Here is a 121,896-nt window from a genome sequence, read left to right as displayed (position 1 = left end):
CAGTACTGGAGATCAAACCCAGGGCCTCACACATGCTAAGCAGGCACTCTACCACTGAGATATAACCCCAGTCCCCAAAAGGAGAATGAATCTTGGAAGCAGCAAGAGAAGAGAAGATTCATCACAAACAAGGGAACCTCCATTAGACTATCAGCAGATTTTCTTGCAGAAACCCCATGGGCCAGGAGAGAGAGAGAGAGATGATATGTTAAAAGTGCTGAAATCAATAAACTGCTAACCCAAACTACCTTACCCAGCAAACCTGCCCCTTTTAGAAATAAAAGAGAGACAAAGTCTTTCCTAGATATGAGAAGCTGAGGCAGTTCACCACTTGATCTGCTTTACAAAAAGTGCTAAAGAGGCTGGGCTGTGGCTCAGTGGTAGCACACTTGCCTGGCATGTGTGAGGCACTGGGTTCAATTCGCAGCACCACATATGAATAAAAAAAAGGTCTATCAACAACTAAAATATATATATTAAAAAATAATAATGCTAAAGGATGCTAGCATGGTGGTGCACGCCTGTAATCCTAGCAGCTCAGGAAACCGAAGCAGGAGGATTGCAAGTTCAAGACCAGCCTTGGCAACTTAGCAAGATCCTGTATCAAAATCAAAATAAAAAAGGTCTGGGGGTGTACCACAATAGAGTCCCCTGGCTTAAATTTCTAGTACTTCAAGGAAAAGAAGAAGAAGGAGGAGAGGAAGGACGCAGAGGAGGAGGAGAAAGAAAGAAAGAAATGCTAAAGGGGATTCTTTAAGCTAAAGTGAAAGAATGGTAATTAGTAATATGAAAGTACAGGACTCACTGGTAATGTTAAGTCAACATTCAAATTTAGAATACTCTAATACTGTAATTGTGGTATGTAAATCACGTTCAACTCTGATTTAAAGATTCAAATATAAAAGTATTAAAAATAATTATAGCTACAATAATCTATTAGCAGATACATAATATAAAAAGCAGTAAATTATGACATCAAAAACCTAAAATGGGAGGAGATAGTTAAAACTGTAGCACTTTTGTACACAACTGAAGTTAAGTCACCAGTTGAAAATTTACATAAGCCAGATTTTTCACCAAGTAAAACAGCAAGAAGACAGTAAAAAGGAAGATACACAGAAAATAATGAATAAAATGGCAATAGTAAGTCCTTACCCATCAGTAATTACTTTAAATAGAAATGAACTAAATTCTCCAATCAAAAAATATAAAGAGGGCTGGGGTTGTAGCTCAGAGTTAGAGTGCTCACCAAACACATGAGAGGCACTGGGTTGGATCCTCAGCCCTACATGAAAATAAATAAATAAAATAAAGTTATTGTGTCCATCTATAACTAATTAACTAACTAAATTAGTTAATTAAAAAAAAACATAAAGAGGCTGAATGGATTTTTAAAAAAACAAGGTCCAACTTTTTGTTGTTCAGTGAGGACCCACATAGGCTAAAAGGGGTTTATTGTTCTCACCTGTGGAGATGATAATCTTCCACTTATTGAGGATCAGACGAAATAAGGAATTTAAGCTACCGGTTCCAAGCCTGAGTCCCCAGCAGGTGCTCAATGACAGGATTTATTAATGCTGCACAGGCCCAGAAAGGCCCAGGAGAGGCAACTGATTGCACACATTTCCTCCCAATTCCAAATCCATCAATGTCACATTGGTATCTTAGAACTAGTCATGGTGGGAGAATTTATACCAATGAAATTAGCAAATTCCATACATTAGGAATCTTCTGAGCAGGTTTTTAAATTTACCAGACATTCCAGGTTATCGTCATTATGTATTTTCCTGACGTGACTGCTCACTTCAGTCAGAAGCAGCCCATTCAACAAAATGGTCTCTTGATTTCCCCACCCCAACTTCTCATTTTCAGAGCCCTCACTGAAAATTTAGTCTCACAGTATTGTAGGGAGTGACTCAGTCAGTCAAAATGCCCACTGGACACATTTTTTTTTCTTTTCTGTGATACTGGGGATGGACCTGAGGCCTTGCATGTGCTAGGCAAGTGCTCCGTCACTGAGCTGCACCCCCAGACCTTTCTGGGGTTTTTTTTGAGTCAGGGTCTTGCTGAGTTGCCTGGGCTGGCCTCAAACTTGCAATCCTCCTGTCTCAGCTTCCTGAGTAGCTGGGATTACAGGCAAGTACCACTGCGCCTGGCTGAACACATTTCATGATGCTGGATGTCACACACCTTTAGAAACAGGAAGCCTTTCCCTTTTCCTTGCCTTTTCTGAGCAGAAGCTGGGTTAGTAGTTCCAGGGTTCCCAGGGGTTTCAAGACGCTCTCTTCTGAGATGGTGTGTTTGTCACTCATGAGCTGGTCTCTTCCCCCGTGTTATTGGGTGGACTCTGAGTTCTGTCTTTCTTCTTGAGCTCATGGCTGCTGTGTCCAGGAATGCACAGGGAAGACTCCTCTGTGGGGACATCTTGCCCATGCACAATGCAGAGTCTTCACCCTGGAGTCCAATCCCTCTCAGACTCCCTCCCATACTGTGAAGGTACTTTGGTGGACTTTGAGGGAGCAAGAAAGGGTAGAGAGAAGACTCCAGCTTCTGAAAAGCTTGGGGTAGTCAGTGTCACTGGAAAGGGGAATGGTTGCATGGTGACGGTGCCTGGGTTTCTCGCCTGTGGGCTGATCAGAAAGGAGAAGTGTGGTCAGGCTGGTGCTCATTGCTTTAGGGGTGGGGAAGAGCCTCTCGCCAGCTGCAACTGAGCACAGCACTCAGGCCAGCGCTGCCTCCTCAGCTGCTCGCATCTGGACCCCCTGGCAGTTCAGGTAGGCACTATGGCTTTCCCAGGGGCAATTTCCTGCTTTCTCTACCCCAGGTATCTGCCAGTGTTGGCATCTAGGTCTGTGTCTATGTGAGCAAATGAACCAGGGATAAACTGAACCTAAAGCCTTGGGACAACCACTGGGTGGGGTTGGAGAAACACCAGCCTTGAGATATCCACTCTGCTTATCATTGGTTGTGTGACCTAAGGCATCACTTCATCTCTCTGGGTTTCTGTTTCTTTGCGTATGTCTGGGAGGATGAACTCTACCTTTCAGGTTGAAATGAGAATGACAGGGAGTGAGATGTGTGTAAACTGTAAGAGGCTTATTATCATTCCTGGATACTGATGGTGAGATCTGGTATGTTCTCCTGTGAGAGAATTCTCATGGCACTGGGCTAGAGTTGGGGCGGGGGCCAAGGCATCAACTAGGTAAACTTTAGGGTATGTTTCTCAGATGAAAGTACTAGGACATCATCAGTTTGGGTATCTTTGTCTCTGCATTTCTGATGTTTAGGGATTTATAAGCCTTTCCGCCTTCCAGAGGCCTCGGAATCATGGTGTCCTGGGTGGGATGAGATCTTGACTCACCTCTCTGCTCTTGCCCTCTAGAAATTTAATTTTCGAGGAGACCTGGGGTCAGATTTTCCATTTCTACTTCCACTGCCTCATGCACTTGTTCCTAAAACCACTCTCTTCCCTGGTGCCTTTGCACACACATACCCAAAGTGGCACAGCTGCCAGGTGTGGTGGTGCACGCCTGTAGTCCCAGCACTTAGGACATGAGTCAGGAGGATCATTTGAGTCCAGGAGTTTGGACTGAATCCAGCCTGATTGACATAGTGAGATCCTCTCTAAAAAAAAAAGAAATGTAATCCCAGCAACTCAGGAGGCTGGGGCAGGAGGATCACAAATTCAAAGCCAACCCAGGCAGCTTAGTGAGACCCTGACTCTAAAAAGCAAAAAAGGGTGAGGGTGTAACTCAGTGGTAGAGTACTCCTAGGTTCAATCCCCAGTACTAAACATGCACACACACGCGTGCACACACACGCGTGCACACACACACACACACACAATAAGTGAGCATTGCTGAGCCTGCAGAACGCAAAGCTGCAATCTTCTTTTTAATTTTTTAGGATTTTTTTTCCCCTCTGAAAATTTGAAAGTTGCGGAAAATAACTCCAAATTTTGCCACCTAGAACCACTGGTGCCTTCTAATGGTGTTACTGCCAGAGAGCCACTGAGTGGCAGAATTCAAGTTTTCTTCCACATTCTTAGAACCAACCAAACAAGTAAAATAAGCAATTTTTTTTGGCCCCAGGAAAGACTTCCAAGTGGGAGAAATCTAGGGGTAAACTGAAGCTGAGCAATCCCCAACTCTGGAAGACTCTAATGAGGGCAAACACATCATACAGAACATCTTAGAAACTTTAGAAAATCAGCCTATTTGGGAGCAGGGAACCAGAAGCTTTTAAAATAAGTGACAGTTGGGCATTGCTTATTGAAATCCCAGGGACTCCAGAGACTAAAGGAGGAGGATTGCAAATTTGAGACCACCCTCAGCAACTTAGTGAGACCTTATTTCAAAATAAAAGATAAAAAGGATTGGGGGTGAGGCTCAGTGGTAGAATGCCTCTGGGTTTAGCCCCCAAGCACCTCAAAATCAATCAACAACAACAAAAGTCTCCCAGTAATTTGCTCATGATGTTTTGTTGTTAACTTTCATCCTATTACTGCACCCTAGCCCATCAAGTAATTATATAATTTACTTCTAGTCCCTCTCTATTTGATCTCTGGGTAGTTCCATGTTTACCTATACGTAGATGAATATATTTATGCATTTAGGATTTATTTTCTTCTGATTGCTTTTTAGACTAGATTTCTAAAAATACTGAATCAAAGGACATGGCCATTTTAAAATGTATTGCCATTTGATTAAAAAAAAATTTAATATTCACATATACTGCCATTGACCAGTGGAGGATCAATTTTCCCACAGCTTTGTCAGATTAAGATGTTATTGTTATTTTCTTTCTTTTTTTTCCCCTAGCAAGTAGAAAAAGTAATTTCTAGCTGTGAGCTGACAAATACACCTGACAGGCAATCAGTTATGATGGGTGATCACATATGAACAGAATCAAGTCCTGTAATGAAACAAATCAGGCTCAAGATTAATCTGAGAGCTGTCATAGTATGACAAGCTATCCCACTGGGAGAAGCACTTGCAAGAGCATGACTCAGCTCAGCCAATGACCTGTCCAGTTTAGCCTGGCCTTCTCAATTCCGTAAGCTTTATATTCAGATCCCATATTTTTTTTCTAGTGGAACAATTAACATGATGTCAGTATTACAGCATGATACAAAATAAAGAATGTAGAATAAGAATATTATCAAAGTGCACAACACGCAGATGAATTACTGTAAACCTGTCACTACATTACTTACTTCATATACAGGAATATGAGCTTACTCACATTTTATATCACAAAATAATTTTGTAATTCTATATTATAAGACAATGTTTGTAAATTAAAAGCATCTCTATTGTTCTATAAGGTTTAGCAAGGTAATCACAAGTTAGTTTTTTAAAAAAATAAGGGCTAGGTGGTGCCTGCATCCCAGTGGCTCAGGTGGCTGAGGCAGGCAGATCAAGTGTTCAAAGCCAGTCTCAGCAGCTTAGTGAGACCCATATCTCAAAATAAAAAAAAAAAGAGCTGGAGGTGTGGTTCAGTGGTTGAGTGCCCCTGGGTTTAATCCCCAGTAGGAAAAAAAAAAATGGCTGGGGATGTCCGCCAGTGATAAAGCACTTGCCTAGCATGCACAAAGCCCTAGGTTCAATCTCCAGCACCATAAACACACACAAAAACCATCACACAAATTCACAAGTAAAACATCACCCACACAATGACACAAAGTAACTACATAATATATGTAAAAATATTTACATATCTTCTTTAGCACTAAGCATATGACTGTAATTTATGTTTATACAATGTATACATGTCAATTTGCTAAAAAAAAAAATTTCCCAATGCTGTTTGTTTTAACACATGCATACATCATAGTACTTAATTGACAGAAGCTAAACAGATCATAATGTATAATTAAAAATCAATAAGCTAGCTGGGCATAGTGGAACACACCTATAATCCCAGCTTCTCCAGAGGCCGAGGCAGGAGGATGAAAAGTTTGAGACCAGCTTGGGCAATTTAGCGAGACCCTAAAAAAACAAAGACTTGGGGATATAACTCATAGGTAGGACACTTGTGGGCTCAATCCTCAGTACAACAACAAAAATCAAACCAAAAACAAACAAAAAAACCAGCCCAGTAAGACAATACTTGCTCACCATGCACCTCCTCCCCTGAAACCTTTTATATCCTGCATCCCTTCCCTCTCCCCCAGAAGCCTAAGCCCTTTATCCCTCTCTTTATATAGAGAGCTCAATATAAGATTCAGTCATCTTGCCCCTACTTGAAAAATAACTCCAAATTTTACCATGTTAGACTCATAATAAAATTTTTATGTTCTTTAAAAAAAATTCAAGAATCACAGCAGCTAAACTCCATGACCCACTTAGGACCACATCCATAAAGATCAGTAGCTTTTTCTTGAGTTGCAAGAATTCCAGGCTTCTAAGATGTGTGTGATTTCAATGATACTGCCAGGAGTTCCATAGTGGCTAGACTTTCTGGCAGAATATTATTTGGAGTCCTCAGCAAACTCTAAGAGCCTGCTAATTTTAGTTTAAGAACATTAAATTTTAGTAGTTATTAATAATTTAAGAAACTATTGGTCCTTTATTTTCATGTAAAAATGAAAGTGTATAAAATTGCAGGCCAAATGACCAAAGACTTGAGGAAAGCATTGACTTTTTTGGATGCATTCAAAGCCCATTCAGAGGACCTGGTGTCCATGCAGAATCAAGCAGTGGATTGGAGGGGGAGGATTAGGAAGGAGAAGAGGTATGCTTCAACACCCCCCTCCATTTGTTTTATGCCCTACCTCCAAGTCTTCAGAATAAAATAATTCATAGATTTGTGTGTGGTGGATTGATATTTTTCTCAAGTTTATTTCAAATGTGAATTTGTAAATTACGCCCTTATGGAGAAAGTCTTGCCATTTTTATTGATTTTTACTTGACACCTAAATAAAAAAAGAATGCTGTTATGCAAATAAAGCTTCAAGATAATGAGACTGCTGCCCCAAATATCTCCTGTGTACAAACCACAGAGCTGCTACCACTTTGGTAGGAAGTTAAATACCCTGGGCATGGCTGTTCTAAACCAGTTGAGCCTAGGGTGAGGAAGGGCACAGGGAATCCTGGGAACTGCAGGACACTTAAAGGGCAGAGGGTTAGCAGGGCACAGGAAGTGTGGGGGAAGGGAGTGCTGAGGCTGATGAGGTGGGCAGGGTGCCCATAGAGAATGCCCTTGACCGTGCTAAGTAGAGGTGACACCAGTCTTCACTTTGCTCCAATCATAAAGAATCACTGAAAAGCTTATGACAGGGAAGGCCAGGGTCATATTTACATTTGGCAGCAAGTGGAGGGCCAGATAGGTGATAAGGGGCCAGCAAAAATTCAATGGACCAGGTGCAGAGATAGTGAAGACTTGGACTAAAGCAGGGAAAGAAGATATGGAGAAGAGGGAATGGATTTGAAGACTCAAGTGGAGGTGAAATATAGAGGTAGACTGTCTGTCTGAGGTGGGTGGACACGGGCCCATGGGAACAGGAAGAATGAGGCTGGGGCTTCCAGCTTTTCACAGAATTGCAAGAATAGAGAAAGAAAAGACACTGGACTCCTTCTAATTTACCCAGCCCTGCTCTGCCCCTGGCACACTCTGATTTGAAGTTATTGTCAACTATCCACATGGGCTGTTGTTGGTGCTGATGTCAGCGAGAAGGTCAGGTGGGAGCATGGAGCCCCTAAACAGGATCAGAGAGTCTGGGAACCAGAAGGGAATCAGGCAAGAACTGCTGATGCTGATGAGCCTGGATGATATCTACCGTCTCCCAGGACCTTGAGATCTAGGTTGAGATCAGCTCAAACTCTCACTACACAGCCTGCTTCAGGGCCTTCCAAAGCCCTCCCTGGGATGTCTGCAGTTTCCCTAGGAGGTCACCTCTTTCCTGCTGGTCAGCACTGGCTCACAATCTCTGGAGGAGTGTATTGCACAGATCCAGGAGTGAACTGAGCCCTTTTCCTGGATTCCCAGGTCACCAAAACAGATCTGCTCACAAAAGCACTCGGTAGATGCAGAGACTACATAAAGATTGGGCAGTGGGGTACCAGTAGGGTGTGTAGTGCAGCATGACAACTACAAACTGAATATAACACAGGCCTGTTCTGAAATCATCTTTGCAGTCCCATTCCTGGGAACTTCTTTTCCCCCAGTGCTGGGAATTGAACCCAGGGCCTCGCATGTGCTAAGCAAGCTCTCTATCACTGAGCTACATCCCCAGCCCTTCTAAATACTTTCTGTCAATTGCTTCTCCCACCTTTGCCTGGCTTCCCTACTTCACTTCCTCCCATCCCTCTTCTTATTACCCCCTACCACCGACTCCATGTTCTTCTCCCTCTATGACCCAGAGGAATCCAACACTCCCCAGTTTCTACTAGCAAACTTCACTCCTGGCCCAGCCTGCTCCCCTAAATGTTCTGCAGTGACCTCCTGATAGTGGCTTCCTTTCTTGGCACTTGCATTTGTTAACAGAACATTGTGGTTTGCTCTTAATAATGCCCCCATGTCTGGTAATCTTCTTCTCTTCAGCATGTATTCATCTTTTGGAAGCATTTCCACCTAACAAGACAGGTGAGACATTAAGGGTCTTGTTCTGAGCAGGTTCCCAGCACACTGGAGACAAGAAACCTATTCTCTTGATGCCCAGCCCAGGTCCCTTCAATATTTCATATTTATGTGCATATGTGTGTACCTTTCGTGTTGTAAATGATTTCTCACTGAGAAGATATCTCGGTTGGAAAAAAAAAAGATAAATGCTAAATAAACTCACAATCTCAGATGTGAGATTGTGAATTTATTTAGAATTTCTGATGAAGGTTCTGTTGCTGTCTCCCTGGAAATACCTTCTAGAGAATGTGAGTCTTGGGGTTGAGATGTGATTGCCTTTAGCTGCTCTCCCATCCCACCCTCCTTCTCCCCCACCCAGTGGAATGTCTTGCTCAATTCTTTCCCCCCCCCCCCCCCCCCCGAAGAAGAAACCACTCAGAATTGCAACAGGCTTCTCACTGATGTTCCTTGAAAATGTCTTGGGCAACTAGAAGAATAGGAAGAAACCAAGGGGAAGCTGGACCCCCCCACACCTCCCCCAGAGCTCCCACGGTTCTGCTTCCCAGCCAGCCTCTGGTGGCTTTGGAAATATACGACATGACACACGAATTTCAGAGCCTTGAGTCAAATGATCTACGACCCTGCATCGTCACAAGGGAAGTCTGCCCATAATGGACTTCATGTATTCACCGACATATATGGAGCATTTACTGTGTCCCAGGTGATGTTCTCGGAACTAGAAACAGGGGTAAAGAAAGAAGCAAAGCCTTGCTCACAAGCTGACATGTGTGTTGATCCGTGCACCAGTGTGGGAGGCAATACAATTAACAGAACAAACTCATCAGAAGACAACTGTCGTTGTAATGGTCTCATCTGGAGGGCGAATGCATTTCACCTGTTGATCATAACATGTTTCGGGGTAGCAGTGTCCCTTTGAATGGCTGAGCAGCACTCATCAGGAGGGGCCTGAGAGGAGGAAGGCAGCTCTAGAAGGAAGTGCCCTGGGGATGTACAGTATGTGGGAGGCAGGGCTGGAATGTGGAAGAGGAGTCTGTTCTCCAGCCTCGCCCACCACCCCAACCCGTCCCCAGAAAATTGACTTTGCCTCCTACTTTGGAGGAAATGGAAACTTTGGGGTGTGAGCTCTCAACTTCCTGTCCTCAGACCTCAGTCTTCTCTGGTTCCATTCAGCCTCAACCCCCTGTCTTCATCCTTGTTCCCTTTTGAAAGCTCATTCTCTTATGTCGGATATTGTTCCTGCTCTCTCCTATCCCTGTATTTCACTCTGGTCCTCGCTCCTGGCACTGTCACGGTTTATAAACACACACGAAGTCTTTGATACTGCACACAAACAACCTTTACTCAGCCTCAATTCCCTTCCTTCTTGAAGTTCAGGCTTTCCTTGCCTGTTGGGATATCCTTCTCTCCTGTTCGCATCTACCTCTGGTTATTCCTTCTCATCCTCCTTTGAAAGTTCCTCTTTCTCTTTCCTTCTACTTTGATGCATAGATTCTTTAGGATTCCATCTTTCCCTCTGATCTTCTCAAAGTGAATGAGGCTCAGAGACTTTCCTGAGGGCAGGATGATTGAGGAGGAAGGGGAGAAAGTATGAGATTTCTGAGCTCCTGAGCAGGGAGCACCACGAAGTTGGGAAAAAAATACCAAGAAGGAAGGACACATGTCTAGATAAGGGGGAGAGGGATTCTGGGTCTTCTTGGTTTCATAGGAACTGCATTCCTACATCCTCATCATATTTGGCTATAACTATCCTCCAAAGACCTTTGATAAAGATTCTCAGATGTCCCTGCTCCTGCCAAAGCACTAAGGAAGGAAAACAGGATTCAATGACTCAGTTTGTCTTCTTTCATGTTTACACATTCAAGCAAGTAGGTTTAAAGTGAAGAGGAAGTGGAGAGAGAGGAGACAGCGCCTTACTCTGGAGAGAAATGACTCATTCATTGACAGTGGGCTTCCGGTGGGATTCCAGGCCCTGTGACAAGCAGATAGGAAAGTTATTTGGGTTCAAGGAGTTTGGGTGGCTTTCCTTTCACCTGGCTCATTCTGCTGCCACGTATGACCGTTTCAGGGAATAAGGATCCAGCTCATCACCAGTCCCAGTTGGGAACTCTGCAGAGAAGTACAGTGTTGCTCACTGAGGCCTGAGAACCACCTGGAGTGCTTGTTAAAATTACTGATGCTTGGTGGCACACACCTGTAGTCCCAGCTATTTGGGAGACTGACAGCAGAAGCATCACAAGTTCGAGGTCAGTCTGGGCAACTTTTCAAGCCCCTATTCCAAAATAAAAAGGACTGGGGATGTAGGTCAGCAGTAGAGTACCTTTGGGTTCAAATCAGAAAAAAAAAAAAAAAGTTGATGCTCAAATCCTATTCTAGATCTACAGATCAGAATTGAGAGTGGAGTGGGCCATAGACCCCTATATTAAAATGAATTTTAATACATTTCTCAGGTAATTTAATGTAATTTTTGAGAAATCCAGGCTTGGTGGTCAAAAATTAAGGCCTTAGAGTCAGATGTATCTAGGTTCGGTTTCTGATTTTTCACTCTCAAGCTCTGCAACCTTGGGCAAGTTGTTAAGTCCTCCTAAGCTTCTGTTTTCTCATCTGTAAACCAGAATAATGATCAGAATTTTCTACCTTATAGACTTATAGAGCTATTGTGAGAATTAAATGATCTGGGGCATGTGGAGTAGTTAGAACTTATGATAAGTCGGCATATGAGTGTTATATTTCCAAAGTGCATTTTCATACTGAGTTTCTCATAATGTGCAACAAGAAGTCACAGCTAGGACTGGGGATATAGCTTAGTGGTAGTATGCTTGCCTAACATGCATGAAGCCCTGAGTTCCATCCCCAGTACCGCAGGGGGTTGGGGGAAAGAAGTCACAGCTAAAGACTAAACGAAATCTTGCCAATATTGGAAATTCTTGAACCGTGGTTCTGCTTTCAGTTCTATTATGAAAAGAAAGAATTTATCACCTTCATGTCAGGGTGGCAAAGTACAAATATGGTGTCAGACCAGACTGAAATGGAATGTCAGGAAGTCAATTAGACTGTGTAAACCTTAGCAAATCTCTTAACCTCTCTGAGTTCTATTTCTTCATTTGTAAAATGGAAGTACAGCTAGTACTCCATGTTGATGGGTTCCATACTCACAGATTCAACCAACATAAGATTGAAAATATATTTTAAAAAAATATTGTGTCTGCCTGCCTGCCTGCCTGCCTGCCTGCCAGGAGTGGTGGCACATGCCTATAATAACAGCTATCCTTAAGGCTAAGGCAGAAGGATTGCAAGTTTGAGACCAGCCTCAGCAACTTAGTGAGGCCCTAAGCAACTCAGTGAGACCCTATCTCTAAATAAAATATTTTTTTAAAAAGGGGGTTGGGGATGTTGCTCAGTGGTTAAGCACCCTGGATTCAGTCCCTGGCACGTAGATAAATAAATAATAAAAAGGATCTGGGGTATATCTTAGTGATAGAGCACCCCTGGGTTCAATCCTCATACCAGGAAAAAAAAAGTTGTATCTGAACTGAACACACACAGACTTTTTTCCTTGTCATTATTCCCTAAACAATACAGTGCAACAGCCATTGATGTAGCATATTCACTGTACTGGGTAATATAAGAAATCAAGAGGTGATTTGAAGTACCATATATGGGTGGATATACATAGGTTATGTGCAAATACTATATCATTTTATATAAAGGACTTGAGCTTAAACAGATTTTGGTATCCAAGGAGAGTCATGGAACTAATCCTTCTTCTACCACATGCCTCGGACTGTAGTAATAACCCCTTCCTTGGGACCTTACAATAAAGTTTTAAGCAATAACATGTATATCAGAAGTTCTCAACCTTGGCCTCATATTAGAATCATCTGGAGAACTTTATAAAAACAACCAAATTCCTATAGGCAGGACCTACTCCAGCTCAATTTCATCAGAATCTATGGTGTTTTGTACATAGGCATTTTTGGGGGGTGGTACTATGGACAGAACCCAGGGGTGTTTGGCCACTGAGCTCCATCCTCAGCCCTTTTAATTTTTTATTTTGAGACAGGGTCTTGCTAAGTTGCTTAGGGACTCACTAGGTTGCTGAGGCTGGTATTGAACTTGATTCTTCTGAGTTGTTGTGATTATAGGCATGTACCACTGTCTCAAGTTGTGGACATCAGCAATTTTTAAGGCCCTCCAATATTCAGGGATGAGGACTTCTGGTAGACCTTAAATTCTTAGTCCACCAACTGTTTCAAAGTCTACAGGAAACGAGGTCAGACCCTGTCCTTCCAGGTCAGCAGCTGGGACCCCTACACCTGCACTTCCACACTCAAGCCCTCCCCATTCCCTGAGACTAGCACTGATCTATGGATGAGGGGTGGGACCAGGTCTGCTCTCCTATTAGATTCCACTGTCAGCCTAGACTGGATCTTGGTCGTATATTCTTTGGTTCCCAGGGCCCTGTTTTATCTTTAAACCAGAGTCCTGCCTTGAAAACCCTCCTATCTTCTGAGCCTCTTTAAAAAAATTTTTTTTTCCCTCTCAAGTGACAGCCTTGCCCCTATGTCCACCTTGTGGCAGGACTCTGCTGCTTCCTGACTGGGCCAGCAATTCACCACGAGCTGAGCTTCTGGTCAAAGAAGGCAGATCATCATTACTTTTCTTCCCCCTTATTTTCCTGAGACATCACTCAGATGGCAAAAAAGAAAGGAGAAAAAAACCTTTTTAAATGTATAAACTCATGGAATTACTTTAACTGAAGAGTGTCATCCCATTGAGGTATGAGCATGAAGCATTTGTGTCTGGACCTCTTCCTCCCTCAGTATTTCCACATTCTAATCCCTGGAACTTATGACAGTGTCAGATTTCATGTTAAAGGAGAATTAAGGTAGAAGACAGAATTAGGTTGCTAATAGCTGACTTTGAGATGGGGAAATAGACTGGGTGCACCCAAAATAACCACAAGAGCCTTTTTACATGGGAGAGTAGAAGGAGATGTGCCTTTGGAAGAATGATCAGAGAGATGGGGACCCTGTTGGCTCTGAAGATATGGGAGAAGACCATGAGTCAAGGAAAGTGAGTGGCTTCTAAAGCCATAGATTCTCCAGAAGGGACATAGTCCTTTCAACTTTAATTTTAGCCCTATAAGTGAGACTTATGTGGACTTCTAACCTCCAGAATGGTTAAGATCATTTTTTTTTTTTTTTTAGAGGCAGGGCCTGTCTATGTTGCCCAGGCTGGTCCTATATCTCTCTCTGCACTTAAGTGATCCTCCTGCCTCAGCCCCCTGAGTAGGTGGATAACAGGCATGCACCACCACACCAGGAATGAATAATAAATTTGTGTTGTTTTGCACCAGTAATTTGATAGAGCAGTCCTAGGAAATGAACACAGCTTTATTCTGACAACTGTTGCTACCTGGGCTCCTGCTTATCACCATGGGGCATGGCCTCCCCATAAAAACATTTCAGTTCAATTTCAAAACTTTTAAGCCAGACGTGATGGTATACACCTGTAATCCCAGCAACTTATAAGGCTGAGGCAGGAGGATCTCAAGTTCGAGGCTAGCCTCAGCAACTTGGTGAGACCCTCAGCAACTTAGTGAGACCCTGTCTCAAAATTAAAAAATAAAAGTGCTGAGGATGTGGCTCTGTGATTAAGGACCCCTGGGTTCAATTCCCAGTACCAAAAAAAAAAAAAAAAAGAACAGAAAGAAAAAAAAAAGAAAAACTATTTTAGTTACTTTTGATTATTAAGCAGACTCATTTTAGCTTTTTAAAATTTAGCTATACTCATTTTGAAACCTTATATTAGACTCAGAGCTCATCCTTCGTCCTGGTGAGAGGAGTATTGACAGGGTAGAGAATTCTCAGTTCCCTTAACATCCCCTTCCCTAAACTTACCTCCCAGCATTGGATTGAGGGAGAAAGAGAGGACAAGCAATTGTCCATGGGAAATATCCCATCAGTGGGCCATAACTACTGATGAAGTTTGTGGTGGTGGCATTAGGACTTCTAGCTAGCCCAGTAATAAGGGCCTCAACCCCTGGCCTTGAGAGTCTTTTGTGGTCCCCCCAAGAGCTGTAGCTCTTGGGCTGATTCTCAGCATCCTCTCATGCAAGCATTTCTCTGCCCCATGCTTCAGTAGCTCTCAGTTGTCCTGCACCCCACAATCTTATCTACCCCTCTGTGGTCCCAACTTCAGGCCTGAACTTGATCATGTAGACACTGCCCATTGCCTATTCCCTGTATTCTCTCACCATCTCTCCCTGGAGCTCCTCTACCCTGTCTGAAAGCACCTTCACCATTAAACTAGGCTGACCGATCTAGGGAATATCTAAGTGGGAGTGGGATGTGATTCTCTTAGTCCTCTTTCACAACTGTACTCTTTCAAAAGACAGCTTCTCCTCAGTTCTATTGAAAAAATACCTCCTATTGGTCTATGGGGAAGGGTGACTTGCAATGCTATTTCTCTGGTCTTAGAAAGTGGGGAACTTGAGACTTTTATTTTTCATTGTGGGCTCTGGCCATTCACTTAGGAGGATCTTCTGTGGTCCCTCACACCACCATGACACTGCCACAGTGATGCCCCTTCTACAGCAAGATGTCTGGAACCCTTTTTGGCCTTTCCTTGATGATTTCAGGATATCATTATCAATATCAACAGAGGAACGTCCCATGACATGGACAGAAAACATTTTGGCCTTCCTGGGTCACTTGGGCAGTTCACTTCCCTCTGTTCTTAGCTCCCCATCTGGGGAACAGGGTAGTGGTTGAGAATGAAATGAGGTGAGAGGTGGAACTGTACTTGGCAGACTGCTCAGTCTGCACTAAACATGCTCAAAATATCTGATGGCAAATCAAATCAGTTTTATTAGTAAAAAAAAAAAAAAAAACCCAAAACCAAAAAAAAAAAAAAAAAACCAACAAGAAATCAGAAATAAAAATACTTATCCCTCTGAGAAGTTCTGAAGTGACCCACTGTTTCACTTTCAATAACATCATTCTACTTCCTATTTCTTTCCCAGGAACCAGATGACAATGAAATTTCTTTGACCTTGAAACTTGAACAATGGCTTTTCACAAAAACTGAATACACTACATGGTCAGTTTTATTAAAGTGAATGCAAATAGTTTAAAAATCAAGTAACATAGAGGGTTTACAGTGAAGAGCTGTGGCCCTCATTTTCCTACCTTTCCTTCCACCCCGTCCTCTGACACAATGACTTTTAACCCTCAAGTCCTGGTATCAATTTCTGTAGTTCTAAAGAGATCAGGTTTGTGTTGCTTTGTGGAGAAATTCTTCCAGAGTAAAACAAAAAGACAAAAAAAAAAGAAAGAAAAGAAAATATGAGAGGAAAGATAGATGAAGAACAGGGAGACAAACATCTGAATAAGAAGGAAAAAAAAAAAACTGACAAAATGAAGAGAAGCCACAGATTCATGGTTACATTGAGTTCATCCAATGTATTTCCCCATCTCAAAGTCAGCTGATTAGCAACTTCTGTCTACTCTGCTGCCTATCTCTATCTACCTATCTATTTATCTATATCTTTACCCAAGGGTAAAGGTGACATTTCTATTTACACTTGTTAAGCAAAGAGGCTGCTTTCTGATATATGGCCCCCTTTTTTTTCAGCATTAAAAAAAAATGCAAGTTTATTATGGTAGTTTCTGTGTCAAGGTTATGATCTAGCTTTAGGTCCAAGGTCCTCTTACGGGCTCACTAATTGTTAGCAGAATTCAAAAACTGAATTCTCTTTTCTGGCTTTCAGAAGACAGCTTTCAGCTCCTACAAGCTGTCCCTCAAGTTATTGCCACATGGATCATAACCCAGGCAATAGTCACGGTATTTACTTCTGAAAAGCCAGCAGGACAATCTCCGTCGTGTCTCTCTCACTTCTGACTGTGACTTCTTGATATTCTTGTCCCAACCTCTTTTTATACAGTTCTACTCAGATCTTCTTTCCTTTCATCTTCCTGTCCCCCCCTACACTTCCTTTTGACTGTTACAGTATCTACTAAATCATAGTGAGTTTAAGATAGATAAATCGTCACTTATCTATGACTTAACAGAGTTGTTTTGACTGGCTGGTTAGATGGCTCTTTCTTTTTTTTATAAGCACTCTACTGACTAAGCTATATTCTCAGCCCTGATCTGTAATCTTTTTTTAAATTTTTTATTTATTTTTTAGTTTTCAGCAGACACAACATCTTTCTTTGTATGTGGTGCTGAGGATCGAACCCGGCCGCACGCATGCCAGGCGAGCACGCTACTGCTTGAGACACATCCCCAGCCCCTAGATGGCTTTTTCTTAAGTCCAGTGAAAATAAATTTCACAGCCCCTTACTGAAAGCCATTCCCAGTCCCCATTTGCTTTTCTTTTCCCCTTGATTCTTCTTTCTCTACTGCTCTCTTTTGGACACCCTGAAATAAATGAACTGTGACAAAAAAAAAAAACCTCTTCTGTGTACATACTGAGGGGTGGAGTTTTCCTAAGTAGCTGACACTTAAAAATAAATCCCCAGTAGACAAAGGGGACTGAAGGAAAAAGAGGGGGAATGTGAATGGGAAAGACAGTAGAATTGAACATAACTTTCCTGTGTTCATATATGAATACATGACTAGTGTAACTCCACATCATGTACAACCACAAGAATGGGAAGTTATACTCCATGTATGTATGAGATGTCAAAATACATTCGACTGTCATGTATAACTAAAAAAGAACAAATTTTAAAAAGAGAAACCCCTTCATGAAGGGAATTCTTTCAAATAGCATTTGGCCTTTACCTAAAGTTGCAATAAATCACACCTAGAAAAATGCATCTTTATTTCAAGAGTAATTTCCCATTATTTAAGTGTAATTTTCCATTATTTTAACCTGTTGTACATTCCAGAATTTAAAATGTAAGGTATACAAATTTCTGGCATGGGGGAAGCAAAATGTGATCTGTTTGGTCTTATATATCAATCTTTCTCTTAAAATGTTTAAGTATATATAGACGATTGTCTTTTTAAAATTATAGTGTACTTTAAAATACCAAAAACTATGTCAAACAATAAAAGTTCAATGCAAAAGTTGAAAAAAAAAAAAAAAAGAAGAAATCCACAGTACATCTACCAATATGGATAAATCACAAAAGTCACATAGAGTAAAAAAGTAAACTGCAGAGTGATGTATATAGAAAAACACTAGTTATATGTTACTGTATTTTACCACATGTTAAGTGTATCAGTAGCCAAAGAACATTGTACTTCTCCAAGTCAAAACTTGGAATAAAGAAATTAAATTTGAAACTGAAAATCTGAGTTATGATACATCAGTTTAACCAATAAAGACACTATGCTGTTAATACAAACATATTATTAAATTTTCATCCAGGTTAGGTCTTACTTAGTAGTAATAATGGCTTTACAGCAGCCTGATACTGCCCTGTTTCTCTATCACCTACCTAGATGCCTTTTCACATAATTAATATTACTCAAAACCATGCAGCTGAAATGGCACTGTACGAATATCCATTGGCTAAATGGAGACCCAGGAAGTTCTTGTGTAACCAAGATGAGAGGATATCTTTTAGGATCCCTGGAGGATCACTTTTACTCTGATACCCAAATGAGCTGGCGAAGTGTTCACTCCATGGATGAAGGGAACACTCTCTCTCCCCTAAGAATTCCTTGAATTCCTGGGGACTATTCCAAATAGTTCATCCTGCAGCCTGCTCCCCATTGTCACTTGAAGCAGGAAGCTGTAATTCTCTCTTCTTGCCTGTATGTCCCGCCCCGCCACCCCCACCCCCACCCCCGCTTGGAAAACCACTGCCTAAATGTCATTCCTGACCTGCCCCCACAGGTTCTGCTCATACAAGCTTTTGTACATTCTACAATTTTATTAAAGGTGTGCTGATAACAGAATATTACAACACAGTGTAATACAGACAGACGTTTACAGTTGAATATTACATGTAAATACTCATAAATGCACTGGTTATTTTCTGCTATGGGGACTTTCTAATTAAGCTCTGACTTTGGCCTCTCCTTCTGCTGCTAACCTGTTCCAAGTCTCTCCTCCTCTCTAGTCTGCTACCTTCAGACCCCAGATTCTTGTTACTTTTCTTATGCTAACTCAAGCTTGTTCTACATCTTCAGCTTTGCCCTCCTAACCATGCCTCACTCAAAGAGACTCATTCTGTTGCTGTAAGAGAACACCTAAGACTGGTAAGTTCTAAAGAAAAGAGGTTTATTTTGGCTCAGTGATCTGGAGGCTGAGAAATCCAAGGTCAGATGGCTGCATCTGGTGAGGGCCTTGTGGAGATTTAACTCAAGGCAGAAAGGGAATTAGGCACATACAGAAGAGAAGCAAGTCTTGCTGTAACCTAGTTTTGCAATCAAAAGAACTCACTCACATGAGATGGCATTAATCCCTTCATGAGGGTGGATTCCTTATGACCCAAATGCCTTTTGAAAGTCCCATCATCTCTCAACACACTTGTCACTTTAGGCACCAAACTGCAATATGAGTTTTGGTGGGGAAAACACATATTCAAACTATAGCATCCATCAAGGTATTTTTTCTAATCCACACCTCAAAAAAAAAAAAAGCCTCAGAATTCTTTTTCCCCTGTTATGAATTATATCTTATCTTTATGATACAAAAAAGAACTATAGTCAATAATTTCTTTAAATGGCACTTTTCCCCTTCTGCTGCATTTTCTTATATCTGCGATATAAGAAACAAAATTGATGATGTCTACTGTTTCTAGAGTACCTAGTGCCGCAGTCTGGCTGGGCACAATCAGGAGCCACTTGTCAAAAGAAACTAACTTTATTTTTAGAACCACACACCAAACAAAACAGCTCCTCAGGAAAAATCCTCAGAGCCTCAACTGCCACCACCGGCTTTTTTCAAGCCTCTCTCTCCCCCCCAAGCTTCTTCTCCACCTCCCACAAACCTCCTGCTCTTGAGGCCGATTGGCTGGGTCACGTGGGCAGAGCCAAAAAGTCCCCCAATGAGCAGCTCCGTGGTCTGAAAGGGCAGGGAAACAGTCCAATGAGCATCACCGCAGAGGAGCCAATCAGCTAGATGTTGCTGGGGCCGAGGAGCCAATCAGCTAGATGTTGCTGGGGCCGCTGTGAGCCAATCATCAGCCGGCAGCTGGATTGCTGGCAGCTGGAAGTTTGCTGGGGCCCCTTCGGCTGTGGCTCTCAACATCTCCCCCTCTCTGTTTAAACAACAAGCATGTGGCTTAGGGACCGTGCCTGTTAGGCAGTCCAATTCAACATATGGTCCTTACCCGTCATCGGATGAACTGACCTCTAGGCGTCAGCCTCCTGTCTTAGGTTGGTACCACTGCAATTGGATCATACCCGTCACTGACTACCGGTCCAGCATACAGCTATACTTGTGGATAGGCCTTTGCACCAGTGGGGGGGTGAGGTTCTTTGCCTCACCTCTGTTGGCCCCCAAATTTTAGACCATCACTAGTAGAGGAGGATGCAAAATGCCATGACATTAAACCAATTGAGGGCTCCTTTGAAAAATTGTACCACCGGTGACATCATCAGCAAAAATACCCCAACACTACCACAAGTCGCTGCACCAACAGATAGTTCAAAATGCATACAGGTGAGCTCACAATGTGTCCAGGCAAGTTCTGCAAGCAGTTCAGTGATGGCTATTGTAGAAGGTGTAGATTGGTTTTATCTTTGACTTCACCAGCACTGGGATGAAGATAGGAATTCTGGCAATAATGGCTAAAGAAAAAATTATGTAACATTACAGAAGGCACTAAAAGAAAACAATTTTCTTAACAATTTACATTGTCTTCACCGGCACTGGGATGAAGATAGGAATTCTGGCAATAATGGCTAAAGAAAAAATTATGTAACATTACAGAAGGCACTAAAAGAAAACAATTTTCTTAACAATTTACATTGTCTTCACCGGCACTGGGATGAAGATAGGAATTCTGGCAATAATGGCTAAAGAAAAAATTATGTAACATTACAGAAGGCACTAAAAGAAAACAATTTTCTTAACAATTTACATTATCTTTAAGAGAATTATTAAATATAATGAAAAGGAAAGGTGAAAGTAAACAAACAGATCTGTTAACCTTCTTTTTTGTTTACATATTAAAACAATCCTCAACAGTTGTTTACCCAATATAAATTAAACCATATAAATCACGTGAAAAAAAAATATTTGGATCCATTTTATCATGAGCGCTCATCATATATGATATATGGACATTCAAACATATAACACAAAACACAAGTGTGCACACATAACATAATACATACAACACATAACATTATAGTAAAGGCCTTATAACTTTTTACAGGTGAAATCTCCATTGCAATGTTTAAAAACTCTATAGTCAAAAAATAGAACTGATCAGCAAAACATTAACCTAGGTCTGTATGAGCTCAAAAAACAAAATAGAACTTCATGATATGGCAAAGGGCAATAATAAAATAGATATTGAAAAAAGCATCCTGGTTCTGTTGCAGATGTAAGAATAGCCAAACTGGAGTTTTGGATATCAGTTGTTATGGATTTGAGCCAAATCATCTTCTTTTTGGTCTGTAGAAATCGCTTTAGTTAATCTTTCTGGAATCCAAATCGGCTGCTGTTCTCCCTGTGGAAACACATAAACAGACCCCCGACTCCAGACAATCACTGGGTCAGGACCTTGGTTAATCTCTCTGGAATCCAAATCGGCTGCTGTTCTCCCTGTGGAAACACACAAACAGACCCCCGACTCCAGACAATTACTGGGTCAGGACCTTTCCATTGTCCTGTTAGAATATCCTTCCAAAGTACCTTGGGCTTATGTACATTTTTTGGACACATATGCCTTTCCACAGCACTAAGTCCTGATGAATCCAAATTTAAAAAGTTTAGAGTAAAAAGGGTTATTTTAAGTTTATCTTTGGGGAATATATACCCCTTCCCAATTCCTTCTTTTTGCTTTAATAAGTACATTTTAATAGTTTGATGAGCTCTTTCAACTATGCCTTGTCCCTGTGGATTGTATGGGATTCCTGTTATATGAGTAATGCCAAATGTTGAGCAAAATTGTTTAAAAGAGGTAGAAGTATAACCAGGGGCATTATCTGTTTTTAACTGTTTTGGAACACCCACAGTGGCAAAATTTTGTAAGCAATGAGCTATAACATCTTTAGTTTTTTCTCCGGCATGAAGGGAGCCCATCAAAAATCCAGAAGAAGTATCAACTGTAACATGCAAATATTTTAATTTTCCAAATTCTGGCAAGTGTGTGACGTCCATCTGCCAAATATGGTTAGGTATCAATCCTCTAGGATTGACTCCAAGATTAACTTGTGGTAAAAAGGTCACACAATTTTGACATTGTTTTATTATTTGTCTAGCTTGTTCCTTAGTTATTTTAAAACGCTTTTGTAAAGTATTAGCATTGACATGGAACTTTTTATGAAAATTTATAGCTTCTTCTAGTGTAGAGAAAATATGTATGTCATGTGTAGTTTTATCTGCTAAATCATTGCCCAAACTAAGGGCTCCAGGCAATCCTGTATGTGCCCTGATATGTCCTATAAAGAATGGATCTTTTCTGTCCCAGATTAGACTTTGTATAGTGGAAAGCAAAGAGAAAACAGTAGAAGAAGGGGAAATCCTACCAGCATCTTCAAGAGATACTATAGCATTAACTACATACTGACTATCAGAAAATAAATTAAATACAGAATCTTTAAACATCACAAAAGCTTGTAAAACTGCATTAAGCTCTACCTTTTGAGCTGATTGTTTGGGTACTAAAAATGTAAAAGTTTGATCAGGGGTAACTACTGCTGCTGTACCATTATTTGACCCATCAGTGAATATATTTGGAGCATTCATGATAGGTGTTTTTCTTGTCATTTTTGGAAAAATTACAGGATGCAATGACCAAAAAGACAATAAAGGATTAGATGGTAAGTGGTTATCAAATGAAACATTAGATTTGCACATGATTATTGCCCAAGTATTTAACTCATTAGCTAACTCATCAATTTGATTCATAGTATATGGAGTAATAATTTTATTGGGAGAAATTCCAAACACTCCCTTTGCTGCTTTTATTCCTTTGAGTATTAATTGTCCTACAGCCTCAGGATACCTAGTAAGAATAGTGTTAGGAGAATAAGATAAATGTATCCATAATAATGGACCTTCTTGCCAAAATACTCCTGTAGGAATATTTTTTGTTGGTAGTACAATAAATAATAAAGGCAAACTTATATCAATTCTATCCAAATGCATATTTTCCATATATGTTTCAATGATTTTTAATGCCTTTCTTGCTTCAGGCGTTAACATTCGGGGTGAATTTGGATCTGATGGACCTTTTAGGATATCAAATAAAGGTCCCAACTCTCCTGTTGGTATACCTAAATAAGGCCTTATCCAATTTATGTCTCCTAATAACTTTTGAAAGTCATTAAGTGATTTGAGTTGATCTACTCGTATTTGAATTTTTGGTGGACGGACCATGGTTGAGGATAATAGAACTCCTAAATAATTAATTGGAAAATTTAATTGTACTTTATCTATTGCTATCTCTAGATTATAATTTTTTAATAAGTTTGTAAGTGTGGCATAACATTCTAGCAATGTGTTTTTATCTTTGTGTGCTAATAATACATCATCCATATAGTGAAATATTTGTAGTTCAGAATTTTGATTTCTAAGTGGCTGGATTGCTTTGTTAACATAAATTTGACACATAGTTGGGCTGTTAGCCATCCCTTGAGGGAGTACTTTCCATTCATATCTCTGATCAGGACCTTCATGATTCAGTGCAGGGATAGTAAATGCAAAACGTGGACTATCCTCAGGATGAATTGGAATTGAAAAAAAACAATCTTTAATATCTATAACTAAAACATACCAGGTTTTTGGCAAAGCAGACAATTGAGGAATCCCTGATTGAGCAGGTCCCATAATAACCATCTCATTATTAATGGCTCTTAAATCTTGCAATAATCTCCATTTACCAGATTTCTTTTTGATGACAAAAATGGGAGTATTATGGGGAGATACAGAAGGTTGTATATGTCCTTCTGCTAATTGTTGTTTGACCAGGTCATGGGCTGCTTGTATCTTTTCTTTAGTCAGGGGCCACTGAGGAACCCATACTGGTCTTCCTGATTTCCAAGTAATTTTTATTGTCTCAGTGGCCCTTTCTGAAAATCCAACCCATGTCTGTCTGTTCCTTGATCTATTTGTATTGGTGCTGCTATACCTTGTTCTTGTTTTTCTAATCTTTTTCCTTTCCTAAAACCTTGTCTAGTCATAATAGTGGGTGCATTTTGGTTGATGTTATTTGTTAATGTCAAACCTAATTGATCTAGGACATCTCGTCCCCATAAATTTACGGGAAGATGATCCAATACATATGGCTGTATAGTTCCTTCACATCCTTCAGGATCCTTCCAATCTAATACCATTGCACTTCTATGGGGATTAGTCGCCACTCCTAGGCCTCCTAGCAGATTCATATCTTGTCTATAATCCTCACAAAGCCCTGTAAAGTAGTAGGTGGTGTCTGTTTCTCTATCCCTGCCTAGATGCCTTTTCACATAATTAATATTCTCAAAACCATACATCTGAAATGGCACCGTTTGAATATGCATGAGTGAGTTTCCATATTACAGACGGAGACACTGAGGCTCACAGAAGGTTAAATGACTTGCCTACTTGCTGATCTGTAGGGTTTGACTGTGAACCACTGGCTATTTTATTCCTAAGCAAATGCCTGCCTCTCTACACAGCACAGAAGACAACAGCCCTCACCACCACTCCAGGATGCCTTTCATTCATGTGTTATTCTCTATCTGCATTCTTCTTAGGATTCCACTGCAATGTCTTTGTGGATCAACTATTTCTGGATCATCTTGGCTGTGGCCATCATTGTCGTCTCCTTGGTCCTAGGCCTCATCCTATACTTTATCTGTCGGTGCCAGCTCAGACAAGGTAACAGTCATCTCATCTGGGCAGGTGGATGGATGTCAGGACATTAGAGCTCCTTTCGGGCAGGAAGATGAGTCCTGGGCCTTATGGGCTGAATTTTAAATTAAGGGTCATGCTTTCTGGGTTTGAGTCCTACTCCTGCCACTAACTTATGTTCCCAAGGCCTCAATTTCCCCATATGCATAGTGAAAGGGGGAGGTTAACTAATCTCCAGGGACCCTTCCAGCCCAGAGGGTTTGGATGGAAGCAAAATTTGTTTCAAGGCACAATATGCTCAAAAGCTTTGTCTTTGAAATGTGACTATTGATTACAGCATCTTGTGTCTGGAGCTTAAAAGAAAATACACATATACAAAATATCAAAAACTATGTTTGGGAATGAAATACAGACTTGACCCATGACCAACATGTTTGGCAACCCTGATTGCCTTCTACAAGACCATACTCTTGAACTTTCTGGTATTTGGTATTATCTCCTCCTTGACCAAAGGATTTGGACAACCACACACACACACACACACACACACACACACGACTGCTTAAAGATTAACACTAACTTTAGATTATCTACAATTAAGTTTTCAACTTTGCCTTTCTTCTCCAAAGTATGGTGTGTTTTCTTGAGAGTTTATCCCTTTAAAAAAATGACCTAAACCAGTAGTATATAGGGGATGGTAAACATACTGAGAGGTACAGCCACCTTCCCCTGGGGCACCCTGGGTAGACATCCCTCAGTAAACAGGACACTGTCCTCCTGGGCATCTAGACACAACCTCAAATTCTGGTTCAACCCGTGCTGAAAAGTCGAGATTATATAAGAAGTGAAATTTTTTTGTTATTCTTCTCAATCTCTTTTTAGAAATAAGAAGATTAAATTTCAGAGGGAGACAGAGCCTTAATAGAGGTGCCATAGGAATTGGTGGCAGAGTTGGGACTAGAACTCAGATGTGCTGGGCTTATAGTTCAATGCTCTTTCTCCTCTACCTCTTAACATAATTAATTTTTTAATACAAAAATTGTCTCCTGGGATAGGGATATAGCTTAGAGGTAGAGCATTTGCCTAGCATGTGTAAGGCCCTGGATTTGATCCTCATTACTGGAAAAAAAAAAAAAGTACATTCTGGGCCCCTGTAATCCTCTATCCATTTACCTTCTTAAAACTTTTCATTTTCAGTTATGGACCAAAGTATGACCCTAAACAAAACTTTCCTATTGGGCTAGGGTTGTGGCTCAGCAGTACAGTGCTTGCCTCGCACATGTGAGGCACTGGATTCAATCCTAAGCACTGTATAAAATAAATAAATAAACAAAATAAAGGTATTGTGTCCATCTACAACTAAAAAATAGATTTTAAAAAAAACTTACCTATTCTCTTTTATCTTAAACTACTCATACTAACAAGTAAGTTATAATTAATATGTCTAACACTTCACAATTTACAAACCGGTTTTCCCATTCATTTTCTCATCTCTTCCCAACTACTTTTGGTTGCTCATATGACTTGCATTTCTGAGTGCCAACCAAGTATCAGGCATAATACCAGACAATGAAGAAACACAGCCTATGTGGTTGTTGTCCTCACTGGGTTAGCTCCCAGCCTCTGTGGTCAGATGGCCTGGGGTCAAATTGCAGCTCTATCAAGCTGGGTGCAGTGGTGCATGCCTGTGATCCCAGCTGCTTGGGAGGCTGAGGCAAGAGGATCAGAAATTCAAGGACAGCCTAGGCAATATATCATCACCCCATGTCAAATAAACAAATTCTAGCTCTATCACCTAGTACCTTTGTATTCCTAAGTCTATTTGTATTCCCTCTTGACAGTTCTTCTTCCAAATGTTCTGGACCCACTTGGTCTCTGAGGACTTCTAAACTCTAGAATCACAACTTTAGCGAATTCATCCTAAATCATTTTGGTTTTCCCCCACCTTAGGCAAGAAATGGAAAATTTCCAAGTCCATGAAACAAATCCATGGAGATGAAGAAGAGATGTATGAGTAAGTGTGTGTGTGTGGGGGGGGGGGGCGGGAATCCTGCTTCTTAATTTTGAGAATCACCTGTTCACTTCTAACCTTTCCCCTCCACCACTGTTCTGGTATGACTGAGACATCCACTTTTCCTGTGGAGTTAGCAAAACATTGTTGTGTGCCAATGCTCCCACTTTAAGGAAAAGGCACTATCTGGCACCCTGTTCTCCAAGGCTTCCCTTCTTGAGTCTATTTTGACAGATGTTGCAGGTTGGGCTGTGTGCTCTAGGCCTACCACCTGCTCTACATCTCTTCTTTAGATGCTTCTTTGTTTTACTTTTGTTGTATGTGATGTGTTTGGGGATCTATGAGTGGTATCTGTGTAAGTGGCCCCCAAGGCCACCCTTAGGCTTGATAATTCACTAGAAGGACTCCTGGGATCCAGAAGCGATGACACTCAACATTACAGTTTAATCCAGCAAAAGTATACAGCAAAGAAAAAAGACACATGGAGTGGCATCTACTACATACAAACCTCCAGTTGTCCTCCCCCAGTGGTCTTAAGGATCCCCTTAATTCTCCCAGCAATGATATGCAATGACACATTTGAAGTATCTCCAAACAGAGACACTCTCCTGAGCCTTGCTGTTCAGGGTTCACTGGGGACTAGTTAAGTAGGCATAGATTGCCCACATGACTGACCTAGTTAGCAACTCAATCTCCAGAGCCTCCAGGAGTCAAATTGACACAGCATGGTCCAGGGTCCCAGGCAAACAAAAACATTCACCATGTATCATGTCATGAGCATAAAACTATCTGTCAGGACATTCCAAGAGCTGGAAGCTGTGATCTCCCAGAAGCCAGTCAAGAAGAGCTCTTTCTTTGCCTTATATGCACTATTTAAAACAAAATCTATGCTCTTCTAAAAGGCTTTTGTTGGTGCTCAGGGTGCACGGCACATAAAACCCCTACCCAACCCATTCTGATCCCCTTGAGAAGTAAGACAAGGTAGCTAGATGACCAAAATATCACTTTTTATTAAGAATAAAACTGGTACTGCAGTTAAGACTTCTTACCAAAGTATAACATGAATACAGAAAGATGCATAGAGTAAGTACACAACTCAGTGAATTTCCCCAAACTGAGCAGACCCAGGTAATCAGCACCCAGTTCAAGCTAAAATATTACCAGCACCTCAGATACTTGCCTTATACCACCCTCTGCCATGAAAACCCAAAGGTACCTACTACCTGGAATAGAGTATTCCATTGTGGGAGTAGACCATGATTGACTTATCCATTCTATTGCTGAGGGACATTTGGGTAGTGTGATGGTTAATTTGATATGTCTCTTTCTCTAGAGAACCCAGGTTAATATAGGTCATATCCAGTTTGGGCCTTATGTTGATCAGTTTTCCATTACTAGAACAAATACTTGAGACAATCAGCTTATAAAGAGAAAAGGTTTATTTTGGTTCACAGTTTTGAAGGTCCTAATCCATGACTGTTTGGCCCCAATGCTTTTGGGCCACCACATTATGGTGGAGAGTACACGGTAGAGCAAAACCACTTGCCTCATAGCCAGGTAAAAGAAAGAAAGAAAGAGAATTGCGGGAAGGGAGGGAGGGAAGAAAGAGGAAGAGACCAGAACATTTCTACTATCTCCCAATGGCACCAAGCTGGGGACAAAGACTTTAATGCATGGGCCTCTGAGGGACATTCAGTAGGGCTGTTATGAATAGCGCTGCCATGAACATTCTAGTACAGGTCTTTTGGTGAACATATGCAAACATTTTGGTAAGCTATAGACTTGGTGGTAGAATTGCTGTCTTGGGTTGTGTGTACATTCAGCTTCAGTAGAACATATGTTTTGCAAATAAAAATACACCCGATGCATACCACCCTCTCCTAATTCAGTTCAGGTGAACACAGGAGATTGCACTTTACACACTAATTTATAAAGCTTTAACTCTCTGCCCTCAATTTCAGCCATTCACTGGGCCAGAGGAAATGGTTTCTTTACGGTGGTAGTTGCAAATGGGATGTAGGACCTCGAAAGGAAAGAAAATGCTTCCAATTTGTAGGGATTAAGATTTGAATGTTCAACCCATTCATTTTCCTTGATGCTTTCTTATAAATACGTAGGCATGATCCAAACCAAGTACTGATTCCTCTTTCTCTCTTTCCAGGAATGTTATTAATCAATCACCAGATCAGTTACCCCCTCTGCCACCCAGAGATTTGCATTTTCTAGGAGATTCTTGTAAGTACATTTTGCTGGTAACAGTTTCATTCAAGGTAGGATAGAAAATTTATCTAGATGACTTGATCATGTCAAACTGCCATAACAAAAATACCATAGGCTAAGTGGCTTAAACAATAGAAAAATTATTTGCCCACAGTTCTGGATGCTAGAAGTCTGAGAACAGGGTGCTGGCTGAATTGGTTCCTGATAAGGATTTCTTCTCTGTTTGCAGACTGCTGCTTTTTTACTATATTCTCACATGGGCTTTCCTCAGGGTATTTGAACTGGGGAAGAAAGCAAGAGAGCCAGCTCTTTGGTGTGTCTTCTTATAAAGATATAAATGCTTTTGGATTTATATCTTATGACCAAATAGAGCCACACCGTGGGGTTAGGGCTTCAGCATATGAATTCTGGAGGAACACAAATACGTAGTCCATACAATAGGACTGGCAGATGAAGCGTCCTGTTTAAAAATGACAAACAAGTTTCAACAAGGTCAGAAATGCCAGATTTAGTGGCACATGCCTATAATCCCAGCAGCTCAAGAGTCTGAGGCAAGAGAATGGCAAATTTGAGGCCAATCTGGACAATTTAGTGAGACCCTGTCTCAAAAAATAAAAAGGACTGGGAATGTAGCTCAATCCCTAGCCAAAAAAGGTGTGTGTGGGCAGAGAGTGGTGGGGCCAGAATAAATACCAATGTTCCTGATACTCTAATGTGAATGTATAAATTCATGTTCAAATCCCAGCTTAGAACATGAGTATAAAGGAACTTAGATTGTCACTATTCTTTTTTATTGTTTTTATTTTTTTGGTATTGAAGACTGAACCCAGGGGCACTTTACCACTGAATTACATCCCTAGTCTTTTTTATGTTTTGTTTTGAGACAAGTTCTCACTAAGTTGCTTAAGGCTTTACTAAGTGGCTGAGGCTGACCTCAAACTTGCGATCCTCCCAGCCTCCTGAGTTGCTGGAACTACAGGAATGTGCCACTGTGCCCAGCAACTGTCAACTATTCCCATCAGATAAACGTACCTTTTCCCCTGACTGGAATGTTCTCCTTCAGCTCTTTGCATAACTGGCTTTGCCTGGTCTTTCCGGTGTCACCTGACTATCCTATCAAAGTACTTCTGCCAGTTTTCCTTTATGAAACTTATAGCAGTTATCCAAAATTGTCTTGAATTATCCTTAGTTTATTATCTATTTCCCCCACGAGAATATAGACTTGAGGAAAATAGGAGCCTTTCTTGTGTTGTTTACCATGTTCATACACCACCTGGAATAGTGTCCTGAGCTTAAGAGATACTTAATAAAAAATGTTTTGACTGAACGGACAAATAATAATATTAGCTAATATTTATTGAGCATGCTCTGTGTGCCAGCCCCACTTCTAGCCATGACCTCATTTAATCCTTATAACAACTCTATCTGTCATTTCCCTTTGACAGATGAGAACACTGAGGCATGGGGAACTTAGGTGACTTACCTGTGGTCACAAAGCTTAGATAAGTACTAGCATCTGGATATGAACTCAGATCTCTGCTGAGTTCTACAAGAAATGAAATGGGAAAAGAAGAGATTGCCATAGAGGCAATTCCAATTCGCATCACAGATAGAGCTGAGCTGTTTCATTGTTATATTAGTCCATTTTCCACTACTCCAACAAAATACCCGAGGCAAGGGGTAGCTTACCCCCAAAACAAAAAAGTTTATTTAGCTCACAGTTTGGGAGGCTGAAAGTCTAAACAGCATGGCACCAAATCTGGGGAAGGTGTTCCTAGCTATATATCACATCTTGGCAGATGGCATCATGGTGGGAGGGCGTGTGACAGTAAGAGATCACATGGGGAAGCAGGAAGCCAGAGAAGGGACCAATAACAATCTCTCCCTAGGTCCCATTACTTAAAAGCTTCACCACCTCTTAATGTTGCTATGGAGCCATTCTACACTAATTCCAGCTTTTGAAAACACCACTATTTTCTTCCTCCTTAGCAGAGAAGTTTGTACATGAGCAATTCAGATAGTCCTAGGAAACAGTGTAAGTCACTGGAAGGGAAGCACCATCAAGGAAATAATGGTTTGTTTCACTTCCTAGTGAGAATGAGAATCTGTAGACACAGTGGATTCAACTGGCTGACAGCTCCGCTCTGCTTTCCTAAGCATTTGCCTCACGGTGCACAAGCAGTGCAGACTTAGTCAGAGACGTGAGAGTCAGGATGTCTGATCAATATTTGTCATTCACTCACATGGGTGATCCTGAGACCTGTGTCACATCTGAGTTTCCTCTGACAAATGGGGGAATCTGGTCCACCAGGAAGTGAGATCACCAAAACCCATAGAAACCATGCTGAGCCACTTAAATAAAAATACATCAATACACAATAGCTTTGCATGTAACGACTTTTTTGTGTATTTTAGCCCTACAGGAAATCCCAGCTCAGTCACCACCTATGTATTCATCAGTGAATAAAGTTAGAAACAAGAAGCTTGTTTCCAGCCTGGGCTACATTGAGCCTGAAGATGACTATGATGATGTTGAAATACCTGCAAATACGGAAAGCCATCATTTTAAAACAACCATGTCTTCTTTTTGACAAGAGGAAGAGGGTTCACACAGATTATTTTAAAATGATCAAGAATGGTTGAACTTGAATAGGTCCCTGGGTCCTGAAAGCCAGTTGTTATTTAATGAAGCTCTGTAAGAAAAGCACTTCCTGAACCTTAGATGAAGCTGCCTCAGAGATTGGATATAGTAGCCAGAGGAAAGACACGATGCTTGGTCCTGAGAATCAAGAGAGGTCAGCCTTTGTGCTTCTGTCGGGGAAGTATTCATGGGGTACACCACTGGGCTCCAAGCTCACACCTCTGACGAATGTCTCATTTCTCAACATTCTCCTTTTGTTCTCTTGATTTATGCAGTTCTCAGTGATTTTATGTCTTGGTATTTGATGTACAGAGTTTCCCAGGCTCCAATCCCCAGGTAGGCCCTCGCAAAGCATGCAGGTATTCCTTCCGCCCCACCCACCCTGCACTGAGAGGCTGTGGGTGGTTGTTACAGCCAAGCACCCTTGTTCAGAAGTCACCGCTTCACACTTTACAAATTTTACAGTGCATAAAGTGCACTGTATTCTTGAGCAACCTCACCATCTATACACACCACACCCCAAGCCCCCATGTCTTTATATGATTTAGGGCACTGACCATAGAGAATCAAGTTCTTACCTAGGTTTTCTCCTGTGCTCACAGGTAGCCTTAGAACAATCAACCAAAGACAGAAGCTATCTTCTCATTTACACCTAGAGGTGTCATTTTGCAACAGGTGTGCTGAGGGTGCTACAGGAAAAGTAGGTCCTAGCAAGAAAAATCATGGGTCAGCATCACTGAACAATGGCATATTCAAGATAAGAGTTCAGGGGACTTAACCCTCCCATCCATAATTTACTTATTTTTTTTTTCTGGTACTGGAGATTGAACCCATGGGTGCTCTATCACTGAGCAACATTCCCAGCCCTTTTTGTTTATTATTATTTATTATTATTATTATTTTGAGATAGGGTCTTGCCAAGTTGCCCAGGCTGGCCTTGACCTTGCAATCCTACTGCCTCAGCCTCCTGAGTATCTGGAATTATGGAAATGCGCAACCACGCCTGACCTACCTGTAACTTTCATAATTGCTCCTTCTCTTCCATGCTGGTCTTCCTCAGGGTTCTTTCCCCATTCCTGCTCTCATCTCCCTCTAAATACTTATGAATGGTCTCACCGTTGTCCATGAGCTTCGTGTCCTCCATTATGATGACTTCCAAATTGCAGATTCCGGCTGAGCGCGCTCTCTCTCTCTCTCTCTCTCTCTCTCTCTCTCTCTCTCTCTCTCTCTCTCTCTCCACCCTCGGCCTTCCCACCCTCCTTTTCTCTCTCTCCTGGGTTGCTTCCAGGACATCTCAATATGATTATCCTGTAGAACCCTCAAGTTCAACATATGCCAAAAGAAACTGATCACCTACTCCCAAGTCCAAACTATTTGTGCTTTATTATCTTCTTAGTTGCTGGTGTCAAAAATTAGCATCCTTCTCCTCTCTCTACCTTCTGTTTACATCATTTTCCACACCTTCTGTTGATTGTGTCTCAGCCCACAGTGTCCATCACCATTCTGAGGTCAGGCCATGGCCAGTGCTTGCCAAGAGAATTTAGCAGCTTCCTACTGTTGTCCTGCCTCCGGCATCTCCTCCTCCAGATCACTCGCTATATGACAGCCAATGATTTTGTAAAGTGAACATCTGACTGCTTCATTCCCCTGCTTAAATCTCCTCTTTGCCCATTAACCTCAGGGAAAAAAAAAAAAAAAAAAAAAACTCCTAACCTGGCTTGCAGGATTTATCAGGATCTGGTTACTGGTTATTTCCTGCCAACCCCTTTTCCCCCACCTCCTTGCTATCTTCACTTTTCTCCAATTTTTTGTTCTCACCTTTGCCATGGCTTCTCTTGTCCTTGTGCCTGTGCACAGCACTGTTCCTGCTGTATGGAATCTCCTTCCCCACTTTCCAATCCTACCTATCTCATCTGAAGTATCCTTTTCTTATCGCCCCAAATTTGGGTCAGGTGCTCTCTTAGATGCTGTCTTCTTGTAGCATTAGTACACATAATGATCTGTTCATTTGTCTTTCTCTTCCATTTGGCTGAAAATAACATGAGGATAGGGTTTGTGTCTTTCTTTCCTCCATTGTTTTCCTGGTTCCTAGCACATTATGGATGCTCAATAAATAAATCGGATGACAATTGAATTGAGTGAATGCGCAAACACCTCTGAGTTCTCATTTCTCCCTATATTTAGCTCTATGGAAAAGCTTCTCCCTTTGCATTATAATTGTCTGGTGACTTTCTTCCCCCCTTCCTAATCTGGGGACTCCTTTGGGGGGGAACTTGTCTGCCTCATCCCTATGTTGGTCGGCACTCAGTAAACATTTATCAAATGTTGAATATTAATGGAAAGTCTACACAACAATAACAAGAAAAATTAAGTTTTCCTGGACATTTGTAAATTGATTGAGACTTTAAACCAAGCACATGTAATAAAGCCATGTTTTCTTCCAAGGAAATTGTTGTCAGTTTGGATGACAGACTAAATATATCAAGATTTCACAGGACCTTTGCATGTATCCCAGCCCCTTTGGAAATCCCAAGTCAGTGACTTGGGATTTAATAGCACTGTTGATTTAATAGCACTTAAAAATAAGAAGATACAGCCAGGCAAGGTGGCCCACACTTGTAATCCCAGCAACTCATGGAGACTGAGCTAGGAGGATGGCAAGTTCAAGGCCAGCCTTGGCAATTTAGCGAGACTTTGTCTCAAAATAAAAAGTGCTAGAGTGGTATAATTTAGTGGTAGAGGGCCTCTGGGTTCAATTTCCAGTAGTGAAAATGGGGTGGGGAGAGAAAAGGAGAGAGAAACAGAAAGAAAGAGAGAAAAGAAAGAAGATAATTTCCATCCTGAGTTACACTGGGCCTGAAGATAACTATGATGCTGATGAATACCTATAAATAGTGAAAATCATCATTTTGAAATAACTGCTATTCTATCACCTAAATGGTTTTGAAAACTCATGCCCTATATCAGGGGAGTATAGTTTTCTATTTTTTTTAAATGTTCGTGTATTTTTTACACTTTTATTTGCTTATTTTTATGACTATAGAGAATCAAGTTCTTACCTAGGTTTTCTCCTGTGCTCACAGGTAGCCTTAGAACAATCAACCAAAGACAGAAGCTATCTTCTCATTTACACCTAGAGGTGTCATTTTGCAACAGGTGTGCTGAGGGTGCTACAGGAAAAGTAGGTCCTCCCAAGAAAAATCATGGTCAGCATCATGCTGAGGATAGAACCCAGTGCCTCATATATGCCTAGGCAAGCCTTCTACGACTAAGCCACAACAGCAGCCCCAGTTTTCTTTATAATAATTGCAGTCTATCTCTAAGAAACAAACAAACCAAAAAAAAAAAACAAACCTGTTTTCAGGAAATGCATTGGTATTACCAGTAACAAATTTTATAAATCCTATGTATGGGTTATGATGCTTGAGGCCACAAGAAACTATCCAACTAAAAATAAATTCTTACAAACAAGAAGTCTAGAGAAGAGCACTCCAGAATTCAGCGGTACCATGACTTAAGCATATGGGCTGACTTTGACTCTCGTAACTTTCTCCTTTAACTTTATCCAGATTTCAATTATGTGCATTTTGGGGGAAGAAACATAAGCATATTTTTCTGTCTTTCACCCCCCTCCCCAATTCATGTGGCAAAATAGCTACCATTGCTCTGAGCATGTCATTCTTACATGCTAACATCCAAAATTAGGAAAGAAAGATGTATTTCCTCCCATGTACATCTTTTTATTTAGAGCAAAAACTTTTCCCAGGGCTGGGGTTATGGTAGAGCATTTGTCCAGCTTGTGTAAGGCACTGTGTTCAATTCTCAGCACCTCATATAAATAAAATAAAGGTCCATTGACAATTTAAAAAATTTAAAAAAAAACAACAAACAACCCTTTCCCAGAAGCACCCAGCAATGTTCCCTAATGTCTCATGGGCTTAGATTGGTCACATGACTGTGTCTTTGTCCATTTTATCTGCTTTAACAAAATACCTTAGACTGGGCAACAGAAACTTATTGTCCATAGTTCTGGAGGCCGGAGAGTCCAAGATCAGGCACCAATAGATTTGGTGTCTAGTTAGGACTGGTTCTCATCTTCAAAGATGGTGCCATCTCGCTGTATCCCACATTGTAGAAGAGACAGATCGCTTTCTGGGTTCTCTTTTATAGGGGCATTAATCCCATTCACAAGGACTCTGCCTTCACCATCTAATCACCTTCTAAAGACCCTACCTCTTAATTAATACCAATACCTTGGGGATCAGATTTCAATTATGTGAATTTTGGGTAAATTCAACATAAGCATATTTTTTTGCCTCTGCCCCCCCATTCATGTACTTCTCACATACAAAATATACTCATTTGATTTTTTCTTTCTTTCTTTTTTAATTTTTTAAATTTGTTTTAATTAGCTATACATGACAGTAAAAGGCACTTTGATACATCATATATAATGTAGTATAATTTCCTGACTGCATTATAAAGAATAAAAATACATGTTCAAGAGAATGGCCAAGTGAACATTTTTTTTTTTAAAGAGAGAGGGAGGGAGGGGAGAGAGAGAGAGAGAGAGAGAGAGAGAGAGAGAGAGAGAGAGAATTTTAATATTTATTTATTTATTTTTTTAGTTTTCGGTGGACACAACATCTTTGTATGTGGTGCTGAGGATCGAACCCAAGCCGCACACATGCCAGGCGAGCGCGCTACCGCTTGAGCCACATCCCCAGCCCCCAAGTGAACATTTGATAAGGAGATTAATAGGGACAGATGGAACTCATCAAGAGGATGGAAGAGTAACCCTGAAGGCATTTTGGAAATCTTTGAGGTTCTTCTGCCCTTCACGGGCTAGGGTGCCAGGGCCTTGATGAATGATTTCAAGGTGCTGCCTCCTATAACCTCCTCAGCTCCAAATCTCATTCTTGTGGCTACACATGATGTTAAATCCCACTGGTTGTAGAGTTCTATATGTGCACAAGGTAATAATGTCTGATTCATTCTACTATCCTTCCTACTCCCATACCCCGTCCCCTTCCCTCTTCACCCTTCATTCCCCTCTACCTAATCTAGCCCCGAAGTCTTAACTCATTCCAACTTCAACTTTAAATTCTTAGTCTAAGTATCTTCTATGTATCAACATGTGACAGAACTCCTTTAAAAATAAAAGCCCCGAGTTAGTTTTTGTCCCCAGATTCCTGGCAAGTTATTTTTCTCTCTGAACTTCCTTATGCTGAGAATGGAAACCGAGAAGCTACCACATGGCCTAAACAGGAATTGTGATATATTCTCTGGCTAGCACAGCCTACCTAAATCTACATATGTATATTCCTTGGTTTTTACTTTAAATATATTGTAACTGCTTCTATAGGACCAGCAGAGACAAATTAGCTGCTTCTCTCCAGTTTTGTCCAAACTCTATTAATAAACATTCATTTTTCCTTTTTATATCACTCACTTATTTCTTATGAGGGTGGACAACTGAATCCAGCCAGCTGAGATACAGACAGATTCTCTGGTTTGACTGCTGGTCAAACTTAATTTCTACTCATTCTAGATGTGGGTAAAATTAAAGGTACAGATTCATCCTGAGCCTACTGCTTTCCAACTATGAGCCTATGAAATCAATTAAGTTATATGCTTCTAAAATACAACAGCAAGACAGGTGTACAATAGATATTTTCATTCCAAAATGGAGAAATAGGAAAGAAGGAAGGAAGGAAGGATAATAGATCCCACATGATCAAAAATTCAACAGGACAAAAACTTGAAATCTTAAGGCTCAAGAATAACCTTTGACTATGTCACACCTTCCAGACATGACTGAGTAAGGATTGGGCCCCCACGGCTCTCAGAAGCCTGGCCTCTCTGGCTGTGTTGGGTGCATTTCCCTCCGCAGTTTTCATAGGTTGAAGTCGGGCCTGCAGTTCTCTCAGGCTGGAATTGCTCTTTGGTGGCTCTATCATTCTGGGACCTTGGGGGTGGCCCTGTCGCTGCTGAGCACTGCTATACTAAGGGCTCCTGTAGTGTCTCAGCCTGGGGCATTCTCTGCCTGGATCTTAAGGCTATTCCTTAAAACTGAAATGGAAGTAGCCACACCCTAAAAGCTTGCTCACTTTCTGCACCTGTGGAGATAGCACTGTGCAGATGTCACCACACTGTACCATCTATACCTTCCAGAGGGGTGACCTAAGTTACTCCTGGGCCCACTGGAACCACAGCTGGGGTGGCCCAGGAGGCTGTAGGAGGTAGTGCCTTGAAACCATTCTGGCACTCTGGCCTGTGAAGGGCAGGGGAACCCCAAAGATCTCCAAAATGCCTTCAGGGTTATTCTTCCCTCCTCTTGATGAGTTCCATTTGTCCCTATTAATCTCCTTATCAAACGTTCACTTGGCCATTCTCTTGAACACGTATTTTTATTCTTTATAATACAGTCAGGCTGAGAATTTTCCAATTTTAAAATTTATTTTTATTTATTTTGCAGTACAGGGATTGAACTTCGGGGCATTTTACTCCTGAGCTGCTATGTCCACAGCTTTTTTTTTTTTTTTGAGACAGGATCTCACTAATTGAACTTCCAGTCCCCCTGCCTCCACCTCTGAAGTCACTGGGGATTATAGGCATGTGCTACTACACCCAGTTCCAAATCTTTAAACTTCTGGTTCCCTTCTGATAATAAATCCTAATTTTAATTCATCTCTCTCTTTTCACATTTTACTACAAGCAGTAAGAGAAGCCAAGCCACACCTTCAACATTTTGCTTAGATTTCTTCCTCCAAATGAGCCAGTCAGGGGCAGAAAGGGGAAAATGCACTTGAGGGACTTTAATTTATAGCTTTTTAGCTATTAAAAGCATGGCACGTGCTTTTCCCCACTTTCTCACCTTAACCCATAGCTTGATATGTGCCTTTCTCCATCCTTTCACTCATTCACTCAGTCCCTGGACCTCAGAAACCAGGTCTATTATTAAGCAGGATGCCCTCACCATAACTCTCCACCTCTAAATAACACAAGGGGTAAAATTGTTGGGGAGCCATCAAAATGGCAAATTCCCAGGGCCTTTAACTTATTACTTGCATGATTTATGTTCTCTCCCTCTTCATAATGATATGTTCTCTTAACAGCTGCAGCAGTGTATCCCTACCACAGAGCAAAGATGTTTCAGCAGGATGTTATGTCATAGAAGAGATGTGATATAATAGGACTTAAAAAGACTGCTTTTGCTAAAGCCATGGCTCTTGACCTAGGCTTGCAGATACTCTATGGATAACTGACAGCAGGGTAAAGCTTCACATCTCTGGCTTCATTTGGTATCTATCTTCTTTATTAAATTAAATGTGTGTCCTGCTCAGCTCTGCATAAAAGCATATTAATCATTTTAGGAGTGTTCATCTAAATATTAGTAATAAAAGGCTTATTAGCCCAAAATTTACCTAACTTGTCTTGTCCCCCTCCAAGACTGGGGTCAGATTTGCAGAGATTTGCAGTATCTTGTTTCAGATCCCTGGAGTGGCATCTAGAAGTCTCCAGTCTTAATCCTACACCTTCCAGGAACAGCTCCCTAAGCAGGAGCAATCATCTCACAGAAACTGGATTATCCCCTTCCAGGATCATATGTTTAATAGGTAAACACCCTGTATCCTGAGAAGCCCAATCAAGCAATAAAGACTTCTCCAAAGTCAACTCACAGAATCAGGACCAAAAGAATGCTCAATCACAGTATATCCAAGACAGCTCACCTATGCATACCTCCCTCATATCCCACCCCAATTCTTCCTCTAGTTAAATCTAAAGCTCCTGTTAACAACCCAAAGTGAGATGTCGGATTTCATTTGGCCTTCCCAATATGGACATACTGATTAAAATTTCCTCTCACCATGACCTTTTCTGATGGTTTTTGGGCTGAGTGGGCAGACCTGGCATAGTGGGACTATGCAAGTCAGGCTTGACTCCCATAACAGCGCCAAGCTGACCAGCTGATTACCCCTCTCCCAAGGCTGAATTGCTCATCAGGAAAAGAAACACATCTTTGAAATACATCTCAACCCAATTAACATTCCTAAACTCTAGCCTACCCTGAAAGCAGCCTTTACACTGGAATAAAAACTAGCCATTTGGTTTGAAGAGCTAGCCTGACACTGTATGTCTCCCTTCTGACTTAAGCAGAAACCCTTTAATAAAGCCTGTCTGTGTTTAAATTCTTTCCAGGTCCAGCATTCATTTTTTAAAATGCTGGATACAAGAACCTGAAATCCAGTGACATATTTTAGTGGCCAGAATGGGGATTGATTGAGACAGACTCCTAGGCAGGACCTGAGACCCAGACTGGCATTCTTTGCAGATGGCTAAGTGGGCCATCCTAACACCTTTGTTCCTGAGCTGCAGAAGCAGCTGTGGGTTCCAGTTGCTTTTGTCACTGCTAAAACTTTCTGTACCACAGATGATACTCCCCTGGACCCCTGCTAGTCCTCCCAAAGTTATGTGGGCTGAATCTTAAATGATCCCCTCCTAATAGTATCACCTAGGAGGAAGGCTACAGCCCTTCAGGACCTCTTTCAGTTCCCAAACTGAGAAGGGAGAGGCCTCCAGGACCTCATCACCTATCTCCAGTTTGGAATCCCCCCCCCTTATCAGAATGGCCCCAGTTTATATGCCTCCCAGCTAGAGAGTCTGAGGAGTACAAGTTCAATTAGTACTACTCAGATCAGGACAGTTTGTCAGAAAAACAAGGGAAAACTGTGCCCGTTGCTAGACATAGCATCAGGAGGTCAGGGAGACCATGGGGGTTCATGCCCCCTTCTCTGTGACAGATCTGGCTCATGTGCAGAGAGAATTTCAGACAATTCTCAAAGGACCCTGGCAAATTATTAAGGAATTTTAAAAAATAACCTCCTTTGACTTAACCTGGGGAGATTTGCATATTTTATTGCCTACTTGTCCAGCAGAGGAAAAATAAAGGATCATGGAAGCAGTTCAATAGCACATAGACGCCACAGCAGCACATACACTGGGTAGTGAAATCTATGGGGAGTGGGGGTTTCAACCTGAGACAGCAAGGCTTGGCAAAAGAGGGACTGTATGATTGCTTGCTTTAAAGAGGAAATGAAAAAATGCTTGCCCAACCTGTCAATTATGACAAAGTCCTTGAGATCACCCAAAAGAAGGGTGAAAATCCTGCCCCCTTTCACAGATGGCTGGTTGAACCTCTTAAAAAGAAACCTAACACTGATACTGAGTTGCCAGAAGGGTGGGCCCTCCTGGGCATGCATTTTATAATATACCTGCCCCAGATATTTGGTAGGAACTCCAAAAGGCTCTAACACCTATAAAATCAACCAATAGATACAGCTTTTGGAGTCTATAATAACAGGGACAGAAGAAGCAGAAAAGGTCCGCAGAAGTAAACAGAAGTCTCCATTGTCAGCTGCTGCCCTGGGCCCCCTATGCCACTTAAGAGATGCCCACCAAGAGGCAATAGTGCAAGGGCAGAGTCAAGGAAGCCCCAGCTATGGAGCCACTGCCTAGCCAAGACCCTGGACAGGGGCAATGCCACCTATGCAGACGAGAGGGGCATTAGAAAAAAAGGTATGACCTTTGAGGGAAAAGACTGACACCCACCTGCTCTCTCTGCAAGCAAATGGGGCACTGGAATGGGGACTGCCACTGGTTCACAGGGTCATCTAAAATCCTGGTGGCCCAGGACAACTGTAGGGGCCCAAAGCTTCCTTCAGCTCCTACAAAGCAGCTTGCCATTTCCACCTTGGGCCTTGGGCAATTCTGGAAGTGGCTGGTCAGAATGTTTCATTTTTGATAGATATGGGGGCTGCTTATTCTGTTCTGACTCATTTCTTTAGGTCATTACCCACTCAGACATATACAGTGATCAGGGTTGGTGGCCAGCCAAAGGTCCAAAAGTTTACTCCTCCCTTGGGCTGTAGTACTGGGCTTCATACAATATCTTTTTGCCTTTGAATAGGAAGACCCTGAGAGTCACCTTGCTTCCCAGTTCATATGGACAGTCCTGCTCCAGGGATTTAGAAACAGCATGAACTTGTTTGGAAATGCTCTGGCTAGAGAACAGGAGAAGAGGCTTGTCTCAAACAATAAAAGCTGTTAGCAGTACAAAAGGTTACTTACTTAGGCTATGTCCTTATACACAGGGCACAGACTCTGGTTCATTCCCAGAAAGAGACGATCTGAGCTCTTTAGCCTCCCTTCTCAAACTAAAAAGCTGTTATAGGCTTTTTGAGAATGACCAGATTCTATTGGATTTGGATCTCAGGCTATGAATTTATAGCTAATCCTTTCTATGAAGCCCTAAAGGGCAAAGATAATGAACTCTTAATATGGAATAAAGACTGCCATCAAGTTTTCCTCCCCTTAAAGAACCTAGGGACCACCCCTGCCCTAAGGCTCCCAAATTTAGCAAAGCATTTTCCCCTCTATGTGACAGAGAAACAGGGATAGTTCTGGGAGTGCTCAACCAGAAACTGGGAGACACAGAAACCAGTGGCATATTTTTCTAAATGCCTAGATTCGGTAGCATCAGGATGGCCAGGATATTTATAGTCAGTAGTGGACAAAGCCCTTCTGATAGAAGAGTCTAGAAAACTCAACTTCAGACCATAATTAATGTCCTGACCTCTCACAAGGTAAGGGGAGTATTAGAAATCAAGGGACATCAGTGGATAACCCGTATCCTTAAATATCAGATCCTCTTGCTGGAACCTTCTGATGTCATCATCAAGTCCTGTCAATTCTAAACCTGGCCATATCGCTACACCCTGCCTCTATGTACAGGTTATAAACCAAATTCATGCCAGTAGAACTGACCTTAAGGATAAGCTCATGTCTAATGCCAAAGCTAAGTGGTTCACAGATGGAAGTAGATTTTTTTTTTTTGAGAGAGAATTTATTAATATTTATTTTTTAGTTCTCGGCGGACACAACATCTTTGTATGTGGTGCTGAGGATTGAACCCGGGCCGAACGCATGCCAGGCAAGCGCGCTACTGCTTGAGCCACATCCCCAGCCCCGGAAGTAGATTGTTTTTGACTTTGTTTTTTGTTGTACTGGGATTGAATCCAGGGCCTAGCACATGTTAGGCAAGCACTGAACAATATCCCCAGCACTTTTTAATTTTTGTTTTAAGATAGGATCTTGCTAAGTTGACCAGGCTGGGCTCAAACTTATGATCCTCCTGCTTCAACCTCCAGAGTAGCTGAGATTACAGGTGTGCATCATCGTGCTTGGCTCAGATAGAAGTAGTTTCTATCCAGCAAGGAGCCAGAAGGGATATGCAGTTCTGAGCTCACATGTAGCCATTGAAACTCAAGCCCTACCCCCTAATCTTACCCCCAAAAGCAGTGCTGATAGTCCTATTGAGCTTTCCAGATAGGAGAAGCATCGAGGATTAATATCTATACTGATTCTAAGTATGCCCATTGGGTACTCCATGCTCGTGCAGCTATTTGGAAGGAAAAGGGACTCTTACAGGATTGCCACTCTTCCATAAAGCATGGACCAGAGACAACAAAACTGCTAGAGGCCGTTCATTCCCCTGAAGAAGTGGCAGTAAAAGATACCAAATGGGAGGCCCCTATATTATCCAGGGAGAAAACCTGGCCAAACAAACTGCTAAGGCTGCAGCAACCAAGGGACCCCAAGTCCAAGCAGCCCTGATACCTTACCCACACTGCTCACTGCTCCTCAGTATGTTAAGGAAGAACGGGAATGGGTGAATCACAGGGAGCTCACATGGGACCTGTTAGAATGGTAAAAAAAGGGGATAAACTATTCCATCCTAAAGTTCACCAGTGGGGGATAATTAAACACCTTGATGATACACCCTGCTGGAATAGAATGCTTTATTTAAATGTATTGCCCAAATCTTCATGGGAAAAGGTTTGCCTGAAACAACAAAAGCTATTACCCAATCCTTCCATATCTGTGCTGCTAATACTCCTAAAAATCATTCCACATCTCCCTGGGCATAAAAAAACTACCTCCACTTCTCCTGGAGATCATAGTTCTCTGGAAAGGTAAAAAAAGTAAACCAGACTCAAAAACAAGAGAACTTTGGCAAACTCTTTCCAAGAGATCTCAGAGCCTTGACTTCTTCCTTTTTTGCCCATTAGTCTCCTGCAAGTTCAGTAGCCCCCCAAAAGAAAACTCCAGCTTAGCCCTTTTGAAATGACATATGGGAGGTCCTTCTTCACAACTCGTGGATGAAATTACCAACAACCTAATAGACCACATCAGTACCTAGGTCAGGTTCAAAAAGTACTACAGGAGTATGGAAACAGGATACTACTACAATGGAGGACTCCCAAAGGATCAGTTTCAATCTAAATGAAAGGGATTCTGCCAAATGTTGCTATGAACCCCCACCACAGTCAAAGTGCTAGGCATTTCCACTTGGGCACATCTCTCTAGAATGAAACCTGCTTCTTCTGAGCTCATATAAGAAAACCAGAAAGATCAAGCTGAATATACCTGTGTGAGCCGATAAAAGACCTCAGATATGTCTCTAAGAAAAACATTGTTAAGATTCAACTATCAATTCATAAAAAGATGCAAGTTGCACAACTTGTGAAAAAATACTGGTAATAACTATTCCAACCCTTTCAGGTATCCTACTCTTTCATTACTTAAGTCTCCCAGGATGTAAGATTTATTTCTGCTCATACTTAATTGGCTATAGCTCTTAGAGGCTGGAAAACAAATAATAGCGTCAATATTTCCCAGATTACAACCCAGGGGAGAAACCTTACTAGCTGTTGGATTTGTCACACCCAAGCACTAAATTGAAGTTCACCCCTTTTAGAGAAAATGTTAACCCTAACCCTACTCAGGGAATGAGGCCCTGAAAAAAGGAATCCCCTTATAGTTAACTTTCCACCTGACACATTTCTTTCATGTGTATACCTAACTCCTTCTTTTATACTCACATTTAACCAATTTCCCAATGTCATTACCCTCCTTGGTGTCAAAAAGACAACTCCTTCTAGGCTGATTCATAGTGGGGTAGGGAGGGGGAACATGTGAGGAATAGACGAACTCTAGATAGGGCAAAGGGGTTGGAGGGGAAGGGAGGGGGCGTAGGGTTATTAATGATGGTGGAATGTGATGATCATTATTATCCAAAGTACATATATTAAGGCACAAATTGGTGTGAAAATACTTTGTATTCAACCAGAGATATGAAAAATTGTGCTCTATATATGTAATAAGAATTATAATGAATTCCGCTGTCATATATAAAGTAAAAAGAAAAAAAAAAGAAAATGGCAGATGTATATATTGAACATTTGAATTTTATTTTCTAGGATCTGGTGCCCTTATGTGGCTATGTAAAGAGTTATGTCCTTCTGTCCCTTTATTCGTGAACTTTTGTAGACTCTGTTCTCTGGCAAACATCCAGGCCTTAGGTTGAAGAATTGAAACAATGCCTTCTATAAGTTGAACCATAACACTGTCAAAAGCCATCACAAAAAACAAAACAAAACAACAAAAAACCCTCCTTCTGTTGTCATTGCTCCAGGAAGAAGCTAATTTGCCCTTTATGTATCCAGGCATGTGACCAAGGGACAAGATCTACAAATGCTTCTATGGTTACCCCTTGTTCAGTCATGTTCCTTGCTCTAATAATCTAATCCATTGTTGCCTCAATAACCTAGAAGCAAATGGGACATGCATCCTTGGAATGAGTCTACACTCTCAGGAGCTTTCTGGTCTGATTGTACCCATGCACCACCCTGGTACCCTCAATTAGAAATGTGGTTAAGTAGGGAAGATGGCCATTACGCATGTGCTCCCTCAGGATACCTGTTTCTCTGTAAACTCCACAACATAATTTTGGCACATCACTGCTTGGAATTTCCTTCCATGCCCTCCTAAAAATGTATCCTTGAAGTTCTGAACCCCAGAGGCATAGGAATAACTACATATAATATGACAAAGTCCAGGCCCATAAGGGCTATTGGACTAGTATTAGCTCATATAGGAGCTGCCATCAGACTGGGCGCACCATGCAGTGAACGTATTTATCACGCATCCTCTCAGAAACTATTCTGGAAGCCTTAGCAACATCTACTAGGAACACTCACTTTAGGTTATAGTCTTCACTAAGACTCCCTGGCCAGTGTAGTCCTAGACAAGTGACTTGCCTTAGACTCTCTCCTTTCTGAATAAGGGGAAGTTTGTACAGTCATTAATAAAACCTGTTGTACCTAAGTTAGCAATTCTGGGAAGGTAGAAGAAAACATTCATGCTACTGATGAGCAGGCCACTTGTTTGCATAGATATAATCAAGGCACTGATGCAAATACCACTTGGTCCATTATGAAGTTATCTTTACGCAATATTTCCTGGCTCCTGGCTATACTGGGACTTTAGTCACCATTGTCTTCTGACATTTGGCCAGCGCTTGTTTGAATTCCTTGTTAAGTTTGTCTTTTCCAGCCTATGATGTAACTGTTAGGAGGGGATTTCAGCCCAGCCCATGTTATTTGGAATCTCAACATATTAGTGTTCCGCCCTTGGAACTCTTGCACTAGGCTTCCAGAGATTGCTATACCCTTCAATAGGTAAGAACTACATCCCTTTCCAGCTCAATGCTGGAAAACAGATTTTCAACCTTCAGCAACCTTTAAGATTAATTAAGTAGAAAACTCAGGGGGAATGATACAGTCATGGTGCCCCTGGAAAAGGGCAAAATGCACCCCAGGGACCTTAACCCATAGCTTGTTAGCTGTTGAGAGCACAATATGTGCCTTTCCCTCTCCTTTCACTCACTCACTCAGTCTTACCAACGTCAGAAACCAGGTACATCATTAAAGCAGGATGACTCCCCATAACTCTCCACCTCCAAACAACACAAAGGGTAAAACTGTTGAGGAGCCATCAAAATGGCAAATTCCCAGGGCTTTTTAACTTGCTGCTTGCATGACTGATGTTCTCTCCCTCTCATAATGAGATGTTCTCTTAACAGCTGCAGCAGTGCATCTTTACCATAGGGCAAAGATGTTTCTGCAGGAAGAAGCATCAATATAAGAGATGTAACATTTGGCTCCAGGCTGACTGGCAGACTACCCTACCCCTCCCTCAAGGCTGAAATGCTCACCAGGAAAATAAACACCTCTGAAGCCAATTTCAGTTACAGTTTCACAGCAGTTAGATCAGGTTTAGGTGTGGTGTCTAGATTCTACCATTCACCTTTCTTCTCTTACAGGGTTCAGACTAATAAAAACAAAGAATTGCTAGTCAGGTATGTATAGTAACAATAATAGCAACACTAATAGCAGCCGACACTAACTGAATATTCCTCTGTGTCAAGCAGTGTTCTAGGGGCTCTACTGTAACCATGACATTGAACAGGCAGGACTGGTGGGATGTAAACAGACAAGAGCTTTCTTCTCCCTCCTTTCCTATTGCTCTTCCCTGAAGCACAATCCCATGGACTAGTTCTTTCCTTCACTCTTAGATAATATCTCAAGCAGGTGCCATTGGTTTTCATGATTAGTCTTAGTAAGTCTTGCAGGTGTGGTTACACCAGTGGAGACATTTGTCAAAACTCAGTGGATGCACATTGAAGATTTTTAGGTTTCAACCTATGTACATTGGACCTCAAAAAAATGTGTAAACAAATATTGAACTCTAGTTAATGATATGAACACAAGTTGATGCGTGCAATTTATCCTGAAATACATCCAAAGATAAAATGGTTCTAGATTTGGAAATACCAAATATCCTGATTTTGCCAGTACCCCTTGTGTACAGATGCTGAAGCATCACACATTGTTTTCATATACTGATAATGCATATTTAGTTCATATTACTTAGAAAAAATTAAATTAAAAAATTAATGATTTAAAATAAACCTACACTTTTAGGCCCAAGATTAAAAGGGAGCCTCCTTGTTATCACTCTATATACAGGCAAATCTGGGAAGATCAGCTCCTCTTATCTGCTCAGCCACTTACTGAGAAAAGAAAATGGAGGAGCAGCTGCACTTCGGATAATGAGAAGGGTTTGAGCTTATTCTTCCTTTCAAGGCAAAATAACTTCATCCATATTCTCAGTGAATGTCTTAGTTGCAACTTCAACAAGTTAGTCCCTTCCTGCTCCTCATGGAGAAAGAAAAGGACTCATCTATGGAAATTGAGGGAAAGAGGATAAGACTCCTTCTTGACTAAGAGATGACCTTGCTCTGTGGACTACTCTCCACAGCTTCCAAGGCAGTAGTCAGAGAAGAGTCCTGGAGGGTCATCTTTGCTGACCAACTTTGCTCCCATGATAGATGATTGCGCTTCACCTCCATAGTACGTATTCCACTCTCTCCAGAAAAAGCTCCAGATTTTCCTATGAAATCTGCTTTCTGTTTGCTCAGTTTGCAATTTGTGTAAAGCCTCACTTCCTGCTCAGAAGTAGAGCATGTAACTCAGACTGGTCAATCAGAAATCCCCCTGGCCACAGTGATTGGTCAGTTGAAGCTTTGGGAACAAGGCCCGTTTTTTTGGATTTTGTTTTTGTTTTTACAAGAATAAATTATATTTTTATTAATCCAATTACATTTTTTCAAAGACATAGAAAGAGGTTTACTTAGGAAAGTAGTACATATCCAAGGGAAAATGGAGGTAACCTCGAGAGAAACAGTTTAGGGTAAACCAAGAAATACACACTCAAGGGAGAACATGGGTCATCTCCAGAGGCACAGACAGCCAGGGCAGGGGTTTTCTCAAACTAGATTTGAAGTTGAGATGATATAATTCTCAAGTCAGAACCTCTCACAGAAGCCACTAAGCTAAGAAGAGAATACAAATCCTTATAAGCGTAGGCATAACCTCTAGACTTTTTGGTTACATGACACAATATTCTTTAAATGCTTTCAATTCTGCCCTTTAGTACCATCCCCACCATTACTGCCTAATCTTGATCTTGACATCTTTTATCTGACTTAATGAAAAAAAAAAAAGCCTCTTTACTCCTAACTCAATCCATCTGCCACTTGCTGAACGATTTTCTTTTCTTTTCTTTCTTTTTTTTTGGGGGGGGGGGCTACTGTTACAGTCACACTCTAACACTAAGCTACATCCTCCACCCTTTTTATTTTGAACCAGGGTCTCACTAAGTTGCAAAGGCTGGCCTTAAACTTTTCATCTCCTGCCTCAGCCTCCTGAGTTGCCGGGGTTACAGGCAAACTCCACCATGCCCCACCAGGAGGGAACTTTCTAAAACACAAACCTGATTAGGTCATGGTCCTCCTTAAAATCCTTCAGTGGACCCTTATGCCTACAAGGACAAAATCCAAATACTTAGAACACGACGCAAGACCAGTTAACCTACAGTCCACTGGCCTTGTTTTAATACCTCTTCTCCTCCCACCACCCTCTGACTGTGGGAACCTGCAGCTCCCCTAAAGCATAACATTGGTGCTAAGGCTTTGTACATTCCTTTCCTTCACCTGGGAACACACTTTCTCTTTTTCATCCAATAAACTGCAGGGGGGCCAGCTGGAGCATCATTTTCCCTGAGAGGTCCTTCCTTGTTGACTATGTGCACCCTTCCTCAGCACTTCTCTTGCACTTATAATTATCACCATCTTATGGTTACTCTCTCTTTTTCCCGTTAGATACTGGCCTCCTTAAGGGTTAGGATTATGTCTTAGTCAAAGGTAACTCCATTCAGTTTTGCGCCAGGTAGTTGTGGCTTTTGTTTGAAATCTTGGTATCTATTTTATTTTCCGGTACTGAGGATTGAACCCAGGTGCACTCTACCACTGAGCCACATCCCCAGCCCTTTTTATTTTGAGACAGGGTCTCCCTAAATTGCTGATGCTGGTCTGGAACTCACGATCTTCCTGCTTCAGCTTCTGGAGTAGCTGGGATTACAGGCAAGTACCACTATGCCCAGTTTTGGTATCATTATTAATAGCACCCTTTTTCCCTCTCAAAAGAGTCCTGCTTTGGACACTTTATTTCTCAAAGTTCTCCACCATAAATAGGTAAAAGTTGACTGTAGTCACATTTCATTTTACTAGAGCAGAGTGCACAGATCATTATGTGCAAAACCACTGTTAAGAAACAGCCAATTAGCTGGGTTTGGTGGCATAGGCCTATAATCCCAGCTACTTCAGAAGATGAGACAGGAAGATCCAGGCCAGCCTTGGCAACTTGGCGAGACTGTCTTAGAGACATAGGTCATTGGTATAGTACCTTTAGATTCAGTCCCCAACACGGGATGGGGTAGAGATGGACAACCAATTTATATTACTGCACCTTGGCTCTTCAAACTGTAAAACTCAGTCCCTTTCTTACTTATCCATATAGTCTATTACCAAAATTTAACACTGTTGCAGTTTTTGATGTTACATTTAAAATAGCATAAATATTCTACAGTCGAAAACCAACCCGAAATTGCTTAAAATATACTGTCATGTACAAAGAGACTTGTGCACTAACAGTTATTGCATTTTTTTTTTGTTAACATTAGAAGCCTTGGCATTTTTTAGAACATGGTTTTAGCAAAAATTGTAGAAAGTAGTATTTAAAAATAACAAAATTCCCCTGTGTAAAAAATAAGTTTATTTGCATGACTTTTACCCTTTTACCTCCCATGAGCCACCAAACAAAAATAAAATTTCCGATACATTTGATGTTGACACTCTGCAAAGCTACTTCCTCTGAGTACATTAAAAATAAATATTGGGCTGAGGTTTTAGCTCAAGAGTAGAGCGCTTGCCTAAGCACATGTGAGGCACTGGGTTCGATCCTCAGTACCATATAAAAATAAATAAATAAAAATAAATGTATTGGGGCTGGGGTTGTGGCTCAACAGTAGAGTGTTTGCCTAGCATGTGCAAGGCCTTAGGTTCGATCCTCAGCACCTCTATTATGAAAATAAATAAATAAAATAAAGGTATTGTGTCCAACTACAACTAAAAAATAAATATTTTTTAAAAAATAAAAATATTTTAAAAAATAAAAAAATATTTATAAAAAATATTATGGCTGGGAGTGGTGGCACATGCCTATAATCCCAGCAGTTCGGGAAACTGAGACAGGAGGATTGAAAATTCAAAACCAGCCTCAGCAACTTCAAGGCACTAAGCAACTCAGTAAGACCACGACTCTAGATAAAATACAAAATTGGGCTGAGGATGTATCTCAGTGGCCAAGTGCCCTTGGGTTCAATCCTTGGGCTCTCCCCTAAAAAAAAAAAAAAAGAAAAGGTATTATATCCATCTACATAAAAAAAATTTTTTAAATTATTTAAATAAATAAATATTAAAGCTGGGGGTTGTAACTCAGTGATGGTACATGAGATTAGAATACACAAGTCCCTGGTTTCAATCTACAGCACAATAAACAAACAAATATTGCTCTGCATTTCTCACTGTAGTTTGGAAAAAATATTCAATCAATATTTCCATAGACCAAATCCCTGTTACATTATTGGTCTAGTTTAATAACTCCACAATTTTTTATGATTTGTGGTTTTAAAAAAAGCTCGAAACACCAAGATATATAGATTTTTTTAAAAATTTTTTTAGTTATAGATAGACACAATATCTTTATTTATTTATTTTTATGTGGTGCTGGGGATCCAACCCAGGGTCTCACACATGCGAGGCAAGTGCTCTACCACTGAGCTACAACCCCAGCCCAAGGATATATATAGATTTTTAAAAGCTTTAGCTACTTCAGAGAACAATTTGGTAACATCAAGTAAAACTGAAATTATGGATGCCTATGACCCAGAAACTCCACTTTAGGATATATACCCTAGAAAAGTTGTTCTCAAACTTTGTTACCAGGTCTTTATTACACTCTTAAAATAAATGATTGAGGATCGGGTGCAATAGCACAAGAGGATTGCATGTTCAAGGCCAACCTGGGTAACTTAGTGAGACCCTGTCTCAAAATAAAATATAAAAAGAGCTGAGGATGTAGCTGAGCGGTAAAACACCTCTGGGTTCAATTCCTAGTACAGTAAAAAAAAAAAAGTAATTGAGATCTTGTGGTTCATAGATATCTTGAGTAGGTTTCCATGTCATTCTACGAGATGTGCCTAATTCAAACCTTGTTACTTTTGTGAAAAACAAAAGATTGGAGACACCAAAAAAATTTTATTTATGCATAAGATGCCCACTGATATTTCCATATTAGAAATTAAAGCTGAGAGGGCTGGGGATGTGGCTCAAGCGGTAGCGCGCTCGCCTGGCATGCGTGCGGCCCCGGTTCGATCCTCAGCACCATGTACAAACAAAGATGTTGTGTCCGCCGAAAAACTAAAAATAAATAAATAAATTCTCTCTCTCTCTCTCTCTCTCTCTCTCTCTCTCTCCTTCTCCTCTCTCTTTAAAAAAAAAAAAAGAAATTAAAGCTGAGAAAGTGTTAAAACGTTTAATTCATTTAAAATAACAAAAAGCTTATTACATATTAGTATAAATAATATTTTAATTAAAATAACAATATTTCCCCAACCAAAAAAAAAAAAAAATTAGGAAGGAGAGTGTCACTGTGTGTTGTGGTTTTGCAAATCTTTCACATCTGGCTTAATAGAAAATATCCTGAGTCTCACATCTGTTTTTAAAGTCAATCAGTTACAATTTTACATGTCCTGTAGGCTCTGGAAAACTCCACTGTACATTCATGAATGAGCATGAAAAAAGGCAAATAGCTGGGTGTGGTGGCACAAGCCTGTAATCCCAGTGGCTCAGGAGGCTAAGACAAGAGGATTGTGAATTTAAAGCCAGCCTCAGCAATTTAGCAAGGCCCCAGCAATTCAGTGAGACCCTGTCTCTAAATAAAATACAAAAAAAAGGGGGGGGGGGCTGGAGCTGGGATGTACCCCTGGGTTTAATATCTTAGAATAATTATGAAAATAATTTTGGTTTCCTGACCCACACCACATTTTGAGAACCGGTGCCCTAGAGAAATCCATGCACACGTATAATCTACTCTTTGTAGTAATGTTTGCTTTAACAAGAAGTGAAACTGACCTATCTATCCATTGATAAGGGGCTATCCATCAGATCCATGAGGGCTGCACTGGTACTTCTTTACTCACCACTGCATATCCAGTAACTTAGCATATGTTGCACAGGGTAGGTGCTCAATAAATTTTTGTGGAGGGTGGAAAGGGAGTGAGGCTACAGGAAACAAAGAGAGGAGGTACAAATATGGTTCTGCCACCTGTTAGTTGAACTCTATTTCATGAACACATTTTTACAAATATAGACTTTTAGTTAGAAGGGTAGGAATTGACAGGCCTTGCGAATCTTGCATAACTAGGAGGCTGTTTTTTCTATTGTTTAAAAATAAAGATGCTAGGTTCCTGCTGTTCCCAACCACGGGTTGCAAACCACTGCCTCCTAGTGGTGTGTTAAGAAGTCAACACATTATGGGCAAAACAGCCTTTAAAGCAGCTGCAGGGTGTACCTCTGTGATAAAGTATTTGCCTAGTATGCCTCAAACCCTGGGAAGGAAAGAGAAGGAAAGGGATCCAGCCCTCAGTATTCATCCATATTTTTCTTTTTTGGGAGGGGACAAATTTTGTTTGGAGGCATTCTGTTATTGGAACAGAAAGCCTTTCTAGAAATTAAATCACCAATGTGAACCTCTTTGTTAGACCTGTAGTAAGTATGGACATTGGAGGAGTTCCTTAAGGTAATTTAGATAAAATTGTTAACATTTCTCAGACCAAAAAGCAAAATCAATAATAAATTTTCTTCACTTAAAGATATTTTTATTTCTTTCCTCTTTTCTTCATTTTGTTTTATCTCTGATTTACATGGTGAGAGGTTTTTTTGCAACTGCATGCAGAGGAACAGAAGTGCATAGTAACTATTCAATAAAGGTTTACTGCCAGGAGGAAAGAAAAAAAAAACATTCGCAGCCTCCCCCCCACCATCTGGTTTTGTTCATTTTTTTTAACCTCAATGTGTAGCACAAAAATAAGCCAAGAATTGGAGAGTGAGGGGAGAAGAAACTTAATTGTGCTCAGAAAAAAGTAGAAAACTATGATCTTCAGAATGCCTTTCACTTCCACAATTCTAGAACACTAATAACTATGATGGGGGTCAGGAGTGTAGTTCATTCAGTGAAAGAGCACTTGCTAGCATGTGTAAGGCCCTGCATCACCAGCATTGTAAAATAAAAACAGTAATAATAATAACAACAATAACAAAGACAAAAACTATGACAAAGTAGTCATATTTAATTAAGATTCTTTCAAACAAAGACAAGCTAAAATTACTGCACTGACAATGAAGGGATTCAAGTCCCCTTACTACAGAGAACTCCCTTTATCACTATCAAACAGCCCTTCCCTAAGGGTGATTATTAGAAGAATCCTCATTTTTTAAATATTCATTAACTAAGTCTCCACAGGTAAGAGTTTGGGTATGGAAAAGTCATCAAAATATGAAAATATTCACTCATCAACTTCTACTTAAAAGTAAGTCTGTTTGCAAACATATCTTCCCATTTAATGTTCTTGTCCATCCCCACCTAACTAACTAGCATCTTTGCCCCTTGGATAATATAAACGTCTCATAATACAAAAACTATACAGTGCAAATTTATTGCAAAATAAAACTAAATATTCCAACAAGAGAAGGGCTTCAAAACATTAGGGGTAAAATTGTTGGATAAAAGAATTCAGGGCTGGGGATGTGGCTCAAGCGGTAGCGCGCTCGTCTGGCATGCGTGCGGCCCGGGTTCGATCCTCAGCACCACATACAAACAAAGATGTTGTGTCTGCCGAAAACTAAAAAATAAATATTAAAAAATAAATATTAAAAAAATTCTCTCTCTCTCTCTCTCTAAAAAAAAAAAAAAAAAATCCCATGCCTGGGATTGAGAGAGGCAGGAGGCTGGGGATGTTGCTCAGTGGTTAGTGCCCCTGAGTTCCATCCCTGGTCCCCACTCCCCATCCCCTCCCCCACAAAAAAAGAATTCAATGAACTGCAGATAATCTGTTTGGCCCAGCTTGGGTCACCTGCCCATCAATGTACCAACTGCTCTAGCAAAAAACAAGATATCAGATTATTTACTAGGCCAAATTGTATACCCCACTCCTATGGTTAGGAAAAGTGTGGCACTATGATTTTAGTCCACCAGGATTTGTGAATGGAGGTGGGTAAATACACAAAAACATGTTACCAAGAAAGAATAAAGAATCACAGTCCATCCTGCTGGAGATTGCTAATGTTTGCCAATCTGCTAGATGAGACTGAGCATCTTTTCATGTGTTTCTCAACCAGTTATTTTCCTCTTTTGTAAATTATTTTATATATCCTACTTTATATATCCCTTTTTCTGATTTTTGTCCAGGGCTACTTGCCTTTTTCTTTTCCTCCTCATTTTTTTATTGATGCATTATAGTTGTACATATTGATAGGATCTGTTGTTATATATTTGTACATGCACACAGCATAATAATATAATTTGGCCAACTTCCCAGCATTTCCTCCCTCCCCCCTCACCTCCCACCCCTTGGTCCCTTTCCTCTACTGATCACTCTTTAATTTTCATGAGATTCACCCATATCTTTCCTTTTCCTCTATAGCTTCCACAAATGAGAGAAAACATATGACTCTCAACCTTCTGAGTTTGACTTATTTCACTTACTGGTTTCTATTTCTATTTTCCTGCAAATGACATAATTTCATTTTTCTTTATGGCCAAATAAAACTCCATTGTGTATATATACCATATTTTGTTTATCCATTCATCATTTGATAGACACCTAGACTGGTTCTATAGTTTGGCTATTTTGTGAATTGTGCTGCTATAAACATGGGTTATGTATGTATCATTGTAATAAGATGCCTTTAATTCTTCAGAGTAAATACCTAGAAGTGATATAGCTGGGTCACATAGTGGTTCCATGCCTAGTCTTTTTCAGAAGATTCCATGCTGATTTCCATAGCGATAGTACTAATTTACAGTCCCACCACAGTGGTTTTTTTTTAATATTTATTTTTTAGTTATAGGTGGACACAATATCTTTATTTTTATTTTTATGTGGTGCTGAGGATTGAACCCAGTGCCTCACACATGGTAGGTGAGCGCTCTACCTCTGAGTCACAACCCCAGCCCCAATGTAAGTGTTTTTCTCCACATCCTCTCCAGTATTTATTATTATTATTTGTATTCTTTTTTTTTTTTTGTACTGGGGACTGATCAGGGGCACTCAACCACTGAGCCACATCCCTATCCCTATTTTGTATTTTATTTAGAGACAGGGTCTCACTGAGTTGCTTAGTGCCTTGCTTTTGCTGAGGCTGGCTTTGAATTCTACAATCCTCCTGCCTCAGCCTCCGGAGCAGCTGGGATTACACCCCAGTGCCACTGCACCTGGCTATTATTTGTGGGTTTTTTTTAAAGTTGTAGATGGATACAATGTCTTTGTTTGTTTTTATGTGGTGCCAGGAATGGAACCCAGTGCCTCACACATGCTAAGCAAGTGCTCTGCCACTGAGCCACATCCCCGGCCCCTTATTTGTATTCTTGATGATTGCCATTTTGACTGGTGTGAGATGAAATATCAGAGTAGTTTTGATTTGCATTTCCCTCATTGCTAATGATGTTGAACATTTTTTCATGTATTTGTCAGCCATTTGTATTTCTTCTTTTGAGAAATGTCTATTTAGTTCATTTGCCCATTTATTATTGGGCTATTTGATTTTTTGGTATAAATTTTTTTGAGCTCTTTCTATATTCTAGATAGTAATCCTATGTGAGAAGAGTAGCTAGCAAAGATTTTCTCCCATTCTGAGTTGTTTCTTCACATTCCTAATTGTTTCCTTTGTTGTGCAGAAGCTTTTTTAATTCGATGCTGTCTCACTTATTAATTCTTGGCACTGTTTCCTGAGCTTTTGGGGGTCCTATTGAGAAAGTCATTGCCTGTGCCTAAAAGCTGGAGTGTTGACTCTGTTTTCTTCTAGGAGTTGAAGTATTTCTGGCCTAATTCCAAGATCTTTAATTCATTTTGAGTTATATTTGTGCAGGGTGAGAGATAAACTTTTAGCTTCATACTTCTGCATATAGAAAACCAGATATCCCAGCATCATTTGTTAAAAGGCTGTCTTTTCTCCAATGTATGTTTTGGCACCTTTGTCAAGGATCAGATGATTGTACCTTTGTGGGTTTGTCTCTATCTTCTATTCTGTACCATTGGTCTTTGTGTCTGTTTTTATGCCAGTAACAGGCAGTTTTTGTTACTGTAACTATGTAGTCTAATTTGAAGTAAGGTATTGTGATGTCTCCAGCATTCCTTTTTTTTTTTTTTTTTTTTTTGCCTTTTATTATTATTATTATTATTGCTTTTTGGGAGCTCTTTATAATATTTATATATATTATGTATATATATTATTCCACATCCTGTCATATGTTGCAAATATTTTTCCTCTTAATTTTTTCACGATCTATAGTTTTTAAAAACACATTGCTGAATTACAATATATAACTTTTATTTAGTGTATTCTGGGAGAAAAAGTAAAATGAACTATAAAAGTAAGTTTAACTGAAGTCCATTAAAAGATATGGCTCATCATTTCAATGCAAATTTAACACGGGTTATGAAATACTACCTCAATTGTAACTGCATGAATTAAGGGACAAATAGTATCACATGCATTTGCGAGTTCAGCACATAAATTGTGCTATGGAAAGATCTGGAGGGACAGGAGGAACTTTGGTGATGAGCACACTGACATTTGTGTGCAGGAAAGGCGTAAGGTTGGGAACCTTACAACTTTACATACATCCTATGGAACCCTCACAATGATCCTGTGACCATCATCATCTCCATAATAACAAGATATATCTAGCCTTCATATATGTCCCTGGCGTAGGTAGTGTTAACCTTATTGTATAGCAATAAGGTGACACACAGCCCATAAGAGGTGGGGCAAGGACTGGGGGTGTCTGATTCTTCTCACTTCAGAAGTTACACTATTGCACATGCTAGGCAAGCACTCTGCCATTGAGCCATATCCGCAGCCCAGAACTACACCTTTTAAAAATGACTCTCTCCTTGTTTGTTTCTGTATCGCCAAGCCTAGGGCAAAGCAAATCGAAAGCAATGAATGGGGGTGGTGGGGTGGCGTAACAAAACTGCATTCAGGAGAAAGAGTAGAAAAAATTAAAAGGGGAGGGGCGAGTAAGATTACTTTAAGAGGGTGCCCACCCCAGCCCTAGGCCCATCTAGGACCGCAGGAAGACTCAACGTCTCGGTAGTCTCCGGGAGGTAGAAGCTGAAAGCTACCTCCTTCTGGAAGCTTATCTCACAGGGTGCTGCGCTGCCAGGGGGCCCAACCTGCCCGGCGCGCGACGCTAAGAGTCACTTCTGGCGAGAGGACCCCAAGAGCCGGTGGGAGGCGGCCGGGCCAGCGTAGCGAGCGGGTCCGGCTGGGCGGAGCCCAGCCTCGGCGAGCACGCCGGAAGTGGCCACCGGTACCGCCCCCGAGAGGAGAGGGGCTGCGCAATGGCGGCCACGGAGGGGGCCCTGGCCGAGCGGGAGGCTGGGGTGGCCTGGAGGTGAGACCCCACGGCGTCTGCAGAGCTGGGGCCCGGGCGCCTGTGTCCCTCCTGGAGGTGGGTGGGCCGCGGACCTCCTGAAGCAGGGGCGGAACCCTGATTTTTTAGAGGGGGAAGGGGCCGGGCCTCCGAAGGACGTGAGGCGCGCGCGGGGCGCTGTGCTGGGTTTTCTGCGCCCTTGGCCCAGGGCTGGGTCTCCGTGCGCCCCGCCCGCGGCCCCAATTCTGCCGCGACCGCCTCCTTCCTTGCTCCAATCTGTTCCAGTTCTCTCTGTGCCGACTGCCAACGGCTTCTCTTGCGGGCCCAGATTCATTCACAGGTCGAATTGACCCTTTGTACTTAGAACCAGGATGTGGTTGCTACATAGCAGGAATAACTGGGAGTCCTGCTAGGGCGACTAGACTAAACCTCAGGAATAAACTTTGCCTTTCAGACATATTCTACCTTTGGATCTAAAATATTCATACTGTTGGGAGTTTAGAGGCGTAGGGGTTTAGGTAAGCTAGTGTCTTTGTAAAGTTCTGCATAATACCTTTAGGAGTAACGTCAAAAGTTTCCTTTGGGAAACCTTCCCAGATTGCTACCCCCAACCCGCTCCATCCCCTGTTAAGCTTTTAAGCTGTGCTTATTTAGCATATGATTAATAAGCACTTACTACTTTTGTGTCCTGTGAGTGAACCTTCCTGTAGGCAGGAACTCTTGTCATTGTTAAGCATTACCTAATGTATGCGTATGAATGTGAATTAAACACAGATTGAAGTGATTAAAAGGAACTGAGCTAGGTCTGAAATAGCGGGAAGTATTTACGTAATATGAAAAATAATGGCTGGGGTTGTGGCTCAGTGGTAGAGTGCATGCCTAACACGCGTAAAGCACTGGGTTCGATCCTCAGCACCACATTAAAAAAAAATGAAATAAAGACAGTGTGTCCACCTACAACAAAATTTTTTTTAAAATGACCCCTGTGCCAGATATATATATATATATATATATATATATATATATATATATATATATATATATTCTTGACTCATGCTGTCTGTTTTGTTGTTGTTGTTGTTTGTAGTTGTAGATGGAGAGAATGTCTTTATTTTATTTGTTTATGTGGTGCTTAGGATCAAACCTAGTGCAGCCTGCATGTTAGGCAAGCACTCTACCACTGAGCTACAGCCCCCCAGCCCTGCTGTTTGTTTTTATTTAAATTAGTGGCTAACATTTTTAAATCAGGAAATTTCATAAACATAATCTAAATTCCCAACTTTTCTTGAAAAATCAGAAGATGTTGCTGTCAGACCAGCTGACAATCTGTAATTCCTGGTACAGCAGAGATGCTTAAGAAAGACACACGCACACACAGGCATTCAGTAGAAAATGAGCACCACCTTTACTTGTTTCTCTCCTTCTTTTATACAGCATTGTTAATCAAAACAAGGGGAAAGAAAAAACATCCTTTTGGCAGCTTAATCCTTACAAGCATGGATAAACATTCTCAGGAAAACTTTGTTTATGGTCACAGTGCTCCATATTTCTTATCAATTAACTTGTGGTTAGTTATTCCCAGGCAAACACACACACACACACACACACACATATAAATTTTACACTTGGCAGAACATTCTTTTCTCCTATCCTCTTAAGACAGCAACAAGGACACAGTTCAAAGAGTTCATACTTTCTCACAGAACTCCTTGTTTTGCTAAGCACAGCAAAACTTAACATTTTGTGTGCGTGAGCACACATGTTCCCAATCAGGGCCCACATAATTTGCATGGTGCAGTTACCTTGAGTTGAGTAGCAGCACTCTCCTTCAGACTCAATAAAATTTCCAGGTCTTTAGTTCCCTCTAATCTCCATTGTCTCCCTGGTCCCGAAGCAAAGTGTTGACGGTTGTCATGGAGCATCTGGTCTGGCAGCTATTTGAGTTTTTTATTTCAGATGTAATGGAGTAGAGTAAGAAGAGCATTGCATCCATCCCCTATGGGCAAAGGTACAGAAGGGGAAAAAGCATAATTATGGGAAATTTAGGGGAGAATCCTGGAGCACAGATTTGCTCTTAGTTAAGTAGTACAGAGAATTCAATATAACTGGTGTTTTTATAAGAAACAGCCATGTGAAGAAACACACAGAATTTAAGGTAAAAATGGAAGTAGAAATTGTAGTGATGCCTCTACAAAGTAAGGACACCTCAGCTGTCATCAGAGGCTAGCAGACAGGTATGGGATAGATTATCTCTCAGAATGTAGCAACCCTCCCAATACTTTTATTTTCAGACCTTTAGCTTCCAGACTGTGAGAGAATAGATTTCTGCTGGTTTAAACCACCAAATCCCTTGCCCTCTGTTACAGTATCTCTTAGGAAACTATTACAACTCCACAAATCAAAAAGATGCTATTATTTCCTTTAGTAGATGGTAGAAAATTCATTCTAGGTTTTTCGTCATTGGTATCAGTGACAACAGTGTTTTAGAAAAGTATTTCATCTGGCAGTATCATCAGCATCGACTAAAGCCAGAAAACATGTTGAGAGATTTTATAGCAGTCTACTCATGAGGTAAAAGGTTCTCGACTAAGATGGGGTTGGAAAAAACCTATGGAGTAGTTTTCAAAGTTTGATATTCAGTTAGTTGGCACAGAGAAGGAAGAATCAAAGATAACTAGAGCTGTGCTTCTAACATTTTAACCTTCCTAAGAATCTCCTGGAGGACTGTTAAACATAGATTGCTGGGCTGCACTCCCCAGAGATTCTGACTCAGTGCTTGAGAATTTGCATTTTTACTAAGCTCCCGAGTGATGTTCCCCCATGAACACAAGGATTTGTCTTGTTCATCAGTATAGCATAGTAGGTATCCTAGTTTGTTCAGGCTGCTATAACAAAAGTACCCTAGGCTGTGTGGTTTATAAACATTTTCTTTGCCAGCAGATTAGATGTCAAGTGAGGGCCTGCTTCCTGGTTCATAATCTTTTCACTGTGCCCTTACATTGCAGAAGGAGCGGGGGAGATATCTGTGCCTTTTATTTTCTTATAAGGACACTAATACCATTTATGAGGGCTGGGCCCTATGACCTAATAACCTCTCAAAAATCTTTCTTCCTAAGACCATCTCATTTGAGATTAGGCTCTATATGAATTCAAGGGACAATATAAACATTCAGTCTAGGTTCATGATAAATATTTGTTAAATGAAAACTGACTGTTTAGATAGAAATGGATGGTAAGAGAGAGAAATAAGTCTAGAAGCAAATATGATCCAAGGTGATCGTTTTTTATCGATTTGATTTACACTGTCAGTAAGACAGTGAGCTGAAGAGACATTGTAAATCTAGACTAAAATGTGAGTGAGAAATAGGAGTTTTAGACTTGGGATTCATTCTGTACAAGGGTGATAAGTGAAGATAGAAGTTGTGGTCATTGAAATAGCAAATGTAAAAAGACCAGGGGCTGAGTCTTAGCAACAGACATAAGGGTAAAGCCAGTATGGAAGAAGTAGATTGGTTGGAGTATCATGTACCATTTGAGTCAAGAGAGAAAAGAACTTCAGGGATTATTTAGTCAAAAGGAAGAGAAGAGAGAGCTGGGGCTGAGGCTTAGCAGTAGTGCACTTGCCTGGCATGTGGGAGGCAATGGGTTTGATTCTCAGCACTACATATAAATAAATAGAAAATAAAGGTCTATCAGCAACTATATATAGAGAGAGAGGGGACAGAGAGAAGAGAGTGATAACCTATTATTCACTTTTACAAGAGTTTGTTTTTTATTGAGTTCCCATTAAGTTCCAGAACTGTTCCCACACTATGAACAAATGTTGCAGCTTTATATATAAATCTGTACACTAATCCTTTGGATAAGTGATATTATTTCAATTTCACTATTGATGAAATAATGGTTGAGGGAAATTAAGAAGCCAGGATTCTGATTTGGTTTTGCTTGCTTCCAAAACCTTGCTCTGTTCAGAACAGTTGCAATCATCATTAACACTGTTATGCTTAACACACCAGCCTCTCTGCTGATGATTCTAAAATCTTTGTCTCTATTTTAGATTTTCCACCTGAGTTCCTGACCCATTGATCCATCTGTTTCCTGAACATTTCTTCCTTGATACCCCAGGGGTACCTCAACATAACATCTAAAATGGAACTCATCACTTCTTTACTTCTTCTACTTCACCTCTACGCTTTGAATTCAGTTACCCAACTTTGTCAACTCAAGTTAGAAACTTAGGATGCTGTCTTTAATGCCTTGGATACTTTTTTTTTTTTTTTTTGGTGGGGGGGGGGGGTACTGAGGAATGATCCTAGGGCCTTGAACATACCAGGCCTTGAACATACCAGGCAAACTCTGTGTCATTGAACTATACCCTCCAGAAGGCCCCCCAACCAACTTTTATTTATTGATTGATAGGGTCTTGCTAAGTTGCCCAGGTTGACTTGAACTTAGACTCCTCCTGCCTCAGCCTCCCAAGTATCTGGGAGTAGTGTGCCCACTCCCAGCTCCTTGGATGCTTCTTAATGCTTCATGCCCTCCATCTAGGATATCATCAGTTTGCCTGGTTTTGCTTCTTTAATATATTGATTCAACCAACTTCTCAGTATGCTTACTAGCAGTAGATCATTAGGCCTTCACTTTCTCCCACATAGATTACTGTGGTAATTTCTTGACTGATATACCAGCTGTCACCTGTACCCACCAGTCCATTTTCCTTAAAGCGTCAAAACAGCCTTTTAAAGAGAGAAATCTGGTCATTCTCCTGTGAGCTTCCCATTGCTTTCAGGGAAGAGTCCAAACTCCCCAGCTTGGTTTACAAGGCCTTCCATAATTTGACAATTATTGTGCCAGCTGCTGCTTTTACTGTTTTGTACTCTGGACCTCAGTCATGAAGCACATCCATGAATGCGACATAGGCTGTCCTTTGCCCTAAATCCCCAAAAGGAAATGCCCTTCCTTTTTCTTTCAGACTGGTTATTTCAAATTTCCTTTCAGGCCTCAGTTGCAGGAAATTTCCTTACCTGTGCCACTGCCTCAAGGTTATGCTGTTCTTATAAGGCCTCACAAACCCTATACTTACTACATACTTATTGAGCACTTAACCCCCTTAATTGACATTGTCTATAATTGCCACCACAAGCTTCTCAAGGACAGAACTTTAGCCATCTGGTAAAGTGCCTGGTTCATAATAAGGGCTCAATGAAAGAATAAATATTAGAGCCTAGTGCAATGGCACATGCCTGTAATCCCAGTGGCTTAGGAGACTGAGGCAGGAGGATCGAGAGTTCAAAGCCAGCCTCAACAAAAGTGAGACACCAAGCAACTCAGTGATACCCCATCTCTAAATAAAAATAAAATAAAAAATAGGGCTGGGAATATGGCTTAGTGGTTGAGTGGCCCTAGGTTCAATGCCCAGTACCAAAAATTTTTTTTTTAAAAAAAGGAGAAAGGAAATGCAATAAAAAATGAAGATTCATCACAAAGATAGGGTGATGTGAGATGTTTTTATCACATGGTCTCACACTTTTTTTTTTTTTTTTTTTTTGGTACCAGGGATTGAACCCAGGGCTCCTTAACCACTGAGCCAAGTCCCTACCCTTTATATTTTATTTAGAGACAGGGTCTTGCTGAGTTGCTATATGCCTCGCTAATCTGCTGAGGCTGGCTTTGAATTTGCAATCCTCCTGCTTCAGCCTCATTTTCACACATTTTTGTAGTAAGAAGATTATCAACTGGGATCAAGAGTTACATAAGAAATAGAAGAGATTTAGAAAGAGAAGAGAATGTATGAATCCCACTTTCACACTGTATTGAATAGTTATTGAGCAAGAACTTCCATTTCAGGAATTTTTATTTTTTAATTTTTTTTAGTTGTAGTTAGAAACAATACTTTTATTTATTTTTATGCGTACTGAGGATTGAACCCATTACCTTACACATGCTTTGTGAGCACTCTACCACTGAGCTACAACCCCAGCCCCATTTCAGCAATTTAAGATGCTGTGGAATGTGGCTATGTGAATGAATCACAAAACAATGCTGGGCACTAGGTCTGCACTTGGTGGAAATTTGTGCAAGGAAGACATGCTTGAGAAGGAGGCAGAGCTGGTCTCACTAGGTAAGGGTTGATCCTTAACAGAATCCACACACTCTGATTTCTGAGTTTTGGTTTAAAAATAAAACATGAGAAGTTTTGGGTTTGTATTTTGTTTTTATTTGTAGGGGTTTTGTTTGTTTGTTTTGAGCACAGGGGCACTTGACCACTGAGCCACATCTCAGCCCTATTTTGTATTTTATTTGGAGACAGGGTCTCCCTGAGTTGCTTAGTACCTCACTTTTGCTGAGCCTGGCTTTGAACTCTCGATCCTCCTGCCTCAGCCGCCTGAGCTGTTGGGATTACAGGCATGTGCCACTATGCCCAGCTAACATGAGAAGTTTTGAAGGAGATCAGTTGAATTGGAGATTCCCAATTTCTTTGACTCTCAGAGACAAGATGTTTTCTCTTGTTATTCAACAATGTCTATTTGTGGAGATGGAAATTGACAGCTCCTGGACTCTGCTAAAGTTTGTACTATCTGTCTATCAGAAGCCAAAAGGTGACCAAAAGTAAATTCATCTGCAAACATTCAAAACTACTTTCAACTGCCTTGAATCCTCCTCTTTCTCATCTGACCTCTGTCTTCACTAAATACCACATCCTACCCACTGCCTAAGTCAGAAAGCTGATGCATTCTTGACTCTGCTTTCCCCTGTATGCAGTTATGTTCTGTTGATTCTAGGCTCTTCTGTAGTAGACAGTGCTAACCCTATTTGTAGCATGTTCACAATGTCTTGTTATTATTCATTTACACATATATAACCCCCTCTCACTGCAAGTTTCTAGAAACAGGGACCATATCTTATATTTATCTTTGTATTCCCGATTTCCTATACAATGTTTGGAACATGGGAGTTGCTCAGGTAATGTTTAACAGGCAAACAAATCAACGAATGATGTGAAACATAGAAGCTTTTCCTCAGAAACTCCTAGTCAACTGAGTTGAATTATACAGAAGGACTCACCTCTGATCAGGCGTGTTTCAGATGTGATTGCCTTCTACTGTGGACATCCTCCGAGGGGAAGATTTCTTTAAATTACTTCTGATTCCTTTCATCTGTAGAATTAGAGAAAAATTTGAGTGTATGGCCATTCATCTCTGCAGAGCCATGTGGAATATGGAGTAGGTAGTTTGCCAAAACTGCCCAGGGCAAAGGTTGATTGTAATGATTCGAATAGAGAAGTCCTTTTTGGACTATTCCCAAATAATTTTTCTCCCTTTTATAGTACTCTTATTACTTTTCTTATATCATCTTCTCCTTGTTCTAACTCTCAAATGAAATAAAACCATAGGTCTGTTATCAATCAGGATTCAGTGAAGAGACAAAAACTGTGCAAGTAACTTAAACAAGAAATGTTTAATATAAATAATTTTTAGGGCTGGGGTTATATTATAGCTCAGTGGTAGAATGCTTGCCTCACATGCATGAAGCACTGGGTTCGATCCTCAGTACCACATTAAAAAAATAAAGATATTGTGTCCATCTACAACTAAAAAAAAAAAAAAAAAGAATTTTTTAACTAGTAAAGTTAACACCAGGTGTAGTGATGCATGCCTGTAATCCCAGCAATTCAGGAGGATGAGGCAGGAGGATCAAAAGTGCAAGGCCAGTCTTGGCAATTTAGTGAGTTCATGAGCAACTTGAAAAATAAAAAGGGCTGGGGGTGTAGCTCAGTGGTAGAATGCCCTTGGGTTCAGTCCCCAGTACCAAAAATTAATTAGTTAATTAATTTAAAAGACAGTTAACTACTAAAAGAGGAGTCTAAGAAAATAAATAGTGCAGAAAGCAGCCTTATCTCTAGGACCAAAGGAGAGTAAAAAGAACCAAGAGCTTAGAAGAGGACTCCCCCACCCTAAAGCTGAGATTCAGACTTTTTTTTGGAGGATGTGGCCACCAATCAGTGGATCACGTAGCCTGCTGATGAAGAAACTTGGAGGAGATGTCTATGAGCATGGCCTATCAAATGGGGGAGAAATTCACTGAAAAATTTAGGTAGGCCACATTAGTCCATAGGTAAGGTCTGCTGGATGGTAGGAAAACTCACTGGAGGGCATAGGCAATCCAAAGCTGGCACACAGGAAGCCATCAAGCCTCTCATATATTGATTTGGTGGCATCACCAAGACCAAAACAGCTTACTGGTACCAGGAAAAGTAAATCCTTTATCTTTATATGGCCTTACAGTACTCCCCCAGTGCCCTCTATGATAAAACCAAATGGCAAAAGAGAAATGTTTGCAAGGTCTGCCTCAAATATCACAAGTAAGGCAATGAAAACAAAAAGAACACTAATAATATGGTCCCATTTTTATATTAGGAAAAAATATGCCCAGAAATAAGTTTAGAAGAATAAATACCAATATGACAAAACATTAGTGGTATTTCTCTTTGGGTGGAGGATAATTGGATTATGGGGGAGTGTTCTCCTTGTTTTACTTTGTTATTTTTTTCTTATAATTGTAAAATTTTTATGATCAACAAAAACATTGGGCTGGGAAGTGGCTCAAACCTGTAATCTCAGCCATTCAGGAGGCTGAAGTAGGAGGATATGGAGTTCAAGTCCAGACTGAGAAATTTAGAAAGACTCTGTCTGAAAATTAAAAAAACGTGCTGGGTGTTGACTTAGAGGTAGAGTGCTTGCCTAGTGTGCACAAAGCCCTGGGTTCAGTCCCCAATAAAACACACACACACACACACACACACAGAGTTATGGAAAAAGTGAAAAACATTAAGATTTTGGAGTCATTTCTACTTTAGATTGTATCTATTGATTCCATTATGAAAGATAGAAAAATTAGCACAATTTATGCTTATTCCTACTACCTTTCCCCTGAAAGCCCAATTTCACTCCCACCCCAGGACTGAGGATTGAACCCAGGGGCCCTGTACCACTGTGTATCTCCAGCTCTTTATTTTTTATTTTAAGACAGGATCTTGCTAAGTTGCCCCACTTAATGTGTAGTTGATTATTGTTCTATATTGACTAGTTTTCTCTATAAGCACATTTATAGCTATTTTATATGATTTCTCAAGGCCTTATTATAAACCTATAGGGATTATTTTTATTGTTTCTTATGTGAATTTCATCTATATAATGCTTTTCAATTTCTTTCTTCAGCTTTGCCAAATTACTGATCAATTCTTTTCATTTTTTTATAATCTATAATATGTTTTTTTACATTTATTTATAATTTTATTTTATTTTATTTTTTTATTGGTTGTTCAAAACATTACAGAGCTCTTGACATATCGTATTTCATACATTAGATTCAAGTGGGTTATGAACTCCCATTTTTACTCCAAATACAGATTGCAGAATCACATCGGTTACACATCCACATTTTTACATAATGCCATATTAGTAACTGTTGTATTCTGCTACCTTTCCTATCCTCAACTATCCCCCCTCCCCTCCCCTCCCATCTTCTCTCTCTACCCCATCTACTGTAATTCATTTCTCTCCTTGTTTATTTTCCCATTCCCCTCACAACCTCTTATATGTAATTTTGTATAACAATGAGGGTCTCCTTCCATTTCCATGCAATTTCCCTTTTCTCTCCCTTTCCCTCCCACCTCATGACTCTGTTTAATGTTAATCTTATCCTCCTGCTCTTCTTCCCTGCTCTGTTCTTAGTTGCTCTCATTATATCAAAGAAGACATTTGGCATTTGTTTTTTAGGGATTGGCTAGCTTCACTTAGCATAATCTGCTCTAGTGCCATCCATTTCCCTGCAAATTCCATGATTTTGTCATTTTTTAGTGCTGCGTAATACTCCATAGTGTATAAATGCCACATTTTTTTTATCCATTCATCTATTGAAGGGCATCTCGTTTGGTTCCACAGTCTAGCAATTGTGAATTGTGCTCCTATGAACATCGATGTGGCAGTATCTCTGTAGTACGCATTTTTAAGGTCTTCAGGGAATAGTCCGAGAAGGGCAATAGCTGGGTCAAATGGTAGTTCCATTCCCAGCTTTCCCAGGAATCTCCATACTGCTTTCCAAATTGGCCGCACCAATTTGCAGTCCCACCAGCAATGTACAAGAGTATCCTTTTCCCCACATCCTCGCCAGCACTTGTTGTTGTTTGACTTCGTAATGGCTGCCAATCTTACTGGAGTGAGATGGTATCTTAGGGTGGTTTTGATTTGCATTTCTCTGACTGCTAGAGATGGTGAGCATTTTTTCATGTACTTGTTGATTGATTGTATGTCCTCCTCTGAGAAGTGTCTGTTCAGGTCCTTGGCCCATTTGTTGATTGGGTTGTTTGTTATTTTATTGTCTAATTTTTTGAGTTCTTTGTATACTCTGGATATTAGGGCTCTATCTGAAGTATGAGGAGTAAAAATTTGTTCCCATGATGTAGGCTCCCTATTTACCTCTCTTATTGTTTCTCTTGCTGAGAAAAAACTTTTTAGTTTAAGTAAGTCCCATTTGTTGATTCTTGTTATTAACTCTTGTGCTATGGGTGTCCTATTAAGGAATTTGGAGCCCGACCCCACAATATGTAGATCGGAGCCAACTTTTTCTTCTATCAGATGCCGTGTCTCTGATTTGATATCAAGCTCCTTGATCCATTTTGAGTTAACTTTTGTGCATGGCGAGAGGAGGGGATTCAGTTTCATTTTGTTGCATATGGATTTCCAGTTTTACCAACACCATTTGTTGAAGATGCTATCCTTCCTCCGTTGCATGCTTTTAGCCCCTTTATCAAATATAAGATAGTTGTAACTTTGTGGATTAGTCTCTGTGTCCTCTATTCTGTACCATTGGTCCACCCGCCTGTTTTGGTACCAGTACCATGCTGTTTTTGTTACTATTGCTCTGTAATATAGTTTGAAATCCGGTATCGCTATACCGCCTGATTCACACTTCCTGCTTAGAATTGCTTTTGCTATTCTGGGTCTTTTATTTTTCCATATGAATTTCATGATTGCTTTATCTATTTCTACAAGAAATGCTGTTGGGATTTTGATTGGCATTGCATTAAACCTATAGAGAACTTTTGGTAATATCGCCATTTTGATGATGGTAGTTCTGCCTATCCATGAACAGGGTATATTTTTCCATCTTCTAAGATCTTCTTCTACTTCTCTCTTTAGGGTTCTGTAGTTTTCATTGTATAAATCTTTCACCTCTTTTGTTAGGTTGATTCCCAAGTATTTTATTTTTTTTGAGGATATTGTGAATGGAGTGTTTTTCCTCATTTCCATTTCAGAAGTTTTGTCACTGATATACAGAAATGCCTTTGATTTATGCGTGTTGATTTTATATCCTGCCACTTTGCTGAATTCATTTATTAGCTATATTAGTTTCTTTGTAGACCCTTTTGGGTCTTCTAGGTATAGAATCATGTCATCCGCAATAGTGATAATTTAAGTTCTTCTTTTCCTATTTTTATGCCTTTAATTTCTTTCGTCTGTCTAATTGCTCTGGCCAGTGTTTCGAGAACTATATTGAATAGAAGTGGTGATAGAGGGCATCCCTGTCTTGTTCCAGATTTTAGAGGGAATGCCTTTAATTTTTCTCCATTCAGAATGATGCTAGCCTGAGGCTTAGCATAGATAGCTTTTACAATGTTGAGGTAAGTTCCTGTTATCCCTAGTTTTTCTAATGTTTTGAACATAAAGGGATGCTGTACTTTGTTGAATGCTTTTTTGCATCTATTGAGATGATCATATGGTTCTTATCTTTAAGTCTATTGATGTGGTGAATAACATTTATTGATTTCCGTATATTGAACCATCCTTGCATCCCAGGGTGCACAATTTTGATCATGGTGCACAATTTTTTTGATGTGCTTTTGTATCCGATTCGCCAGAATTTTATTGAGGATTTTTGCATCTAGTTTCATTAGAGATATTGGTCTATAGTTTTCTTTCTTTGAGGTGTCTTTGTCTGGTTTCGGAATCAGGGTGATGTTGGCCTCATAGAATGAATTTGGAAGAGCTCCCTCTTTTTCTATTTCCTGAAATAACTTGAAAAGTATTGATATTAATTCTTCTTTAAAGGTTTTGTAAAACTCCGCTGTATACCCATCTGGTCCTGGGCTTTTCTTGGTTGGTAGTCTTTTGATTGCTTCTTCTATTTCATCCATTGGTATTGGTCTGTTCAAATTGTGTGTATCCTCCTGACTCAGTCTGGGCAAATCATATGACTTAAGAAATTTATCGATGTCTTCACTATCTTCTATTTTATTGGAATATAGGTTTTCAAAATAATTTCTAATTGTCTTCTGTATTTCTGTAGCATCTGTTGTGATATTGCCTTTTTCATCCCGTATGTTAGTAATTTGAGTTCTCTCTCTTCTTCTCTTCGTTAGCATGGCTAAGGGTCTGTCGATCTTATTTATTTTTTCGAAGAACCAACTTTTAGTTTTGTTAATTTTTTCAATAGTTTCTTTTGTTTCAATTTCGTTGATTTCCGCTCTGATTTTAATTATTTCTTGCCTTCTGCTACATTTGCTGTTGTTTTGCTCTTCCTTTTCTAGGGCTTTGAGATGAAGTGTGAGCTCATTTATTTGTTGGTTTTTTCTTTTTTTGAGGAATGACCTCCAGGCGATGAATTTTCCTCTTAAAACTGCTTTCATTGTGTCCCATAGATTCCGATATGTTGTGTCTGTATTTTCATTTATCTCTAAGAATTTTTTGATTTCCTCCTTTATGTCTTCTGTAACCCATTGATCATTCAGTAACATATTGTTCATTTTCCATGTGATGTAGGATTTTTCCTTCCTTCTTTTATCATTGATTTCCAGTTTCATTCCATTATGATCAGATAAAATGCATGGTATTATCTCCACCCCTTTATATTTACTGAGGGTTGCCCTATGGCATAATGTATGGTCTATTTTTGAGAAGGATCCATGTGCTGCTGAGAAAAAAGTATATCCACTTGATGATGGTTGATATATTCTATATATGTCAGTTAAGTCTAGGTTATTGATTGTGATATTGAGTTCTATAATTTCTTTATTCAACTTTTGTTTGGAGGATCTGTCCAATGGTGAGAGAGGTGTGTTGAAGTCACCCATAATTATTGTGTTGTGGTCTATTTGATTCTTGAACTTGAGGAGAAATTGTTTTATGAACGTCGCAGCACCATTATTTGGTGCATAAATATTGATAATTGTTATGTCTTGTTGGTGAATGGTTCCTTTTAACAGTATATAATGTCCTTCCTTATCCCTTTTGATTAACTTAGTCTTGAAGTCGATTTTATTCAATATGAGGATGGCCACCCCTGCTTGCTTACGAGGACCGTGTGCGTGGTATATTTTTTCCCAACCTTTCACCTTCAGCCTGTGTATGTCTTTTCCAATCAGATGTGTCTCCTGGAGGCAGCATATTGTTGGATTTGTTTTTTTAATCCATGTTACCAGCCTATGTCGCTTTATTGGAGAGTTTAAGCCATTAACGTTTAGAGTTACTATTGATATATGGTTTGTACTTCCAGCCATGTTTAATTATTTATCTTTTTTTTTTAATTTAGTTTGTTTCTCCATGATTAGCTTCCCCCCCCACCCTCTGTCTTTACTGAGGCACTTCCCACTGATGGTTTTGGTTATTGTTTTTCATTTCTTCCGCATGTAGTGTTTTGCTCAAGATGCTTTGCAATGCTGGTTTTCTGGCTGCAAATTCTTTTAACTTTTGTTTATCATGAAAGATTTTTATTTCGTTGTCGTACCTGAAGCTTAATTTTGCTGGATACAGAATTCTTGGTTGGCATCCATTGTCTTTCAGTGTTTGAAATACGTTGTTCCAGGATCTTCTCGCTTTCAGCGTATGTGATGAAAAATCCGTTGTTAACCTTATTGGTTTACCCCTGAATGTAATCTGCCTCCTTTCTCTTGTAGCTTCTCTTTGTTCTGTATATTGGATATCTTCATAACAGTGTGTCTTGGCATTGGTCTACTGTGATTTTGTATGCTCGGTGTCCTGTATGCATCTACAATTTGTATATCCGTTTCCTTTTTTATTTCTGGAAAGTTTTCTGTAATTATTTCATTCATCAGGTTACTCATTCCCTTGGCTTGAATCTCTATACCTTCCTCTATCCCAGTGACTCTTAAGTTTGGTTTTTTTATGTTATCCCATATCTCTTGGATGTTTTTCTCATGATTTTTTACCAGCCTTTCTGAGTTGGCTAGACTCTTTTCAAGATGGTATATTTTGTCTTCATTATCTGATGTTCTGGCTTCTACTTGCTCCACTCTGTTAGTGATACTCTCATTTGAGTTTTTAATTTGGTTTATAGTTTCCTTCATTTCTAGAATTATTGTTTGATTTTTTTATAATCTCTATCTCCTGATAAAGATGCTTAACTTCTTCTTTTATCTGTTTATGTAATTCAATTTCAATGTGTTCTTTCATTGTTTGAATTTGCTGTCTCGTATCCTCTTTAAGGTTCCATTCCATCTGTCTAAGGTATTCCTTGAGTTCTTTATATGACCATTTTTCTAATGACTCTAGGTCCTCCTGAATATTTAGGCTGTCCTGCATTGTTTGTACTCCTTTTATTCCTTGCTTTTTCATGCTGCTCATGTTACTTCTTGTTCTGTTTGACTGCTGAGTTACTGTTTACTCCTATAAATTTATTTGATGCTTGGGAGGAAAGGTATTAGAAGGGAAGGGAAGAAGTCACTAAAGAGAATGAGAGTAAGCAGGTAGAATTCAAGGAAGGGGGAATAGGAAAATTGAAAAGAAATGAAAAGACAAAAGAAAAAAAAATAGAAAATAAAAAAATAAAATAAAATAAAAAAATAAAAATTTAAATTTAAAAAAAATTAAAAACAACAAGAAAAAAAATGAAAATGAAAAAAAAACCCAAATTAAAAAAAATTAATAAATGCAGTCTTAGAGTTTGATTAACTTCTCTTCCAGTAGGTGGAGCTGTGCCCACCGGGCCAAGCTTCTCCTCTCAATACACGGGAACCAATCACTGTGCAGCAGCTCCTCCTCCCAGACTGGGCGGGTCTCCAATCCTGAGTGCCTAGGGCCTTCTCTTGTGTCTAGTCACTTCCCCACTTTTCCTCAAGCCAGGCCCTGCTCACCGTTGTCGCTCACCAAAATACTGGCTACACGCCAGGTCTGCTACTCCCGGGAGCCCTGTTTTCATGAACGACTGGGCACACTCTCCCTGTTTGCCATTCCCTTAGACCCTAAGTTTGTAGAGCTTGGGGCTGAGAACACTCAGCGAAATTTGCTTGCCCTCCGGTAGCCATGCCCCCGGTAGCTGGTGCAAGAGACCTCAGTTGTCAGCACTGGTGGGAGCGGTAGCCGGGAGTTCCGCACCGCAGGTCCCGTGCCACTCCTGATTCCCTCGGTCTGGCTATCGCGCTCATGGGAGAGCTGGGAGGGGCCCTTACGGGAGAGCTGGGAGGGGCCCTTAAGGTTTCCCCGCTGTGTGGAGAGGGAAGGCTAGGGGGTTACACACCTGTCGCCGCTGGTTTCAATGAAGTTATCTCCTCCACCGCATTCTGGTAACGTCAGTTCTCTGCCATGGTGGTATCCCATGCAAATGGCGACAGTTCGTTTCCCTTTGCCGGGTGACCAATGCAACAGGTGGGTCCTGACTGGCTCTCCCAAGCCCCGTATCAATCCTGTGGCCACTGCCTATGAAGGCTTGGTTGGCATTTACCTCCGTAGGTGCAGAAGGGCCGACCAGTTGTTTCAGCGGGATTGTTTAGTGCTGAGTCACAGCAATTGGTCTGTGAGAAGCAGGCGAACAGGAGCTTGAATTCAGCCGATCCGGGCTCTGTGTGTGTTCTGAGAGGCCCAGACTGTTCACCCCAGATCCACGTCAGCTCAGCATTGCCTAGTGATCCTGAGCAAACAGCATTTAGATGGTTTACGACTCCCTATGTCCGCACAGCTGAAGAGGTCAGAGACTTGATCTCTCCGCACCCGCCGCCATGTTGGATCTCCTCCATTTATTTATCATTTTAAGGATAATAGTCCTTAATGATATCTTATGGATTTAATATTATTTGCATGTCATATATGCTATGGGACCTATCCTGAGGGAGGAGTGGAAGTTCCTGAGAAGCTGATAGAATGCCTTTACTTGTTGATTTATTCTCAGAATGTTGCATAACATTGCAGCTGATCTCTTTGAGGATGCCTCTCTCCCCTCCCTACGCGCTGGCAGAGTCACTGTCTTCTCCAAGTACGTGCAGCCGGTCAGGAGGATCCTCAGCGTTGAGGAAGGACTTAGCTGAGCTCCTGCAGCAGCATCCCCGGATGTTCTGTAATATGTTTTAAACCCTTATGTCTCCTCTTTAAGTTTTTGTTTGTTTGTTTGTTTGTTTGTAGTACTGGGAATTGAACCCAAGGACCCTCTATCACTGAGCTACATTCCTAGCCCTTTATATTTTTATTTTGAAAGAAGGTCTTGCAAAGTGGCCTGGGCTGGCCCTGAACTTGTGATCTTCTCACTCAATCTCCTGAGTAGCTGGGATTATGTGTGTGCACATCAGGCTTGTATTTAAATAATGATTTATGTCTATAATTTCTTTAAGATAATGGAGAATTCTCTGCTGAATACTTCCTATTAATTCCTTTGGTATTCCTCATAGATGTATGCTTCTGATCTGCTGGTTACTCATATTCCTTTCTTTTTAAAAAATATTTATTTTTTAGCTTTAGGTGGACACAATATCTTTATTTTATTTTTATGTGGTGCTGAGGATTGAACCCAGTGCCTTGAGCGCGCTACCACTTGAGCCACATCCCCAGCCCTCATATTCCTTTCTTAAAATGAAAAAAGGAAACAAAGAACTATTTTTAAATATTTATCCCACAGGTTTATCTTACTGTTATTCAACTATGAATGAGAGGCTCTCTATTAAAAAATAACATGAGGGCTGGGGTTGTGGCTCAGAGGTAGACCTCTTGCCTAGCATATGTGAGGCACTGGGTTCGGTCCTCAGCACCACATAAGAAAATAAACAAAATAAAGTTATCATGTCTGTCTACAACTAAAAAATATTTTTAAAAAAAGTACTGTGAGAAGAGGCAGAGGAAATTGAGCTAGGGCATGTCAAAGCCTACATGTGGATTTGCTGCCACAAATCCCTCTCATCTAATCTAGAGGTATGTCTCCCTCCAGATTTTAGTTTCCAAGAAATCAATATGACATAATAAGAAGCCCTCTAGATCACATTTTTGTAATAAAACTTGACAGCTACTGTATCTGCTTCTTTACCTCTGACAGTGTTCCTTAGCTATAGAACATGATAAAAGTTACTGCCAGAAATGGTATCTTCTTGAGCATTCTGTCCCATGACACTCTGATAGGGCAAAGGAGATCTCCATGGAGACAATCCCTATATTCTCTGTGAACTTCCCCTCACCCAGTGTCTATATATCTCCATTTAGAGCTCACTCAGTGTGCCTTTGGGATATGGTACTTTGGGAAACACTTGTGTACAGCCCTTTTATTGAAGGCAGACTTTATCTCAGTTGTTGTTTTAATTATTTTCAGTGGGTTTTGAGAAAGGCCTTTACCATCTTTTAAATAATAATCTGTTTCTGATATATATTGAATTCCACACAGTATATATCAAAAAAAGGTACTATAAGAGAAAATTATGACAAAACCAATTCTTTGCAGTTACTGATTTTATTGTCCCTTTAAGGAAATCCAGGCTGAATATGGAGATTTATGGTAGGGGCACATTGCTTAATGATAATTCTTGGGCTTAAAGGGTAAAGATTAATAGTAATAGTAGTGGGCTAGGGTTAAAGCTTATTGGTGGAAAACTTGCCCAGAATATGCAAAGCCCTAGATTTGGGGCTGGGAATGTAGTTCAGTGGTAGTGCATTTGTCTTGGGTGCATAATGCCCTTGGTTTCCCCAGTACCACCCCCCCAAAAAAAGCCCTGTGTTCAATGTACTGCAAATAATAATGATAGTAATTGTAGCAGCAATAACAACAGCTGGCACTTATATAGTTTTCTATATGTCAAGTATTATTCTAAATGTTTTATATGTACAGGTTGAGTATCCCTATGCAAAATGCTTAGGACACTTCTGTGTTTATGACTTGGGGATTTTTTAGATTTGGAATATCTGCATGTACACAATGAGATAGGTTGGGGATGGGGACCAAGTCTAAACACCAAATTCATTTATATTTCATATACACTTATACAAAAGTATAAGATAATTTTATGCAGTATTTCCAGTGTACCTATGTTTTGATTTCAGCCTATTGTATGAGGTCAGGTGTGGAATTTTCCACTTGTGGTATCCTGTCAGGCTTCAAAAAGTTTTGGATTTTATAGCACTTCAGATTCTGTATTTTCAGATTAGGGATACTTAACCAGTTATTACATACATTTAGTTCTCTTAACAACTCTGTGAGGTAAGTACTAGTATTCTATTTTATGGGTAAGGAAACTGAGACACTGAGAGGTCCAGTGAATTTCCTGGGGTCACAGTCAGCCAGTGGTGGATCCAGCAGTCTAACCAAAGCAACTTGCCCTACAGTCCTTGCTCTTAATCACTGCCATGTTGCTTCTAATTCATTTTAAGATTAAGGACTAGAGAGTTCAAATCAGCAGGATCAAACTGAAGTGACTCTCCAAGAAACTTAGAACTATATTTTGTGACTGGGTGAGATCAGGATTTGATAATATAGACACTCAAAAGCAATAAGTTAATCGGTCACCAAATTGCAGGAGGATATAAAATTGTCATCCAAAAGGAAGCAATTCTATCATAATGCCAGAAAGAAAAATGCCAAGTCTAAGAAAAGGAGACTCCATTTCTATTGAAATGATAACCATATGTTTTCATTTTGAGGCATTGTTTCATATTGTCATGATATAGTGAGATGAATGGGTAGTATTCCATTTATTAATGTATTGCCTCTCAACTTCAAATCCACCTGTCTTTGCTTTGCTTGTGTTACTTGGTATGAACCTTATAAACATTTCTCCTTTGCCAGATGACCCAAGATATAGTCAATAGAGAATACTGAAGGGGCAGTGAATACCTACAGGAAGAGAAAAGAACCTCTCCCTGGTACCAGTGTGCTTTAAAATATATATATATTGATTGATTGATTGATATGCTGCCAACAGATTAACTTTTAAGACTCCTGCTGGCAATTACTCTAATGGGCTGCTGTAAACCAGTTGTGGTCTGGCTATACCATCCAGTGAGTTCCTCCTCATTCTACAGACCACTTCCTCTGGACCAGTTCTAGACTGCCAGCCTCCTGCCATGTATTTTTTCTACCACCCTTCAGGCCACCCCCTAAGACCAGCTCCCAATATACCCTGGCAAATCTCCACCAACAGGGTTTGTGTTTCTGTGACAGTCAGGGTCTTTCAAATAAGGTGTGACTCAGCTCTGGTGGGAGAAAGCATTGTCTTTTAAATTCTTTTATTTCTGTCTCTTACACCTTCCACGACAGATAAGGGTGATTTTTTTATAAGAATATAGAATGATATGCTTATCATTTCAGATTTTGAGACCAGAAATAAGGTGAAACAGTGGAAATCAAAGATGGAAATATCGGAAGAAAAAGATTCAGTAAGAGCTTCACCAGAAAGACTTCAAAGGCTCACCTCCCAGGAATGTGAGTTAGAAAATACCCGTGATCCTGAGGACCAGATATTGAGGCACTGGATAAACCCCTTGGAAGATGCAGTGAGACATCTCCCATCCCAAGAGAGAGTTATCAAGGAAGTGAATCTCATCCCCCAAAAATACATAGCAGGAGACCAAGGCCATGAATGTCATGGAGAAAAAATACTTTCTGCAGGAGAAAGATCCCATAGATATGAGGTCTGTGTCCAAACCTTCAAACAGAAGTCAAGACTAACTGAACATCAGGAAGTTCATAACATAAACAAGACCTATGAATGTAAGGAATGTGGAAAAATCTTTAACCAGGGCTCAAACATGATCATACATCAGAGAATTCACATGAGGAAGAAACCATATGTATGTAATGAATGTGGAAAAGACTTTAATCGGAGTTCAAATCTTACTATACATCAGAGAATCCATACCAGAAAGAAACCATACATATGTCATGAATGTGGAAAAGACTTCAACCAGAGCTCTAATCTGGTTAGACATAAAAGAATTCACGGTGGCAAAAATAGCTATGAATGTAAAGAGTGTGGAAAGGCCTTTAAGGGAAATTCAAACCTTCTCCTACACCTGAGAATCCACTATGGAGGGAAACCCTATATGTGCAATGAATGTGGGAAAACCTTCAATCAAAGCTCAGATCTTATTATACATCATAGAATTCACACTGGTGAGAAACCCTATGAGTGTTACCACTGTGGACAAACGTTCAGTCAGAGTTCACACCTAGTTACACATCAGAGAATTCATACTGGAGAGAAACCCTTCAAGTGTAATGGATGTGAAAAAGCCTTCAGGCAGCATTCTCGCCTTACTGAACACCAGAGACTCCACAGTGGAGAAAAACCCTATGCATGTCAAGAATGTGGGAAATCTTTCACTGGATGCAGAGCTTTTCTTAAACATCAGAGACTACATACTGGAAAGAAACTTGAATGTGAAAAAGCTTCCACTTCTGACTTGGACCTTAGCAAACATAAGGAAGAAAAACCTTATGAATGTACTAAATGTGGAAAAACTTTCCGGGCAAGTTCAGATCTAATTCGGCATTGGATAATTCATACAGGAGAGAAGCCCTATGAATGCAGTGAATGTGGGAAAGGCTTTAGCCAGAGGTCACACCTGGTTACACACCAAAAAATTCATACAGGAGAGAAACCCTATGAATGCTGTGAATGTGGGAAAGCCTTCAGACAGCGGTCCCTCCTTATTCAACATCAGAGAGTCCACAATGGTGAGAGGCCCTATGAATGTAAAGAATGTGGAAAAGCCATCATTTGGCGCACAGCCTTTCTAAAACATAAGAGACTTCATACTGGAGACAAACTTGAAGAATGTGAAAAAGTCTTCAGCAAGGATGAGGAACTTAGGGAAGTGCAGAGAATTCACCAAGAGGAAAACACTTCACAGTGTAATCAGGGTAGTAGAACTTACAGAGGTAGCTCCAACCTTGTCAGATATCAGGAAACTCATACAGGAGAGAAACCATATGAATGTAGAGAATGTGGGAAAACTTTCAATCAGAGCTCAGATCTGATGAGACATCATAGAGTTCATAGTGGAGAAAAACCTTATGTATGCAATAAATGTGGAAAATCCTTTAGGGGCAGCTCAGATCTTATTAAACACCATCGTGTTCACACTGGAGAGAAGCCCTACAAGTGCCCTGAATGTGGGAAAGCCTTCAGTCAGAATTCACACCTTATTAGTCATCAGAGAATTCACACTGGGGAGAAACCTTTTGAATGTAGCCACTGTGGGAAGGCCTTCAGTGGGCGTGCAGCTTTTCTGAAACATCAGAAACTTCATACTGGAAAGAAATTTGGGGACTATGAGAGTCTTAAAATAGGACTTATTCTAACAGGTAAGAGAAACCTAATGAATGTAGGAAAAGTTTAGTTGGGGACTACATCTTAGCAAACATAAGGAAGAAAAACCTTATGAATGTACTGAATGTGGAAAAACTATAGAGAATTTTTTTTTAATTATTGGGAAAAAATTCTGAAAGCAGAAAACAATTAAAAATCCTACTGAGTAAAAAGCATACAAGTGTAATCAAGTGGAAAAGCTAAAAGTTCTTGGGCATAATAGCCTTTTTCTGGGCTGGGGTTGTGGCTCAGCAGTAGAGCGCTCGCCTCGCAGGTGTGAGACCCTGGGTTTGATCTTCAGCACCACATAAAAACAAACAAGTGAAATAAAGGTGTTGTGTCCAACTACAACTAAAAAATAAATTTTTTTAAAATAGCCTTTTTCTACCTCCATGATGACACTGGAGTATGGTCCTAAGGGTATAACTACCCAAGAATGTGTTAGGGGATTTCCTAACATTAAAATCATTAGAAATTACTGTGGCAGCAACCCCAAAACTAAATTCTTTGTGGAAGGAGTTGTTTCAATCTCACCTAGTTCAGAGATGATATAAATCTGTTTTAAGTACTTTATAGAGTAATTAAATCTTTCTTTGGGATCTTTATGTACATATTTTATATGTATCCCCCTTCTTTCTTACAAAAAATATGCTCATGCATATGTCATAATGCTAATTAGGATAATCCACTAATTTATATGAAACAAAAAGATAATAGAAATGACTGGACAGCTGTAGGTATAACTCAGTAGTAGAGCTCTTGCCTACTTGCCTCCAATTTTGTCATATCAGGAAACTCATATAGGAGAGAAACCATATGAATATAGAGAATGTGGGAAAACTTTCAATCAGAGCTCAGATCCTGGGTCCAATCCCCAGCACTCTCCCCCATCCAAAACACATACACACACTATAGCTGAAGGTAGGACACCAGAGCTAAGCCCCTGTTCCCAAGAAAAAGACTGGAGACTTATGAGTAGTGTCAGAAAATCAAAAAGAGCAAAGAGTCAGGAGAAGAGCGTGTACTGAGAATAGAACCAGACAGTGTCAGAAGATTTAGATGACTTTTTGAAAGATCAGATGATAAAGAGAAAAGTTTTTTTCTTTAGCCAGAACAGTTTATTTGAGATTTGGAGAGTCTAAATAGAACTCTAGAAAGAAGCCAGTCAAATTAGGCAATTGAAATTGGCAATTATATCGTGCTTAATTGTATAGGCCCTGACTGTGCAATCAGACTCAATCATCAAATATTTCTTATACTCTGACCTGCTGGTAGAGTGTATATTAGTTTACATAAGTCATCAGATAAGAAAACTGCCAAGTGGGACAATGAAGACAAGGAGCAACACAACCTCATACCTTTCCATAATAGAGGTATTTATGAGATGCAAGGAGGGAGTCTGTGGTCCTCAGTTAGGATCATTTTGCCCTCTTCCTAGGGGACAGTTTAGTAATGCATGGGGACACTTTGGTTTTCACAACTGGGAGGACAAACTACTGGCCTCTAGTGACCAGGGGCAGGTTTGCTAATATCTTAGCACACAGCCCACACACACAAAGAATTATCTGGCCCCAAGTGTCCACAGTGGCATAGTTGAGAAATCCAAGAATATTTAGGATGCCAGTCCCTGGAGCCATTTAAACAAGTATTGCAGTGTGAAGTGGGCATAGCCATGTATCATCTCAAGGGGTATCCAGAGTCTGCTAGAAGCCTGTAGAATGATGAATCTCCAAGAGGGTCAATCTGGTGTAGTGAAGGGAACAGACTAAACTCCAGGAGGACCAAAACTGAGAGAAAATTAGTCTAATAATCTGAGGAACGGGTACAATTGAAATGTGGAGCCTCATGTAAAATAAATATTTCATAGGAAATAAAATTATCAGTTTTAGGGAAGAATTTGTGTGTGTTCATTAAAGGAAATGAATGTCCAATAATCGCCAGTTCAGTCCACGTTTCTCATCTTTGTGGGGGAGTATTGAGGATTGAACCCAGAGGTGCTTTACCACTGAGACACATCCCCACCCCTTTTTATCCAGGGTCTTGTTAATTTGCTGATGCTGGCCTCAAAACTGTGATCCATCTTCTTCAGTCTTCTGAGTTGCTGGGATTATAAGCATGAGTCACCATACCTAACCTTTTTTGACCTTTGGTATGTCTGGGGACAATTTAGTTTTCACAACTGGGAGGACAGACTACTGGCTAGACCTCTATATCATACCTCCTAACATGTCTTCCTGCTTCCAACCCCTCTCTCAGGGCAGCCTAAACTATCTTCTTTTAAGACAAATCTGACAGTGACACCCTCTTTCTAAGCTTCTTCATTGGTTTCCCACTAATTTCAGCCCTGAAGTCAAAAGTTCTTAAATTGACACATGTATTCTGATCTGGCCCCATTCATCCACCTATTCTAGACATATTAAGCTTCTACTAGGTGTCTACTGGGGGCTACAAAGAGTGAACAGAAATATACAACAGTTTCTTGTCCTGGTGGAGGTTTTAAGAATGAAGGGGAAGGCTGGGGCTGGGGCTCAGTGGTAGAGCGTTTGCCTAGCACGTGTGAGGCACTGGGTTTGATCCTCATCACCACATTTAAATAAATAAAATAAAGGTATTGTGTCCATCTACACTAAAAATATTTTTTTTAAAAAAGAATGGAGGGGAGATTAATGAGAATAATAAATAAAATTACAACTGTGATAATTGCCAGAAAGGAGGGACATATGATACCAAAATGCAAAGTTTGACATAGTTGGGAAGGCTTTTCTGCAAAGTGCTTACCTTTCCTTTATAAACCAAACATTTACCCCTCAATCTTCTGCAGGCCTAGGCACTGCCTTCTAGTCTTGTGGCCTTTCTACAAACATCCCCATCAGGATTGCTACTGGCTTCCTAGCTCTGTTATTTTTTAGAACCTCCCATGTGTCAGTTACAGTGATAAGCACTTAACACCAACTTTATCTTGTATTTCAGTCTTATTTGGTGGGTACTAGTGTTGTCCCTGCTTTATAAATAGGAATCTAAGATCCTAGGAAAGCAAATTAACCCCAAGACCCACAACTAGGAGGGAAGAAAGGAATTCAGATTTCCTCGTATACAGGCCTCACAGACTCTGGTCACCTTCCCTGATAAACTGCCAGGTGGTGTTAAGTGTTTCCACTGTGCTTCTACAGGCCACAGCCAACTTAGCCCATCAACTATAATCTACCTGTGGCCACTAGACCAGGCCCTTCCTGGACTCGGACGTGGCATTTCCCACATAAGGTCATGCCTCCAGGTGGGATCCAAACCCTCAGCTGGACAGACGTTGCTCACATGGTCCAGAAGTGTGTCTCCCTTCCCCCGGTTTGTCTAGGAATAGAGGAGTACTCGACTCAGTGTTAGTCCAGGGGAATCCCCTGGAAACAATGGCCATGACCGCCGAGGTAGCTATTTACCCTGCCCGGTCTGGTCTGGTCCCTGGAACCCCTCTTTCCCCAACTCGCGCCACCCTGCCCTGCATCCTCTCAGTGCGCTCCCCACTCCCAGCACTGCAGCCAATAGCTCTGGAAGGAGGTCAGGGCTTTCTGGGTAAGGATCTTCTTCAGAGACTCGGAAGTTTTCCATGGGGACTATTTGACCTTCACAAAACGAACTTCCTCCTGAGTTGGAAGAATATCATGGTGTGGTTTTTTTTTCTTTTTCTTTTTCTTTCTTTCTTTCTCTCTTTCTTTTTTTTTTTTTTTTAAGCAGACATTACAAATAATTCTCTCTGGGATACACAACTGTCTCTGTTCTGTTTTGAAATAACTTGTCAATAAAGAGGTTTGGGCTAGGGGTGTTGCTCAGTGGTAGACCCTGCCTAGATACCTCTAGGAAATAAAATGAGACAGACTGATATCTTGCTGGCTCCTCCCAGACTTTTTAGCAATACCTTTTGGACATGGGATTCTTCTACCCTCTCATCCCCACAAAAGTTCTCCCCTCTTACAGGCTGAAAGTCCATGATCAAGCTGCCAGCATGGTTAGGTTCTGGTGAGATATGAGAGCTCTTCTGTCAGCTTTCCCTGCCCATATGTAGCAGAAAGACCCAAAGCTCTTTGTTGCCTCTCCTTATAAGGCACTAATCCCATCATGGCCATGCCCTCATGTAACAGCTGCGCCCTTGTGATTTCATTTAAATTAATTATTTTCCAAAGACAGAGTCAAATGATCAAATACTATCACATTTGGGGTTGGAGCTTCAAGATTATGAATGTGGAAGGGACAGAGTCCAAACCATAGCATTCCCCCATATTGTTTCATTTCTATTTTAAAAGACTTTGGGCTTTTGAATTAATTTTAGGTTCACAGCAAAACTGAGAGGAAGTTAGAAATTTTTTTAATAACCCTGGTCCTACACATGCATAGCCTCACCCAACATAATATCCCCCACCTAAGTGGTGTACTTGTTACGAGTGATGAATTTACAAGGGTACATCACAATCCCCCAAAGTCCATGGTTTGCTTTGGGTTAGATTCTTGGTATTGAACATTCTATGGGTTTGAACAAATGTATAATAGTACATATCCACCATTATAGTATCAACATAGTATTTTCACTTCCCCCAAAATCCTGTCTCCAGCCTGGTGCAGTGACTTAATCCCAGCAGCTCAGGAGGCTGAAGCAAGAGGATCTTGAATTCAAAGCCAGCCTCAGCAAAATCCAGGCGCTAAGCAACTCAGTAAGACACTGTCTCTAAATAAAATACAAAATAGGGTGGGGGATGTGGTTCAGTGGTTGAGTGCCCCTGAGTTCGATCCCCAGTACCCCCCCTCCAAAATCTGGTTCCTCACCTTTTTTTCCCTTGGGGTACTGGGGATTGAACCCATGGCACATTATCTCTGAGATATATTCCCAGCCCTTTTTGAGACAGGATCTCTAAGTTGTCCAGGCTGGCCTCCAACTTGTGATTCTTCTGCCTCAGCCTCCTGAGCATGTGCCACCATACCTAGCTAAAGATATAATACAGTAATAACTAGGGATAATTAAATGTTTTTGGTTTGGGGGTTTTTGGATAGTGGGGATTAAACCTAGAGCATTTTATCACTTAGCTCTATCCCCAATCCTTTTTTGTTTTATTTATTTATTTTTTTAAATTTTGAGACAGTCTTGCTAAATTGCTGAAGTTGGTATTGAACTTGTGATCCTCCTGCCTCAGCCTCTCCAGTTCCTAGAATTACAGGCATGTGTCACTGCCCCTGTCAAATTAAAGATATTTGAACAGTAACTAATATGATGAAAGTGATGTACAACTAATTCCAGTTTAAATAAGAGCAGGATTATCTTGATAATCTTCAAGATTATTAATCAAGTAACAAGATTTCAAGTGTTATTTATTGAGTTCTGTGAGCCAGATGTTATCGTAAGAACTATACGTATTAACTTATCCTCATAAAATCTCTTCAGTGCTTTTTACTGATAAGGAAACTGAGGCAAAGTAAGACTAAGTAACAAAGTGACGCAGCATGAATTTGGTGGGACGCTATTCACTACAGTAGGGAAATTACTTAAGAATAATTTAAGATTAGAAGCTTGAGGCAGGGCATTGGCAGAGATAAGAATATTAGAAAAGTGGGCTGGGGGTGTAGCTCAGTGGTAGTGCTTGCCTAGTATGTGTGAGGCACTGGGTTCAATTCTCAGCACCACATATAAATAAATAAATGAATCTAAGTTCTATCAACGAATAAAAAATTTAAAAAAAGAATATTAGAAAAGTGTGACAGTTTTGAAATTGTTCATTTAGAAATATTCTGGTTCCAAGAGAAAACATTCACAATTTCACTTAGTGATGAAATGTAAATGTTGTTAGCTGACTCACTAACTGGACCTTATGCTCCAATTACCTGGTTGCAGGAATAGGTTCTCCACTTTCCATGTCCAGAAATGTTATTATGAGTGTACCTATCCAAAATTGTTCAGGCCAGGAAAATAGCCTTCATACTTCATCAAGATCATAACAGCCTTTTTCGTCTTAGCCGCCGACATGCCATCCAGACTGAGGAAGACCCGGAAACTTCGGGGACACGTGAGCCATGGCCACGGCCGCATCGGCAAGCACCGGAAGCACCCAGGAGGCCGGGGTAATGCTGGTGGCATGCATCACCACAGGATTAACTTCGACAAATATCACCCAGGTTACTTTGGGAAAGTTGGTATGAGGCATTACCACTTAAAGAGGAACCAGAGTTTCTGCCCAACTGTCAACCTTGATAAATTGTGGACATTGGTCAGTGAACAGACAAGAGTAAATGCTGCCAAAAATAAGACGGGAGCTGCTCCCATAATTGATGTAGTCCCATCGGGTTACTACAAAGTTTTGGGGAAGGGAAAGCTCCCAAAGCTGCCTGTCATCGTGAAGGCCAAATTCTTCAGCAGAAGAGCTGAGGAGAAGATTAAGGGTGTTGGGGGTGCCTGTGTTCTGGTGGCTTAAAGCCACCAAGAGCTCTGGAGGTTCATTAAATGCTATCAAACACTTTTCCTTTGTGGTCTAAGTAGGTTTTTTGGCACCTCTACTTAAAACAAATCTCTACATACAACAACCTGTAAGTCTCATTTTAGGAACCTACTTTATAGGTCTTAGACACATGGAGGGGAATAGGCTTTCTAAAGTGAAAGAACTGTTGATGATTGAAATATGTTAAAAGGCCCACTGGTATTATACAGTGAATTTTACAGCAAGTGAGAGTGTATCCTTCACTTTTGTATGGGGCATGATCTTAACAAGACTTTGATCAGTCACGCTAAACAGTGACAGTGTTAAGATGAGGGAACACTTTGGCTTACTTCCTGAGTATAAGACCCCCTACCCCAAACTGGCTCTCTCATCTTGGACCAAACCATTCTAGTTACAACCAGAATATTCTGAATCAGAATCTTTAATCTGGATATATCAAAATGCATTGGATTCAGCAAAGCAACTGTAAAGGGTCTTTATGTTCAAAAAATAATCATGAAATTGTTAATTTTTTTAGTCTGAAGTATGGAGAAGACTGAAAAATCCTGAGGGCCAGAAACCAGATATGTGTTTTTTTAGGGCTGGTATTTTGCTGTTGTAAAACCCATGACCAATATTTGTTTGCATCCTCATGGGTGTCAGGATAAATTATGATATGTTAACAGCTTTATGGCTTTTCCTGAAATTTTGAACTTTTTTGGACCCAGAATGAAGCTTGCATCTAGGATCCTGAGCAAAGAAGTGTATTATATAAATAATACTGTATGATGTTTTTGTTAATAGAAGTGACTCTCTTAGCCATATGGAGAACCATGATTTTCTCTGAGACAATGTTATAGAGAATATTGGAGATCAAATACAAAGAACAGGAGAGAAACTTGATTGGATAAGAATAGGAGACAATTGTAAGAGGTCAGGAACGTTTTTTCAGTGGACACTCTTAAAACTGGATTGTCTGGGTTTGCATCTTAATGTTCTGATGGGAAAATATCTTTCCTTTTTACTCAATAGGGATAATCAAACATAACGTGGAGGTCTGTGCTTTGCCAAGACTAGAGTCACATCCCGACACAGAACTTGTCCTGGTGTGCTACAGTACAATTTGCTGGTCTTGATTCACTGGGGGGGACAATTAATGTCCCCATTAGTGCCCAGATCAGAAACATAGTCTACCTGGGACTTAAAAGTTAATGTTGGCTTCTCTCCATGTGCTCTGCATTATGGTCTTTTTGAGGGCTTCTAACATGGAACCTGAGATCAAGGAACTGCACCATTATAATTAGGAAAATGATTTCTACCCAAGAACTGCATGACTTTTTTGAAGCTCAACCTAATTCCTCATCTTTAAATTTCAGTTAAAATTGCCTCCTGTGCACTTTGTATAAATAAAATGGAAAGCTTACATTTAAAAAAAAAAAAAAGATCATAACAGAAAGCTGGGTACACATGCGCCATAGTACTAGTTAGGAGGCTGAGGCAGCAGGAAGGTTTGAGCTCAGGAGATCAAGGCCAGTCTGAGCAACATAGGCTCTCAAAAAAAGGAGTTGGCAGGAAAGGATGTAGCTTAGTGGTAGAGCCCTTGCCTAGCATGCACAAGACCCTGGATTCAATCTCCACGCGTACCACCGAAACAAAACAACAACAAAAATTATGTAAAAGGTGAAAAAACTGACAAGGGGGTCACAAATTAAATGAGCTGTCAAAATAGTCTCTCTAAGAAAATCTATAGATGAAGCTAAATTCTAATTAGAACACCAGAAAACCCCAGGGGCAAGAGGCCTTGTAAATGTAGTGGATGTGGGAAAGCCTTTACGGGGAGCTCCCAACTTATTCAGCATCAAAGAATTCACAGTGGGAAGAAATTTTATAAATGCAATGAAAAGCCCTGTGAATGTAATGAGTGGGGAAACACATAAAAATAGCTATCATTTTTTGAAGATCCAGCCTTCAGATGGAGCCCAGACATCCGAAAAGTCATACTTAAGAGAAAGTTTATGAATGTGATGAGTGTGGGAAACTTTTCAGTCAGAGCTCAGGTCTAACATCATCAGAGTAACCACACAGCATTGACCATAACCATATGAAGATAGTAATGATGAAGATGTTTGAATATTTTTTTGTTTTTATTATTATTATTTTGGTACCAGAGATTGAACTCAGGAGCACTTGATCACTGAGCCACATCCCCAACCCTTTTTTGTATTTTATTTAGAGACAGGGTCTCACTGAGTTGCTTAACTCTTCGATTTTTGCTGAGGCTGGCTTTGAACTCATGATCCTCCTGTCTCAGCCTCCCAGATGTTTGTTATATATAATTGCTGTTGTATCTACCTTTAGCCATCACAGCAACTTGGAAAATTCCAAACTTACTAAGAACAATTTTTATCTGACTCAGTTTAGCCTCAGAGAATGTATAGACATACCCTCCCTCAATGCTTCTCACATAATAAATCAGAACTCTTAACAGGGGTAAGTCTTTAATTACACTTCACCCCTTACTTTGTCACCAGAGATTCCACACCACTGGAAAATCTTACACATGGAGAAACTTGCATAAAGCATCTATGGTGTCCTTACTCCTATTTAGCAGCATCTGGAGTCTAATAGCTTTTCCCATCTTTATCCTTAATATGAATTGTACCAGGGAATACTAAGATTGGTATGATATACTGAACTCTAGGGCAGGTGGTCCTTCCTGGGAGAGAGTCTAATTCAAAAGTCTACCTGAGGCTTTCCATTAGAATACAGGTCAAGGGGCTGGGGCTGGGGCTCAGCGGTAGAGCACTTGCCTGGCATGTGTGAGGCACTGGATTTGATTCTCAGCACCACATATAAATAAATAAAATAAAGGTCTATCAACAACTAAAAAATATTTTTAAAAAAAGAATAGAGGTCAATATGTAGACTAAGGAGTTTGAACTGTTCCTTCAAAATTAGATACAAAAGTAGCTAATTTATTTTTTTAAAAAGAGAGAGAGAGAATTTCAATATTTATTTTTCAGTTTTCAGCGGACACATATCTTTGTTTGTATGTGGTGCTAAGGATCTAACCTGGGCCGCACGAATGCCAGGCAAGTGCGCTACTGCTTGAGCCACATCCCCAGCCCAAAAAGTAGCTAATTTAATTAGGAAAAGGAAATGTATAGAAACTCACAGGACCAGCTGTCTCCCATGTGAGGGTGGATGTTGTAATTAGATCTCTTCTGTAGGATTTTAAAGTATAATGGCACTTAAGAATCTGAAATACTGAAATCCAGGCTCTGTCACTTAATCTGGGTAATTTAGACAGATTTTTTTATATTTATTTTTTAGTTGTAGTTGGACACAATATCTTTATTTAATTAATTTATTTATTTATATGTGGTGCTGAGGATGGAACCCAGGGCCTCACACATACTAGGCAAGCGCTATACCACTGAGCCACAAACCCAGCCCCTAGACAGATTTTAAAAATGTTTCTGAGTTGATTTTCTCATTTATAAAATCAAGATAATGATGCCTCCCTTGTGGGGCTGCTGTGAAGATTAAATGAAACAATGTTGTTAAGTAGTGGAATAGTTCTAAACACAAAGAAGACACTCAAAAAATCATAGCTATTTTTATCAGTGTTTCCTGTATGCAGTGATTATCTAAGGCACTTTGAAGGAAAAGAGAGGACATATTCCTTTCAGAATCCTTGGCAGATTAAAGATTCTCTATTTCCTGATCCCTCTTGAATTCAGAAGAAGCTTGATCTAATAAATGGCAGATTTGGGTAGGCGGTAGGGAGAATTCATACAATCTTCAAGGATGCTATAGTTTTTAATATATATTTTTACTTGTAGATGGACACAATATCTTTATTTATTTATTTATTTATTTATTTTTATGGTGCTCAGGATCGAACCCAGTGCCTCACTCATGAAAGACAGGTGCTCTACCACTGAGCCACAACCCCAGCCCACCATGCTGTATCTTGAAGAAGCAAACTTAATAGTTACCTAAGAATTGTTACTATGGTGCCACAGAGTTAAATAAAGATTTTCTTGGAGAGACTAGAAATAAGTTTTTTTTATAGGTGGACACAATGTCTTTATTTTACTTTATGTGGTGCTGAGGATTGAAACCAGTGCCTCACGCATGCTAGGCAAGTGCTCTACCACTAAGCTTCAACCTCAGCCCTAGGATTAAGATATTTTTGAACATATTGAGAGATTAGTTCAATAAACTCCCACAAATTTGATAGTAAGAGAACTTTAATTGCTATCAGTGTCTTAACTTTTTTTAATATCTTTTTTAGTTGTTGATAGACCTCTATTTTATTTATTTATTTATATGTGGTGCTGAGAATCGAACCCAGTGCCTCACACATGCCAGGCAAGTGTGCTACCGCTAAGCCCCAGCCCTAGCTTAGCTGGTTTTTGAGAAGGTTAATGATCAAGAATGAGGAAATCTCACCTTTTTCATTTCTGAAGGTAAATTATGGCCCATTGGAAAAGTATCTTTGGATCATCTGAATTATTTCAAAGGAGTACAGCATCATGTGTAATTTAATCTTTGCCTTCTTCTTACTCATCAGGGTTTCCAGTCCAGTGACCTTCCCACTTTACCCTACCCATCATCCCTTTCTAGTTTTCCCTATTAGATAACACTGTCCAACACTTAACCACTCTTTTCTCAACTGCCCTTTTGCCTCATTTACTTTTCCACATTGTCTTTCAGTCACAGTACCTTGCTAAAACACAAACTTACCATGGACAGTCCTAGTTGTTCTTTGTTGAACCTGCACCTGAGTTAAGGAAGGAAAACCACAGCACCCAGGTCTCTGCACCTCTTTGGGCACTCAACACAATCTCTAGTCAGCAATGTCTTCCATTTTCTATAATAACCACTTAATAGCTTCCTTCTCTCCTTATACATCTAACCACCCACCCACCACCTAATCTTAGCACCTGATCTCTTACTTCTGGAAAAAAAATTCAACATTTTCACACAGAAACATCTTCAACTTTCTCTTCCCATCCTTATCCCTGACCCATCTCTCACATTCATTCACCCCCAACTTTGCTCCCTTCTCAAAAGAAGTTCCCTTTTTCCTGTTTGGGGATCATCTTTCTACCTGTTTTTCCTATCCTACTTCAAGACCTCCCTCTATTCAGTTATCCCAACTCTGTTCAGTATCTTCAGTATTTTCCCATTGCCCTTTCTCAAATGTTTAAAAACTGTGCCCGAGTGTCTTCTGTCTTAATACATACACAATTCAACCACACCTCCCTTGACCCCATTTCCCCACTCCTCATATCATCTCCTTTTGTAGCCAAATTTTTATTTAAAGAGTGTCTAGGTGCTGGGGTTGTGGCTCAGAGGTAGAACGCTCGCCTGGCATGTATGAGACTCTGGGTTCGATCCTCAGCACCACATAAAAGTAAAATAAAGGTATTGTGTCCACCTATAACTAAAAATAAATAAATAAATATTTTTAAAAAGTTGTCTGCGGGGGGGGCAGGGTTGTGGCTCAGTGGTAGAGCGCTTGCCTAGTATGCATGAGGCACTGGGTTCAAACGCTGGTACCACATAAAAAATAAACAAAATAAAGGCATTGAAGCCATCTACAACTAATATATATACTCTCATACACATATATATATACACATTGGGGTTCCTCTTCCAATACTCTATCAAAGTTACTTTCACCAAGCACATCCCAGACCTTCATTACTGAATTATTTATCTAGTTCCCTTCTTCCAACCCATCTCTGAAGCTTAGGATTAGTTTGACTACAGCAGTTGAGGATGTCTAATAACAGCAGGTAAATAAGTTGATGTAGCTTGGTTAGAGCCAGAGGACAAATCATTTCTTCTTCCAATTTCTAAATCTGGTGAAACATTTAGAGGGACTTTTTCCCTACTTTTGAAGCTGATAAGATTACAAAACAAGCTTAAAGTTCTGTTGAAGGACATGATAATATGACTATGTCTATATGGTTGAACATGAGGTAAGCCTTATGGTGAAGAGTGCCTTTAACAACAGGAGACAAGTCTGGAAGGACTGTTTTTTTCTGTCTCAGGAGTTTATCTCTTGGGTAAAACGGTTTCTCTAGATTACTTCTGAAAGGTATCCAATGACTAGTTTTGTGTATGTGTGATCAAGAAGACTATACCCATACAGAATGTCTGGCAGTACCTCTAAATTCTGAGTGAAGGTACAGCAGGATCTCTTTGAGCCCTGGTATTATAGTAGCCTTGAAACTCTTTGTCTTTCTAAGCCATGTAATTATTTGATTTTCCTAAAACACTGCTTAATCATCTCTCACACACAAACATGTAAACTCACAATGAAAAAAAGAAGCAATGGTTGCCTATTACCTAAATTAAAAGGCCTTAATTTGGAATTTACACCCTCTCTCATCTATCCCATACTAACTTGTCTTTTGTTTCATAAAACTCTTCAGCTCAAGATCTGGTCTAATCATTTTCCCTAAACAGCCACTTATTTAAGGTCCAGTTCACTATCTCAGGCCCTACTAATCTCCTGTAGCATTTGGAGTCCCTATCACTTAAACTGCTAACTTTTTCTTTAAATCCAGGTAACATGTCTAACTGGTTCTATTGGGCATACACTCAGCTCTTCAAAGGGAAATGCCTTAACACTTTTTAAAATTATTATTATTATAGTATTCATTTTAAGAAAATTTCAAACACTGAAGCATAATTTGTTTCAATGAATAAGCCAAAATTCTTCATTTCTCCAATCCCACAGTTTAGAAGAAGACATTACCCTACTATAAATCTGTCATGTACTCTTGTTTTCTCACATTCCAACTGCCAGGATGTTTAGCTTCTTGAAAATAGGAAATTACATGGTGGGGGGTGGGGGCAGTCTGGAGATTGAACCCAGGGACACTTTACCACTGAGTTACATTCCCAGTTCTTTTTTTATTTTGAGGCAAAGTCTCACTAAGTTGCTTAAGGCCTAATTTGCTGAGACTAGCTTCAAACTTGTGATCCTCCTGCCTCAGCCTCCCAAGTCTCTTGGATTACCAGCAAGCACCACCATGCCAACAGTAAACTACATTTTTATATCACCTCACCCCCAACCCAGATTCAGATTTACATATAGATTCTTGTTCCAAAAATGCTGGAACGAATGTCCAAATTTAGCCAGGCACAGCAATTTAGCAAGACCCCGTCTCAAAACAACTTCAACAAAAAAGGGTTGGAGATATAGCTCAGTGGTAGAGCACCCAATTCAATCCCCAGCAAAGCAAGGGGGAAAAAAAAGTCCAAATTTATAAGTTTCTAGTTTTTATTGAAAATTCCATTTATAAGAGGATGATACTACTATCATTTTCTTTCCTCTTTATACATTCCTATTGTTTGCAATTTTGCTTCTCCTGGGTCAGGCTCTAAACACGTTTATCTTTTTTCTGTGTGCCGGAGCAGGGGGGCGTGTATTCAACTCATGGACACTCCACCACTGAGTTGCTTAGCACCTTTTGCTGCTTTGAACTTGCGATTCTCCTGCCTCAGCCTCCCCAGCCGCTGAGACGTTTATCTATTTTAATGCTCTTAAAAAAAAAAAAAAAAATCAGCATTTGAATTTACTCCTACTTTTGGAGGGGCCGGGGCGGATTCCAGGGATTGAACTCAGGGGCGCTTAACCAGAGCCATATCCCCAGCCCTTTTTAAGACAGGATCTCGCTAAATTGCTTAGGGCTTCGTTAACTTGCTTAGCCTGGCTCTGAACTTTCAATTCTCCTGCTTCAGTCTCCAGAGCAGCTGGGATTATAGGCATGCACCACGCCAGGTTCTCCTTCTACTATTTTTAATTTTTCTATTTCATTAGCTATAATTTTTATTAATTCACTCATCTTTTTTAAATTTGCCTCATTTTAGTATTTTTTAAAGTTTCTTAAGATGAATTTTGAGTTCTTTTATATTTTTATTTCTTTTTAAAGGAGAAAATGAAGTCTTTTTCAAGAGTAGCTATTGCTAGGTCCCACAGATTTCAGCATTAAGTATTCTTTGCATTGCTTTCTAGATGGTTTCTAATTTTGCTTTTGCGCTTCTTTTGAGCTAATAGCTTTTTATTTATTTATTTGTTTGTTTGTTTATTATTTTTGCTGGCTTGCTCATATTCTAGTGCACTTTTTTCCCTAATTAATCTGATCCTCTGTACTTTTCTTTTTCATAATGGTCACCTTACCTTCCTAGAACCTTTGAATTTTCTTTTTCCTCCCTCACACTCCCATCCCATGTCCCAAGAATTGCTTTTTATCCCAAAGGACTTTTGGTGGTTGGTTGGCAAATATTTTCTCCTTGAAGGGATCTCCTTCTTCGGTTGTGACTCTCTGAAAAAGTCTGGAAAGAGGTTAAATGGAAAACGTAACAGAGGAGCAGTGTTGCAACAGGCGATACACAAGGGTAGAATTTCCCAGACATTTCTCCCACTCTACACTGCCCCTTATACTACAATTCACAGAGAATAGAAGTCCGCCGAATTTGGTCCCCTGGCTTCCGCCTCCACCCCCGCCTCCCCTTTGCCTCCACAGGGACTGCAAGAGGTGTTCGCTGGGCCGGACAGCCTAAGTCCAGGCGTACTGTAGGCAAGTCTGTTGCCTGCTCCACTCGCGTCCGAGACAGTTCACGCCGGAGTTTACCAGAGGCCGCAGGCGGCGCGGAGGCTTCTGGGAGATGGAGGCCTTGTTACTAAACGCGCAGGCGCAAACCTGGAGCTGGAGCTGGGGCTAGAGCTAGGACTGGGGCTGGGACTGCGCTGTGCACGGCAGTGCCTGATGGATGCCCTGCCTCTGTAGGGTGAGTCCCGGCCTTGGGCACTTGGAGATCCAACTCCGAGTGGCCCGGCAGCTTTTGTTGGTCAGCTTTTTTTTGTTCGCAGGTAGCGGCAGCCCTACAGCGAACAGACCTCGCAGGCAGCTTCGTGGGATTTTGTGCAGAGGGGTCTGGTTCCCCACCGACCCTCGCTGTGCGTCACTTGTCGGGGAGGGTCCTGCTGGGCGATCTTGGGGTCCCTCTTCTCTTTTCTGAGGATCCCAGAGGGAAAACTGAAGGGTGGAGATGGTTTGTTATAACTAGCGTAGACCACAGCCTCTCCCCAGGGCTTTCGGGTGTGCACCTGCCAACGCCAGGCAGAGTTCAGCTGGGCGTTGGCATCGCTAAGGCATCACTCTGGAACATTGGCTGTGCGTTTGAGCGCCTTTGTCTTTTCGGCCAGTATTACCTGTGTATGCTGCTTTAGTGGCCACTGGGTGCATCCATCTCTTGCCCTGTTAGATATCCTGACGGTGGACATTGTACCCCTAAGTCTGTTCTTTCTAAAAGTCCCATAACAATCCTGCAGGAATCCTGGACGTTTATATGTGATCTAACCCTTAGAAGGACTTTACATTTTCTTTTGCTGTAGTACTACCTCAGAAATTTGAGGAAGGGTGGAGGGGCCATCTGTGAAGGGTCCTCCTCTTCTACACCAGGCACAGAGAGCTGCTCAGCTCTGGACTTTGAATCTGGAAATGTGGGTTTTGTTTCAGACTTGGTTTCTTTCCCGTAGTTATTTCTTTCTGTAGGTCCCAGAACAGTTTTTGTTATGGCATTTATCTAGTTGTAGAAAAACATTTTACATGTCTGTCTCTACCAGATTGCAACTTTCTCAAAGACAGTGATTTAGTGGAATTGAAGGAGAAAGAGGAAAGGGAATTGTACAGGACTTGGCTCTTTGTAGATGTTGAGTATGTGTTTAATGGATGAAAAAAAAAAATGAATGATTCCTTATGTTACAGGGTGCCCTTGAAAGATTCCAGCTGGTGTGGGCTTTCTGCAGAGCTAGTCCAGGCTACTATGGCTGTACCACTAACAGCAGCTAAAACTCTGGCCCTTCAGGATACACAGGAACAAGAGAAGATTGTTATTTTGAAGCCAAAAGAAGAGGAACAGTCTTGGGAATATGAGACCAGGCTACCTGGGAACCACTCCAGCAGCCAAGAGATCTTCCGTCAGCGCTTTAGGCAGCTCTGCTACCAGGAGACCCCTGGTCCAAGGGAGGCCCTGAGCCAACTACGGGCACTCTGTTGTGAATGGCTAAGGCCAGAGAGACACACCAAGGAGCAGATCCTGGATTTACTGGTGCTGGAACAATTCCTGACCATCCTGCCCGAGGAACTCCGGTCCTGGGTGCGAGAACATCACCCAAAGAGTGGAGAGGAGGCTGTGACTGTGCTGGAAGATTTAGAGAAAGGACTTGAACCAGGACCGCAGGTGGGAAGGGGGATTTGATCTGTTGTGGGAACCAGATCAATGACCTTCAGGCTGGACATAGGGGCAGCAATAGGGGGAGTTGCCAAGGTAGAGCAGTTAGTATGTGTTTCTATCTCTGTCTTTTCCACCCTCAAGCTCTGAATGAGAAAGAGACTCTAGCTCCTCTTCCTTTCCCTGTGCTGACTCTGAGGAGGCTCTCTAAAGTCTCTTTGGAAGCTTTGGTCCCCCATAAACCGAGTGGTGCCTGATCACCTCCAGGTTCCAGGCCCTGCAGATGGACCTGCACAGGAAGAGCCGTGGGAGAAGAAGGCATCTCTGGGACCAGCCCAGGAGGAACCAAGCATCCAGCTCCAACCTAAGGAGACCCAGCTCAAGTGTGAATCTCAGGAGACCCAGCCTTTGCCAGAGAGTGGTGAGAAGCAGGATTCTGTGGGGAGGGAAGAGGGGAAATGACATAAAAAAGGACATATAGGTCCTCAAATGTTTGCCATGCTCATCATGGCCTCACAAGTCTTGCCTCCTAGGTCAGAGACTTAGCCTATCTCATCACTTATAAAATTGGGATTACAATAAACTACCTTAGTGCTGGGAGTGTAGCTGTATAGCAGAGCACTTGCCTAGCATGTGAGAAGCTTTTTAGTTCTATCCCCAGCACCACACACAAACACACACACACACACACACACACACATACAAGACCTACCTCATAAGGTAACTCTGTGAATTAAATCAAATTTATATTTTATCTGGCTATAAGGCTGGCTAGTATTTCTCAGCTTTAAGGATCCCTAAAGCAGGACCACAAAATATTTTACTCACTGCCTGCCTTATCTCCACTGCTCTTGACACCTAGTTCAAAATAGCTTTGCCATGAACTAGAGTCTAGCCTTAAGATCCTTTTCTTTTGGTTTCCCCGTGTCTCCCACAACACATTTTTTTAAGCCATAAAGCACTCTTAGGTGAGACACAGCCTGTCATTACCTTTATGTGCCATGTACACTCTACCATCTAAAAGCCTTATTTGAAAGTTTTATGTCTGTACCTACCTTCTTCCTTCAGATTAATTGAAAAAATTTTCTTCTTGGCCTGCATACATGCCCACAAACATCCTCATCTCTTTCTCTAATGCAAACACTAAACATGGAGACAGTAGGCTTAGAGCCTCAGGACTGTAAACTGTCTTTGCTGACCTCTATAACATCATGTGAATGTATTGTTGCTAATCAATATTTGGTTCTATTCAATATTCGGTTTAGCACCACAATCCCACTACCAAACAAGCATGTGAAAAAATTGAATTTTATTACAACAAAAGGGAAAAACAAGAAATGGAAAGTAATCTTAGCATCTATTCCAAAAGTATGTTTTATCTCCCAGTTCTCCTTCCCTCCTTGTCTTTCTTCCAGACTCTTTCTTGTCTTTACTTGTTTTGTTTATTAAACAGTATCAGCTTGATACTTAACTTTTAAAAAGCTAGGTATCATGTGCCTTTTTAATAATAGCAAGCATATTTCAGATTTCTTTAACCACTGCATTGAATCTGAAAAAAAATGATTTTTTAAATCAAATGATCTTTAGTGATTTTAAAGCAATTGCTTTTTGTATTCCTTAGACCATAGGGAGTGTTAGACAAATAAAATAACTAATACAGATATTTAAAAACAAAAATGCAAAGCATTCTCTTATTCCTTTTTATTAATTTTTTTTAGTTGTTGATGAACCTTTATTTAATTTATTTATTTATATGCAGTGCTGAGAATTGAACCCAGTGCCTCACACATGGTAGGGAAGCACTCTACCACTGAGCCACACCCTCAGGCCTCTTCTTCCTTTTTTAAGGAGCAGATCAAAGGGAAAGGCAGAGAGCACCAAGCTGTAGGAGGCAGGGAGCTGATGAGTCCTCCCTGCAAGGAGATCCATACAACTATGTGAAGATCCTCCTTAGTGGCTGATGAATTATGGGGCAGGAGAATGAATGAGTTTACAGAGCTGAGAAGGGCAGTCTTTCTTTCTTTAGGAAAATCCCTTTCTCCTGACCCTAATGATTCTTCTTTGTTTTTCCCTTCCTTCCCAACATTAGTTGACCACTCCCCAATTCCTTGAAAATACTTTTTTTTTCTTATTTTTGACTAAATTCTAAAAAGACTCTGCTTCGAAACTTTTTTTTTCTTTTTCTTTCTTTCTTTCTTTTTTTTTTTTTTTTTTTTTGTGCATGTGTGTACCAGAAATTGAACCCAGGGGCACTCAGCCACTGAGCCCTGAGCCACATCCCCAACCCTTTTTTTGTCTTTTGAGACAGGGTCTCCTAAGTTGCTTAATGTCTTGCTGAATTGCTGAGGCTGGCTTTGATTTTTATGATCCCCCTGCCTCAGCTCCCTGAGCTGCTGGGATTATAGGTGTGTACCATTGTGGCTGGTGAAATTTATTTTTCAAATGAGACTTTAGTATTTCATTCTGGAAAAATGAAAAATTATCTGGAGGGACAGATAAGTGAGGAGTGGGTGGGGGAGAAAACAAAAAGAAACCCTCTCCTATGTATAATTACATCACCAAGAGATAACCATGGATAATATCTAAGTAAATATCCTTCCAGTGTTTTTCCTGTGTCTTTCTTGATTTAGGAAAAACTATTAATTTAGTGTCAGCTGAAGATTTTATTTAGTGAATATTTTTAACCTTTTATTTTCTTTCCAGAAATATAAGTTCTAATCTAAGTGTCATTTCTCCATATATCCAGAACAGGTATTTTTACATTTTCCATCAGTTGTTGCAGAAGATGGCCCAAAACCCAAGGACAAAGGATCACTGCCACAGCTGCCCATTACCAAAGTGGAATCACAAGTGTTCTCAGAAAAACTCACTACCGACGCTTCTCCATTTGAAGCTACCTCTGAAGTTGAGGGCACCTTAGAACAGCAGCAAAGAAATTCCAAAGCAAAGAGACGGAAGTGGTCCCCTGCTCAAGGGAAAAGTTTCAGACAGATGGTTGTCACAAATAAGAAAATTCCCACAGGGAAGAAAGACCATGAATGTAGTGAATGTGGGAAAGCCTTCATTTATAACTCACATCTTGTAATCCACCAGAGAATTCATTCTGGAGAGAAACCCTATAAGTGTAGTGACTGTGGAAAAACTTTCAATCAGAGCTCAAACCTCATTCAGCATCAGAGAATTCATACTGGAGAGAAACCCTATGAATGTAGTCAATGTGGAAAGGCCTTCAGGTGGGGTGCTCATCTTGTTCAACATCAGAGGATTCATTCAGGAGAGAAGCCCTATGAGTGCAATGAGTGTGGGAAGGCCTTCAGTCAAAGCTCATATCTTAGTCAGCACCTGAGAATTCACAGTGGAGAAAAACCTTTTGTATGTAAAGGATGTGGGAAAGCTTACAGATGGAGTTCAGAGCTTATTAGACATCAGAGAGTTCATGCTAGCAAAGAGCCTTCCCAGTGTATTGAAGATGATAAAGTCTCCAGACAGACTTGTACTTTTGTCTAAGCTACTTAAGACTAGATCTCATAAAAGTTATAAGCATCTTAAGGTTTTTCCTGTGTCTTTCTTGATTTAGGAAAAACTGTCCATGTAGTGTCAACTGAAGATTTTATTAATTCATGTCCTTTTATTAAAATTAATATAGCCATAGGATACCTTTGGCTATAAGTAATAGCCAGATTGTGCTGCTGCTTCTCTCTGGCAGACCTTGAACCAGACTCTTAGCTGCCCACCAATAAAATAAGGATAGTAATGACTACTTCAGTAGAGTTCTAATGCTAGCACAGCACAACTGCTCAGTGTCCTGGGCACACTGGTCTACTTCCTTGGAGAAGGTCACATCTGCAAACGTCCAAGCAGGAGACAGAATCCACACTAGTAATTTGAAAAAGGAAAGTTTAATATAAAGAATTAACTAGTAAAAGGGTATGATCTACTAAAGGATATAGGAATAGTGGAATGAAGAACAGCTACTACCTCTAAGGAAGCAAACTTAGAAGCTCCCCTTCCAGCCTCACAAGACTGAATTCAAACCTCACTGGATAGGTTGTGCTAATCCAGAGGCATACTAGAGCCAGTCTGTACAGGCTTGCAAAAGCCAATTTTCCACATCACTGCCTAAATCTGCACTGAAATTAGCTGTGATGAAAATATTCATGGAAATCAGCAAATGTAACAATCAAGAATTTTTTGGTGTGCAGTTGGTTAAATATTTACCAACAGCACTAGCTATGGCCCACTGGATGAATGGTTGACATTCACTGAGATGTAGCAGTCTAAGACTGATGAGAGGAAGCCACTAGATGAGGTATCAGTAACATTCACCAAAGGGTGTGTGCCACTGGATTTCCTGGACACTGCTGGCAGCTGTACTCTTGTCCAGTGCCCTTAATTATCAAAACCTTCCATTGTACCACCTGACAAAGGGGAAATGTTTACAGGTCCAGCTGTAGTAAAACAGAACAAAGAATGGTGGATTGAAGCCAATAAATTGATCATTGGCCTATATTTTAAACTCATGTCCATCTCAGAACCTCCATCTTTGTTCTCTGCCCCCCTGCATATTTTCTACCTTATGATTATGTCAGTTACCTCTCTCATATAGATCTCTTTAAATGTTATTTCCTTTGAGAAACCTTTCCTGGCTTTACCATACAAGTTTATTTCTCTCACATAAACATACTGAGACAACAAGGTGGTCAGCAAGCTACATCTCTTAAGGGTCAAATTCAAATCCAGCTCATGACCTGTTTTTGTATGAACCATAAGCTAATAATAGTTTTTACAGTTCATTTTAGGTGTTAAAAAAGTAGCTGGGCACAGTGGTATACAATACTGAGGAGACTGAAGCAGGAGGATAACAAGTTCAAGGCTAATCTGCGCAATTTAGCAGACTGTCTCAAAATTAAAAATCAAAAGGGCTGCCGGACATGGTGGTGCATGCCTGTAATCCCAGTGTCTTCAGAGGCTGAGGCTGGAGAATTGCAGGTTTGAAGCCAGCCTGAGCAATTTAGTAAGTTCGTAAACAACCTAGTAAGACCCTAGCTCAAAAAATATAAAGGGCTGGGGATGTGGCTCAGTGGTTAAGCCTTGGGTTCAATCCCCTGTACAAAATTTTTAAAAAGGGCTAGGGATGTAGCTTAGTGATAAAGCAGCTCTGGGTTCAATTCCCAGTACCAGGAGAACATGGTCCAAAAAGCCTAAAATATTTACCATCTGACCTTTTATAGAAAAAAGTGCCAAACTCCGTCTAGAGGGCAGCTCAGTTTAGTTTTACCAAATAGTTCAGGAGCCCATATATTTTTTCATCCTGCTTTTCATCCCCTGGTGATGTTTTTGTATGGTTGTAGCAGGATCATTGCCATATTCTTATTCCGGCTCACAAGAAAATGGAAACAATAATCACAAGGACAAGTGATTTCTCTTTGAGCAAGTGTCATGCAAGGTGGTCCAATCCTTTGGTCAGAATGTGATTATGTGGCTACATGTGTCTTCCAGGGAGGTTGGAAAATGCCTCTTGCAGAATGGCCATTTACCTACCAACTCCTACAGAGCCAGGCAAAGTGGTAAGGCCTGTTATTCCAGCAACTTGGGAGGCTGAGGCAGGAGGATCACAAGTTCAAAGGTTTAAGGGACAACTTAAACCTTTTGTCAAGAAGGGGTGGGCATGTAGCTCAGCGGTAAAGCACCCTTGGATTCAATCCCCAGTACCTGAAAGGGGGAAAAATGGTTTTCTTATGGAAGAGTTGCTGAGGCTGGCCTTGAACATGTGATCCTCCTGTCTCAGGTACCCCGGTTGCTGGGATTATAGGTATGCACCACCATGTCCAGCTATTTACAAGACCTTACAGTTTCAGCTGGGTACATTTCCATTCTACTTCTTTGACTCCACCAGTAAAATCTCCCAAACAGGAAGGGGCAAGAAGCAAAAAGCCCTGCCTGGAATGATGGACGTCCAAGGGACAGTGTCCTTTGGAAGAAGCCACTGGTGAAAGGACTCGCAGACAACCGAGCAATTTAAGCATTGCTATACCAGGATCCTCCTGCTATCCATCTTCCTGCTGCCAGGTTTCCCTTTCACCGTGCTTTCCTGGGGTGTGGCTATAAATTGGGAAGTCCCTTCAGAAATCACCCTGTGAAGGCTGGCTGGGAAAGGGAGATTGGATGGAAAGGAGAGAACAGTTCTTTCACAGAACATCTTAAAAGAGTTAGAACATTTTCTCTCAGCAGATATTTGAGCAGCAGTCTTTGTATGGTCTCCACTTCCTATGCTATATTTGGTAGAATCCATTGTAGTAGTAGTAGTTGCTTTAGTAATAAATAAAGTATGGGTCCCTGAGGCAAACATCCAGTACAAATCCCAAGTCCAGTACTCAATTGCTGTTCATATGAACAGAAAGGTCAAGGAGACACTGTCTTTTGTGGGGGTTTTTCTTGGGGGGGGGGGCAGCATTTGATAAGCTTGTGCCAGGTCCTTGACCTTCCTGTTCACATGAACATGTGTGGTCTCTGCCACCTGCCTTCTGAAGGAAAGGAAGTGCTAGTTTGTGTGGTGGGTGCATTGCCAGGATCCCCAGCTGTCTGTAGTGCTGCCTGCTGACATCAACCCTCCCAGGAGGGTCCTAGACAAAAGGGAAATGCCTCAGCAGAGCTTATAACCCTTCCCAGCATGTAATTCATGGGTATAGAGAGCTGGCAGTGAGAACTGGGAAACACTGTTGAAAAATCTTCCCACACTTCTTCAGGGGTTGCCGGAGGCCTCTGTTGCAGCGACATCACTATGAACTTCTCCCTCTGCCCATCCTGTGGCCCCTTTGCTCTCGGGTTTTCCCAGGCTTTCCCCAGCAAACTTCCACTACACACTCCCCTTCAAGGTGTTTCCCAGGGATCTCTACCTGAAAACTAGGCAGCATCAAATAAACAGAGTAAAGAGGTCTGTGAGGGAGAAAAGCAGATAAAAATTGCCTGAACTCAGGTCACTAATTTGTAAGACCCTGCCCTCCTACTTTCTTGTCCATCCATGTTTTCACAGATTCTTATGTTCATTCTAATTCAAATGCTGTGATTTGGAAATCACAATGAAAAAGGCACAGTACTTTCCCTGAGTGAGGGGCTGGGAGGTAGGGGGAAAAGTTAACAGGAACTTACCATAACATCAGGTCTGTGTCCTGACAGGAAACTGCTGTTGAGAGAAGTTGCAGTCCAAACTCAGTGCTGGGCACCACCAGATTATTCAAGTCCCCACAAGTTTCTTGGCTCCTATGGCACCTGCACCTTGCTGTCACATTATACCAAGTGGTGGATGATTGCATACTGACTCGTCTCCCTGAGGCTCCCTTATTCAGGCTATGATGAGACTCGTCCCCGCCCTTCCCACTGGGCTTTTACTGAGGCTCCAGCTGCCGCCCATTTCCAGGGCTTCACCTTGATAATTTCTTTCCAAAAGCTAAGAGACAAGCAGAAGTTATTGTGGAAGTTACTTGGTAATTTTTTAATTCAAGAATTCACTTTTAGGAATGCATAAAGGACCATAGGAGTCCCAGGGATAGGTTACAGAAGGTTCACAAATTTCAATTTGCATGTACATTTTTCTGGGAAGAGCTTTTCTGATTCTCAAAAAATTCTTGATTTAACAGCCTTAGTAACTTGCCTTGGACCAGGAGTCACTAGAACACTTATACAATTGAATTGTATACAACTAGCAAAGGCAATCCTGAAATCTTAGTAATAGGTATAAAAAAAAAAAAAACTGGACCATCCAGATGACTGTTAATGATGAAGAAAAATGTGTATATACACACCACACACACACACACACACACACACACACACACACACACACAGTAGGTAACTCTTGTCCTAGCATAAAAGATAACTCATCAAACAAAGCAATAGGTCAAGGACAGAGTGAACAGTGTATGCAAAATCAGAAGCTAAAGTAACAGCACAGCAAATTGGGATACTTGAGTAGGGGTGAAACTTACAGGGTGGGGATGAAACTGACACAAAGTCATAATAAGGCTATAATGAAATATAATGCAGTTTGTAATGATAAACATTAGAAAGACATCATACAGGAAAATTATAGACATACTTTATTTACCTAAAGTGAGTTCTGGAAGGAAGAAAATGTACACAGACATAGCTTCTAAAATTCTGGAGGATATTTCTGGGTATTTAGGTAGGACTTTGAGATGTGAAGTCTGTTCTCTTTTTTTTTAATGGGTCTAAAATTAATTCATGATTTTTCCTTTACATAATTGTACTTGCACAGAATCATGACAACCAGTCGCATTTATGGTCAGATATTAACTCCCAAGTAAGTTGAAGAAGGAGGAAGGCAAACAAGAAAAATTGAGAAATCTTCCTGAGATGACTGGGGGATAGATGAAAAGGACAGAAAATGGAGTTACAGGATGTGTGCATGGTGTACATAACAAGATGGAGATGACTTCACTCACCAGAATTCCTCTTGGGAAAGCACTATACAACAAATTGGAACATTCTCCTGAGGATGATATGAGACCTCACCCATCTTAAGAACACACTCAGTTACAACAAAAGTTGGTCACTGGGGCTGGGACTGTAGCTCAATGGCAGAGTGCTTGCCTAGGACATATGAGGCACTGGGTTTATCCTCAGCACTGCATAAAAATGAATAAATAAAATAAAGCCATGCTACCCATCTACAACTACAAAAAAATCTTTTAAAAAGTTGGTCACTAAGTTCTCATGAGTGAATTGCTAACTGAAGGCCTTCTCTTTCTTCCTTAGTGATGGGTTTAAGGTAACTGAGCTAAGTACACAGGGTGTGGGTATACGGACTGGGTATCTGGCAAGAAGAAAGAAACTGAGGTGGCTGATTCCCTGAGAGGGAAGACAGAGAAAAGAGAAAAAGAAGAAAAAGAAAAAAAAAAAAACTTCACTGTAAGTTTAGCCAAGAAGGAACTGCTGAGAACAAAATGTGTGATGGGATGAACATGTAACAAATCCCATCAATATATACAACCATAATGCACCAATTTTTAAAATGTGGAAAAAAAAGCGTCTGATAGGATGTACAATGTGAACTTTTCTCCACCTTTCACACAGCATCATCAATGGAATCCTTATTACTCATGTATTTGTTGGTATGGGTAGAATCTTTAGGGGGAGACCTTGAAGAGTGCTAAGTTCTGTATCAAAACTTGACAAGAGATGAATGTGGCAATAAATTATGCAAGCACAAAAATCAGAAGTTAGGTGACATCCAGGTTTCGTGTGAGAAAGATGTTCTCAACACAACTCAATTTGAGCTTGAGTAACAAAGGAGCCGTCATCATCTAAGGGAAGAGCTAAGTCAAAGAATTTCACCTAGGGCAGGGATGGTGGCTTAGTGGTAGAGTATTTGCCTAGAAAGTGCCCAGCACTGCAAAACAAAAACACTTATGCTAAGAACTAGATATTTAGAAACAGAGATACCTGGAACGATGTGGGAACTGTACAATCATCTGTTTATTTGTACTGCCCTTTTATCAAACCAAGGCTATGAACCTGGAGAGACACTATAGATGTACAGAATAAACCCACTTTGTGGATTGGGGGTGGGGGTTGTTTGTTTCTGTGGTGCTGGGATCAAACCCAGGGTTTCACAAATGCTAAGCAAGTGATCTACCACTAGCTACACTGCCAGTCCTCACCAATGGATTTTGGTTGTGACCAGCTTGTTTCCAAGGACATGATTCAAATTCATTATATTCAAATCTATGTAGTAATTAGTAATAAAAATGTGCAAATGATTTCAAATAAGTGTATACAAAACAGCAAAGTGATTAAGAGAACAGAACAGACCCAGGATAGAATCTTGACTCTAGCACTTACTAGATGTGTGAGCACAGGTAAGTTACTTAACATCTCCTCTCTGCCCTTTTTTTTTTTTTTCCCTGAGTGCTGGAGATTAACCTAAGGCTATATGCTAGGTAAGAGCTTACCACTGAGCTACATTCACTTTTTTTTTTTTTTAACATTTTGAGAAAGTGCCTTCCTAAGTCACCCAGGATGACTTTGTACTAACAATCCTCCAGCCTCAAACTCTAGAGTAGCTGGAATTGCAAGTGTGCCCACATACATCATCTTGCCTGGCTATCTCTTCTCATAAATTGGGGCAAGAATACCCACATTATTGATGATTGGGCAGCTCTATAAATTATTAAAAATCATTCAACTGAATAATTGTAACAGGTGATTATATAGATATAAATAATATTTCAATAAAGTGTTCTTTTTACAAGAATACCCACATCAGGGTTGGGGATGTGACTCAGTGGTAAAGTGCTGCTTACTTGGTATGCATGAGGTCCTGGGTTCAATCCCCAAAACCATAAGAGGGAAAAAGAAAAAAAAAGGTTATCCACATCATAGAGATGTTGTGAAAATAAAAACGTACTGTCAGGCGTGTGCCTGGCACATAATAAATACTCAATAAATACTGGTGATTAGAATTAGGGTTAATAGTGATTGAAGAATAGAACAATGAAGATTATAAAGTTAGATTTTTTTAAAAGAATCAAAGAATTATTGGATTGGTGGAAGTGTCAGAGATCATTTAGCATTTAGTTCAACTCCCCTCATTTTACAGATAAAATTAGAGAACAGGAGGTGAAGTGCCTTATTCAAGGCCTAACTCTTAAACCAGACCCTATGCTCAGTTAGTGCAATTCTACTATCACCCATTGCCTCAAAATTGGATGTGAGTCGGGCGCACTGGTGCATGCCTATAACCCCAGAGACTCAGGAGGCTGAGGCAGGAGGATCGCAGGTTCAGAGCCAGCCTTAGCAACTTAGCGAGGCCCTAAACAACTCAGTGAGAACCTGTCTCTAAATAGAATACAAAAAAGGGCTGGGGTTATGGCTCAGTGGTTGAGTGCCCCTGGATTCAATCCCCAGTACCAAAAATAGAAAAAGACATGAAAAATGAAGGATGTGTTTCCTTAAAGAAGAAATGACATATAGAACACAAAAAACATGTAGAGATGTTGAAAAAAGAAAATTTCAAGACCATCAGACCAAGAAGAAGCTGTCATATTTCAGCCCATCAGAACCAGCAGCAGTGGAATCCAGGTTATGAGAGCTAACGTGCTTTGGCAAAGCCAGGCCCTGGTTAGTCAAGTGAACCAGCTTATTACTGTGGCCAGGTGCCTAATAGAGGTGAAACCGCATAGTTCTCTCTGCTACTTCTTTATGCAGCAGCAGCAGCAGCAGCAGCAGCAGCAGCAGCAGCAGCAGCAGCAGAAGCTGGGACCAAAAGCAAACGCAGCAGAATTCTTGTAGCAGTCAGTCTGGGCAGCCCTGAAGTGGGGATAGCTGCCAAGGAGACCCTTTGCCCATGCTGAGTATTCTGGCCTCAACTGTTTATCCTGTGGCCTTGCCTAATCAGTCCCTTTGGATCCTATGACCTTCACTTACAATTCTGTAAATGGCCTGTCAGTTTCCTCCTTCATGGTACCCTCTTCAGATGAATGAGGAAGCCTAGCAGGAGATGTGAAATGACCCAAGCTTCCTGCTTTTTCATTAATGCTGCCATCTTCTAAGGGAACTTGATAGCATAGCTGGAAGATTTTGAGGCTATTAATAGAAGCATGCTAAATTATTCCAAGGCTAAACAGTGGACACAAGAATGAGATGTGTCATCTAAGTCATGACTTTCTAACATGTTTTTCATGGGATAAGTTCAATGAGTCAACTCTGTAATTTTTAGGAGGTGGTGAATCCTGTTACCCCATTTTTCAGAAGAGCAACCATGTAGGTCAGATGGCAGATACAGACCTCTAATGTTATATAATCCACTGGGGGAGGAGGAAAGAAGGGAAGGGAAAAGGGACAGATGAGAATTAAGGCCTGAAACAGCTTTTATGATTTAACCCAGTACATAAAACTTCTCAATGAATAGTTCATAAAAGTGCCTCATCCTTTTTCAACCAACTATTGAAATTAAAAATAAAAAATTTGTGGAAGGAGAGAAGTTCTTTCCTTTCATTTCATCTAAGAATTTGGGATGCATATTATGACAAATAAGTCTGACGTTAGCCTTTCCCAAAAAAGTTTTTCTATTTTGCAGGTCATTCCATACAATGAATGCTTTGATGTCGGAGGAGGTGAGAGCTCCGACTGAAAGTCTTCTGACACTCTTGGCACTCATAAGGCTTCTCTCCAGTGTGAATTCTCTGATGTATGGTAAGTTGGGAGTGCTGGCTGAATGTTTTCTCACACTCATTACACTCATAAGGCTTTTCTCCAATATGAATTTTTTGGTGGAGAAGCAGCTCAGAGTTATCCCAAAAGGTTCTTGCACACTCATTACATTGATGGGGTTTTTCTCCAGTATGGATCCTCTGGTGGACAATAAGGTGAGATGTCCGCCTGAAGGCCTTCCCACACTCGAAACACTCATAGGGTTTCTCTCCAGTGTGAATTCTCTCATGTCTAAGAAGTTCTGAATTCCCCCTAAAGGCCTTCCCACATTCTTTACACACGTAGGGCTTCTCACCAGTATGAATTCTAATGTGTCTAATAATCTCTGAGTTCTGGCCAAAGGTTTTCCCACATTCATTACATTCGTAGGGTTTGTCTCCTGTGTGAATTCTTTGATGCCGAATAAGTTCAGAACTCTGACCAAAGCCCTTCCCACATTCATTACACAGATAGGGTTTTTCTCCAGTATGAATTTTCTGGTGTCTAATAAGGCCTGAGCTATGTTTGAAGGCTTTGCCACACTCATTGCACTCATGATATCTTTCTTCAGTATGAATTCTCTGATGCTGAATAAGCTGTGAGCTAACCCTAAAGGTCTTTCCACACTCATTACATTCATAAGGTTTCTCTCCAGTGTGGATTCTCTGGTGTAGAATAAGGGCTGAATTCTGACTGAAGGCTTTACCACATTCTTCACACTTATAGGGTCTCTCTCCGGTGTGAATCCTATGATGGTGGATAAGATGTGAACTCTGGATAAAGGCCTTTCCACATTCATTACAAGCAAAGGGTTTCTCTCCAGCATGAATCCTCAGGTGCCTTCGAAGGCTTGAGTTAGTTCCAAATGTCTTTCCACATTCTTTGCATTCAAAGGGTTTTTCTCCACTATGAACTCTCATATGCTGGATGAGATGTGAGTTCTGATTAAAGGCTTTCCCACATTCTTTACATGAATGAGGCTTTTCCCCCACAGATGTCCTCCGAATTCTGTTAGGTTCTAAATTCTCTATAAAATTCTGGCCAGAGGTAGAAAATGTACTGACACTCCCTGTTGTAGCATCTCCCTGATGTGTCACCAGATTAGGAGTAGGACTGCAGCCTCTCTCACTTTCACTATCCTCTTGGTCTTTCTCACTTGAGGGTGATTTCTTAAAGATTATCAACCCTGGTGCAAAATCTCTCTCCTGGGGAGACATCTGTTGTGTAATGTCTTCTGAGAACTCTCTCGAATGTCCCTCTAATATGTCTTTTTCACAAGCTACTCCAAACCCACGAACTTGGTAAACCACTTTTGGAAGTTTTTCTAACGTTGGCCCATGCAGCTCAGATTCTTCAAAAATTTCTTCCTTAATCACCTCTTTGTTTTCAGTCCCCATCTCACAATCTGAAATGAAAGAAGTTAAATATATGAAGTGGCTGTTTCATATTTAAATGAAGCTAATGAGCACAGGGGGACAGAGCTTTGATGTAGTGCTGACAGCACTCAAGAACAGTCTTGACATTTGGTGAAATGACAGGATGCTGTTGGTGAAAACAGAGATTTAGGATTATGATAGACATGCTCAGAAGCAGATGCTGACTGAAGAGAAAACTTATCAGAGGCAAAGATTTAAAAATAGAAATCAGAAATGGATGGTAAAAAGATACTGATAAATATTCTATAACATTAACAGTGAACTGGAATAGAACATGAGGTTGATAATGAAAACATTTAGGGAAAATGATAGCCATATTCATAGATGGGGTATATGGAAAAATTTAAGAAAAGGGACAAGGATACTATGTCAACAGAAATAACTTTGGGATTTATAGATGAAGTAACCACAAAATGAGCAGTCAGATGACCTGGTCTTAGTCCAGTTCTGTGTTTATCACCAGCTATGTGGAGCAGGGTATAGTGTATATGGGGGTTACTTATTCAAAAGGTTAATGTAACTTAGCTATAACTAGCACATAAGTAACTAACTACCCCTAGTTTCCTACATTTGGATGAAGTAAGGTTCTAGCTTAAATTTTCTCCAGATGGCTAGTGAATCATATCAATACCATTTACTAAATAATTATTTTTTCTACTGATTTAAAATGACACTTGTACCATAGTATAAGTGTATATATATATATATATTTGGGGCTTCTTTTTTTTATGGTACTGAGGATGGAATCCAGGGGGCACTTTACCACTGAGCTCCATCACCAGCCCTTTTAATTTTTTATTGTGAGACAGGGTCATGCTAAATTGCCACGGCTGGTCTAGAATTAGCAATTCTCCTGCCTTAGCCTCCCAGGTTGGTGGGATTACAGGTGTGTACCACTGTGCCCAGCTCTGGATCAATGTCTATATTCTGTTCAGTTTTACTAAATTATTTCTTCTCCAATACCAAACTGTTTAAATTATTAAGCTTTATTTAAAAAATTTTTATATATGTTAGAGAAAGTTCTCTCTATTAGCCTTCTTTTTCAGATATTTCTTATCTAGTCATACTTTTTCAAGTAAATTTTAGTATACTTTTGTAAAATTTCCAAATTTGGGTACAGGTGGCACAAGCCTATAATCCAGTGACTTGGGAGGCTAAGATAGGAGGATGGCAAGTTTGAGACCAGCCTCAGAAACTTAGCAAGGCCCTAAGCAATTTAATGAGACCCTATCTCAAATTAAAAAATAAAAAAGGACAGGGGACATAGTTCAATCCCCAGTACAAAAAAAAAAAAAAGAAAGAAAGAAAAGAAATTCCAAACTTATCCTGAGTATTTTATATCCATTCTGTCTTTTCATTTAGTGAGTTTTTCTTATATTCTGAAATTAGTTATTATTTTTACATATGGCAAAGACATTGATCTTTACAAATTAAGTAACCACAAAATGAGTAATCATAAAATCAGCCCTTTTACAGAACTTTCTTAATATTTTTATAGATTAATTAAAGAGTAGATTTTTTAAATTTCCAAAAATCTATGGCAAAAAAATTTAATTGCCTATCCCAATATGTATTCTTCTCCATCTCCTCATAACAGAATAATGAATTTACTTACAGAGGTAATGAGCATAGTTTTAAAAATACATTTCCCAGCTTTTATTGCAGCTGACTATGACCACATGACAAATTCTGGCCAATGATAGTGAGATGCAAATTAAAGCACACGAGGCTACTGGGAAATCTTCTTAAGGTTGATAGAATGCATTTCTTCACTGTCTTCTTCCATTGCTGTTCCTGAGGAGTGATGGAGTGCCAGGTTAGACCATGAGTAGACCAATATACATAGGATTGGGGATCAGAACTGGAAGACACCTGGATCTCTGATGACTCTCACAGCTGCCATATCAATCCTGGAATGCTTGCCTGTGAACTTCTTCTATCTAAATGACTAACTTTTGCCTTGCTTAAGCCATTTTTTAATCTTTAAAACATCATCATTATTATTATTATTATTATTATTATTATTATTATTATTATTATTATTATTTTCATACTGGGGATTGAACCCAGAGGCACTTTACTACTGAGCTATATATCCCCAGTCCTTTTTATTTTTTATTTTTAGACGGGTTCTCATTAAGTTGCTGAGGCTGACCTCAAATATGCAATCTTTCTGTCTCAGACTACTAAATCACTGGGATTACAGGTGTGTGCCACCACACCCAGATAGAAAACATTATTTTATGAAGTCAAACTTATTTCTAATAAAAATATCCTGGGAATTTAGCTGTCCCCATCACAGCAGTGGAGTGCAAATAATAGATAAATGAGCCTGAACTTTGCTCAGATGATAAGCAAACTGGAGCTAATACTGAAGTGGCCCTTTGCCTAGGGCAGTGTATTTGGGCATCATGGAAAATTTGGGGAGTACAATCTTCCCATTAATAAAAGTGTTAATTGTGGAAGGTGATATTTATGGGGAGAAAGGCAGGTATAGAACTTCATATTTTAGACAGTGCAAAGTCATGGAATGTTTTTTTTCTAAGAAGTGTCTCTGGTCAAATGAGCATATCAAGTAGATGTGCACTAGTGGTCATTTAGTAGTAGAAAGGATGGTGATGCTTCTAGGTCTTGGCATAGGCAAATCAGTTTGAAGGCTGTTGCAGTCATTAAGACAAGAGGAGATGAGATCTACCTAGGGCAATAGTCATAGAAAAGACTGAAGAAATATTTAAGAGGTCAAATTCTGCAAGATTTGGTGTTTAACTAGATACAAGTGTAAAAAAAAGAAAAGAATATAAGATTGAACCCAGACCTCCCTTAATTTGAGGGATAGTAATTAAACAGATGGCAATGACACCAAGATTAGGAATCCTTTTTGTTGAAATCTTTAAAAATTATCAATATGCATCTGTAAAATTATAAAGATCCATTATAGACAATTCAGCTATCTTATTCATCCATGGTAACATCTGAGTTGGGAATTATTGTCTTAAATAAATTTCTAACAGCCACTAAGAACAAATTCCACAAGCTAGTATTTCAGTCCCTATCTACTTCCAACACCTCTCTGGCCTTTCCTTCTTACCTTTATATCTCCTATGATAGCTTATTTTCCATATTCTAGTCCCCATCCACCAGGGATTGAACCAAGGGGAGCTAAATCACTGAATCACATCCCCAGTCCTTTTTATTTTTTATTTTGAGACAGGCTCTCACTAAGTTGTGGAGGCTATCTTTGAACTTGCAATCCTCCTGCTTTGGCCTCCAGAGCCACTAGGATTACAGGTGTGTGCCACCATGCCCAGCTCTCATCTTTACAAAGTTCTTTACAAAGTCAGCATTTGTAGAACCTATATCTGCACCATACCATATAGAAAATCACTTATTTGTAGTAAAACTAGATATAATAGAAGTTAGATACATATCTACCCCAACTTCAAGACCAAATTCAAAATTTAAATTCTAAAGTCTTACACAACTAAATCTGAGCATCTGACCATTCTTTTACTTTGAATTCTGACAGCAACACAATACTAGTGTCATTTGTTAATGTTTTGTAGGTATCTTATATACAAATCAAAGCTAGTCTTTTTTTGATTGATTTTCCCAGAAGCAAAGACCTCATCTTCATATGGAAATACTCCATTTCTCATAGGTAAATTCATATTCCCAAATAGAATTTCCAGGTTTTCTGTTACTGATTACTTTTCTAAATCTGAAATTACTGTTTCTGAAGATTCAGATACCACCTGAGGAATGGAGGTTGATTACCCTTGGTCCTCAATTTGAGGGATGACAGGCAGACCTTCACTGTGTTACCAGAGTTTAGAAAAGGGTCCTTAACTCTGCAGATCTAAATTTGTTTTTTCCTGAACCCTAGGACAACAGTCTCAGAAAACTTCATGCACAAAATACTGATACATGCACCAGATGCCTAACAATGAGAAATAAAAGTTCAAAAGCACTTTCTGCCTAGGTGAAATCTATATGAGGAGATACACACACACACACACACACACACACTGGAAATTGTTTAGTAGGCCTGCAATCATGGTAGGAAGATCTGGTTAGATAAATGCTTCTTAAATAAAGCTTCTTCTTGGCTTGGAAATAGACTAGCTATGGAAGAATCAACTGGAAAACTTGTTAAAAATACTGACTTCCAGATCCTTCCCCTTGATCTCTCAATAAGAATCTCTAGGGGAACCAAAGTACTTTTAACAATTATGCCCAGGGGATTCTGATCCCCAGCTAGTTCTAGTCTTAATGACTAAAGTTGTCCCACTCTTAATAAGGTTCATTTATCTCTACCCAATGTTTGGTCTATGGGAAGTATCACGATTATAATCATTATTGCCAGTTCCCTACCTTCCTCTTTATTTCATTTTATTTATTTATTTATTGTACTGGGAAATTAACCCAGTGTCACTTTACCATTTACTTTTTATTTTGAGACAGGGTCTCACTAAGTTGCTGAGGTCCTGCCTTCCTCTTGATTGTCCTTCCCCTACCTTAAATTCCTGAGAGCAGACAGGACAGATAAAATACAATTGATTAGATACTCTTCTCTCTCTCTCTCTTTTTGTGTATGTGTGTGCCAGGGATTGAACCCAGGGATGCTTAACCACTAAGCCATATCCTCAGCCCTTTTTTATTTTTTGTTTTAAGACAGGGTCTCAATAAATCGCTGAGGGCCTCCCTAAGTTGCTAAGACTGACCTTGAACTTGCGATCCTCCTGCCTCAGCCTCCCAGGTCGCTGGGATTACAAGCGTGCACTACCATGCCCAGCTCTAAATAAGTCTTTTCTCAGTTAAAAGAAAGAAAGAAAGAAATTTGAAAAACCACATTTCTATTGTTTATCAGCTTTACCCTAGTTATTGTGCCCAGACCTGATATTGCCCAAATTACCTAAATCAGTTTACAACAATCTCTTTAATAGCAATATCAGTTAATTCTTTGAACTTATGTATCAAAAACCACATTGTGATTTGTAGTAAAACGTTATTAAGTAATTTATCAACTGAGAACCTGAGTAGGTCTTTTAAAATTTTTGTTGAAAGCAAGGATTGGAGCTTGCCCTATAAAAGGTCTAAGAATCATCTCTCAACAAATTATACCTTTGTATGGCACACCAGAGATTTTTAAGAGGAGATGGGTGAGAGGTGTGTCTTCCTTTTATAAAGGAGGAAAAGAGCAATTGTAAAAGATGAGTTGAGAAAGAGAAGTCTGCAGGCCATAGGCCAGTTCTCAAGAAGGTTGGTTTTAGGCGAGGATACAAACTGAAGTCAACAATCTAGAAATTGGTTTCCAGTCACAATCCACAGGCCCACAGATATTATAAAAAGTGTTTGTGTACCTCAGTTTGAAATGTATTGCAACTGTAGCATTCTGGGAAGAAAATGGGCAAGCAAAGCTTCAGAGATCAGGAAGAATGGGCAGAATAAGAAAAAACATTTTTACTTCAATATAGCATGTGCAAGGTAGAAAGAGATAAGCAAGAATGTACTGACAATTTGATGTGGAGAGTGAAGAATACTTACTATGTGCTGTGTGCTGAGCAACTTACAGACATCATTTTGTTTAACCCTCACAATCTCCTGGAGCATCAGTATAAGAGGAGCCAATTGGCTTGCTCTCTTGAATTTTCCCAGCAGAACTTTTGGCATCCTGGGAACATACTAGGAATCTGGGAAGATATGTGTAGTGGAAGACTGAGAGAGTGAGGAATTTGGGAATGTTAGCCAGGACATAGTTGAGATAACTATGTGAGACAGGAAGGCAAATGAAGGGAATGGGTGTGGTAGAGAGAGGAGTGGAATGCTAAAAGGTTACAGAAAAAATGAATATTGTTAGAAGCACATGAAAACAAGAGAATGTTATCTTGGAAGCTGACATAAGGTTTTATTTTTAAATATCAAAATGTATAATCCACCAAAAATAATATCCTGTGCAACGATTAAAATTTATGATAATAAATGGAAACATTTTGGATATCAACGTACAAATGTATAAGAGGATACAATCTTATCAAAATTATTTTGTGGGGTAATAGAGCAAGAAAGTTTCCAGTGGCCTTATTCTCTTTTCAGAAGATTTTACCTCACCCAAGACCTCCAGGAGTGCACCCCAAATGAATTTACCCAGATAGGTACCAACCACCTTGAAATGATTGGTTCTAAAACAGCAGGAATCCAGGAATTCCTGGTTCAGGAATGGACATATGCCTTCATCTGGATCAATGATATTTTGAGGAAGTTTGCTGGGAGCTTCTGGAAATTGTTTCTGCCATCCTGACAGAACCACAGGAAGAGACTGCTATATATTGTGGCCTGGACCTGTCATTGCCATCAGACTATCAGCTTATGGATGAAGACATGTTGAACTAAGAGGAAGTGGAGTCTTAACCACTGGGTTAAGTTGGGCCTGAAACTGCCATACTTCTTGACCTCCAGTTCATGAGAGTTTATATACTTTCATATTTTTATTTTTTGGTACTGGAGATGGAACCGAAGGCACTTGACCACTGAGCCACACCCCTAGCCCTTTTTATTTTGAGACAAGGTCTTGCTAAATTGCTTAGGGCCTCGATAAATTGCTGAGGCTGGCTTTGAACTTTCAATCCTCCTGCCTCAGCCTCCTGAGCTGCTGGGATTACAGGTGGGCGCCACCATGCCTGGCTATACTTGCATATTTTTAAATCAGCTTGAGTTGGATTTTGTTACTTACAAACAAAATAATAACCTTAACTGATACAAATGTTTTCCTTTAACTTCAGAAAGGCAAGTTCACCAACTACTCACTATCTAGTACAAGGACTATCTCCTCCCCAGTCTTCACTAACATCTGCAGGAAGGAGGCTCTCTCTTGGTCCTCTGAACCAGCACTTCACTGGCCCTTTTCTTAACTCTTTGTTTACTATAATTTCCATGTCACTTCCTGTTTATTGCTCCCCAAGGCCTCCAGAATAAAAATTTCTTCTAATGGCTCATAATGCCCCTGTGATGAGGCCTGTTTCCCTTCCGCCTCTCCTATTCCTCATTCTCTGAAAACAGCTGGAAGCTGCAGCCATGCTCAGTGACTTGCAGTTCTAACATTTCCTCAATCTTTAAAGTTTCTTTGCCTTTGAGAACAAATTATTCCCATTTCCTGTAATACTACTGCCTACCTTGTTCACTTAACAAACATCTTTGAGATTTAGCTGAAGCACACACAGTTCCTTCCATTGTCTTCCTGACCCCAGACTTTAAAACAAACAGGTACTCCTTCATCTTGTAGCAGTTACCCCCACTGTATTATTACTTTCATGTCTGTTTTCTTTTCTAGACCATGAGCAAGGATAACATTCTATTCGTCTGGGTATTCCCAATGCTTAGCACATTTCAGATACCTGGTAAATTAATTTGTTTAAGTATTTTATCTACACAATGAATCTTTTGACACTCTTGGGGGCTAACTGGAGATTTCATTCTCTTTATGCTTAAAGAGCCTAGGACAGTGTCTGACACATAGCTGGTCTCAATAACTATTTGTAAAAATAAGTTCCTTCTCCCAGACTGGATATTTAACATAAGGCACTGTTATCCTAGCTCTCTGTACTCCCTCTGGTATTGACAATCAAGAGGGCTCGATTAACTCTGTGCTCAATGCCGTCTCCTTTACATAACTAACCAATACCCTGTCAGCCAGCACAGGGCACCGTCTACCAAAGGGGCCTTAATTTTTGCCCGCCATTTCATCCCAGCGGTTTACTTGGCGAAGGAATGTCTGAGAAAAGCACAGTTCTCACGGGTCCCCACCTCTGACCCGGCTTCTCCCGTTCCCGCGGTTTGACAGGCATCGATCCAGAACTGTGACAGTTCCAGGCAGTGCCCAGGCCCCACCCTCTCGGTGTGCAAGTGGGGAAATGGAGGCCCCGGGAGAGCCATTAAGTCCAAGGTCACAGCAAACCCGAGTCAGGAACGGGCCTAAACACCGGGCTCCCACTCGGCTCGCGGGCTGGGGAGTGGGGAGGGAGCCCAGCGTGGCCCTCCTCCCAGCCGTGACGGAATGAGATCTCACCGCTGGCCGCTACCGCCCCACGTTCACTCCGCTCCGGCTCCCGGTGCCGCTCGGCAGCTAGCGCAGAACCTGCAGCTGTTGTCTTGGTGTCACTGGCGACGGGCATCGGCCACTTCCGGTACCCGGGCGACACTCCAGCCTATCGCAGCGCTGAGCACTCGCCGGAGGAACAGGTGGTCAGCATGCCAACGCCTCCTTGCCTTTTCCAGCTTTGCCTTCCGCGGGTCCTCACCCTAACCCAAGCCCCACTCCGCAGCCGCCTCCTGAGTTGTCTCCTTGGAACGTCCCTGTGCACCAGGCAAAGGCGATGCCCACTTTCAGTCCCACGATCACTGACGAGCTGGGTCCTCCGGGTTTCCTAGAACGGCTCCAGGGATCAACTTCCGCCTGGTGAGCGGCCGCTCTGCGCCCTGGTGTCGCTCCCCAAAGTGCTTCTGTGAGCTGGTAGAGTTGGGAATCCACTTCACCTCCTTGTTGGGACAGTTTGTGCGGCCAGTTTAGCTCCTCCAACCCACAGGCCTCTCTCATCACTCTCTATCCCGAGTTCCGGGAGTCTGGTAAACACAGGCCTCTAGGTCCTAGGAATGGGCCGGATTTCTGCTGGGAGCATAGGGGAGACCTCCTAGATCTGAGAGGGCTTGAGGGAGTGACATTTGGACATAAATCTGGAAGCTGAGTGTGAGTTACCTAGGTTTTACGAGTAGGGGAGCCGGGCGCGGTGGCCCACGCCTGTAATCCCAGCGGTTCGGGAAGCTGAGACAGTAAGATCGCGAGTTTAAAGCCAGCCTCTCAGCAGTTTAGCAAGGCGCTAAGCAACTCAGTGAGACCCTGTCTCTAACTAAAATACAAAAAAGGTCTGGGGATGTGGCTCAGTGGTCAAGTGCCCCTGAGTTCAATCCCCTTTACCCTGCTCAAAAAAAAAAAAAAAAAAAAAAAGGAGGGGAGAGAGCTGTTAAGCAGTGAGAATTGCATCCTACTTTGGCCTTCATATCTACCTTGAACAAGCTTGGCCCCTTCTTGCCTCTTATGTTTCTCTCTTCCTCTGCTCTTTCTCTGTAACTTTGTACAACAAGCTTCTTGTTTTTCAGATTTCAGTTCAAAGCTCACTACATTGAAGGAGCCTTTCATCCCCATGAATGTTGCCTCAAACAACACCAGCCCTGCGGGAAGCATATGATTGGTCCTGTTTGGATCTGATGCTCTCCCCTAGACAAATCAGGGGAAAAGGATAATGGAATTAGCCAAGTCTAGGACTCGTATCTGTCCCACCGGTGAAGACGGACTTCTGTGTTTGCCCCATCACAAATCTGTGAAATAGGAAAAGGAGTTTCTACCATCGGAAAGGAATATTATGTTATATATTCAGCACATGAAATAGCAGAAAGGAGGTTGTATACGGTGGTGCAAGCCTGTAATCCCACGGGCTCGGGAGGTTGAGGCAGGAAGATTTCAAGTTCAAAGCCAGTCTCAGCAACTTAGCAAGGCCGTCTCAAAATAAAACAAACAAACAACAACAAAAAAAAAAAGAAAGGAAAACTTTCTCTTGAGTTCATCCTTGGACTTAAGCACTAGATTCCAGGGTCCCTCACTTTAGCTACTCTTGCACCAATATCCTTAACTACCTTTCCTTACTATCTTCAACTGCCTGGTTGACCTCGATTCAGTCAAAATGTCTATCTTCCTTGCCCAGGCTGCTAACAATGAGTGGGAAGATTACATTAAAGAGCCCTAAGATAGTTTTATGATATCTGCTTTCCAGAGGTCTTTGACTTACACCTAAAAATAATTTTTTGTTTCCCTACCACTTTGTCTACCATTTTCCCCAGTTGCTGTTTTAATCTTTTTCACTCTGCTCAAACCTTACTCTAAGTAATGATCCAAGAGAAATCAATTACCATCATGATCATTGCCAGCTATGTTATTCCAAAGGAAAAATGCCCAGACTACAAAAACATTCTGCCACAGAACCAAGATAATTGGTTCTACTGGCTTTTTTCCCTAGCACACCTGCATTAGTGAGCATCTGCTTTAGGAGTCTAAATCAGGGCTGGGCTGTAGCTCAGTGGCAGAGTGCTTGCCTAGCATGATGTATGAGGCACTGGGTTCCATCCTTAGCACCACATAAAAATCAATTTAAAAAAAATAAAGACATTCTGTTCACCTATAACTAAAAAAAATGGTGGCAGCATAATGGAATCACCTGAGAATCTTTAAAAATACCAAGGTTTGGTGCCTCCCAGGTAGATTTTGTTAAAGTTGACCCAAAATATGATCTGAGCATGGGTTGGTTTGTTTTGTTTTGGACTTTGCAGACAACTATAACATACAACCAGCAATGAAAATCAATGGCATAGGTTAGTACTCAAAGTGTGATTTCTGAACCAGCAGCATTAGTATCACCTGGGAACTTCTTAGAAATGTAGATTCTTGGGCTCTGCCCATAGTTCTGAATCAGGCACTCTTGGGTTAGAGCCCAGCAGTCTGTATAACAAGCACTTCAGGGTTTTCAGGCACACTAAAGTGTGAATCATTAACCAAGACATTGACTTGCTTCACTTGATCAGTCTTTGTATGTTGGTTAGAAAGGAAAAGGATATGTTGTCTCCTTCTGAGTACTCCCCTGCCCACCATCTGCTGTATTACGCTAGCCAATTTAGGAGCCATCTGTAGCAATAGGATTCTACTGAGGGAAAGAGACCAGGGCATATGGTCCACAAATGCTGTGCCCATTTTCAGTGTGTATGAAGATAAGTAGGAGTGGGTGGGGGCTGATATTTGTTTATTAACAGGATCAGGACTTCCATGGATTTAGTTTATAGTTAAGTATTAGCAGTTTTGTTCTTTCTGAAAAAAAAAAGTGTAGGTAGGAAATTTGACTACCCTTCTAAATTAATAGACAGGTACATGACAGATAAAACACATACTGTTCTTTTGCATTCTGTTCCCTCTGTCTGTAGAAGGTGTGGGAAGGAGAGCTAGAAGAACTGACAGTACTCCTTCCTTATGCTATAACCACATCATTTCCCAAATTAGTTTGCAACTCTGATTTAGGCCTAGTGCTGTTCATAATTATATTTTCAGTCACCTATGGCCCATATTCCAAGAGGTACTAAACTATTGTTATCAGCAATCAGTTCTCTTGGATTTAACAGTATTATAAGTGTAAGCCACTGTTAAGATTCTGGAAGAAATGACCAAAAGGTTTGCACCTACCTTATGAACCTTGGAATCTTTCAAAATCCCTTCTCCCACAGGCGCATAATGCAGGACTGAGGATGATCTAATGTAAGGCACCAGCACACACATAGATATATATAATGTGTGTTGCTGGGTATTGAACCCAGGACCTTGCACTCAGCTACTGAGTTACATCCTTCTTAAGGGTCATTCCTTGTTCTACCTCTTAAAGTCTCATAATGGGGATTAAATTTCAACATGAATTTGGGGGCAGCAAACTATATTCAAATCCTGGCAACATTTTAAATGAGTATATTTGAGGGCTGGGATTGTGGCTCAGCGGTAGAATGCTCGCCTAGCATGTGCAAGGCCCTGGGTTCAATCCTCAGCACCACATATAAATAAAGGAATTATGTGCAACTACAACTAAAAAGTAAATATTTTTAAAAAGAGTATATTTGTTAATGAGCCAATTTTGATATTAACTAAAGTCTACACCTCTCAGATTTCCTTAGTTTTTACCTAATGTCTTTTTTCTGTTCCAGGATCCCATTCAGAATACTACATTATACTTTTGTCTCTTTAGGTTTTTTCTTGGATTTTCCTTGACATAATAGTACATTTTAAAATGACAACAAATCCACCTCACCATAGGTGATTCAGAAGTAGATGAAAACAACTGCCACATTCTCATGAAACTCACAAAGCAGGTGGCATTTGTTTATTGATTTTATAGTGAATACTGTGAATCATTTACAGTTTTCTCACATGCTTT

General features: G+C 40.6%; 4 protein-coding genes and 1 non-coding gene across 13 annotated transcripts; 4 read left to right on the top strand and 1 right to left on the bottom strand.

Moving 5' to 3' along the window:
• Positions 1-2,691: 2,691 nt before the first annotated feature.
• Positions 2,692-33,874, top strand: Scimp (SLP adaptor and CSK interacting membrane protein). The gene is made up of 5 exons (XM_027922685.2): positions 2,692-2,774; positions 24,457-24,580; positions 26,504-26,567; positions 28,726-28,799; positions 31,200-33,874. Exons 2-5 carry the CDS (start codon positions 24,469-24,471, stop codon positions 31,373-31,375), a joined length of 426 nt encoding a protein of 141 aa, XP_027778486.1. The 5' UTR covers positions 2,692-2,774; positions 24,457-24,468; the 3' UTR covers positions 31,376-33,874.
• Positions 33,875-57,895: 24,021 nt separating this feature from the next.
• Positions 57,896-100,745, top strand: LOC114081086 (zinc finger protein 232). 9 transcript variants are annotated; one of them, XM_071603772.1, is made up of 5 exons: positions 94,623-94,790; positions 94,873-94,959; positions 95,871-96,245; positions 96,504-96,657; positions 98,983-100,745. In XM_071603772.1, exons 1-5 carry the CDS (start codon positions 94,773-94,775, stop codon positions 99,741-99,743), a joined length of 1,395 nt encoding a protein of 464 aa, XP_071459873.1. In that variant the 5' UTR covers positions 94,623-94,772; the 3' UTR covers positions 99,744-100,745. The 9 variants fall into 9 exon arrangements, with proteins under 9 accessions (XP_071459871.1, XP_071459869.1, XP_071459868.1 ...); XM_027922683.3 differs by lacking the exon at positions 94,873-94,959 and having other exon boundaries at positions 94,625-94,790; XM_071603773.1 differs by lacking the exon at positions 94,873-94,959 and having other exon boundaries at positions 94,626-94,790; positions 95,771-96,245.
• Positions 85,498-86,015, top strand: LOC114081087 (large ribosomal subunit protein uL15). The gene has a single exon (XM_034637315.2). The coding sequence runs from the start codon at positions 85,524-85,526 to the stop codon at positions 85,968-85,970; it is 447 nt and encodes a 148-aa protein (XP_034493206.2). The 5' UTR covers positions 85,498-85,523; the 3' UTR covers positions 85,971-86,015.
• Positions 87,045-87,162, top strand: LOC114081098 (small nucleolar RNA SNORA3/SNORA45 family). Its single transcript, XR_003580720.1, has one exon. It is a non-coding gene; the product is annotated as a small nucleolar RNA SNORA3/SNORA45 family (small nucleolar RNA).
• A 3,564-nt stretch (positions 100,746-104,309) lies between the features above and the next one.
• Positions 104,310-118,050, bottom strand: Zfp3 (ZFP3 zinc finger protein). The gene is made up of 2 exons (XM_071603906.1): positions 117,945-118,050; positions 104,310-109,851 (listed from the first exon to the last, which is right to left on the bottom strand). Exons 1-2 carry the CDS (start codon positions 118,048-118,050, stop codon positions 108,335-108,337), a joined length of 1,623 nt encoding a protein of 540 aa, XP_071460007.1. The 3' UTR covers positions 104,310-108,334.
• Positions 118,051-121,896: the final 3,846 nt, after the last annotated feature.

The sequence above is a fragment of the Marmota flaviventris genome, chromosome 17, assembly GCF_047511675.1.
Source record: "Marmota flaviventris isolate mMarFla1 chromosome 17, mMarFla1.hap1, whole genome shotgun sequence".
Lineage (NCBI taxonomy): Eukaryota > Metazoa > Chordata > Mammalia > Rodentia > Sciuridae > Marmota > Marmota flaviventris.
The sequence above is the reverse complement of the archived record's forward strand: the minus strand, read 5'-3'. Positions and strand labels throughout refer to the sequence as shown.

Excerpts from the sequence above, each read along its gene's own strand:
- LOC114081087 (XM_034637315.2), top strand. The coding sequence starts at position 85,524 with ATGCCATCCAGACTGAGGAAGACCCGGAAACTTCGGGGACACGTGAGC.
- Zfp3 (XM_071603906.1), bottom strand. The coding sequence starts at position 118,050 with ATGCCCGTCGCCAGTGACACCAAGACAACAGCTGCAGGTTCTGCGCTA. Across the intron at positions 109,852-117,944 it reads TGGGGCGGTAGCGGCCAGCG|ATTGTGAGATGGGGACTGAA; the intron begins GTGAGATCTCAT and ends CTTTCATTTCAG.
- Scimp (XM_027922685.2), top strand. The coding sequence starts at position 24,469 with ATGTCTTTGTGGATCAACTATTTCTGGATCATCTTGGCTGTGGCCATC. Across the intron at positions 24,581-26,503 it reads TCGGTGCCAGCTCAGACAAG|GCAAGAAATGGAAAATTTCC; the intron begins GTAACAGTCATC and ends CCCCCACCTTAG. Across the intron at positions 28,800-31,199 it reads GCATTTTCTAGGAGATTCTT|CCCTACAGGAAATCCCAGCT; the intron begins GTAAGTACATTT and ends TGTGTATTTTAG.
- LOC114081086 (XM_071603767.1), top strand. The coding sequence starts at position 74,165 with ATGCCTCTCTCCCCTCCCTACGCGCTGGCAGAGTCACTGTCTTCTCCA. Across the intron at positions 74,295-77,519 it reads GCAGCATCCCCGGATGTTCT|ATTTTGAGACCAGAAATAAG; the intron begins GTAATATGTTTT and ends TTATCATTTCAG.